The sequence below is a fragment of the Octopus bimaculoides genome, chromosome 10, assembly GCF_046866305.1.
Source record: "Octopus bimaculoides isolate indiv1 chromosome 10, ASM4686630v1, whole genome shotgun sequence".
NCBI classification, from domain to species: Eukaryota; Metazoa; Mollusca; class Cephalopoda; order Octopoda; family Octopodidae; genus Octopus; species Octopus bimaculoides.
Window position 1 is genome coordinate 50535285 of NC_142937.1, and position 144179 is coordinate 50679463.

The 144179-nt window shown below is 37.9% G+C and overlaps 3 protein-coding genes and 1 long non-coding RNA gene across 21 annotated transcripts in view; all 4 read right to left on the minus strand.

Annotated features, from left to right (window-relative positions):
• The window catches only part of LOC106881924 (uncharacterized), a 72399-nt gene extending 68171 nt beyond the window's left edge, over nt 1–4228 (minus strand). For all 3 annotated transcript variants that reach the window (XR_016243410.1, XR_016243411.1, XR_016243412.1), the window contains exon 1: nt 3329–4228. This is a non-coding gene — a long non-coding RNA (uncharacterized LOC106881924). The remainder of the gene's footprint in view (nt 1–3328) is intronic.
• A 19562-nt stretch (nt 4229–23790) lies between these two features.
• Nucleotides 23791–79145, minus strand: LOC106881926 (serine/threonine-protein kinase Nek7). 11 transcript variants are annotated; one of them, XM_089359110.1, is made up of 9 exons: nt 78440–79145; nt 71631–71801; nt 71121–71183; nt 56171–56281; nt 54774–54882; nt 48113–48220; nt 46647–46741; nt 27952–28065; nt 23791–25996 (listed from the first exon to the last, which is right to left on the minus strand). In XM_089359110.1, exons 2-9 carry the CDS (start codon nt 71790–71792, stop codon nt 25694–25696), a joined length of 1065 nt encoding a protein of 354 aa, XP_089215236.1. In that variant the 5' UTR covers nt 71793–71801; nt 78440–79145; the 3' UTR covers nt 23791–25693. The 11 variants fall into 11 exon arrangements, with proteins under 11 accessions (XP_089215236.1, XP_014787936.1, XP_014787935.1 ...); XM_014932450.3 differs by lacking the exon at nt 78440–79145 and adding an exon at nt 77943–78058; XM_014932449.3 differs by lacking the exon at nt 78440–79145 and adding an exon at nt 77812–78058.
• A 19479-nt stretch (nt 79146–98624) lies between these two features.
• On the minus strand, nt 98625–99461 carry LOC149133714 (uncharacterized). Its single transcript, XM_089358237.1, has one exon. It carries the CDS (start codon nt 99459–99461, stop codon nt 98625–98627), a length of 837 nt encoding a protein of 278 aa, XP_089214363.1.
• A 16534-nt stretch (nt 99462–115995) lies between these two features.
• LOC106877617 (uncharacterized) overlaps nt 115996–144179 on the minus strand; it is a 95970-nt gene continuing 67786 nt past the window's right edge. For 4 of the 6 annotated variants that reach the window (XM_089359118.1, XM_014926578.3, XM_089359116.1 and 1 more), the window contains 2 exons: nt 119614–119643; nt 115996–118579 (listed from right to left, as the gene is read on the minus strand). In XM_089359118.1, coding sequence (XP_089215244.1) covers nt 117082–118260 — 1179 coding nt within the window. In that variant the 5' untranslated portion in view covers nt 118261–118579; nt 119614–119643 and the 3' untranslated portion in view covers nt 115996–117081. Of the gene's footprint in view, nt 118580–119613; nt 119644–120544; nt 120813–144179 lie in introns of those variants that run through there. The other 2 variants (XM_014926569.3, XM_089359120.1) reach the window with 2 other exon arrangements.

The following is a 144179-nucleotide window of genomic DNA, read 5'->3' on the forward strand; positions in this document are numbered from 1 at the left end:
TTGATCATTCTATTGCAATCAATGTTTTTTCTTTGTAATCGATTTCAATTGAAGTGAAAAAAAATCTTGTGCAATATTATTTACAACTTCATGTTTTATTGTTTGTACTTGATACAACTAAATAAAATGGTTATTTTAATTGTATATTTAAAAAAAGACATGATTAAAAATTGTTTGTCTCAATTTATTTTTGATTATTTTTGTACCATGTTTTTAAAGATTTATTTGTTTTTTTAGATTCTCATAATAAATAAAATAAATTATCTCAAATTTACCTAATGTAATGCATTTTAATTTTTAAAATGTTATTCTTAGCTGCAATATTTTAAGTACAGTAGAATTTTAATTTTAAATACTTTTTAATTTCCTTTAGGGGTGATGAATAAGGCAAATTCTACTGTAGAAATCATGTTCTGTACTTTTCCAGGAGTAATAACTTAAGAATATTAACATGCACGCACCTGCATTTTTCATTATAATCCACTTTTTCTCAGGCAATGCAATAAAAATAATAAATATTCTTTTGTTAAAAAATATTTGAATTAAATGAAACCTGCCTGTATATTTATTTTCTTTAAAATTTATAATTTTTTAGGATAATGAGAAATGTAATTATAATTGTAAAAAATATCAGATCCTATATTTTCACTGTATATAAAATTTTTATATTGAAACAAAGTACATAATACAAACATGCCAAAAAAGAAAGTGCAAAAATTCATCATGAAAATTAATTTTCTATGAAATAGTGAATATTAATGTAATACTAATTTTATTATAAAATCAAGAAATAAATGCTGCATATATATATATATATATATCCATGAAAGAGGCGGGCTTCTTTCATGGATATATAAGGATGAACAATCGTCTATGTACTGTGTTGAATACATCAGGGTATGTTGATTTTTGTTTATTTTTATGTGTCTTGACCATACGTGTACTGATGAATAAAAGATGCACTTTACTGCATAGTTTGCTGCATTAATTATGAAACCATTGGTTTACCGTTAAGTTAAAAGTTTTTAGGAGGTTAGCTTTGAAAGTTGCATTCCCTCGCGATCGGTAAAAATGTGCTTATTTTGGTAGTTTTGACTTATGAAGTCCCTCTAAGCGTGAGGCATTATTGTATAGTAATGCCCTTATATAAATTAAATTATATATATATATGGAAAAAAACAATGATGGTTTTTTTTTTCCTTATGAGGTTTTTTCACGCTGACTACTTGATAAATTCTTATAAAGTTTTTATATTATACATATACATATATATATATATATACATATGTGTGTGTGTGTGTGTGTGTGTGTGTGTGTGTAAATATCTCTAATTTCATATTTTAAATCAAAATAATGTGAGCTATAAGAAATAATACATGACAATTTTGTTGTTTTGTTGTGTATGGGGAGAGTCATACCACTTTAATGCCTTAATAATGTCTAAGATACTCACTGGTTCAATTTCTGCTCATTTATTGTTTATTTATATTTTTCTTTCTAAACTTTTCGTTGCTTTTGTAACCTTGTCAATGGATGTACATGACAATTGTTTGTATTTTTAACTTGTATTTCAATATTTCAGGGTTAGAACTCCTTCTTACAGAAATTTTGGAGATTTTCTGAAGAAAGGACCCTGAAATGTTGAAATACAAAGTAAATTAACAAATCATTAACTTGTATTATCTCTTATAATTCAGATTGTTTTGGTATATATATGTTTCATCATCGTCGTTTAACGTCCGCTTTCCATGCTAGCATGGGTTGGACGATTTGACTGAGGACTGGTGAAACCAGATGGCTACACCAGGCTCCAATCTGATTTGGCAGAGTTTCTACAGCTGGATGCCCTTCCTAACGCCAACCACTCCAAGAGTGTAGTAGGTGCTTTTACATGCCACCGGCACGAAAGCCAATCAGGCGGTACTGGCAACGGCCACGCTCAAAATGGTGTATTTTACGTGCCACCTGCACAGGAGCCAGTTCGGCGGCACTGGCCACGATCTCGCTCGAATGTCTTTACACGTGCCATCTGGCACAAGTGCCAGGAAGGCAATGCTGGGCACAGGTGCCATTGACGGTTTCGCTTTCACTTGCCCCAATAAGTCTTCGCAAGCCGAGTTTCGTTTCCAATGAAGGAGACGACGTTGGCATGGGTGCCAATCGTCGAATTTAATTTGATTTCGATTTCACTTGCTTCAACAGGTCTTCGCAAGCGGAGTTTAGTGCCCAATGAAGGAAGGTACGTATAAGTGGGCTGCCTGAGGCCTTCGATTTAGGTCTCACTTGGCTTGCCGGGTCTTCTCACGCTCAGCATATTTCCAAAGGTCTCAGTCAGAAGTCATCGCCTCGGTGAGGCCCAATGTTTGAAGGTCGTGCCTCACCACCTCATCCCAGGTCTTCCTGGGCCTACCTCTTCCACAGGTTCCTTCAGCTGCTAGGGAAGAGGAATATATATATATATATATATATATCTGTAAAAATGTGACAATCATTCGGTAGCCATGATAAAACTCCAAGTTTCGGATGCCGGGGCGGAAACCCACGCCACCATCTCTTCAGTTATCTGGCCATTGAAGAGATGGCGGCGTGGGTTTCCGCCCCGGCATCCGAAACTCGGAGTTTTATCATGGCTACTGAATAATTGTCATATTTTTACAGATAAATTCCTCTATTTACATAATATCAAGGTCTCTTTCTTTCTTTTGTTGTGTTTTCTGTCAATATATATATATATATATATATATGTATGTATGTATGTATGTATGTATATATATATATGTGTGTGTGTGTGTGTGTGTGTGCGTGTGTGTGTGTGTGTGTGTGTGTATATATATATATATGTATATATGTATGTATATATGTAAGTATGCATATATCTTTGTATGTATGCATGCATGCATGTATTTATGTATGTAAATATATATATATATATATATATATATATATATATGCAAATGTATATGTATTATATTTAGCTATCTATCTATATATATATGTGTGTGTGTGTGTGTGCATTTATGCACACATATATATGTTTGTATGTGTTGTGTGTGTAATGTATGTAGATACAAAGAGACATATGAAGACATTATGTATATATATATCATCATCATATGTATGTATGTAAATATATATATATATATATATATATATATATATATATATATATATATATACATATATATATATATACATACATATACATATATACATATGTATATACATACATATACATATATAGATATATACATACATATACATATATAGATACATACACACTCACACACATATACACGCATTCATGCAAACAAAAAATGTACATACATACCATTACATGTGTGAACCAGTTGCATCTTTCTGTAAACATCTAATAGAAAGGTATCCTTCTTCCTATGTTTCTCAGATGTGTCATGTTGTGGTGGATAATGTTGTTTATGATGATGTCATTTCTGATCTTCACTAATGGCACAATGTTAACAGTCAGACAGTTAGGCAGGGAGATATGATTAACTGGGCAATAGAGAAGAAGAAGAAGAAGAAGAAGAAGAAGAAGAAGAAGAAGAAGAAGAAGAAGAAGAAGAAGAAGAAGAAGAAGAAGAAGAAGAAGAAGAAGAAGAAGAAGAAGAAGAAGAAGAAGAAGAAAGAGAGAGAGAGACTAACTTGCTGATTGGTTGGCTGGTTAGCTGACAGGCTACTGGTTTACTCAACACAGTAGTGACATAGAGAAGAAGAGAGATGGTAAAAGAGAGAAAGAGAAAGATATAGGGGAGAGAGAAAGAGAGAAAAGGAAAGATAGAGAGAAAGAGAGGGGAGAGAGATAGACAAGGAGAATAATAAACAGACACATAAGTAGATGGAGTGGAGGGGGAAGAGACAAAAGGGCACATAGACAGGAGACAAACAGACAAGAGTTAGGCAGACAAAAGTGAAAGACAAACAGACAGATGGTGAGGTAGTCAGACTGATAAGTTTACAATTAGGCAAATGGTCAGACAGACAAGTTTGGGATTAGAGACACAGATAGACTGAATGACGGATAAGTTTGTAGATAGACAAGTTTGAGACTGAAAGAACAGAGATAAGTCTGTGATTAGACACAAACACACTGAGAAACTGACAGATAAGTCTGTGGTTAGAGAGACTGACAACTGGACAGGCAGGCAGATTGACAGACAGGAGACAAGTATGTTGACAGGTAAGAGGACTGGCAAGAAGACAGGCAGACAAATCTGTAGTTTGAAACAGACAAACTAAAAGGTATATTTGTGTTTAATAAGAAAAGTCTGAGGTCAGATAAACATCTCTGTGGCTAGAGAAATTCAGTGACAGGAAGAAAGACAAATCTGTGGTTAGATGGACATCCAGCCAAACAAAGAGATTAGGCTCAGTCAACTTTTTCAAAAAGTGGGCTGCATGAGACATGGTTGATCATTAGGTAGGCCACATTACTAAAAAAATTCAGGGTAATTTTTCGTTAGGCATACTGTTCTAAAAGTCCTGCAGGCTGCAGGTTGTATATGACTTTTGAAGATCCTGCATTTGTCTTTACAGTAACATGTGGAAACTTAAAAATAAAGAAGGGAGAAATAGATGAATAAATGAAAGAAAGAAAGATGGAAGGAGAAAAGAAAGAAAATATGAATGAAAGAATAAAGAAAGTAAGAAAAAAATGAATGCTTCTTAGGGACTAAAACATACAATAAACAGAAAAAAAACTCAAGCACATTCCTTCTAATCATAAGCAGTATTCAGCTTGAGCCCTTGCAGTTACTCCCAACGGTGGGCCTCACTATCACTGAGGATGTCTCCAGGGGAAACCACATCCTTAGCATAGCTAGGATCACATCTCAAAGACTAGGCCTCCTTTTTAGAGTCAAATGATATTTCAGTTTCCAACAACTGCCCCTACAAGGTTCAAGTGAGACCTCCAATGGAGTACTGTGCTGACATCTGGGAGAGAGATGCTACTATGCACAATGACATCCTGAACTGAATCCAGAAAAACGTCATCCACCTATTGGCATCTCTTCACTAATGGACACACTTCAGATTTTGACCTACAGTTATGCTATCTCCTCTGTCTCTCTGTGTTTTCTGTTGCTACTACAATAGCCTCTGCTGATTGGTCTTGTAGATACAAGACCAATCAGCTGCTCCTAAATCACTCATCTTTCCATCTTTCATCATCCTCGTTTTGTCCAACCCCTCTTTCCCTACTGTAACCACTATGTCCAGTCCTTTCTCAGAACATCTTCCCTCTGGAATCTCCTCCTTTGCTCATGTCTCTCCTGCAGGTGTTGATGTGCAACAATTCACATGAAACATTAATGGCAAAAATGCATGATTGGCTCATTTAGAACCTCTATCACTGCATGGTATGTAGGATTAGCCCTGGCATTAACTGCAGAAATAGAAATGTAGTTTACAGCATAAAATGCATGGAAGGTGCTTGTAAAGACCTGAATATGACATACATAGGGGAAACATCTAGGAGCATTGCGGAACGACTAAACGAACATATGAGACAATATGATGACAAAAAACAGTCCTCCATACTCTACCAACATGCTAAAGACCAGCATGGAGGCAACTTGGGTCAACATGGCATCCGCATCTTATCCAAGCACCCAAAAGACCCAACTCTAAGAGTACGTCCTTATAAATGAAACTTCCCCAATACTAAATAGGAAATATACATAGATATCCCATACCCACATTTTACACAGGTAGAGTAGAACAGTTAATGGGCTTTTATGCAGATAGATGTATGTATGTCTGTGTGTGTGGGTGTATGTGTGTGTACATGCACATATATGTATATGTAAACAAACAGGTCTGCATACAGATGGGTAGGTACATAGGGTATATGAACAGACAACTACATACGCAAATAGAGACTGAAACACATGACCACATATACACACACACTTTACTTCACACAAAGAAACATGTCCACCCATACATACAAACATGGTACATAGCAGCAAAACACACACACACACGCACACGCACACACACACACATTCAGACATGCACACACAAGGAGACAGAGGTACATACATACATATACACACATGCACACACATACATAAAAAACACACAAACACAGGAATATGCAGAACACATACATACATGCATGCAAACGCACACACATACATACATATATGCATACACATACATACATATATACATATGCAAACACACACAGACATACATACACACTGAGACACACACATGCGCAAAAACAAACAAAAGCAAAAAAGAACGCAGCATAAATAACGGACGGTCAAGATTATTGATAAGGTTGCAAGATGCAACGAAAATTTTAGGAAAATAAAAAGAAAAATAAGTGGAAATTTTACCGGTGAGTGTGTTAAATTTTAAGGCACAATAAGAAAATGACTCTCCCCAGACACAACAGTATATATATATATATATATATATATATATATATATATATATATATATATATATATAACTATAGTATAGCTGAGTTTGTGAGTGCGTGTGTGTGTGTGTTGCATCTATAGAAATTCACATTTTCCACTTTTTCGTAAAAATGTTTACATCAATGGAATTTTCTCGATGTGAACTATCCAGTGCAGTAATTAGATTTTTAAAATTCCGTTTACTTTGTGTGATTTAAGGGAGATTTGGCTGTTGTTTCTAGCAACTTTTATATTTCTTCCCTTCTACTTGGAACGGCGTTCTTACACACGCGCTCAACATATAATATAGAGAGTAAGAATAAAAGAGGAGAGAGAGAGAGAAAGTGATACATACAAAGTCATAGATTAAACTTTCCTCTCAGTATTCTTTACTTATTTTTCATAACATTGATACATAAAAACACACACAACCACACATACGTGATCTGTGACAACAACATACACATTGCTCTCGTTCTCTATTCCTTTCTCCCCCTCTTCCTCTCTCGCTCTCTCAAACGCATATACGTGCAAGTAAATACAATCATTCACAAAAATATAACTCATGTTCGTCAATGTGGCATAACTACAGAGTTGTACCCACCGACTTTGGAAGGTCATAACTTTCAGAAAAATGAATATTTTTTAATGAAATTTTCTATGCATATATTATTTATTATGTAAATTTTCAGTGAAAGTATTTTGGAAGGGGTTTGGGACAATTTTCGGAAATTCCACTTAAATTCCTCTTAACTTCCAGGAAAATGAATATTTTTTCGTGAAATTTTCTATAAATATACCTTGATGTATGTACAGAAAATGACTTCCAGGCCAGATTCCAAAAGTAGCAGGAACACTGGAACCAGTATTATTGCTTTGTAAGGTGACTATTTTGAAGGAGATGATGCTAAAACTTAGGTAAAAAAGTTATTTTTTATTAAAAATAACTAGTCTGAGAACTTTTTGATACCACCTCATATATATATATATATATATATATATATATATATATATATATATATATATATATATAAAGCTGAAGTTGTGTGTCTGTGTGAAGCCTTTTTAAAAGTTTATAGAAATCCACATTTTCCACTTTTTCGTAAAAATATTTACATCAATGGAATTTTCTCGATCTGAACTTTCCAGTGCAGTAATTAGATTTTTTAAATTCCGTTTAGTTTGTGTGATTTAAGGGAGATTTGGCTGTTGTTTCTAGCAACTTTTATATTTCTTCCCTTCTACCTGGAACGGAGTTCTTACACACGCGCTCAACAGAGAAAGAAAGTGATACATACAACATCATAGATTAAACTTTCTTCTCAGTATTCTTTACTTATTTTTCATAACATTGATACGTAAAAACACACACAACCACACATACGTAATCTGTGACAACAACATACACATTGCTCCCGTTCTCTATCTCCCCCTCTTCCTCTCTCGCTCTCTGAAACGCATACACGTGCAAGTAAACACAATCATTCACGTTCGTCAATGTGGCATAACTACAGAGTTGTACCCACCGACTTTGGAAGGTCATAACTTTCATAAAAATGAATATTTTTTTAATGAAATTTTCTATGCATACATTATTTATTATGTAGATTCTGAATATACAAAAATTTTCAGTGATAGTGTTTGGGGAGGGGGTGGAGGACAATTTTCGGAAATTTCACTTAAATTCCTCTTAACTTCCAGGAAAATGAATATTTTTTCGTGAAATTTTCTACAAATATACCTTGATGTATGTACATTTCGAGCATGTAGGAATTTTGAAGGAAACAACTGCAGGTTATTTTTGAGAAGTGTTCCCCACTCGGTGCTGTTTCGGAGCAAGTCGTCCATATTTGTTTCATTTTTCTCTATTATGTGCGTATGTGCATCCGTAGATTTCAGTGAAGAGAAGCCGTCATAAGAAAACTTTTAACTACCTCTATTCCTTTCTCCCCCTCTCTCACTCTCTCAAATGCATACACATGCAAGTACACAATCATTCAGTAAAATATAACTCATGTTCGTCAATGTTTTGTAAATATACCACGATTTTCACTAGGGTATTAGGGTTAGGGTTTTAGGGTCAGTGTTAGGGTTTAGGGTTAGGGTTTAGGGTTACGGTTACGGTTAGGGTTAGGATTAGTGTTACGGTTACGGTTTTAGGGTCAGGTTAGGGTTTTAGGGTTAGGGTTAGGGTTAGTGTTAGGTTTAGGTCTAGGATTAGGGTTGGGTAATCGTGCGGGTGTTAATCTGAAAAATTACAGATATGTGAAAAGTACCAACCCTGCCATCTACTATAACTTTTGTTGCTCTGTTTAATATATACATAGATTATGCCTCCAAAGAAGAGAGTTTGCTGGGGAAAGAAAGCAACCGGTTTAAAATGACAGCAACAGACTCCAGCAATTCACCACATTCCAGAAGCTACTTTGAACATAATGCAAAATGGTGCATCAACATCTTCTGCACAATCTGATAGAATTCTGGCAAAACTGTGTAGCAACAGATCACCAGCAATTGCTTCATCACAAATTGCCGTCCTAGCTCCTGCGAAAAGGAATTACCCTGCTATGTATAATCAGGGCAGTGCAAAAAGTTGTTTTGCACAAGCATTTCTATAGCCAATTACACGGATGAAATTTACGTACGCTCTTAATAATGTTACGCAAAACAGCCTTCAGACTTTCCCTATTAATTTCATCGTCTTTTGAATTATGAACATATTTACATCATAAGGGTTTTTTCGTTTTAAGGCTTTCTTTTTTAGTTGATTTTCACCTAGCAAGACTTATCGTAGATGGCGTAATAAGTCACACCTGGACAAGGTCGGGTTATACTGCTAGTATATATATATATATAGTGATGATGATAATATCACTGCATCAAGAATCGAAGAGACTATCAGATGTCCTCATACCCTGGTGGTCACAATGTGCTTCCTTGTATTGTTTTACTTTTCAAATGATACCATGCTACTGGCTAGGTGAGCAAGCCAATATACATATGAACATACATACAACATACAATATATTTATATATATAATGCAATATTATTGTTTTCTTTCTTAACTCACCAAGTAACTGTAAAGGGAATCAAATAAATTATGAACTGACAAAACACACTTGAAACCCTTTAGAGGAGATAAAATTGGAAAAGAAAAAGAAAAAGTAGCTGTCTTGAAGAAGTGTCTGTCAACAATGTACACACACACAGTAAAAAAGAATGAGGATGGTTGTAGTAAGGGTTAGAGTAAGAGGTGGAGGAAAGATTAAACAAAAATGAAGAGAAATTCTGTTTACTTGCACTGAGCTGATTTGGATAGGAAAAAGAATAATCTAGAAAGAAAAGAAAAAAGGTGGTAATGTCATTGGATGGATTGGTACAAACAAATAGCAAAATCCATGAAAAAGAGTTAAAAGATATTTTTTAAAAATTAAAAAATCATGGGGTGTGTGTGTGGGAGGGGGGTGGGGGTGGAAATAGATTTAGAGTAATAGAAAGTGGAATAAAATAAAATACTAGAGAATAAAGACGAATAAATGAAGAAAAAAAGAAAAGACTCAAGATGGAAGTTAATGATAAAAACAGTAAATAATACCATTTAGGCTTTATGAATGTGTGTGTGTATAATATAGATAAAAACTGGGCGCAGAAGTGGCAGTGTGGTAAGTAGCTTGCTTACCAACCACATGGTTCCTGGTTTATTCCTACTGCATGGCACCTTGGGAAAGTGTCTTCTACTATAGTCTTGGGCCGACCAAAGCCTTGTGAGTGGATTTGGTAGACGGAAACTGAAAGAGGCCCATCATATATATGTGTATATATATATATATATATATATATATATATATATATATATATATATATATATATATATATATGTATGTATGTATGTGTTTGTATATGTTTGTGTGTCTGTGTTTTTCCTCCCAACATCACTTGACAACTGATGGTGATGTGCTTGCGTCCCCGTAACTTAGTGGTTCGGCAAAAGAGACCGATAGAATAAGTACTAGGCTTACAAAGAATAAGTCCTGGGGTGGATTTGTTCGACCAAAGGCGGTGCTCCAGCATGTCCACAGTCAAATGACTGAAACAAGTAAAAGAGTAAAGAGAGAAATGAATATATGTGTGTATCATCATCATCATCATCATCATCATCATCATCATTTAACGTCCCTTTCCCATGCATGGGTTGGATGATTTGACTGAGGACTGGTGAACCGGATGGCTGCACCAGGCTCCAATCTGATCTGCCCTTCCTAACACCAACCACTCCAAGAGTGTAGTAGGTGCTTTTACGTTCTACCAGCTTGAGGGCCAGTCACACGGTACTGGCAACGGCCACACTCAAAATAGTGTATTTTACGTACCACCTGCACAGGAGCCAGTTCGGCAGCACTGGCAACGATCTCGATCAAATGGTTTTCTAATGTGCCACTGCCACAAATGCCAGTTACCATGATCACGCTCAAATGGTGCTATTTATGGGCCACTAGCACGGACAGTGCTGTTAGTGCTTCACTGGCACAGGTGCCAGTCATCGAACATGGTTCAATTACGGTTTCGATTTCACATGCCTCAACAGGTCTTCGCAAGCAGAGTTTAGTGTCCAATGAAGGAGAAGTTGGCATGGGTGCCAATCGTCAAATTTGGTTCGATTTCAATTTCAAATTCACTTGCCTCAACAGGTCTTCGCAAGCAGAGTTTAGTGTCCAATGAAGTAAAGATACGAATAAGTGAGCTGGCTACACTTCTGGCAGAGGCCACAGATTATGATCTCACTTGGCTTGCTGGGTCTTCTCACGTACTGCATATTTCCAAAGGTCCTGGTCACTAGTCATTGCCTCAGTGAGGCCTAAAGTTCAAAGGTCGTGCCTCATCACCTCATCCTAGGTTTTCCTGAGTCTACCTCTTCCACAGTTCCCTCAACTGCTAGGCTGCGGCACTTTTTCACACAGCTATCCTCATCCATTCTTGCCACATGTCCATACCAGCGCAATCGTCTCTCTTGCACACCACAACTGATGCTTCTTAGGTCTAACTTTTCTCTCAAGGTACTTACACTCTGTCGAGTATGCACACTGACATTATACATCCATCGGAGCATACTGGCTTTATTCCTTGCGAGCTTACGCATGTCCTCAGCAGTCACGGCCCATGTTTCATGGCCATGTAGCATGGCTGTTCGTACACATGCATCATACAGTCTTCTTTTTACTCTGAGTGAGAGGCCCTTTGTCACCAGCAGAGGTAAGAGCTCTCTGAACTTTGCCCAGGCTATTCTTATTCTAGCAGCTACACTTTCAGAGCACCCTCCCTGCTACAAACTAGGTCACCTAGGTAGCAGAAGCTATCAACTACTTCTAGTTTTTCTCCTTGGAGTGTGGCAAAGGTTGTCTTCTTAACATTTTCTGTGTTTATTGCTCCTGAGCATCTACCACATACAAAAACTATCTTGCTAGTTAGCCCTCCTTTGATATTGCTGCACCTCTTATGTGTCCATAGCTTACACTGAGTACATCTTATGGAGTTTCTACCTACGCCTTTTCTACAGATCGAGCAGGGCCATCTACCTAAAAGGGGTTTGTGTTTTGTCTACCTTCCTACTTATTAGGACTTTGGTTTTAGCTAGGTTGATTCTAAGGCCCTTTGATTCTAGTCCTTGCTTCCACACCTGAAACTTCTCCTCTAATTCTGATAGTGATTCAACAATTAGGGCAAGGTCATCAGCATGTTTTGAATTCCTGTGTTATTGCCTGGAGGACTATGATAAATAGGAGGGGGCTGAGGACTGAACCTTGGTGGACCCAGAATTCTTCCCTGTACTCATTGCCAACCCTCACCTTACTGACAGCGTCCCTGTACCCATGTACAGGGACAGCTCTCACTAACCACTTATCTATCCCTAGTTTCCTCATTGACCAGCAGAAAAGGGATTAGGGGACCCTGTCAACGAAAGCCAGGTACAGAGGTTTATCCTTGGCTAGATATTTCTCCTGCAACTGTCTTACTAGAAATATGGCATCAGTAGTGCTTTTCCCTGGCACAAACCCATACTGCATCTCATCTAGGCTGACTCTCTCCCTAATTAGTTGGGCTATGACCCTCTCTGTGACTTTCATTACCTGATCCAACAACTTGAAACCTCTGTAATTATTTGTATCTAAAGCGTCACCTTTACCTTTGTAGCAGTTGACTATGGTGCTGCTACACCAGTCATTGGGTATGACTCCATTGTGTATCACCTGATTAACTATACGGGTGACTAGGCTGTAGCCAACACTGCCAGATATTTTGATGGGCCAGGTGCTTTCCCTGTCTTCATACTCTTGATCGCTTTATCTACTAAGGTACTGTCAATTAGGATAGCTGGTTCCTCTGTGGGTCGACATGCGGATGACTCTCTTCCTCCCATCCATTCTCTTTATGAAGCAGCCTTTCATAGTGGTGTCTCCGAACCTCTTCCTTTGCAGCCTTGTTTAGTGCAAGTGAGCCATCATCCATGCGGACACATTTCTCTCCTATGACATCACGATTCTCTCTCACACACTGTCTTGCAACAGGAAATACTTCAAGTCTTTGGTCCTCATGGCTCAGAACATTGGAAAATGTTTTCTTACTTGTTTCCCCTCTGGCTAAATAAACCTGTCTCCTAGCTTCTGGCAGTCTGATGCAATTCCCTGCTACCTTCATTCTTCCAGTCCTTCCAAGCCTCTTTCTTTTGTCTAATAGCCCTGTTAACCACATTGTTCCACCACCATGTTACTTTGGGTTGAGAGGGGACTTTGCACCAACCACAGATCTGGTTGGTGGCCCTCAGCAGGTTGTCCTGTAGAAACCTCCAATTGTCTTTCACATTGTGTGATGCTATATCCCCTTCTATTTCGTCAAATGCTTTGAGTAAGACATCTCTAAATCTCTGATCACTTTAACTGTATTAAAAAACATAAGAAAGGACACCTTGGCAATCAAGACATGCAGACAATTTGGAAGCTCACTATGCAATAAAGTATTTTGTTAAACTGATCAAAAATACTATGGAAACTTATGAAATGCCCTAAACTGCTAATGGATTAATTTGTATGTGCTGAGCATCTATTTTTTGCTTGTACAAGAGATTCAAGGACAGCAGAGATGAGAGACAATAAGTGCACAGATTGGAGATGGTTTGACAACTGTACACAGAACTATTCATGAAGATCTGAACATGAGCAAAGTTTGTTCTCAGGGTGCTCAGTGATGAACAAAAGGAAAGATACATTAGTGACAACAAGGAGATGGTTGAGTTCAATACCTCCAGCCCAAGAGTACTTGAGTCTCTGGTGATCAGTGATGAAAACTGAACCTACTAAGACCAAGTGACAGAGCGCCCAATAGAAACATCCTGGCTCCCACAGACTGAAGATAACCAAACAAAACAAGTCCACTGGGAAGCACATGATAATCCCCTCTTTTGACACGGGAATCATTTACATCTACTGGGTTCCCTTTGGCCACACTGTCAACAAAGAGCACTTTGTGGAGATTTTGAGGGAGTTCAGGAACAGATTTTGTTGCAAAAGGCCAGAGCTCTTCCACTTCAGTTGGTGGCACCTACACCAGGTCAATGCACCAGTCCACAATTTCATCCTGGTAATCAATGACTTGACAGAAATGAGCACCAGAACTATCCCTCACCCTCTCTACAATCCAGATCTTGCTCCCTGTAACTTTTGGTTATTCCCCAAGCTGAAGGAGAACCTCAGGAGTAGTTGTTTTTCTAGACATTGAGATGATGAAGGAAGCTTTGACAAGGTTTCTGGACACCTTAATCTTGGAGGACTTCCATGGAGCCTTCACAAAATGGCTGGAGTCCTACAACAAGTGCACTGAAGTCAGAGAATCCCACTTTGAAAGAGATTAGAGTTTTGTACTTCTTTGAAATCAACAAATGTCTCTCTTGAAAAAGTTCTGGAATGCACATGTCACCTGGCACAGAAATTGAATCCATAATTATGAGCAGAAGCCAAACACCTTAACCATTAGGCAATATGCCTTCACCTACAGTAAACATCAATAGCTTGATGCTGTCTGTATAAAAATAAATACTTGTAATACATTATGTCAAATTGGGTTCTAGTTATGCTTCACTGTGGAATATATATATATATATATATATATATATATATATATATAGAGAGAGAGAGAGAGAGAGAGAGAGAGAGAAATGGTATCATGTTGTAAATAAAATAAAATACAGCTCAATCATTCTTGTTTGACTGTTATTGACAAATAGCCACAACCTTCTTCCTGGGTCATCTTAACAACAATATAGGCCTTTAGGCAAAACAATGCATTGGGGCCCCTTTGTACACAGGTCATCAGTGAGATTTGAACTTAGAAAGCAAACACCCAAAATAGATACTACAATGCCTCCCTTCTAATATTCTAACAACTTTGTCAATCTCTCATCTTTGACTAGTACTTTATTCATCTCCTAAGATAAAAAAAATCCAAGTTAGCCTTAACAGTATTTGAACTCAGGATACAAAGATCTCGAAGGCATTCTAGATAATATTTTAATGACTGTTAATTCATCCCTTATACAAATCAAAAGCTAAAAAAGTTTAGAGAGATCATTCCATGGTCACTTGACTGTTAGACATAGCACCCAAATCTCCCTCAATTAACACCTTGCTCTCTTTAAAAAAAAAGAAAAAGAAATGGAGGGTGCATTGGAAGATATAATTCTGGGGTATACAGTATTTAAAAAGAAGAAAATGAAGATAATATCATTGCAGCTGGCAAGCCCTTTGATCATGTGTTTGTTAGATAAGAGGTGAATTGGGTATAAACAACAAAACAGCAACAAAAGGACTAGCCATTTACAAATGCCAGCATAAGAAAAATAGATACAAAACAGTAAAAATAAAATAGAAAGAGAAAAACAATAGAATTAACTAAAAAAAAAGAAAAGAATTAAAAAAAAAAACAAGGTAAACTTGTTTAAGAGCCATTTTGAATGAAAGCATGTTGTGTTACCCAGCCTTCTTAGAGACAAGAAGACATAAATCTTAGCTAGAGGCAATGATTATTGCTTCTACATAACTCAACATCACAGTAAACTTTGTCTCACATCTGGCAATTACTTTTGACATTAAAACATATTATGCTTATTATATATATATATAAGACATTGAAAACTTACTCGTAATATCTAATTACATTTTGTTATTTATTAATTGCATTATTACTGAAATTATTTATTCCTGTGTGTTACTGAACTGAATATATATTATTATTCATACACATTAACATACATACAAACACACACATACACATAAACAGAGTTTCATACATATGTATATATATTTATATACACAGGGTGTCCCCAAAATGTATACACACTTTGAATAATTATAAAGTCAGTATTTATTAAAGTACATTTCATTTTGACATTTATTAAAATCTACTGACAGAATTTAATTTTGTTCTGAATGCCTGTGTTCAAACTGATGACCATTCTGGTCCAGGCACTGCTGATAACAAGAAACAATGGAATCACAAACATAAAGAAACATTTCGTTTGGTATTTTGTGTACACTCTTGCTCAGTGGCTGCCCTCAATTTGTCAACACTTGCCAATTTTGTACCATAAACTTTTAATCTTTTAAGTAACCCCATGATATTCCTCCAAAATATGCATATTTTCAGATCTCCAGTTGGTGCAACCAGTGTTTGTTGAAAAGTGTACATCTACAGATTTTGTCAAGTACCACTCACAAAACTCTGTTCTCAATGTAAATTAGAGCATGGACTATTCTTGAAATGTAACATTTCCAATGACAATGCTTCAAAATGTAGATACTTGATTTTGAAATTCCTAGCTCATTTTTAATTCCTATGTGATTTATACGACACACAGATTTTCTTGAACTCTGGAAATATGTTTTTAGTACCCTTCCTTGCATTGTGGGGCTCAGTATCTACAGTCTTCTGAAACATTTCTTATGGCTATTCTGAATAGTTCCATCTGCTTCAAACTGAAATTCATGTGACGGTAAGTCACATAGAGGAATCTGCTTGAAACTCCTTTCTAAATTGTCTTTGAACTTTGCACTTTCAAACTTTCACTAGCACTTTAAGAGAAGTTTTTGTTCAAAGCCTAGTCTTGTATCCTTCAGTATTTCTACTGAGTTAAATCCCACCCCCAAATTAAAATTAAGTGACTTATCATGTTAAAGTGTGTCACACATTTTTTTGGACACCCCTACATACATTATACATTCTTGTGTACAGATTGGGTTCTGGTGGACTAATTGTCTGGCAAAAGAATAAGGCTTTGACCTATACATAAGGACGAGGGTCAACTTATACACAAGGTATATTAAATTATTGATTTCTTGAGGAAAAAAAGAAATATATATATAAATAAAATGAAGAACACTATGAAAAGCATTATTTTGAAAATCATTGTTTTATTTAAATTAGTTTTGCTATCATTTATGCAACAAAACAAAATTATTAAAAAACATCAAAATAAGCAAGAGGATGGTTACAAAAGAAAAAAACTTCCATTACGATAATTTTCAATAAATCTGAAAGAGATACATTATTTCATAGATTTTTGACTAGGTACAAAGTCTCTGTATTTTTTGAAGGTGGGGTAGAGAGATACAGGACACTGAACAATTCCTAACTTTTCTTAAGAATATCAGTAGGGTAAATGTCGTGAAAAGAGCTTCACCTGGCACTTAAATTTACTTTTTGTTGCAAAGGTTCGGATTATTGAAATGACTTGTGTATTATTGACAGAGAGTGCTGAGTAGAAAAACTAGCTGAAATGTCAGCATTGTGTGAATGATCTTTGGCACTCCACAATGTCCATGACCAAAACAATTAACCCTCAAATTTAGAGCCAGTTCCACTGGCTCTCAATAGGTAACCAAGGGGAAGATCAGCCTGTTATGCTGAGTAGCAGCTGCGGAGCTGTTGATTTGACAAGTGAGTCATTAACTGAGTTTATTTAATTCCTCCTGTTTAATAAATTCAGGTTTCACTTGAAACTATGAGACATGGTGTTACATACCATTATTTTTTTATTTATTAATCAGTAAGGGGAGGACAGTACCATTGATTTTTAAGAACCTCTGAGATTGGTAGAAAGGAAGGAAAGAAGTCATCCTCAAACTGGAGACCTGACCTGAATACTTGAATATTTGCAATAGAGGGAACTCTGTTAAAGGCACTAAAAAACTAGGTCATTGTACTAAACAAGACTGTGGATCTTGCCTGTCATCCAAGAACTCAGAATGCAAAGAGCTGGAACAAATACCACAAAACATATCACCCAATGCTCTCACATTTCCACTACTTTGGACTGGTATTTTTATTTTATTCATTCTGCTGAAGGTATGAAGTGAGATTTGAAGTCAGGGCACACAAAGCCAGAATGAATATTACAAATCATTTTGTTCTATGCTCTGACAGCCAGTTCTTGAACTGTGTCTTAATAAACATAAGTATAGGCACTTGAAATTGATTCTCAGAAGCTAAAGGGTGACAAAAAAAAAAAGAAAAAAAAAAACATGGTAATCTGTATTCGTCAATCTTGGTTGTCAAGTAGTCAAGAGAAGGACCAATTTTATAAAACTCCAGAAAAAGGCATTCGTTTGTTGTAAAAGCTTTGTTTATTTTTATACAATCTATAACACAACCAGAAGTTAGATTTGACTTGACATTTCCAGACAGATATTACAGGCAATCATTTTATAGGCTCCACCCTACCACTGAAGGATTTGAACTCAGAACATAGAGGAGAGAAACTTGTACACTGTAAAACTTTTTAAGTCTAAGACAACTATTTGTCATTTTCTGCTCCTTTTTAGGATAAAAATACAGAGGCATCAATTATAAAAAAATTTCTGAAGAACCAGATGCAGCAGGAAAATATGGAGGAATTTAAGATGTGAAGATGAGTTAAATGAATAAAGAGGAGGAGAATCATGGGAGGCAAGGTGAGAGGAGGAAAAGGGAGCATAAGAGAGTCAATGCTTTTAGGATGTCAGTATAATCACATGTGGAGTACAAATAGCTGGAGTGATAGGGTAACTGAAAAGCCAGCCAATTGAGCCATTCATATTCTGCAAATGATACTGTATTGTATTAGTGGTCAAAACATTTAACTCCTCCCAAGTGGCTTAATTTATCACCAAACTGTAAACAGGCACCATAGGCTGACAGCAACTCTCTTACTTCAAGGCAACAGTGGCTATAAAACTGATGAATAACCCCAAGAGTTGAGTTCAGCTTATTGTGGCTTAGTCATTGTTGTTTATAGAACCCTCTCCATCCCGATCAAAAGACCTGTGATCAAAGGTATTCCAGTTTAGATCATCTTGTCTTTTTCGGTGATATCTAGGACTGCTTTGCTATTTACTGTGTCCTCTCCTTATTTAACACACTACAAATATTTGAAGATTTGGTCACCGCCACTTAGGAAGCCCTCATTGGCTCACTTCCTTGTGGTATAGCTCAGAGACGGATGATGGGGAAGAGCTTCAAGTTTATTTACCCTAGATATTCTACATGAAATCAGGTCTTTAGTGGTGCCCATGTAACCCAACAATTTGCGAGTCACATCATCATCATACTTATTAAACTCAACCAAATTAAAAGTATAATACAATTTTTTTAAAAATTCAAATCGATTGAGTGAAAAAGATACTTGACTCTGGTGGTATTGAACACAAAATGTAGAGGGATAGTGTAAAGTTTCATCTGAGAAAAGCATTTCTATAAACTTAATGTCCTAGAAACAGTTAATAACATAAGTAGCATAGATTTCTTTCGATAATGTATAAAACACAGCCAAAGTTCTATTGTGTCTGGGGAGAGTCATTTTCTTTTTGTGCCTTATAATTTAACACACTCACCGGTAAAATTTCCACTTATTTATTTTTATTTTCCTAAAATTTTCGTTGCATCTTGCAACCTTTTCAATAGACAGCCAAAGTTTTTATATAAAAGAAGAGATATTGTCAAGGGAATCAATCCCAATGAATTACTGGTAGATTATTTTTTTATATATCATCTCTCCTTGATTGCAACAAGAACCAATCACACTTCATTTTAAAAGCATTAAGAACATGTTTAATGCAATCCTGGAAAGAAAAAAAAGAAAACTGGAATACTTTTGATCATAGGTCCACCATGGATAAAGACAGGCCTGGGGCTAAACAACAACAAATATAGAATTTAAAATTAGAGTTAATATACTGTTAAGTTCATTTGCAGAAGTAACAAGTGCATACAACAAGTGGACAATTTTTTTCTCACAGCCATTATTTTTTTGTTTGTCTTCTTCCTTATTTTCAAAGAAAGGTAGAAAAAGTTTAATATTCAGAAGATACAGACTAGAAGTCCATAAAAAGTATTGAAAATTACAAAATATAATTTTTTTTTCCATAATTTTTCTTCTGGCAAGCAGACTGGACGGATTCAAATATAACAATACTACCACTCTTATTGGTTGGTAGTACATTAAATAGTATAACAACAGCTACAAAGGTAAAAGGAAAAAAATTCAGTATATATCAATTGTAATAAATATTGAGTCAACAAGAATGATAAAGCCACACATATTTGGTAAAAACATTTAAGAAAGAAATATAAAGTTAATATAACTGGTTACATCATGCTGACAGCATTCAACATCAATATATATTACTTAATCTTATAACATTCAGCTTTCTCTGAAACATAATGCTTATTTATTCACACAGTTTTAAATTAATCATGCATTGTCTTGTAGCTTTGAGATTTTGATGTGATTGTTTATTTTTAAAATGACATTATATGGTAGTTACCAGAAGCTGAATCTGGCTAGTTTGACATAAAACAGGTAAAACTTTTGGGCTGGATATGGCTGGTTTAAATAACAATGCAATTTCATGAGGACAGTTCTTTGTATAACTTCCTTGTATAGGTTTAACCCTTTTATTACCATATTTCTATGAAAATTTACTGCCTTCAATTCTGTCAATTTGAAAATAATGAAGAATTTAGTAAAATAACAGTCATATGGTGTTTGGAACATAAAATTTTAATGGAAGGTTTTAATTTAGATCAGTTTAAAACAGAAAATATGTAACATAGAACCAGGGGTAGTCTCAGGCTGGTTGGTATCAAAAGGGTTATGATGTTTGGTATATTTTCATGGATGCCAGAAATGAAATGTAAAACATGAACATGAGACAGCTGTTGCTCATACAATTTAAAAATATATATCTATAAGCATTTTCTTGATACTTTCATATAAAATTTGTACTTTTGCATGTGTGAACGTGCACGCATACACATACATCTTTTCTATCAAAAATTAACATTGAGTTGTGGCCATTCCTTACCAAAAAGCCAGTTTTTATAAGATTGGGGAAAGTGAGAAATATGATGATTTTACAGATATTTATACTTGGAATAGAAAAATGAATTAAAAGCACTGTTCAGCCTTTAAGGATTTAAATATTTAGGACATAGTGGAAGTGATAGTAAATACTGTAAAGCAAGGCTACCTTCAAACACTGGTAGTTTGTATGAACAGCTTGTCATGGGTTTCATAATTAGGCTATAATAATAGTAAAAGTGTGTGGGCGTTAGGCAGCAATGTCAAAATTTCTCACACTTACTTACCTCGGGGAAAGTTTCTTTTAATCTGTTGAGTTCACATGTTAGTTTATATTTCCTATTTAGTGATGTACAGAGGAAAAAAAAGTAATAGGAAGTGTAAAATCTGTGCCCATGTATGTGTGTGTGAGTGTACCTAGATGAAATTAGTTGATTCACTCCAGTGGTACTTGAAATTTTATATATGAAAGGTACAGGTGCAATTGGTCATGTGAACAAATATGTGATAGGTAAGAAATATTGCTGGCTGGATTGCTATAGTGTAAGCGAAACCACATAGTTTTGATCGGTAGTCATCAGGGAGCAACAAGACCATGACATTTGTTTATATGAAGGTCTTGGATTTTTAGGCACATGAAAACTGCTCGGAAGAAATTTCCTCCAAAGTATTTAAATAATACTTCTGAACTTCAGTTAAGTGATATCATTGGCTGTTTTGATACCTGTAAATTTTTCTGTCAGGCAAAGCTTACAGTTTTGCAGGTGGCTTTATCAATGGTGCTTCTTGTTACTGGAGGGCATTCCAGTCTTTGGACATTGAGTTTCCAGATAAATTTGGACAAAGCTGTGAATTTTTCCCTGAATAAGTGTAGATGCTGGAGATAACAGCTCTTGAGAGTTTCACAATGACTCCTATGTAATTTCTTTCTATACTGTCTAAAAAGTGTTACAGAAGCTTGATACATCATCACTTTTAAAGAAAAGAGTTCTGGGAAGCAGAGAGAGGGATTTCAGGAGTTACAAGTTGGCTGTTTAGATTGGAGGGTGGTGGCACAATGTAAGTGTATATTTTCAGTTGTAGTGGCAAATAATATCTAAGCAGAAATAGCTGAGCATAACATTATGGATGTTGAAAAGTTTGTTGTATTTAACTTAGAAGGAAATTTCACCTGAGCTAGAAGGTTCTTGCTTACACTGCTAGTAACATTTAAGTTGAATGGTGGATTAAACTAAGTTACCTTCTTGCTAGTTCTTCTTTGGTGTGTTGGAAGGGTGTTGTTCTCTATGTATTCTGACCTAAAAATTAACTATCGTTATAGTAGAAGCCATCTATGGAAAAGCCATTCATTTTGTATGAGATTGTTAAGCTATCATCTCTGTACAAGTTGAAACTATGGGGAGTGATGTGCATTTTGAAGGTGTCAAGAAAGAACAGTCACGACTATTGGCAATATCTGCTCCATCAAAGCTCTTCCATAGAAGTGAACAAAGAGCTATCCTCAGTAGGAATTGTCATGGTATGACAATGATTACTTAATGTTTATCATCATCCTGGTATTTAAATTGCTAAATGTGGTGAATTGTCTCCCCAAAATCTTGGCCTTTCAAGAGAAGGGATTTAGAGATATAAAGACCCACCATGTTGAACTGGGTTTGCTTTCATTATTGTGTAACCACTTAAATTTTTGCATTGCACTTGAACTAAATTACATGAGACATACAGAATTGAATATGGGAGACATTATTTTTCAGGAAAAATAAAAGTTCATGTCAAACTACAAATCCTGCTAAAGCACATTTTGTCTTTCATCCTACAATAGTTGATAAAATAAAGAGTCAATACCATCAGCACTGAGTGAAGAGAGATCAACTATAGCCAAGAAGGTGGTATTAATATCAATAACTGGCAGTGTTAATCAAATATATTTAATAATAATGTTAATGGCTGGCTTGCTGGAGGAGGGAGAAAAGAATATAAGTGCAAGATACGGGGTCAGAGGGAAGAAAAAACTTTAGCATGTTAATAATTAGCAGTATTAACTCTTAACTCCTTGTACAACATAGTACTGCATCAGCCAACCAGACCTGAAATGCATGGCATCTCAAATTATATTAATCTTGTTTACATTCATTTTGAAGAAGCATGGAATTTTCTAATGAAAGTGGAGAAACAACTAATCCCTTCTCTCATTCATTGCTCTTTTGTAATAAAATCATTTTAATACTGGGCTTTTGGTGTAGACATATTCAACAGGATGTTAGGAGTCACTCAAATATGGTTAATGTTCAGTTGGAAAATTTCTCGAATGCTAAAAAAAGATGAAAAAAAAAATGATAGAAAAAGAGAGAGCATGCAGAAGAATTTAGGGAGGGTGAAACAGAGAAGTGTGTGGGAAGTGAAGGTGAGTAGGATGAATGGCTTTAACCCTTCAGCATTCAGATTACTGTCAAATGTAATGCTTATTTATTCACATTGTTTTGAATTAATCATGCTTTATCTTGTAGCTTTGAGATTTCCATGATGTGATTGATTATTTTTAGAATGATATTGTAGGGTAAGGAGGCCAGATCTGGCTAATTTGAACAGTAAAACAAGTAGAATATTTGGACCCTAGATATCGCTGGTTTGAATGCTAAAGGGTCAAGCAGATAGTACATATTCATTAAATGCAGAGGTACAGAAGCTATTGTAACAGCAGTGGAATAGTAGAAGAGAAAGAAGATACAGTTCTATATTTAAGAGATGAGGAATTATTTACATTATTTACATTATATATCAGCTGAGGGTATATCAGCCGAAACGTTGTGTTAACAACAAACAAGATGAGGACGAATATCCATCAAATGTAAATAATGTAAATAATGTAAAGAAGATACAGTTGAAAAGTGAAAATGTGGGGGCTGTAGTTTTGTTGGTGAGTGTAGTTGTGGTATGTGAAAGAAGGCATAGTTTAGCAGGTTTTAGATGCATTGATGTAAAAAAGTTTATCAACTGGAATGGAGCCCCATTTTTTTTTTTTTTTTTTTTTTTTTGAGAGGTGATGCAGTCAAAAAGTAGCAAGTCTGCAAAGAGAGAAACTAATTGAATGAAGTGATCCCAGTACATAACAAGTATCTAAATTATCAACTATAAAGACAAGGAAAGATCAGTTAACCTTAGAAGAATCTGAATTCAAGATATAACTAAATACCAACAACTACTACTTTTGTCCATCCGATACTAAAAAAAAAAAGTTTCTAAAATAGGCAAAAAGCCACACATTTTGCAGGAAGGAACAGTACAGGATCTACCTCAGTGCATGACTAATACTTTTTTTCTTAGGATGAAAGGAAAATAAATTTTACTGAGGTGAAAATTGAAACCTGAATGTAAAGGGACATAAGTAGATATTATAAGGCATTTTATACCACAATCCACTGACTTGCCATTCCCTCCACCACCTTTATAACAAGAATGGTTTCGAATTTTGGTATACGACCAACAGTTTTGAATAGAGAGGATAGGTGATTACAGAGACCCCAGTGCTCAACAGGTACATTATTTTATCAATCCTCAAAGGATGAAAGGCAAAGCTGGTAGAATTTGAAATTATAAGGTAAACAGCTGGAAGAAATGCCACTAAGCATTTTGTCTGATGATTCTGCCAGCTAGTCATCTTAAGAATAATCCTTTCTAATATAGAAACAAAGCATGAAATTTTGGTGGATAGAGGGCAGTCAATTACATTAACCCCAGTTATAGACAGGTGCTTATTCTATTGACCCTGAAACAATGAAATGCAAAATCAACCTCAGTGGAATTTGAATTCAAGTCATAAAGCCAGAAGAAATGCTAGAAAGCCTTTTGTCTGATGCACAAATGATTCTGTCAACTTGCTGCCTTAATAATGATAATAATGAAGAAGGTAATAATACAAGGCCTGTGAAAGGGAATTAGTTGATTACATCAACCCCAATACTTGGCTGGTACATTATTTCAACCAACTGCAAATGGATGAAAGGTAAAGTTGACCTAAATGGGATTTGAACTTAGAATGTAAAAGGAGTTGAGATAAAAGGCCTGAAATGTAGGTGGTGAAGGTGTTAGTCAATTATATAGATCCTAATACTCGACTGGTACTTTAGTTTGTCAACCACAAAATTGACCTCGGTGGTATTTGCACTCAAAATATGAGTCAGAAGAAATACCATAAGGCACTTTGTACAAGACTAACAATTCTGCCAGTTCACTTTCTAGGCCAGAAATTTGGATAGTGGTGGTGGGTATGGTGCAGTTGATTAACTCATTAGCATTTAAACTGGCCATATCTGGCTCAAATATTCTGCCTGTTTTATGTCCAAACTGGCCAGATCAGCCACTCACTCCTACCTTGCAAATGTCATTCTAAAAATTAAAAAAATAACATCATCAAAATCTTGAAGTTACAAGATAATACATGATTAATTCAAACTAATGTGAATAAAAAAGCACTACATTTGATTAAATGGTAAAGGGGTAAACTGTCTCTAGTATTTAACTGGTGTACTTAATTGACCCTGGAATGATGAAAGACAAAGCTGACTCAGAAGGGGATTTGAACTCAGAATGTAAAAAAAGCACTAGAGACATTATAAAGACATAAGAGGAAAAAAGTTTTCATAAACTAAATATACATGCAACAAAAGATAAGATGGTAATTCAAGAAGGTCAAATAGCCAAATGATGTCTCATCAGTGGTAGATGGAATGTTAGTTAGTGAGATCTCCAGTTATTATTATTATTGGAGATATCACATGCTGGGAGAATGGTCTACAATCATGACCATCATCCAACAACATCAACAAACAAGCTGCTGGATATTCTACAATGGATAGTTGAGCTTGATTACTGCTGCTGTAGTTACTGTTGTTGAGGTTGCATTAAGTGCTGTTGTGTTAATTGCTGCATTTGTTGTTGTTGTTGCTGCTGCTGTAGAAACTGGTGAGGTGATAGCTGTAGCTGAGCCTGTTGCTGTAATTGCAGCTGCTGCTGTTGTTGTTCTTGCAATTGCTGGTGCTGTTGTTCTTGCAATTGCTGTAGTTGCTGCTGTTGTTGAGATTCACAGCTGTATGCATGCATTGTTTTGGCTTTATTGTATACATAGTTTATATCAGGACGCTGTTCCGGGTTAGGGTTGATACACATCTCAACAAGCCTACGAAGCTGACGAGAATAAGAGAATAAAAAATAAAATAAACAAATAAAAAATGAAAGAAAACAATCTAAATTGTATTTCCTAAACATCGACACAGGCATACCTGGGTGGTTAAGAAGTTAGCTTCTTAATCATAAGGTTTCAGGTTCAGTCCGACTGCATGGCACATTGGGCAAGTGTCTTCTACTTTAACCTCAAGCTGACCAAAGTCTTTTGATTGGATGGAAACTGAAAGATGCCCACCATATATATACATACATGTGCATGTGTATGTATATGGATGTATGTATGAGTATGTGCATATATATAGTATAACCTGGGTTGTTGGCACTCCGTCGCTTACGACGTTGAGGGTTCCAGTTGATCTGATCAATGGAACAGCCTGCTCATGAAATTAACATGCAAGTGGCTGAGCACTCCACAGACACATGTACCCTTAACATAGTTCCCGGGGATATTCAGTGTGACACAGTGTGACAAAGCTGACCCTTTGAATTACAGGCATAACAGAAACAGGAAGTAAGAGTGAGAGAAAGTTGTGGTGGAAGAGTACAGCAGGGTTTGCCACCATTCCCTGCTGGAGCCTCGTGGAGCTTTAGGCGTTTTCGCACAATAAACACTCAAAACGCCCGGTCTGGGAATCGAAACCGCGATCCTATGACCACAAGTCCGCTGCCCTAACCATTGGGTCATTGCACCTCCACAATAATAATCTGGGTAATAACCTCATAACATGCATTTAAAAGCTCCTATATTGTTATAGGCTACCACATACCACTCTACAGCAAGATATCTTCCAAGGCTGGATAAACATGAGGAACTCCACTATTGTATAGGATTAACGTAAGAATATAAGAATCTTATTCTTTGGCATGGCCGTATTGTAAGAAGTCTGCTTCCCAACCACATGGTTCACGGTTCAGCCTTACTGCGTGGCACTTTGGGCAAGTGTCTCCTCTTATAGCCTCAGGCCAACCAAATCCTTGTGAGCAGATTTGATAGACAGAAACTGAAAGAAGCACTTTGTATATATGTATGAATGCGTATGCGTGTATGTCTTTGCCCCCCACCACTACTTGACAACCTGTGCTAGTGTGTTTATGTCCCCGTAACTAAGTGGTTCAGCAAAAGAGAACAATAGAATAAGCACCAGGTTTTACAAACTAAATCCTGGGATCAATTCATTTAACTAGAAACTCTTCAAGGCGGTGACCCAGCACAGCTGCAGTCAAATGACTGAAACAAGTAAAAGATAATATACACACACACACACGTGTGTGTGTATAAAATCGATAAAAAACTACAGTGAACTTGCCATAAGGAGTGGAAAATCCAACAGAGTCATTCTTCAGGGAAAATTTGAAAGGAAGGAAATGAGAGACAGAAAAGTTTTACATTCTCTAAGTTAAAAAACTTAGAGGTTGTAAAACCTTGCTCTCTCTCTCTCTCTCTCATTTATTTCTCTCCTTTACAAATTTTCCCTAATGGAAGACTCTGTCTCAGATGTTGGATTTTCCACTCAAGGCAAGTTCACTGTTTTCATTGATGGTTACCACATTATAGAAGTCTTGCTAATGCAGACCAACACCAGCTTCTTTGAAGTCTGATCATGTACATGTATGTATGTATGTATGTATGTATGTATGTATGTATGCGTGTGTGTGTGTAACCTGTAGAAGAGGGAGACGCAGGAATATGTAGGAGAAAAGCATTAAAAACGACTCCTGGATGCTGAACCTCACAGCGACTAAGATAACTGGTAATATATGCTGTGCTTGAGAAGATCTGCCCATCTGAGCAAAAATGAGGCCCTAAAAGCATATCAGTTATGTCTATTACCTCTCTGACTACTATTTTTGGTAGTAGTAGTAAACATCTTTTTTAGAGGATCAAGGATTAACTAATGATAACAGCAAACAAACAATCTGTCATATAAGAAGTGTCAAGAAAACAAATGGTTTACCTCTTGGGAATAGATATCTGAAGGTAGAGGTGGATAATCACACTGTTCTATTTTCTTACACAGAGAATACAAATTCATCTTGTCACCATAGAATGGAGATTGTAAGGCTGCCATCTAAAAAAAAAAAAAAAAGAAAATGTCCACATAATATAATATGCCCTTTCTGAAGATGGTAAGGCATGATTTACAGGAATTTGATTGACAGACCACAAAGAGGCTCTTCAACTTTGTTTCTAACAAATAAAAGAGAGTGAGGGGGGGGAGAGAAAGATAGGAGAGAAAGAGAGGGAAGAGAAAGAGAGGAGAAAGAAAGAGAGGGGAGAGAGAGAGAGGAGAGAGAGAAAGAGAGGAGAGAGAGAAAGAGAGGAGAGAGAGAAAGAGAGGAGAGAGAGGGGGGAGATGGTGGAGGGGTACTATAAAGAAAAAATAAATTTTCAGTGAATGATCTAAGTTGTAAATATCTCCTTAGCACTAAAGTGATTTTAAATAACTAGTGTATAGTTTAATTTTCGAAGTGTTTAGTGAGGGACATATTCCTTTGTCATTAGCGAGTATGTTCTCAAATATCAAGTCTCAACAAGAAAAATATTTTCTTTCCAAGTTTTCTTTTTTTTGAGCTATAAAGACACATCACTCTCTGGGATAGAGCACTAGGTCATTTGAAAATGACTCCTCAGATAGATCAGTTATTAAGTTTGTAGAAAGTTATATTCAAAAGATACACAAAACAAAACAGCATTTGTGTTAGAATAGTTAATTAGGTAAAAAGCTGGTTTCATTTCCAAGCAGAAAGTAGTTTAGAGAACTTTAATATTCTAGAGGATAAAAAATAATCATGCCAATATATTCTCTTCACCTTAAAAATCCTCAATCTTAAAAGTGATAATTAATTCTGTGGTCTTAAAGAAATATTGGGGCTTTAGTGAAGACCCTGTTTATAATTAAGGATTTATTAGATGCAGACATGTCTGTGTGGTTAAAAAGCTTGCTTCCCAACCATGTGGTTTTAAGTTCAGTCCTACAGCATGACACCTTGGGGAAATATCATCTATTGTAGCCCCAGTCTGACCAAAGCCTTGTCAGTGGCTCTGGTAGACAAAACCTGAAAGAAACCTATTGTATATGAGTAAATGTATATGTGTGTGTATATATACACACACACACACGTGTATTTGGGTGTACCCTTGACTAATTATTACATGATGGTTGTAAATGAGCATAAGTCATACAAGTGATGTTGCTTGTTTCTAGTCTCCTGAGAAAACATGTCTAGCCAATGAGAAATAACACCTTGCTTGGAAGCAGGTGAGGGTCAGCAACGGGAAGGGCATCTGGCTGTAGAAAATCTGACTGAACGAATTCTGTTTGACCCATACAAGCATAGAAAAGTGGCTGTTAAAATGATGAGTGGTTACTCATTGAGTTCTAGCTCAGATGAGAATTTAAAATTGCATTTCTGTAAGGTAACAAAATATCATTATCATTTAAATGTGCTTTCCATGCAGGCATGGTTTGGGCAGTCTCACAGGAGCTGGCTAGGCAGAAGACTGCCCTATACTTTGCTGTCTGTTTTGGCATGGTTTTTACAGCTGGATGCTCTTCCTAACACCAACCACTTCGCAGAATGGACTGAGTGCTTTTTACATGGCACAAACACAGATGAGATCAGTTTTGGCATGGTTTTTTAGTTGGATGCCCTTCTAAATGCCAACCACTTTACAGTGTGGACTGGATGCTTTTTATGTGGCACTGGCACTAGCAGGGTCACCAAGTAACTTGCAATACAAAGATCACTTGAGAAGGGATGAGGCACTGGAGGTTATCTTGTGCCAGAGGATGAAAGGTTAGAGGATAACAGAGAGACAGAAACAGATGTCTTACTGTAGAAGAGATACAAAGGATGATCAAGATTGAGGCCAGTAATGGGTGTGTTGCTATAGACGAGATACATGGTTAACCACTCCAAAGGATAGAGCAAGAGGAAGAGAGCAAGAGATAGAGGGAGAATGGAAGAGAGCAGAAGAGAGATGGTGGTGAAGCACCAGGGCATGCTCACAAGGTACAAGGATCAGAATAAAAATGGGTTGGTAGAGAAATGATGGCAAATTAGAAGGGCATGCCCTCGAGATACAGGATCAGAATATAAATGGTAGGGTATTGCCAAGGTGCATCAGTAGCGAGTAGAGACTTCACATGAATGCAAGGCATGTTGGGGTGGAGTATATGCAGTGACTGGTAAAATCTGGGGTGGGGACCAACAGGATAGAGGAGCAAGAGATAAGCATAATCATAGTACATGAAAAGAGGAAATGTGAGAAAGAGGAGATATGTACTTTCGTTTGTTGGGGTAGGGTGTGGAAAAAGTTTTATTGTTGTTACATGTGAGTGGAGACCACAGTACTTCTAGAACTCAGTTTCACTGAAGTGGGCAGGTTTTCTCAAGAACTTAATATTGCCAGACATCTTAGTCCATTGTCATCTCCTATGTGAGGCCCAACATCTTGAGATTAATCCTCACCACTTCATCCCATGTCTTCCTGGGTCTCTCTCTTCCACAGGTGCCATCCACTTTGTGATCAGCACTTCTTTATACAGCTGTCTTCATTCATATATATCACATATCAAAACCAACTTAGTCTTTCTTGCATGCTGCATCTGATTCCTCTTATGCCCAACTTTTCTCTCAATATATTTTCACTTTGCTGTACATGCACACTGATGTTGCACATCCAACAGAATATATTCCCTTCGTTCCTCTCTAGTTTACACATGTTCTCTGCATTCAGAGTCCAGGTCTCACTATAGCCATTCATACACAAGCATCATACTATCTACCTTTCACCCTGAGAGAGAGTCCCTTTGTTGCCAACAGAGGTAAAAGTTCTCTGAACTTCCTCTATCCTATTCTTATTCCAGACAATACTTACAGTATCCTCTATCATTGCTAATTTGGTCACCTAGGTAACTATCCACAACCTCAAGAGAGCCTCCTGGGCATTTGAGAGAGTCTAATTCCTGTGTGTCCTTAGTGCTTATTATTCCTGCGCATTTGCCACATATGAAGACAATTTTATCTGTTAATCTACCTGTGATTCCACTACACCTCTTATGTGTCCATAGCTTACACTGGGTGCAGCAAATGGAATTACTTCCAACTGCTTTTCTACATATTGAGCAGGGCCATTTCCTTGAAAGCAACAGAGTCTTATCTGCTTCCTTGCTAACAACAACTTTTGTCTTCACTAGATTAACTTTAAGGCCATTTGATTCCAGGTTTTGCTTCCAAACCTGAAATTTCTTCTCCAATAGTTGTTCCCACGGACATCCTGTTTTGAATTCCTCTGTTACGGCATGGAGGACTATGATAAATAATAGTAGACTGAGAACTGATCCCTGGTGGATCCCTACTTGAATATTAAATCCATTACTGTATTCATGGCTGACTTTCATCCTACTGACAGCACCACTGTACATGGCTTGTACAGCTCTAACAAGCCACTCCTCTACTCCTAACTTTCTTAGAGACTGCCAGATAAGAGAATGAGGGACTGTCAAAAGCTTTCTCTAGGTCAACAAAAGCCAAGTACAATGGCTTACTTTTGGCCAAATACTTTTCCTGCAGCTGTCACTAGGAAGGTGGCATCTGAGGTACTCTTCTCAGGTACAAAACCAAATTATTTCTCATCTAGTTTAATCCAATTCTTAATTTAAGCTGATTAACTATGAGTGGTTAGGCTGTATTCTACACCGCCAGATATTTTAATCATCTCAGTAGTGATACCTGATGGTCCAGGGGCTTTCCCTGTCTTCATATCCTTAATTGCTTTATCTATTACACTGCTGTCAACTCTGATGGCTGGTCCCTCAGCTGCTTCTTTACTTGAAAGACTCTTTTTCTGCCATGCATTTTCCACACTTAGTAACCTTTCATAGTAACACTTCCATGCATCTTTCTTCTCTGAGTCACTACATGCAAACATACTAGTATGCATTCACACACAATTCTCATCCACATCTCTATTCTCTCTGATACACTGCTTTGCAATCCTGAACACCTAACGCTGTAGAACATTAACAAATCTCTTACCTTCTGCTATTCCTTTTGCTATGTAAACTCGACACCTAGCTGCCCTTCTGGCTACCTGATAAAATTATCTGCTTCCACCATTTTCCCAGTCTTTTCAGGCTTGTCTCTCTGCTTTTATAGCAGTCTACCTCCTTGTTCCACCACCATGTCACCCTCAGCCTAGCTGGGACTTTGCCTGTCCAGTTGTTTGAGCGAAGTCAAGTTGAGCAATGTCAAGCTGAGAGAAGTTGAAATTATGTGCATTTTAAGCAATGCCCACTAAGCGATGTCAGTTTGAGCGAACTTCAAGCTGTTTTTTTTAAAGACGCTTTGAGCAAAGTTGATAAAGATGAAAATACACTAGATATCTACAATTTTTTTTGTACTAATAATAACACCTTCACAACAGGTAAATAAAACATTATCAAAAACGAACACATTTTATTGTAGAAAGAACTAAAAATTCACAACATTTAAAATTGAAAAAATTAATTCTAGAATGAATAAAAATTCAAAAAGTAATGTTGTAGGCAAGGTGTCTAAGATAATCTGTAATTTCTAAATCTTCTCTTGATTCAACAATGCTTTTAATCCTTCTTTCTAAGTTCACATATTTCCTCTTCTTTTGTACAGGTTATCCTGAACAATTTCCAAAATATTTTGTCCTTTGTAGGCTCTCTTCCCTTCTTTAAACCTCTGTTAGGAGCCAAACTGTTGGGTGACTACAAGACAGACTGCCTTGAAAAGGAGTGTGCTACCCTTCTACAGCACTTTTTGTTCATGGGAGATCCACCTAAAGCCTGCTAAAAACATGCCACAATGATATTGGAAATTTAGGTTTTCTTCTATGGTTGTTTGCCAATAGGCAGCCAATATAATTATCTTCAAAATAATCGAAAATAATGTCAAGATCTTCATCCTAATTTTCCAACTCACAGCTTGAAATCCTGCTATGACATCATCTGTACAGAGAAATGCTGTGCAGGTCATAATTTTGATTAACATTCAAACATTTTCTCTGTTAACATATCTTTCTCTTAAACCCTTGTTGGTAATCTTTCTCCATATGATTTGTCCCAAACAAGCATCCTGATATGCTTGATCAAGGGAATAATCATGTTATTGCATTTCTTGAAGCAGTTTTGAAATCTATTATGATGGAGATAGAATCTAGCAAAGGCTCTAGTTCTTTCAGTTTAGAGAATATTGCAGTGTAACTTTCTTCATATGTATTTGGAAGTAAAGCGACCTTATGATCTGCAATACTAACTTCAGGAAACCTGTCAGTCACCTATTTACCTACCAGTCCGGTGGGCACAGTAGTCAGATTGATTACATTCTCATCAGGAAACAGGTATGATGGCTGTTTATAAATGCCAAAACTTTCCCTGGTGAAGAATGCACCTGCCAACATAGGTTAGTTGTTAGCGACTTCAGGATCAGGGCTAAATGGCTGCCCAGAAGACAACCAGTGTGGAAAAGAAAGATCTGGAAGCTTAAGCATCCTCTGAATGGACAAAAATTTAGACACATGTTACTTGAAGTATTTGACTAGAAGAGGATATAATGACATATAAAATGGAGGACAACTGGAGGTTCCTATGGGACAACTTGTTGAGGGCTGCTGACTAGATCTGTGGCTGGTGCAAAGTTCCCTCTTGACCTAAGGTGACATGGTGGAACAGTGTAGTTGCCAGGGTCATTAGAGAAAAGAAACAGGCCTAGAAGGATTGGAAATGTGAGAGTAGCAGAGAACTGTATCAGATAGCCAGAAGGGAAGCTAGGAGAGAGGTATACTTAGCCAAAGGGGAAGTAGAAGAGAAGTTGGCCAATGTTCTGTGACATGAGTACCAGAGACTTGAAGTGTTTCGAATTGCAAGACAGTGTATGAGAGAAAATTGCAACGTCATAGGAGAGAAATATGCCCATATGGATGATGGTTCACTTGCATTTAATGATACTGCAAAGAAAGTGGCTTGGAAACATTACTATGAAAGGCTGCTAAATGAAGAGAATGAATGGGAGAAGGAAATCTGCCAAAAGTTGACCCAACTGAAGGACCAGCTATCTGAATTAACAGTACTTTGATAGATAAAACAATTAAGGATATGAAGACAGGGAAAGGCTCCAACCCATCAGATGCTTAAAATATCTGGCAGTGTGTGTTATGGTCTAGTCACCCATACAGTTAACCAGGTGGTACATGAAGGATTCATACCCAATTACTGGTATAGCAGCATCATAGTCAACTGCTACAAAGGTAAAGGTGATGGTTTAGATAGAAATAATTAGAGGTATCAAATTGTTGGATCAGGTGATGAAAGTCACGGAGAGGGTCATAGCCCAACTAATTAGGTAAGAGAGTTAGTCTAAATGAGATGCAGTTTGGTTTTGTGCCAGGGAGAAGCACTCCTGATGTGTTATATTTCTGGTAAGGCAGCAGCAGGAGAAATACATAGCCAAAGACAAATTTCTGTACTTGGCTTTTGTTGATATGAAGAAAGCTTTTGATAGGGTTCCTCAATCCCTTATCTGGTGGCCAACACTGAAACTAGGGATAGATGAGTAGTTGGTGAGAACTGTACAAGCCATATACAGGGATGCTGTCAGTAAGGTGAAGGTTGGCAATGAGTATAGTGAAGAATACAGAGTACAAGTAGGGGTTCACCAAGTATCAGTCCTCAGGCCCCTCTTGTTCATCATAGTCCTTCAGGCAATAACAGAGGAATTTAAGACAGGCTTCCCTGGGAGCTCCTCTATCCTGATGACCTTGTTCTTATAGCTGAATCACTACCAGAACTGGAGAAGTCTCAGGTGTGGAAGCAAGGTCTAGAATCGAAGAGCCTTAGAATTAACCTAGCAAAAACCAAAGTCTTAGTAAGTAGGAAAGCAGACAAATCACAAATCCCATCAGGTAGATGGCCCTGCTCGATCTGTAGAAAAGGCGTAGGTTGAAATTCCATGAGATGTACTTGGTGTAAGCTGTGGACACATAAGAGGTGCAGCAAAATCAGAGGAGGGTTAACAGAGAAAATAGTTTTGTGTGTGGAAGGTGCACAGATATAATCTATATATATAAAAATGAGAATGTGTATGTGTGTGTGCGTGTGTGTGTGTGTGTGTGTGTGTGTGTGTGTGTGTGTGTGTGTGTGTGTGTGTGTGTGTGTGTGTGTGTGTGTGTGTGTGTGTTTCCCTAAAACTCGAGAACTACACAACCAATTTCATTCAAATTTTACACATGTCTTACTTAGGGTTCCTGTTGTGTTTTAGTCAAAAATTTTTTTTAACTTCTTGCATAGTTCGAGCCCACAGCAACACCATATCTCCTCCACTATTTAAGTATTACGTGTTGAAAATGAAACAAAAACACTCATGTCAAATACTTTCACTTTAAAAATGAAACTATTCCACTAACTGAAACAATCACATTTCGATACTGTAATGACAGATACTTTCACTTTAATGGTGTGTGTGTGTGTGTGTGTGTATATATATATATACATATACAGAGAGAGAGAGAGAGAGAGAGAGAGAAAGAGAGAGAGAGAAAGAAAGAGAGAGAGATGTATATGTACACATATACATGTATATGTACACATATATAAATGCATACAGATATCTATACATATATACACCCATACACACACACATATATATGCACACAAACACACACATTAGTCTTTGTTTTCTTATCCAAAACTACGTCAAGAGTATTGAATGGATCTTTAAGAAATTTGGAAATAATATTCTATGCATAATGGCCATAACCCCCATGAAAATTCATATATTTTTGATGTTGATGAAATTTTAACCATACAGATTACACACAAATAAAGTAATATTTCTAAAATTTTTTCTTCTTAGAAGTTACAAAGACCCCTTCATGGGGACTTCACACCCACAATTTAGTCATTTTTCCTAAGCAAAGACGAATACAGTTGTACCATTGGTAGCTATAGGGTCACCCGAACATAACAGATGAGCATTATTTGTAATTCAACGGTACAACAGTGTCAGACTATCCTTTCAGATATACTTACATTGTGATTTCTGCAATGTGGTGCATAAATTGTCAAGTAAATGAGTAACTGAAACAATCACATTTCGATACTGTAATGACAGATACTTTCAGAGAGAGAGAAAGAGAGAAAGAGATGTATATGTATACATATACATGTATATGTACACGTGTATGCATAGATATATATATATATATATAGATCTATATGCATACATGTATATGTATACATATGTGTAGATGTATATATATATATAGATGTACATAGGAGTGGCTGTGTGGTAAGTAGCTTGCTTACCAACCACATGGTTCCGGGTTCAGTCCCACTGCGTGGCACCTTGGGCAAGTGTCTTCTACTATAGCCTCGGGCCGACCAAAGCCTTGTGAGTGGATTTGGTAGACGGAAACTGAAAGAAGCCCGTCGTATATATGTATATATATATATGTGTGTGTGTGTGTATGTTTGTGTGTCTGTGTTTGTCCCCCCAACATAGCTTGACAACCGATGCTGGTGTGTTTACGTCCCCATAACTTAGCAGTTCGGCAAAAGAGACCGATAGAATAAGTACTAGGCTTACAAAAGAATAAGTCCTGGGGTCGATTTGCTCGACTAAAGGTGGTGCTCCAGCATGGCCGCAGTCAAATGACTGAAACAAGTAAAAGAGTATATATACATATATATATACATGCATACAGATATCTATACATATATACACCCATCACACACAAACACACACATTAGTCATTTGTTTTCTTATCCAAAACTACGTCAAAAGTACTGAACGGATCTTTATGAAATTTGGAAATTATATTCTATGTATAACGGCCATAACTCCCATGAAAATTCATATATTTTTGATGTTGATGAAATTTTAACCCGAACATAACAGATGAGCATTATTTGTAATTCAACGGTACAACAGTGTAAGACTACCCTTTCAGATATACTTACATTGTGATTTCTGCAATGTGGTGCATAAATTGTCAAGTAAATGAGACGCATCTTTGCCTCCACTGATTCACTTGCAAAGTATTGAGTAAAAATATTTCGTTGCAGACCTCCTTTGGGTCTTTTTATTATCACTACGACACACATAGTCCCCAGTTGGTAACATTGATTTCAAGGCCCTCCTAGATGAGAGACTGGCATTCCACTTAATGTCTATGTTCCATGCTGGCATGGATTGGAGAGTTATTAATGTAGAAATATGGTATCGTAGCTACTAACAGTTGAGGGTTGCGTAGTCTAGACGGCGTTTTTAGATTTCATTATTCTCTTTAACCCGGGCAAAGCCGGGTATTTCTGCTAGTTAACACTAAAAATGTACAGAAAATAAATTCCATTACATGCCAGGGTGGAAAACTGGAAGTAGTCAATAGCTTCCATTACCTAAGTGACAAAGTCAGTAGCAGGAGTGTATGCTCCAAGATGATAGCTGCAAGAATAAACATAGGCTGGACAAAGTTCAGAGAGCTCCTACCCCTGCTGGTAACAAAGGGCCTCACACTCAGAATGAAAGGCAGACTGTATGATGCTTATGTGCGAACAGCCATGCAACACGGTAGTGAAACATGGGTCGTGACAGCTTGAAGTGGCTGGTGTTAGGGAGGGCATGTAAGAAATGAAGCTAGTATGCTTCGCTGGATGTGTAATGTCAACATGCATGCATGACAGAGTGTAAGTGTCCTGAAAGAAAAGTTGGGCATCAGAGGCTTTAGATGTGATGTGCAAGAGAGACTGGTATGATCACATGATGCATATGGACAAGGACAGCTATGCAAAGTGTTGCACTCTAACAGTGGAGGGAACCTGGGGAAGAGGTGGACCCAGGAAGACATGGGATGAGGTGGTGAAGCATGATCTTCAAATGTTGGATCTAATGGAGGCAATGACAAGTGACCAAGACCTTTGGCAATATGCTGTGGCCTATGCCAGTGTCGCATAACTGGCATGTAAAAAGCACCTTTCGAACATTGGATGATATGCTGTGCTTGAGAAGACCTGTCGAGCCAAGTGAAACTACAGTTGTGGTCAATGCCAGTGCCATCTGACTGGCACCTGTGCCAGTGGAAGATGAAAAGCATCATTCGAGCGTTGGGCCTCACAGAGGCAGTGACAGGTAACCAAGACCTTTGGTGATACACTGTGCTTGTGTAGACCTGTCAGGCCAAGTGAGATCATAGTCGTGGCTGATGCTGGTGACACGTAAAAAGTACTCACTACACATTTGAAGTGGCTGGTGTTAGGAAGGGCATCCAGCCATAGAAACCTTGCCAGATCAGATTGGAACCTGGTGCAGTTCCCTGGCCTACCAGTTCTCAGTCAAACCGTTCAACCCACATCATGGAAAGTGGACAACAGATGATGATGATGGTGATGATAATATTACACTTTGCTTTATCAATGAATGCACTGTAAAAATTTGTAGGAGAATACTTGTAGCCGTTTTGAAAGTTTCATCAGCTAATCATTGACAATTGTCTCTCAGCCAGGTAAGGCTTTTATTCGTGCCATGAATTCTGGAATAATGATGGATGCAGCTGATTGATGGGGTGGGGTAGGATAGTTCCCCATAGCTCTTCCTAGGTATGATACATTTTAATTTTGCTATTGATCCAATCTTTGTTGCAAGTTTGTTTGGTAGATCAGTAATAGCACCTTGGAGTATGCATCTCAGTGGATCATGTGTTGTTACAGCAGCTTTGCAGACATTTTCTTTAACTTTTTCCTCACCAACTTTAACAGGTTCAGAAGCATGCAAGTGTTCTCCTTTCTCAGTACAATTTCTATCCTTTTCAGGATCCAATGAGGTACTCAACTGTCCTTTGCAACCTTTCAATTCACAACACTATGTAATTGTGGTTTGAGTAGTTTTATCCTTTCTATAGATGAAACCATTATAGGATATTTTGTTTCTGCACGATTTGAAACAATAATGTCCATAAATAAGTTAGCTACAAATGTTTCTTATAACCTTTCTTGTAAAACATCAAGGTCATATAAATTAACACCCATCAATCGCCGACATCAACCACAATACATACAATAGCATATATTTTGCTTAAAATACCATTCGCTCATAATGTTTCGCTCAAAATGACTTCACTAAAATGAATGGATTTTGTACCAGCCCTCGGTAGATTGTCCCACAGAAGCTTCCAATTATCCTCTAAGCTATATGTCCACAACACTTCCTCTTTTTTGTCAGAGGCTTCCATTAGGACATCTCTGAATTTCTGTTTGTTTGCTGGGTCTTTGAGCTTCTATAATCTTTTCCAGAATGGTTTATTTCTCCGACTCTTTCTAGTTATAATTCTGAAGTCACTAACTAGTAACCTATGTTGGGTTGTACACTCTTTACGTAGGAAAGACTTTGCATATGCAAGCATCTGTCTATTATGTTGCCTGGTGACGCCCTCCAGACTTTTAAGTGATTTGGTGACTGGCTGGTTTTCTGAAGTTAGTGTTGTGGATCATAAGATCATTTGCATCACAGAACTCCAGTAGTCTTCTTCCCTCCTCATTCCTAGGACAGCATCCCCATGGGGATGTTGTCCAACATGCTCACTGAAGTCACCAGCCACAATAACGAAATCTGTCATTTGTCGTTGAGGTAGCCTGCAAAAGGACCTCACAGAATTGGTCCTTCTGCTCATCAGACTGAGGAGCACAGGCAGAGATAAAGGTAATTATTAATTTATCTATAAGTCTCAGCTTAATTACCCAATCACACAGCTTAATTACCCAATCACACAGCTTAATTACCCAATCTGATCACCTCAATTACCTTATCTACCCACTTTTCTGCTAACAGTATGCTTACACCACCCATTCCATCAATCCTGCCAACCTAGAAGTATTTGAACCTCTGTTTCTTATCCATGAGGAATCTAGCAGAGGCTCCCCTGCCCTCCATCTTACTTCTTGCACACCACATACATCAACATGGTGTTGCTCCAGCTTTTCAACAATCTCGCACTCCTTCCTTTCAGTGTGCCAATGTTGATAGTAGCAGCCCTGAAAGTGTGTACTTGAGAGTGACAGTGGGAAGGCAGTTGCTGTGGAATTTTTGTCATCACCTGAAAAGAAGATCTGCACAAATACTTGCCAGCTAGCATAGAGCTTTGGTACATATTTTATTCAATGAATTACTATTTCCTCAATCCCATACAACATCCAGAGCAAGAGCCAACAAGGAAGGGATGAAGAGGGTATGAGAATAGGGTATGTAAGTTGACCAGGAAGAGAGGATAGGGTGGCTACACAGGATGGCTTAAGTATTATGTCCAAACAGTGATAGATGCAGTTACCTTAGATGTATGCTGCACTCATACAGATGCCTGCATGCATATGATACAAAGAGAAAATTAAGCAAAATATATACCCCTACACATAGTACAGGAGGAGCATACAACTTGCCAAAGGAAACAGTTAATGTACATTTAAATTAAAATGGTGGTAGTGGGGAAAGGTGGGCAGGCATAATGGGTGTGCAAAAATGGACGCTGTGTTCAGACCCAGCACAAACGAATATTAGTTTCCACATAGTTAAACACACTTACAAGAAGTCATAATATTTAATTATTAATACCATATTAATACACATGTACATTTTAATCAGTATATTTATCATATAAATATTATGCAATGAGAAGGGAGACTGGCTGAAATACATGTGGTATAGCTGGCGAGATGTTGACAGGAAAGAGGAAACTGTAGGAACATTAACCAAGTCACATTTGAATAAAATAAAAACTTAACTGTTGATTCAAGAGCTGTTGTTTCATGAATGGTAATCAAGCAAAGTGGACAATATTAGGGGAAACTACTCCTTAAATATATGATGGGAACTGTGTTCAGACCCTATGCGAAAGAAATATATACTCAAATCAAATTTTACAGAGTTACACCTGTTCAGTCATGATGTATACCACCATTGTGGTGTGGTGCATACAAAGAGATAGGTTGACAAAGTAGGTGTGGGTAAAAGACACAATGCAGTGATGTAACTAGAATTTAACATATTGCACGGCGACTCCCTCTTAAAATTATATAAATGTACATATATTTATATCGGAGTAATGATGCGAAGCAGTGTTTATGTATAATCACAATTTAGGTTAGTTGAAATATGTTTGTCACATATTTCAACTGCTAAAGACAAATACACTGCAGTTACCGTGGAGAAAAATCTCTCTTATGGTAAAAAGGAGTGAAAACACCCAGTTTGTTCAGTGTCGCCCTCTCTCAGGAATCTCAGACATCAATGTTTTGAGTTTATTGACTCTTGTCAACAAGTTGTACCTAAGAGATGACTCTTTATTATAATATATATCATACATAGATGGGACAACACAGGACACTACAAACAAATAGTGCGTTTATGAGTTCTTTAAACAGTGGTTTTAAAAATATGATTATGAAATGTTATATTTACAATTTATGAATTTATTTTTAAACAAATTTACTCCTGGCCATGAAGTCTATACTTTTCTACCATGGATGAGATTAAGTAGGGTCATCCATACCCGACTTCCATTTTTCCGAATAACATAACCATTTATATCTAGTGACCTAAGGTTGTCCAGGAGACAAGTTTGTTTCTGTTTCAATCCCAGGCCACGCGCATTTACACACCCTAGCTTAATCTCCATAGTAAAAGTATACTTACATAAATTTTAAGTTTGGGAAGGGGCTGCAAAAATCCAGCTTCCTCCCCATCCTTTTTCTTTTGCGGTGTAGCTGCTGGACTGACCATAAAGGTTCTACCGGCCAGCTCTTGTCTTACATCTTTTAAGTCATTAGGATATCTTCCTTTGAGTTCATTGAATAACCCCACATCCATCCTCGCAATTCAGATGTGAGGTGGCAAATCCTTATTGTCTTTATATAAACTCGAGATTTTGTAATGAGCTCTGATCACTCTTGACAGTGCTTCATTTCTTTCATTAAATGGCACAATTTTTTTTCCATTTTGGGATAGGGTTTTGTAATGGGCTGTGGGTTTTACGAAGAGTATGGTGTGGGGAGTTTTTTCATGTCTGTAGTATGCTTGTTTGTTTTCTTTGTATGGGGAGGGGAGTCCGGGGCTTGGGCCTTTTTCCTCTTGTGGGATGTAACCACGGTAAAGTCCTTTTCTTCTTCTGTTACTGGAGTCGTGTCTTTCCTTGTTTTTTTTTTTGTTCCTCTTCTTGACTTTTCGTTTCTTCTACTGCCTTTTCTATCCCTGCCATTTGTTTCTCTTTTTCTCCCGTTTCTTGCAGTTCTTTTTGGTGTTCTTTTTGAGGAGGGGCTTCACTCTTTTTCTTTTGTTTCACATTCAGCGAGGATGTAGCCCTTTTCGCCACACTTAAAACATGGCCTACGCCCCTCAACTGCAACTCTCACACTCAGCCCCTCCCCTATAAATACCCTACTGGGCAACTTTTCCAGTACTTCAGGGAAGGCTTGGACCACGATCTCAAAGGTCTGTCCTTTCCAATTTTTGGCCACTTTCTTCATCTATAATATCTCCATTTTCTCCTCCATATCATATGTTATGGCTGCTGCTATCCAGATTACCTCGTACCCCACTGGTATCTCCTCTACTGTAATTTTTGCTGTTCTTCTACCCAAATACATGGGTAGTAAGATTATCTCCTCGTTTTTAAAGTCCTTGTAGATAACTCCTTCGCTGTGTTCTCGTTAGCAAACTGCCTCCACCATGGCACTCCTTGTACCACGTCTGACATATACAATCTTGTTCCAAATCGGTGCCAAACACCTTTCAATTATTTCACTTTTGCAAGTCATAATCCATTTTTCTTTTACATTATAAGTTTTGTAAACTACCATTTTTGCTGCTATATTCTGAATGATTTCCTGCAGGGGTAGCAATTTTCTATCATTTCCATTTTCCTTCACTAAATTTTGGTACTTAAATATTTCTGCTATTGTTACCTCTATCTCTATCATCTTCCCACCTACAGCGGCCGAGAAACTGGGTTTCTCCCCAAACACTTGCTTTTCATTGTCAGCCTCCTTGCCTGGTATGTTCTTCATCTATGGGAAGTGCTCCCCATACATGATGTTAAATTCCATTACAAAATGAATTCCTTCAAAAGGAATTGAAAGAATATTTTTTGAAAAATAATTTTTTCTACCCTACAAAGGCTAAAAAATTCACATAGTTCAAAAGTTCAACAGTAGTTTTTCCCAACAATAACAAATTCGCAATTTTCTGCCCTACAGGGCGAAAATTACCGTTAACAGACCGACAACAGTTCAAATCTCAGCGGGTACAAAAACAGTGTAAAAAATAAATAGTGCAATAACAAGAAAACATGGGAATAACGCAAATCGAACTCACAAACAAGCAGCAGCCAAACAAGAGAGGCAACTCCGAATGAACTGAATAAAGCTTATAGCTTTATGTGTATTTCAGCCAACACATTGACTGATTTGTGCTAGTAGATCGCCTAATCAAGAAAAATATCAGAGTAATGGCGCTAAGCAGTGTTTACATATAATCATAATTTAGGTTAGTTGAAATATGCTTCTCGCATATTTCAACTGCTGAAGGCAAATACACTGCAGTTACCATGGAGAAAAATCTCTCTTATAATAAAAAGGTGTGCGAACACCCAGTTTGTTCAGTGTTGCTCTCTCTCGGAAATCTCAGATATCAATGTTTCAAGTTTACTGACTCTTGTCAATGAGATGTACCAAAGACAGGCAATTTTGAATGAACTGAATAAAGCTTATAGCTTTATATATAATTCAGCCAACACATTGACTGATTTATGCTAGTAGATCACCCGATATATATATATATGGTGGTGAGGCACGACCTTCGAACTTTGGATGACTTCTGACTGAGACCTTTGGAAATATGCTGTGCATGAGAAGACCCAGCAAGCCAAGTGAGACCTAAATCTAAGGCCTCAGCCAGTCCACTTATGCGTACCTTCCTTCATTGGACACCAAACTCCACTTGCGAAGACCTGTTGAGGCAAGTGAAATCGAAATCGAGTTAAATTGGACACTAAACTCCACTTGCGAAGACCTATTGAGGCAAGCGAAATCGGAATCGAGTTAAATTGGATACTAAACTCCACTTGCGGAGACCTGTTGAGGCAAGTGAAATTGAAATCAAGTTAAATTCGACGACTGGTACCCATGCCAACGTCGTCTCCTTCATTGGGACACGAAACTCAGCTTGCGAAGACTTATTGGGGCAAGCGAAATCGAAATTGTGATGGCACCTGTGCCCAGCATCGCTTTTCTGGCACTTGTGCCCGCGGCATGTGTAAGGACTTTCAAGCGAGATCGTTGCCAGTGCCCCTAGACTGGCTGTTGTGCGGGTGGCACATAAAATACACCATTTTGAGCGTGGCCGTTGCCAGTACCGCCTGACTGGCCTTCGTAGGATTTTCGAACGAGATTGTTGCCAGTGCCCCTGGACTGGCTCTTGTGCAGGTGGCACATAAAATACACCATCTTGAGCGTGGTCGTTGCCAGTACCGCCTGACTGGCCTTCATGCCGATGGCATGTAAAAGCACCCACTACACTCTCTGAGTGGTTGGCGTTTAGGAAGGGCATCCAGCTGTAGATACTCTGTCAAATGCTGTGCGTGAGAAAACCCAGTAAGCCAAGTGAGATCTAAATCTAAGGCCTCAGCCAGTCCACTTAGGCATACCTTCCTTCATTGGACACTAAACTCAACTTGCGAAGACCTGTTGAGGCAAGTGAAATCGAAATCGAGTTAAATTGGACACGAAACGAAACTCAGCTTGCGAAGATTTATTGGGGCAAGCGAAAGCGAATTTGTGATGGCACCTGTGCCCAGCATCGCCTTTCTGGCACTTGTGCCCGCGGCATGTCTAAGGACTTTCAAGCGAGATCGTTGCCAGTGCCCCTAGACTGGCTCTTGTGCGGGTGGCACATAAAATACACCATTTTGAGCGTGGCCGATGCCAGTACCTCCTGACTGGCCTTCGTAGGATTTTCGAGCGAGATCGTTGCCAGTGCCCCTGGACTGGCTCTTGTGCGGGTGGCACATAAAATACACCATTTTGAGCGTGGCTGTTGTCAGTACCGCCTGACTGGCCTTTGTGCGGGTGACACGTAAAAGCACCCACTACACTCTCTGAGTGGTTGGCATTAGGAAGGGCATCCAGCCGTAGAAACTCTGCCAAATCAGATTGGAGCCTGGTGTAGCCATCTGGTTTCACCAGTCCTCAGTCAAATCGTCCAACCCATGCTAGCATGAAAAGCGGACGTTAAACAACGACGATGATGATGATGATGATGATATAAAGCTATAAGCTTTATTCAGTTCGTATGGAGTTGCCTCTCTTATGTACATCTCATCGACAGTGAACTTGAAACATTGATATCTGAGATTCCCGAGAGAGGGCAACACTGAACAAACTTGGTGTTTGCACACCTTTTTACCATAAGAGAGATTTTTCTCCATGGTAACTGCAGTGTATTTGCCTTTAGTAACTGAAATATGCAACAAGCATATTTCAACTAACCTAAATTGTGACAGATTTATGTTACAAAGGTTGACAGACTGCCTACACTGTGCAATTATTCGCAATATCTCTGACATATGCTATAGTTGAAGTTACTCCAACATTAAAAAAACCACTTATTTTGATACTTCCTATACAGGCTTATACAAAAGGCCTAAAAGTGTCGTCTGGGGCACATACATCCCTCAGCCACACTACCAATACAATGTAATGATGCAGTACAAACAGGTGACCCCTTTGATGGTTGTTCAGTACAGAATCAACTAATTCATTTGTTTCTCTCTTCAGTCTTCATCTGGGACCAAATAACAAATTCAACTCGGTAAGCTGGTCCACTTGTGAGTTGGGTGTCATGACCACTGACACAATGTAGTGCCCTTGACAAAATATGAACCACCAACCTCTTGGCTGGTTGTCTCATCCATGAGTTAAGTCACCTACGCTTTTTCACATTTACTATATATATATACTAAACAATGTGTTAATGTTTGACCTAGATCAGCTATGAATATTCTGTCATTTTTCTCATATATAATGTATCATTATCATCAACATAACTTTTATATTTGCTTTTTCCATGCTGGCGCAAGTTCGATGAAACTTTTTGGAGCAGTATTCTAGAACTGGATGCCCTTCTAGATGACAACCCTAGTTTCCAAGTAAGATACTTTATTCCAAAAGGTCACACAGAGAGGCATTTTGTTTATGGGTGATATAAACATCAGTACCTAAGTGTTGTCAGTGGGAAGACACATGCCAAGAAACACACACAGGGCATCAATACAGATTCCATGAATCAAATTTCACTCACAAAGTAACATTGGCTGATGAGAGGCTATAGAAGAAGACACTTGCTCAATGTGCCACACCATAGGATCAAACTTGAAACTACATGGGTTTGAAGTGAACTTCTGAACCATACATCTACATCTGCCAGATGTTTTGAGTTGTTTAACAACAGGTCATCAAAAGCCATCTTGCCCCCTTTTTTTATACCTGGTGTATCTGAGATAACATTATCCAATGTGTCACGTTGTATTTAAGATGATAAAGTGTGATCTGAAAGAGATTTGGCTCTTTCTTTAGCTTACCTCATATAACAAACACCCAAGGGACCAAATATCTGATTTGAAATTATATCCATTCTCATGTATTCTTTCTGGAGACATATAATAGGGAGTTCCAACTGTAACAGGAAAATAATAAAAATTACATTAAAAAAACAAACAAAAATGATTCAAGACTGCAGGAACTGACAACTACAGATGTAAACAAACACACACACACAAATAAATATATGACAGTCTCCTTTCAGTTTCCTCCTATCAAATCAACTCACAAGGCTTTGGTCAGGTCAACGCTGTAGTAGAAGACACTTACCCAAAACTACCATGCAGTAGGACTAAACCTGAGACCACAAAGCAATGTCTGTACTCGATAAAATGTTTTTAGAATGATTGGTTATGAATTAGTTCAATTTCCTTTTTTGGGGTGGTTCTCTAGATTTTACAGACTAATACTGAGGTAGAGATTACATGTTAAACAATTTGAAATGGTCCCAATTTCAAACCCAATGTTTCCTTTTTTATTAATAGTGAATGACTTGAAGAAGATTTGATTGCTGCTTTTAGCAGGTTGAGTTACTACATATATTGAATTTGCTAGCATACAAGATGCATTTCATTTATTTTTAAATGTATCAAAAAATTGTCCCGCAACTAATTATGGATAGGAGACCAGGTACCATAGGCTAGGGAACTGGATAAGCATAAGTTCCCTCAATACAATAATTGTTGTTAACAACAAATTATTAAAAACAAGCCAAAATATCACAGAACATTAGCACAAACTTATAAAAGTGTTCTTACAAGTATGTCAGCAGTTATGTCATTATATCTCTTTCCCCAGTATGCATTTTACATTATTTAATGACTGCATTTTTTTTAATTATCTAAATGAAAATTTCTCCTACAAAGAGGAAAGGAATGTTGAATTTTCATCTCCCTATCAGCTATTTGCAATGAGTGGATAACAAAACCACAGTAGCCATGTGCTACCCTGCTGGCTAATCATGATTAGATAAAAGCATCAAAGAAAGAAATATGAGTTTTACACCCTGTATGGAAATTCTCTTGGTCAAAATATAAACAATTACACAGTTGATCTGAGAAGATAAAATTGAAACAGAGTACTTGTATAACATATCAAATATTTATGGTGTCATACTTTATTTCAGTCACAGTATTGTATAGACATGCACAGAATCATACATTTACCTTTACAAAGCCATTTAAAAATATCTTTCATTAAGTATATGATGAAATATATTAAATTTGTTTTTCTCCACAAACTATACTTGTAAAATAAATGTGCCTTATGTAAGAGTGCATCTTATATGATGATAAATACAGTACTTGGTGCTTCACCAATTCTGCAATATTCATTGCTTGCTTATTAAAATAAAACCCTCCAAAACAAACATGTTTTTAACCACGAAGTCATACAGAAACAAATAAAAACTTTAGATTTACATAGATATGTCCTCCGTTTTACTCACCAAGAGAATGGGCTGCAGTAGTCTTAGAACTGAAAAATCGTCCAAGACCTAAATCACCCAATTTTACTTTTCCTTGTGCTGTAATGAAGACATTGGCAGGCTTTATGTCTGAAAGGGAAATTTAAAGTTAATTAAAACAAATTTAAATAGAATTTTATGTATGTGTAACATATATAAAAAGTAGTGATGTGAAGTGAATGAATAAGGAATTAAGTGTAAGCCTATGTACAAATATGTGTATGATGTGTAATGCAAAGTGTTAGTAGATGGTGTGGGCAAGATATCAGAGTATGAGTGTATGATGGAAGGATGTATGTGTGAGTTGTATGGATAGAGAAGGCAGGTGATGTGGAGTGTGTGTCTGTATGCAGTGTGAGAGTATAGGTAGAAAAGGAATGGTGAAGTATAGCATGCATGCATGTGTTTGAAGTGGATTAGAAGAAAGCAAGTCTATTTTTAATACTGGCAGAGGCAGCTGTGTTTAAGTAGATCAGTTGTTGTTCATGATAAAGCAAGGGAAGAGGAGGACCATGATGCTGTATAATTTAACAGACAGCAAGATGCACTTGTGAGTGGTCTGGAGATTTAAAGTGGTAGGCTACAGACCTGAGTAATCCAGTGTTGTTGTCTCAAACACCCAATAAATGTTCCTTAAAATGATTGGCTAACCTCCAACCAGTTTTCCCTATATACAATAAACCACAGAGTTGGTCTTTGATACAACATTTTCAGAAGTGCAGATGAATAATCCATAACATGGAAAAATGACCGAAGTCTATGTAGGGTGGTGATATTGTGCATGAAGTGAGTGATGTAGGTGTTGCAATAGGCACAGGAGCTGGTGAAGGATCCATGTTACACTGCATACAGATACACATACTTCATATTGCCCTTCTTCACCACTCAGACTGTGATGCCTTACTCACCAGATGAACACAACCTTGTTCATACATTCATAACTTGCTGCTTGCTTGCCCTCTCTCTCACACACACACACACACACAGTATGGACAAATATACTGTACTTCATTTCACATCACTACATAAATCTGCTTCACATCCTTCCTCACTCTTCCAGGATTGCCATGTATACTTTCTGTACACTCCCTTCTCACTCATTTTGTAAAAAAAAAAAAAAAAATTTAATAAAGACACCTTCTTTACTCCACTACTTCTCAATTGCCATTCAAATATGTGACATGGTGTGTTTTTTTGTTTTGTTTTTCTTTTCCATCCTTTCATTCTGTCTTGACAAAGGACTACTGCTTGAAATGTTAATTTAGCTTCCTTTCTTTTCTGTACAGCATCTATGACTTTGTATTCTTGTTTGTTGCTGCTTTCTTTTTTTTTTTTTGCCACATTTGCTTGTATCTTACTTGGATATTAATTACAAGACCTATGCAAACCTAATTATTTATTACTGTGTTTATTATCTCAATGAATATGCTTTTTCTTCAGGAACAGAAGCTTCTGAACAACATCTAATCCTATTACAAGGTACAAGTGTGCTCTACACAACAGTAATGCTCACATATCTAGACGGTATGCTTGTGCATAGATATTTGATATACTGCAAAAATATTCTAGAAAAAAAAGTCATTGGACTGATACCCCTATATTTGGCTTTTGTGGACCTGGAGAAAGCCTTTGACAGGGTCCACTAATCCCTTATCTGGTGAGCGATGCGGAAACTGGGGATTGACGAATGGTTAATAAGGGCTGTACAGGCCCTATACAGAGAAGCCGTTAGTAGGGTTGGGATTGGAAATGAGTATAGTGAAGAATTTCGGGTAGAAGTAGGGGGTCCACCAAGGATCAGCCCTCAGTCCCCTTTTATTCATCATAGTCCTCCAGACAATAACAAAGGAATTCAAGATGGGTTGCCCCTGGGAGCTTCTCTATGCTGATGACCTGGCCCTCATAGCAGAATCACTACAAGAACTAGAGAAGAAACTTCAAGTGTGGAAGCAAGGTTTAGAATCGAAGAGCCTTAGAGTCAATGTTGCAAAGACCAAAGTTCTAGTAAGTAGGAAGGCGAATACATCACACATCCCTTCAGGTAGGTGGCCCTGCTCGATCTGTAGAAAAGGTGTAGGTAGAAACTCCATAAGATGTACCCAGTGTAAGCTATGGACACAGAAGAGGTGCAGCAACATCAAAGGCAGATGAACCAGGAAGATAGCTTTTGTATGCAGCAGATGCACAGGGGTAATAAACACCACAGATGTTTAGAAAACAGACTCCATCACACGCCAGGGGAAGAAACTAAGAGTAGTTGATAGCTTCCACTACCTAGGTGACCAAGTCTGTAGTGGTGGTGGATGCTCAGAGAATAAGAATAGCCTGGGCAAAGTTCAGAAAGCTTCTACCCCCACTGGTGACAAAGGGCCTCTAGCTCAGAGTGAAAGGTAGATTGTGCGATGAATGTGTGCAAACTGCCATGCTTCACAGCAGTGAAATATGGGCTGTGACTGCTGAAGACATGCATAGGCTCAAAAGAAATGAAGCTAGCATGATCCGCTGGATGTGTATTGACAGTGTGCACACACAACAGAGTTTAAGAACCCTGAGAGAAATGTTAGACATAAGAAGCATCGGATGTGGCGTGCAAGAGAGACGTTTGATTTGGTATGGTCATGTACTGCGGATAGATGAGGAGAGCTGTGTGAAGAAGTGCCACTCTCAAACAGTGGAAGGAATCCGGGGTAGAGGGAGACCCAGGAAGACATGGGACGAGGTGGTGAAGCATGACCATCGAACGTCAGGCCTCACAGAGGCAATGTCAAAAGACCAAGATCTCTGGGGGTATGCTGTGACTGAGAAGACCTGGCAAATAAAGTGAGTTCACAGCTGTAACCTACACCAGTGTTGCATAACCAGCCCACTCAAAAGTACCTTGGATAGTAGGGCGACATGCTGTGCTTGAGGAGATCTATTGAGTCAAGGACATCAACATCAAAATGAAAATCAAATGGAAATTGTAGTTGTGATCCCCATGTGAGTGGCACGTAAAAAGCACCATCCGAACATGGCCGATGCCAGCAACGCCTTGACTGGCTTCTGGGCCTGTGGCATGTAAAAAGCACCATCCGATCGTGGTCGATGCCAGCTCCTCTGGCCCGTGCTGGTGGCATGTAAAAAGCGCCCACTACACTCTTGGAGTGGTTGGCGTTAGGAAGGGCATCCTGCTGTAGAAACACTGCCAGATCAGATTGGGGCCTGGTGCAGCCTCCTGGCTTCCCAGACCCCAGTCAAACTGTCCAACCCATGCCAGCATGGAAAACGGACGTTAAACGATGATGATGATAATGACACTTACTAACATTCCCCACACTTTAGCATACTGACAGACTGCAGTCAACTTCTGATTTACTATGATTGCTGCACTTTCAAAATGACAATCTGTATACCACGATCATCAGTTACCAAATGCATCTACTCCTTTTTTTAAAGCTCATGCAGGAGCCTCTATCTACATAGTCACTTGACCTCCTAGAAATTGAGGTCAAATCAGCTTAAGTATAAAGAAAAGATACATTATCTAATGTAGTTCTAAGAGTCTGGAATGCCTTTTATTATGTCTACTGAAGCAGAGTTGGCCTTGGACTAAACAACACTCATTTTATTGCCATCCTTAAAGTGACTTGCCTCTAAATCCTGTATGAATACTTTCCAATAACTACTAACTTTTGGAACTGCCTCTCTACTCACATTTTCTCCCTACAGACATCAACTTGCAGAAATCTATGTCTGAGAGGTCCTGCATAAAATATGGGCCCTGACTCTTCTATTTGGATTAAAAGTGTAAAATAATATTAATAAAATATTGATAATTTTTTTGTACATAATCTTTATTTTCAACCTCAGAAATTTAATTGATTAATGTTAGTTCCATATCATGACTATATTTTTTGACAAACAGGCTCAACATATCAAGTATGGTACAGTAAGGCATCACTTGCCAATGAGTATGGCTTGGTAACCTGTCCCATGCTTTGCTAATTATTTTAGGTGCTTTTGTAGTCATGTGTATACACAGGAACCCTCTCGCCCCCTGCCCCTGCAGAATATCCTGCACCAGTACCATGGCTGGTACTCATTTCAGCTAAGTTGACGTGAGCAATGTGAAATGAAATACCTTGCTCAAGAACACATGTTACCTTATTCAAGAACTGAATCTACAATCTTATTACCATGAACTGAACACCCCTAATCACTAGGCTGCAGTTTCAACCTAGTTGGATTTCATAGATATTGACTTAACTATAAATAATGTGAATGGTGGGGGGAAGGGGGAATGAGAGAGAGAGATTATATGTGTGGCTCTTACTTTACTAATGCTGCAATGTGAGATACATAAGATATTAGTCTAAAACTATTTTTGAGCAAAGCTAAATATAGATTCCTATAGGAAATGAAATAATACAGATTCCTATATCTTCTTAATATATAAAACATTTGTGTATGTTCTTCATGGATTTGAAAACTGAGTTGCTGATTTTGATGTACAAGGTATCAAAAGATTTAGTAATCTTTCGGCTACCAAATAAAGTATGTTTTTTGTACAACTCTTTTTTACTACAAAAATAACCTCAAAACCGAGATTGGGTCGCACAATTTTGAGGTCTTTAGCTGCCTGAACAATTTTTATGCCTTAGATAGAGCATAATGAGAAAATGTTTAAAATACATGGAGTTTTACCAGGAAATGAAACTTTGAAGACATACCGTCAACTTTATAAGTATTTAGTAGATAATCTTTTAATGTGAAGTATGTTTGTCTGTGTTTTGTTTAGCCCAGAGTTGCCTCTGATGTAGCAGACCCAGCACATTATTTTTTGTCTTTCTTCCTGAAATACTGTAAATCTGTGTCCTTTTGATGAAAGGGTATGTTTTAACAGAAAGCGTGACGGGCCACAATCATGGCTGTTAGGCACAGGTCATGATCGTGTCCCAGATAGATGCATTTAATTTATGGGCGTTTGTTGGGGTCTAATGTCACTCAAACGCTCTGATACCCCCCAGAATGCAAGAGGACTAATAGTTCAACTAATGACTTTCCAGATGATGTAAAACTGTAGAATTGTTCATCAGAAAATGACTGAAAAACATGTCTATAAAGAATAGTTGTTTGCTTCATACTCCTCATGTGCCAATTCTGTCCATAAATAAGGAACAAATAATACAATGTGGCTGTAGGTCATAACACCCGGGTGCATTGCTAGTAATAACATAAATTTCCTATATGAAATGAAATCATTTGTAATCTCTGTGTTGTGTTATTTATTTTAGCAACATCATTCTATGACACTAACAAAGAATAAAAGACAAAGCTGACGTTAGCTTCACTGGTTTCCAGAACAATGAAGCACCATACTATCATGTCATTAAGAATGAAATGTCCAATTTTCTTATGCACCAAGTTTGACAGTCATTAACTCTAATGTATTATCCTGAGAATTCTTTGTTTTACAACATTGAAGAGTTATATCATCACTTTCTGAAATGCAATTCATGGTGTCTTGTAAATCAATTTTTGTGAACCCATGGAATCCAATGCATCCCAGACAGCTTGAAACATCAATGAGGTGTTTGGTGAAGATGTGGTGACTGAGCACACTGTATGTTTGAGAAGTTCCAGTCGGGTGACTTTACTCTTGAAAATAAGCCCTGTGGTAGACTTGAGACTAAGGTGGGTATTGATGAGTTGGAAACAGTGGAAGCAGATACATCTCAAATTGCACCTGAGTTAGCAGTAAGGTTTGATGTCTCAATTCCAACTGTATTTGGAACCATCTGAAACAAATCAGCAAGGTAAAGAAGCTGGACAATTGGGTATCAAATGAACTGAACGAGCATCAAATGACACGTCTTGAAACTTACTGTTCTTTGCTGTCATGGTATAAAAGCGAACCATTTTTGCATCGTATTGTTATGTATAATGAAAAATGGATTGTTTTCAATATTAGCAAGCATTCTGCACAGTAGTTGGATAGAGACAAAGTGCCAAAACACAATCCAAAAAAGAATATTCACCAAAAAAAGCTAATGGTGTTTGTTTGATAGTGTAACGCTGGTGTCATCCACTACAGCTTCTTGAGACCTGGTATCAACCAATTGGATGAAATGATAAGTGAACTTGCAAATTAAACAACTGAGATCGGTCAATAGAGACAGGCCAGTTCTCTTGCAAGACAATGCTCAACCACATGTTGCACAAAGAACGCTACTCAAGTTATAGGAACTGAACTTGGAAGTACTCTGTCATTCAACGTATTCACAGACCCTGCCCCAACTGGCTATCATTTTTCCAGGCATTAGACAACTTTTTGCAAGGAAAAAACTTCAAATCTGAAGGAGATGCAAAAACAACCTTTCGTAATTTCATCATCTCTTGTTCTCCAGAATTCTTCACTGCCAGCATAAATAAGCTATTGATAAAATGCTAAGATTGTGTTGCTAATTTAGGTGCATACTTTGATTAATTGCATTGCTTTTTGTTGAGATAAAGTAAAATAAACTTTCAGTTCAAAATCAGCCATTTCATTCTTAATGACCTGATAGATACTATAAAACATCAGAGCTCTATAACTAGGCTATCAATGCCACTGTCTTGTTACTAGTTGGAAATAAAAGAGATTGCAGTTAACTAGCTACCTTACCTCTGTGCATAATCCTACGAGAATGCATGTGCTCCAGGGCACTGCAAATCTGAATGAAGTACTTCCAGATGGTTTTCTCAGGAATCAGCCGGCTACGCTGTTTGAAATGCTGGGATAACAGAAAAGGAACAGAGTGAGAGAAAGAGAAAGAGAAAGGTAGAGAGGGAGGGAGAAATAAAAATGAAGGCTGCGTAAAACAATGTAGATGTATATCAAATATAACAAGATATAGAAGTCATTAAGCTAGCTGTTAATGAAATTAATCCAGTCTCAGAATTATCCTCTGTCAGCTTTGCTTTACAGCAATATTGGTTTCAAACACTAGCACAAATTATGGTGAGAAGCAACATTCACTTCAACTGTTTCCAAATACTGAGCAGAGCTTTTTATGCTTTGAGCATGTGTTTAAAATCTAAACCTAATCTGTGGGACTCGAACTTTAAGCACATAATTTTAAATTAAAATGAGTGGCAATATTTAAGGCAGCAAGCTGGCAGAATTGTTTACAGCACTGGAAAAAGTGCTTAGTGGCATTTCTTATAACTTTGCATTCTGAGTTCAAATGCTGCTGTGGTTGACGTCTTTCCTCCTTCAGGATCAATGAAATTAACAGCAATGGAGCACTGGCGTTGTATTAATGGCCATGTGCCAAAATCTGAAACTAAACTGAGTAGCAATATTTTGATATGCACAGCACCAATACAGCAATTTTGCAATAGGGGACACAGTTTATAAGTATTTGACTGCAATGTTCCCTCCAATTTTTACAGGTCAGTGTGCAAAAATCTTATTTCCTGAGACAAAAGTATCATCATCATTTTAATGTTCACTTTTCCATGCTCACATGGGTCTGATGGAATTTGTTAAGGTGGATTTTCTACAGATGGATGCCTTTCCTGTCATCAACTGTAACCTGTTTCCAAATAAGGTAATATTTTCCCATGACCAGACATGTTTACACAAAAGACTGGAAACATAGGACACTGCTTGCATGACAGTAACACTAATTTACAACTATTACGTGATGTCAAGGCAAGGGGACAACAACACATGAGTGTCAAAAGTATGTGCACACACCCAGGATATGTGCACAATTATTTCTTTAGTGCAGTGATTGCAAAATGTGTACATATACATACAGCTTAGAGAACACTGACTGGCACTAGTTTATTGATCCTCAGAATGATCAATAAAGTACGATTTAAATGCAGAATGTGAATAACAAAATATAGCAAGGCATTTTTGAATGGTGCTCCACTGATTCTGCTAACTACTCTCTTTTGTATGGCACCTGGTATCTGCACAAGTCTACAGACCCCTTTTGTATAATACTTCATTGATTCTGCCAGTCTACCATGCACTTTTGTACTCCAAATAATATTACTAATAGAACAAACCTTTATCATGCGGGACAAGTCTCCAGCATCGGCAAGTTCAAGTACAATGTTCAGTTCATTTTCCTCAATAAATGATGCTAAATATTTTATAACATTTGGATGATCGAGTTGCTGCAATGATAACAGTTAACTTGTCAATTTGTACTGGACAAACCAACATGCTGTTCACAGGCCAATAAACAAATTTACTGTTTTAAAACATCAAAACACAATATTACTTCCAATACACCATCAACATCATTTTATATCCTTTTTCTCATGCTAGCATGGATCTCATAGTATCATGCTGCTTTTTGTGATTTTTCATCATCTTATCTTAATATATAAATCTGAAGTTGTGTGTCTGTGTGAAGCCTTTTTGAATGTTTATAGAAATCCACATTTTCCACTTTTTCGTAAAAATTTTTTACATCAATGGAATTTTCTCGATCTGAACTTTCCAGTGCAGTAATTAGATTTTTAAAATTCCATTTACTTTGTGTGATTTAAGGGAGATTTGGCTGTTGTTTCTAGCAACTTTTATATTTCATCCCTTCTACCTGGAACGCCATTCTTACACACGCGCTCAACATAAAAATATAGAGAGTAAGAGTTAAAGAGGGAGAGGGAGAGAGAGAGAGAAAGTGATACATACAATGTCATAGATTAAACTTCCATCTCAGTATTCTTTACCTATTTTTCATAACATAGATACGTAAAAACACACACAACCACACATACATGACCTGTGACAACAACATACACATTGCTCTCAATCTCTATTTATTTCTCCCCCTCTTTCTCTCGCACGTATACACGTGCAAGTAAACACAATCATTCACATCGTGGTATATTTACAAAACATTGATGGCATAACTACAGAGTTGTATCCCCCAACTTTGGAAGGTCATAACTTTCATAAAATTAATGAAATTTTCTATGCATATATTATTTATTATGTAGATTCCAAATATACAAAAATTTTCGGTGAAAGTGTTTTGGAAGGGGGTGGGGTACAATATTCGGAAATTTCACTTAAATTCCTCTTAACTTCCAGGAAAATGAATATTTTTTCGTGAAATTTTCTACAAATGTACCTTGGTATATGTACATTTCAAGCATGTAGGAATTTTGAAGGAAACATCTGCAGGTTATTTTTGAGAAGTGTTCCCCACTTGGTGGTGTTTCGGAGCAAATCGTCCATATTTGTTTCATTTTTCTCTATTATGTGCTTATGTGCATCCTTAGATTTCTAGTGAAGTAATAGGAAGTGAAGAGAAGCAGTCATAAGAAAACGTTTAACTACCCCTATTCCTTTCTCTCCCCCTCTCTACCTCTTCCTCTCTCACTCTCTCAAAAGCATACACGTGCAAGTACACAATCATTCAGTAAAATATAACTCATATTCGTCAATGTTTTGTAAATTTACCACGATTTTCACTAGGGTGTTAGGGTTAGGGTTTTAGGGTCAGGGTTAGGGTTAGTGTTAGGATTAGGGTTGGGTAATCGTGCAGGTGTTAATCTGAAAAATTACAGATATGTGAAAAGTACCGACCCTGCGATCTATAATAACTTTTGTTGTTCTGTTTAATATATATAGATTATGCCTCCAAAGAAGAGAGCTTGCTGGGGAAAGAAAGCAACCGGTTTAAAAAGTCAGCATTAGACTGCAGCAATTCACCACATTCCAGAAGCTACTTTGAACATAATGCAAAATGGTGCATCAACACCTTCTGCACAATCTGATAGAATTCTGGCAAAACTGTTTAGCAACAGATCGCCAGCAACTGCTTCATTACAAATTGCTATCCTAGCTCCTGTGAAAAGGGATTACCCTGCTATGTGTAATCAGGGCAGCGCAAAAAGTTGTTTTGCACAAGCATTTCTATAGCCAATTACACGGATGAAATTTACGTATGCTTAATAATTTTACACAAAACAGCTTTCAGACTTTCCCTATTAATTTCATCGTCTTTTGAATTATGAACATATTTACATCATAAGCGTTTTTTCGTTGTAAGGCTTTCTTTTTTAGTTGATTTTCAGCTAGCAAGACTTATCGTAGATGGCATAATAAGTCACACCCGGACAAGGTCGGGTTATACTGCTAGTATATAATAAACGTGAAGTTGTGTGTCTGTGTGAAGCCTTTTTAAAAGTTTATAGAAATCCACATTTTCCACTTTTTCGTAAAATTTTTTACATCAATGGAATTTTCTCGATGTGAACTTTCCAGTGCAGTAATCAGATTTTTTTAATTCCATTTACTTTGTGTGATTTAAGGGAGATTTGGCTGTCGTTTCTAGCAACTTTTATATTTCTTCCCTTCTACCTGTAACGGCGTTCTTATACACATGTCACAAGTTCTCTATTCCTTTTTCTCCCTCTTCCTCTCTTGCTCTCTCAAGCGCATACACGTGCAAGTGCACACAATCATTCAATAAAATATAACTCATGTTTGTCAATGTGGCATAACTACAGAGTTGTACCCCCTGATTTTGGAAGGTCATAACTTTCAGAAAAAATGAATATATTTTAATGAAATTTTCTATGCAAATATTATTTATTATGTAGATTCCGAATATATAAAAATTTTCGGTGAAAGTGTTTTGGGAGGGGATGGGGGACAATTTTCGGAAATTCCACTTAAATTCCTCTTAACTTCCAGGAAAATGAATATTTTTTCGTGAAATTTTCTACAAATATACCTTGATGCATGTACATTTTAAGGTATTAGGGTTGGGGTTTTAGGGTCAGGGTTACGGTTAAGGTTAGGATTTAGGGTTACGGTTACAGTTAGGATTAGGGTTAGTGTTACGATTTTAGGGTCAGGGTTAGGGTTTTCGGGTTTAGGGTTAGGGTTTAGGGTTTAGGGTTAGGTAATCGTGCAGGTGTTAATCTGAAAAATAACAGAAATGTGAAAACTACCGACCCTGCCATCTATTATAACTTTTGTTGTTCTGTTTAATATACATAGATTATGCCTCCAAAGAAGAGAGCTTGCTGGGGAAAGAAAGCAACCGGTTTAAAAAGTCAGCATTAGACTGCAGCAATTCACCACATTCCAGAAGCTACTGTGAACGTAATGCAAAATGGTGCATCAACATCTACTGCCCAATCTGATAGAATTCTGGCAGAACTGTGTAGCAACAGATCGCCAGCAATTGCTTCATCAGAAATTGCCGTCCTAGCTCCTGCTATGTATAATCAGGGCAGCGCAAAAAGTTGTTTTGCACAAGCATTTCTATAGCCAATTAGACGGATGAAATTTACATACGCTTAATAATGTTACGCAAAACAGCCTTCAGACTTTCCCTATTAATTTCATCGTCTTTTGAATTATGAACATATTTACATCATAAAGGTTTTTTCGTTGCAACACTTTCTTTTTTAGTTGATTTTCAGCTAGCAAGACTTATCGGAGATGGCGTAATAAGTTACACCCGGACGTTGGGTTACACTGCTAGTCTGGTATAAACAGCAGCAGCAAAGACAAGACAACCAGCCATCTTCATTATTGTGTAGGTTATGCTATTTGGCATGGCTTTAATGGCTGATGCCTTTCCTAACATCAACCCTTTCATAGCATGACTGGGTGCATTTTATTATGCCACCAGCACAAGAGGTTGTCTACAGCAATACTAATATGACATTTTGTCCCTGATGAGTACTTTGTAATGTCATTGTTATTTAGAGTCTTTCTCAGTCTATTCATTAATGGAATTCTATCTTGGGTCAGATAAACTGATTAGAAATAAAAGATAAATAAAAATCAGCCAAAAATTGTAAAGAAAATAAAAATACAAAACAAAGGATTATATAAAATTCATTTAAGAGGCAAAACACCACATACACATACACAAATTAACAAAGATACATGCATATATACATGCACACATACAGATAAACTGAAAGAACCAACAACTATTATATGATACAAACAAAACAATCATAGCTTGCATAAAAAAATATTCATTATCTCTCTCTTTACAAAGTGGTATCAAGAAATGCCCAGACTAGTTCTGCAGCACACAGTTGTGTGCACAGTGAGAGCTAGCAATGAACTCAGTGTGCTGAGTGACATCACAGTGTTTACATCACAAGTTGTGAAATTGTTGTTTTTGTGATCAAATGTATGCTGTAGTTTGCAATTTTGTCATGGATAGGAAGTAGAAACAAAGAGCCAATATGAAATTTTGCATTAACCCTTTCGTTACCATATTTCTAACCAAATTACACCCCTTATGTGTTTCAATTAATTTCTAACATAATCATAAATTTAGGCTGGTTTCATTAAACAACTCTAACTTTTTTATTTATCAACATATTAATGTGATTTTTGGAAGATAAATTAACGAAAGGTTCTCAACCAATTCTATACCAAAATTTTTGTCACAAAGTGACTTTAATTACAGGTAAATTCAACAAAATATAAAATTATTTAAATTTTTGTTCAAACATCGCTATAGAAAATGGGTTATTAGCTAATATTCAATTGGGTATACAACAAAATATTATTATAGAAGAGTTGTGCACATTACTGGATTTATTACTGTCTCTTTTGCCAGTATAAAATTAAAATCCAGAGCAGTACCCAGTATTTGATTCACAAATCTTTTCCAAACTTTGATCCCCCATTTTGTGCGCTTTCCTGGCATATACTGTTGAAAACGCACTCGACCTTTATAGCCCACCATATCCTTATCTATAAACTGTTTTATATGTGCTTTGAACACAGTCAATGAGGGGTCTTATTTTAAATAAGGGATCAAAGTCTGGTTTTCCACGTACTGGTGTACTGCTCGTGTCTATTACATGTAGATATTGAGTCAATTTTAAAAACTGTATCCTCGTCATTATACTTGAGACGTATTCGTCGCCAAAGGGTTCATCACTACTCCAGTAATTTGTTATTCTAGGTAACTTTCTAATGCCCATAATAATATTTATGGCAAAATATGCTTTAATTTCATTCAAGTTTATGGGAAACCTCAAACTATCCTTTTTTACGCTTTGTTTACATTTAGCGTAACGGTTTGTTTCCGCCGTAATCAATTCAAATAGGCACATCGGAAAAAGCAAAAAGAAATAGTCTAAAGCTTTACTCTCCTGGGTAAGACTGTGACTTGGTCCAGTTTCTTCAGAAAAATCACTGAAAGGAGTTTTTAAATTTTCACTCCATTCAGGTACTAATTCATTCTCTTTATCGCTATCATCGGAGCTCTCGGATTCACTGCTTTCATTTTCGGAAAATGAAACCTCAGATTCATTATCAAATACCACGTGCTTTTTTTTTTTCGGTTACAGAGTTAGATTTATCAAGGTCTTCAACGGAAAATCCTTCGAATTCTGACTCGCTGCTTGACAGAATAAAATTCGTATCCATTTTTTTGTCAGGATTACAAATTTTGAAAACACAACAGGAACAAATTTGGAAAAAAATCTCCCAAAATTCACAAAATTAAAAAAACATGTTGATCGTCGTACAAAACTATAGCTGAACTGTTTACACAAATAATCACGTGTTTTCACGAATGTACTAACGAGATTTGCTCAGATATTCTCATTTAAATATGAATAGGTGATTACGGGCGGTTTTGGGCGGCTTGGTCACATGAACCAAAATATTTTTCGGGCGGCTTTGGGCGGTTTGGTAACGAAAGGGTTAAACTTGGGAAATTTGCTACAGAGATATCGAGTATTCTTTGGCAAGCTTATGGTGATGAGGCAATGGGTCATACACAATGTTTTGAGTGGCATGGGTGCTTTAAAAGCAAATGAATGTCCCCGGGAGATGAGCGATCTAGAAGACCTATCATGATCGTCACTCCTGAAAATGCGAAGAAAATCTATCAGTTTCTGCATGAGTATCATCAGAGGACAATCAACAACATTGCTGATGTTGTTGGTCTGCCATATGGGTCCATGCAGGCAATCCTAACATCTGAATTGAACATATGGTGTGTCTCTGCCAAGTTTGTCCCCCACCTGCTAACCACTGAGCAGAAAGAACATCATGTCGAAGTCTGTCAAGATCTCTATCAGCATGCCACTGATGACCCATCTTTCATGTTGAGGATCATCACTGGTGACAAGAGTTGAGTCTATGGGTATAACCCTGAGATGAAGCAGCAGTTGTCAATATAGAAGAAGCCTTCATCTCCATGACTGAAGAGGGCACAACAGAGCCGCAGCTCATCACTTTTATTACATCCACAGAGTTGTGCATCAAGAATTCGTCCCCCAAGTAGAACCATCAATCGAGGGTTCTACTATGTTTTGAAGCATTTGAAGGAGGACATTCAACAAAAGCGATTGGATCTGTGGAGCATGAAGAATTGGATTCTTCACAATGACAATACACCCTGTCACCGAGCTCTCTTCACTCAAGAATTTCTCACCAAAAACAACATGTTATTGCTTCTGCACCTGCCCTAATCACCAGATTTAGCACCTGCAGACTTCCATCTCTTCCCCAACATAAAAATGCAGCTCAAAGGTCACCATTTTAACACCGTTGTCAAGATCCAAAGCAAATTGCAGAAGGTCCTTGACCTGCTTACAGAAAATGACTTCCAGGCCAGATTCCAAAAGTAGCAGGAACACTGGAACCAGTATTATTGCTTTGTAAGGTGACTATTTTGAAGGAGATGATGCTAAAACTTAGGTAAAAATGTTATTTTTTATTAAAAATAACTAGTCTGAGAACTTTTTGATACCACCTCATATATATATATATATATATATGTATATATATATATATATATATATCTTAATATATAAAGCTGAAGTTGTGTGTCTGTGTGAAGCCTTTTTAAAAGTTTATAGAAATCCACATTTTCCACTTTTTCGTAAAAATATTTACATCAATGGAATTTTCTCGATCTGAACTTTCCAGTGCAGTAATTAGATTTTTTAAATTCCGTTTAGTTTGTGTGATTTAAGGGAGATTTGGCTGTTGTTTCTAGCAACTTTTATATTTCTTCCCTTCTACCTGGAACGGAGTTCTTACACACGCGCTCAACAGAGAAAGAAAGTGATACATACAACATCATAGATTAAACTTTCTTCTCAGTATTCTTTACTTATTTTTCATAACATTGATACGTAAAAACACACACAACCACACATACGTAATCTGTGACAAAAACATACACATTGCTCCCGTTCTCTATCTCCCCCTCTTCCTCTCTCGCTCTCTGAAACGCATACACGTGCAAGTAAACACAATCATTCACGTTCGTCAATGTGGCATAACTACAGAGTTGTACCCACCGACTTTGGAAGGTCATAACTTTCATAAAAATGAATATTTTTTTTAATGAAATTTTCTATGCATACATTATTTATTATGTAGATTCTGAATATACAAAAATTTTCAGTGATAGTGTTTGGGGAGGGGGTGGAGGACAATTTTCGGAAATTTCACTTAAATTCCTCTTAACTTCCAGGAAAATGAATATTTTTTCGTGAAATTTTCTACAAATATACCTTGATGTATGTACATTTCGAGCATGTAGGAATTTTGAAGGAAACAACTGCAGGTTATTTTTGAGAAGTGTTCCCCACTCGGTGCTGTTTCGGAGCAAGTCTTCCAGATTTGTTTCATTTTTCTCTATTATGTGCGTATGTGCATCCATAGATTTCTAATGAAGTAATAGGCAGTGAAGAGAAGCAGTCATAAGAAAACTTTTAACTACCCCTATTCCTTTCTCTCCCCCTCTTCCTCTCTCGCTCTCTCAAAAGCATACACGTGCAAGTACACAATCATTCAGTAAAATATAACTCATGTTCGTCAATGTTTTGTAAATTTACCACGATTTTCACTAGGGTGTTAGGGTTACGGTTTTAGGGTCAGGGTTAGAGTTAGGATTAATGTTACGGTTACGGTTTTTAGGGTCAGGGTCAGTGTTAGGATTAGGGTTGGGTAATCGTGTGGGTGTTAATCTGAAATATTACAGATATGTGAAAAGTACCGACCCTGCGATCTATTATAACTTTTGTTGTTCTGTTTAATATATACATAGATTATGCCTCCAAAGAAGAGAGTTTGCTGGGGAAAGAAAGCAACTGGTTTAAAATGACAGCAACAAACTGCAGAAATTCACCACATTCCAGAAGCTACTTTGAACATAATGCAAAATGATGCATCAACATCTGCCCAATCTGATAGAATTCTGGCAAAACTGTGTAGCAACAGATCGCCAGCAATTGCTTCATCACAAATTGCCGTCCTAGCTCCTGCGAAAAGGGATTACCGTGCTATGTATAATCAGGGCAGCACAAAAAGTTGTTTTGCACAAGCATTTCTATAGCCAATTACAAGGATGAAATCAACGCACGCTTAATAATGTTATGCAAAACAGCCTTCAGACTTTCCCTATTAATTTCATCGTGTTTTGAATTATGAACATATTTACATCATAAGGGTTTTTTCGTTGTAAGGCTTTCTTTTTTAATTGATTTTCACCTAGCAAGACTTATCATAGATGGCGTAATAAATCACACCCGGACAAGGTCGGGTTATACTGCTAGTATCATCATCATCATCATCATCGTTTAACGTCCGCTTTCCATGCTAGCATGGGTTGGACGATTTGACTGAGGACTGGTGAAACCGGATGGCAACACCAGGCTCCAGTCTGATTTGGCAGAGTTTCTACAGCTGGATGCCCTTCCTAACGCCAACCACTCAGAGAGTGTAGTGGGTGCTTTTACGTGTCACCCGCACGAAAACGGCCACGCTCGAAATGGTGTCTTTTATGTGCCACCCGCACAAGCCAGTCCAGGGGCACTGGCAACGATCTCGCTCGAAAATCCTACAGGAGCCAGTCAGGCGGTACTGGCAACGGCCACGCTCAAAATGGTGCATCTCATGTGCCACCCGCACAAGAACCAGTCCAGGGGCACTGGCAACGATCTTACTTGGCTTGCCGGGTCTTCTCACGCACAGCCCATTTCCAAAGGTCTCGGTCCGTAGTCATCGCCTCGGTGAGGCCCAATGTACGAAGGTCTTGCCTCACCACCTCAGCCCAGGTCTTCCTGGGCCTACCTCTTCCACGGGTTCCCTCAACTGTTAGGGTGTGGCACTTTTTCACGCAGCTATCCTCCTCCATTCTCACCACATGTCCATACCAGCGCAATCGTCTCTCTTGCACGCCACAACTGATGCTTCTAATGTTCAGCTTTTCTCTCAAGATACTTACACTCTGACGGGTATTCACATTGACATTACACATCCAACGGAGCATACTGGCTTCATTCCTTGCGAGCTTACGTATGTCCTCAGCAGTTACAGTCCATGTTTCACTGCCATGTAGCATGGTTGTTCGTACGCATGCGTCATACAGTCTGCCTTTTACTCTGAGTGAGAGTCCCTTTGTCGCCAGCAGGGGTAAGAGCTCTCTAAACTTTGCCCAGGCTATTCTTATTCTAGCAGCTACACTTTCAGCGCACCCACCCCCACTACTAACTTGGTCGCCCAGATAGCGGAAGCTATCGACTACCTCTAGTTTTTCACCCTGGAATGAGATAGAAGTTGTTTCCTGTTTGTTTGCAGTCTTTATTGCACCTGAACATCTGCCACAAACAAAAACTAACTTGCTAGTTAACCTGCCTTTGATGTTGCTGCACCTCTTATGTGTCCATAGCTTGCACCGGGTACATCTTATAGAGTTACTACCTACTCCTTTTCTACATACTGAGCAGGGCCATCTACCTGAAGGGGTTTGTGTTTTATCTACCTTCCTACTTATTAGGATTTTGGTTTTAGCTAGGTTGACTCTAAGGCCCTTCAATTCTAGACCTTGCTTCCACACCTGAAACTTCTCCTCTAGTTCTGATAGTGACTCCGCAATTAGGGCAAGGTCATCAGCATAGAGGAGCTCCCAGGGGCAACCTGTCTTGAACTCCTCTGTGATTGCCTGGAGGACTATGGTAAATAATAGGGGGCTGAGGACGGAACCTTGGTGGACCCCTACCTCTACCCGGAATTCATTGCTGTACTCATTTCCAACCCTCACCTTACTGGCCGCATCTCTGTACATGGCTCGCACAGCTCTCACTAGCCATTCTTCTATCCCAAGTTTCCTCATTGACCACCAGATAAGGGATCGGGGGACCCTGTCAAAGGCTTTCTCCATGTCAACGAAAGCCAGGTACAGAGGTTTATCCTTGGCTAGGTATTTCTCTTGCAACTGTCTCACTAGAAATAAGGCATCAGTAGTGCTTTTACCTGGCACGAACCCAAACTGCATCTCATCTAAATTGATTCGCTCCCTAATTAGTTGGGCTATGACCCTCTCTGTAACTTTCATAACCTGATCTAACAGCTTGATGCCTCTGTAATTATTTGTATCTAAAGCGTCCCCTTTACCTTTGTAGCAGTTGACTATGATGCTGCTACACCAGTCATAGGGTATGACTCCTTCGTGTATCACCTGGTTCGTAATACGGGTGACTAGGCTATAGCCAACACTGCCAGATATTTTGAGCATCTCTGCAGTGATTCCTGATGGGCCGGGGGCTTTCCCGGTCTTCATACTCTTAATTGCTTTATCTACCCTGGTACTATCAACTCGGATAGCTGGTCCCTCTATTGGGTCGACATAAGGCAGGCTCTCTTTCTCCCATTCATTCTCTTTATTAAGCAATCTATCGTAGTGGCATCTCCAGACCTCTTTCTTTGCATCCTCATTTAATGCAAGCGTACCATCATCCATGCGAACACATTTCTCTCCTACAACATCACTATTCTCTCTCCTACACTGTCTTGCAACCCGAAATACCTCGAGTCTTTGGTCCTCACGGCGCAGAACATTGGCAAATCTTTCCTTATCTGCTTCCCCTCTGGCTAAATAAACCTGTCGCCTAGCCTCCCTTCTGGCACATTGGTACAATTTCCTGCTACCACCGTTCTTCCAGTCCTTCCAAGCTTGTTTCTTTTGTCTAATAGCCCTGTCTACCTCCTTGTTCCACCACCACGTTACTCTGGGTTGGGAGGGGACCTTACACCACCCACAAATCTGGTCGGTGGCTTTCAACAGGTTGTCCCGCAGAAATCTCCAATTGTCTTCCACGTTGTATGATGCTATATCCCCTTCTATTTCGTTAAATGCTTCAAGTAACTTGTCTCTAAGTCTCTGTCCGTTTGCAGGGTCTTTAAGCTTCCACACCCTTCTTCTCCAAGCCTGTCTAATTCTGGGCACCCATTTTGCCTTGATCCCAAAGTCGCTAACTACTAATCTATGTTGTGGGGTACATTCTTCGCCAGGGTAGGTTTTGGCATTTATAAGCCGCCCTCTTTCCCTATTTCTGGCGAGGATGTAGTCGATTTGGCTAGAGTGTCTGCCGGAGCGGTAGGTGACTAGGTGACTGGCAGGTTTCCTGAAGTTGGTATTGCAGACCATAAGATTGGTTGCATCACAGAACTCCAGCAGTCTGGTTCCCTCCTCGTTGCGGGAACCGAAGCCATAGCCTCCATGTATGCCATGGAAGCCCCCAGCACGACGTCCGACATGACCGTTGAAGTCTCCAGCCACAAAGAGAAGGTCCCTGTCACTCGTCGACGAGGTAGTTTGCAAGAGGGTGTCATAGAATTGGTCTTTCAGACCATCTGGTAGCCCAGGTTGAGGTGCATAGGCTGAGATGACAGTAGCTAATCTATGATGAAGCACTAGTCTGATCTTAAGTACTCTGTCACTTACTCTAACGACCTCGATTACCTTATCCACCCATTTCTCCGCTAGAAGTATTCCTACGCCCCCGACCCCGTCAGTGTTCCCTGCCCAGAAAATCTTGTACCTGTGTTCTTTGCCTGTGAGGAACCTTGCAGAACCTCCTCTCCATCTTACTTCCTGGATGCAGCACATATCTACGCATCTCCGTTCAAGCATCTCAACAATTTCACCAGATCTACCTTTCAGCGTGCCGACGTTGAGAGTGCCAATCCTAACAGTATGGGTGTTGGGGGTGTGGGCCTGTAGCCTGGGAAGAGGAAAAGCAGTGTCGTGTACCTGAAAAGAAAACTTGCAATTGGAAGAATTCATAAGCAAAACATTACCTACAACCTGCAAACATTTCTCAACCTTAATGCGCTACCCAAAGGTAGGGGAGAGGATGGCCAAGGCCACTAGATGGGTTCCGGGAGACAGCCGAGGTTGACAGGATGACAAAGGGATGAACTTCCGGTGGAGGGGTGGGATGACAGAGGAATGAACTACCGGTGGAGGGGTGGGATGACAGAGGAATGAACTTCCGGTGGAGGGGGCGGGATGACAGAGAAATGAACTTCCGGTGGAGGGGTGGGATGACAGAGGAATGAACTTCCGGTGGAGGGGGTGGGATGACAGAGGAATGAACTTCCGGTGGAGGGGTGGGATGACAGAGGAATGAACTTCCGGTGGAGGGGGTGGGATGACAGAGGAATGAACTTCCGGTGGAGGGGGTGGGATGGCAGAGGAATGAACTTCCGGTGGAGGGGGTGGGATGTCAGAGGAATGAACTTCCGGTGGAGGGGGTGGGATGACAGAGGAATGAACTTCCGGTGGAGGGGGTGGGATGGCAGAGGAATGAACTTCCGGTGGGAGGGGGTGGGATGACAGAGGAATGAACTTCCGGTGGAGGGGGTGGGATGACAGAGGAATGAACTTCCGGTGGAGGGGGTGGGATGACAGAGGGATGACAGAGGAATGAACTTCCGGTGGAGGGGGTGGGAGGGCGGGTTACCGCCAGCGAGTAGAGAGGGCTCTTAATTGTAGATTTTAAATATTTGAGAGACAACAATGCATAAATCGTAATTTTTTAAAAGAGCAATGAATTCTGGGTGATTAGAATATAACGTAGCATGAATTTAGGAAGCTTAGAAAATGAATAAGCATGAATTTAAGACAACAACTGAATTCAATTGAATTTCATGGAGAGAAACAAGATAAATAATAAGGGAAAAAAACTAAAGCGCAAGGTATTGAGATGTTTGAGGCCGTAAATAAATAAAAATCTCTATCTTATCTGCATCTTGGGTATTTCGTCATAGTACGTCAGCGAGATAATTTAGAATGGGTTTCTCATTTATATATAGCCAGAACCTGAAGACCTTAAAGGAAAAACTACGAAGGGGAGAGAGAGAGGATGGAGGGGTAGACAGAGGCATGGCGGGAGAAAAGATCATCATCATCATCATCATATATATATATAAAGAGAGAGAGAGAGAGAGAGAGGGGGGGGACCAGTCAAGCAGCACATCACGCTGTAATTCTTGGGCTGAGAAATCAACACTTAAAAGCCATAATTTTAAGGAGCGATAAGAATTTTTGAATAAAGGAAAATGGGTAGTGGTGGTGGGTAGGTACCGCCAGCGAGTAGAGAGGGCTCTTAATTGTAGATTTTAAATATTTGAGAGACAACAATGCATAAATCGTAATTTTTTAAAAGAGCAATGAATTCTGGGTGATTAGAATATAACGTAGCATGAATTTAGGAAGCTTAGAAAATGAATAAGCATGAATTTAAGACAACAACTGAATTCAATTGAATTTCATGGAGAGAAACAAGATAAATAATAAGGGAAAAAAACTAAAGCGCAAGGTATTGAGATGTTTGAGGCCGTAAATAAATAAAAATCTCTATCTTATCTGCATCTTGGGTATTTCGTCATAGTACGTCAGCGAGATAATTTAGAATGGGTTTCTCATTTATATATAGCCAGAACCTGAAGACCTTAAAGGAAAAACTACGAAGGGGAGAGAGAGAGGATGGAGGGGTAGACAGAGGCATGGCGGGAGAAAAGATCATCATCATCATCATCATATATATATATAAAGAGAGAGAGAGAGAGAGAGAGGGGGGGGACCAGTCAAGCAGCACATCACGCTGTAATTCTTGGGCTGAGAAATCAACACTTAAAAGCCATAATTTTAAGGAGCGATAAGAATTTTTGAATAAAGGAAAATGGGTAGTGGTGGTGGGTAGGTACCGCCAGCGAGTAGAGAGGGCTCTTAATTGTAGATTTTAAATATTTGAGAGACAACAATGCATAAATCGTAATTTTTTAAAAGAGCAATGAATTCTGGGTGATTAGAATATAACGTAGCATGAATTTAGGAAGCTTAGAAAATGAATAAGCATGAATTTAAGACAACAACTGAATTCAATTGAATTTCATGGAGAGAAACAAGATAAATAATAAGGGAAAAAAACTAAAGCGCAAGGTATTGAGATGTTTGAGGCCGTAAATAAATAAAAATCTCTATCTTATCTGCATCTTGGGTATTTCGTCATAGTACGTCAGCGAGATAATTTAGAATGGGTTTCTCATTTATATATAATATATATATATATAAATATGATGGATTCTCCTGTCAAAGACGACGTATGAGTGTTCAGTTTCTGCCAAACGACTTGTACAAATGATTTATTTATAGTGATCAAATGTTTGTGCCACACATTAAACTGACTGTCTCCATCAAATCAATGTTGTCAGAACAGGTGCACAGTGTACCACACGTGAGGTGTTGAAGTAATAACAGAGCAATGTGAGATGAAGTTTTTTGCTCAAGAACACAATGCATCACCCAGTCTAGAAATTAAAACCTACTGTATGAGTTAGAGCTCCTTATAGATTATTATTATCTAGTCAGCTTCCAGTATAGTGGTTAGTCGACCACTGGACTTAGTAGTGTTACAGGCTATGATATACAGAGTATATGTAGGAGAAAATTAAGATAAACACCAGTATAAATATTTCATTCCTACAAGTTGGCATTGGACGTTCCAAGTACAATTGGATGCTTATCAGGGGAACCCTTTATGGTATTCTGTTACAGAGATCTAATATATATATATATATATAGATATACACTGGTGTTTATTTTAATTTTTCACAATATTTGTGTGCTGTGTGTGTGTGTGTGTGTGTGTGTGTGTGTGTGTGTGTGTGTGTGTGTAAAGAATAGAAAAAGGAAACAGGCTTTACCTTTAATAAATCTATTTCTTTTATACAATCCTGACGAGCTTTTGCATCAACCATTTCAAAAATCTAAAATAACAAAGAATTATCATCATAGTTTGCTTTTCAATATTAAACATTATACACCCCAACTTTTTTTTTAATAGTCTACCCTCAAGGACAGGGTTGTGCTAATAACTTTCACAGGTCCGCTGAGACAGAGATGGAAGAGCCTGAGTGTGGTGCCTAGGGACAAATACAATATGGAGGATGAGAGTAGGAAAGGAAGTGCTGGAGAAAAGTTGACATGAGAAAAGCCAGCTCTAAGAAAAAGGTCAGTGCACTATGGTAAAAAAAAAAGAAGAGAAAGAAAGAGAGAGTGAACATGCTTATTGGGTCAGAGGTTTGAACTTACTGGTGAGCAATGTCAAACAAGAGAACTTTTTTGTTATAAACATCAAATAAGAAATAAAGCAAGAAAATATAGAACTTCAAAAATAAATAAAAAATTCAAGACAAACTATTCTGAAGTTTTACCTGAACTTTTTTCAAAGCAACTACACTTCCATTTGGTCTTGATCTGGCCCTGTACACTTCTGAAAACTGACCCTTACCAATTTTCTTCTCAACATCAAAATTGGCAAGCATACTTCGGCCATTCTCTTGAGAAATGGTGACATTCAGAGACAGTGGCTCCATTGAGAAGATCTGTAAATATAAATAAATTAATAATTTACTTACAAAAAGAATGAAAACTGTATGGCCATCACATTTTTGTTGTCTGTCTATCTATCTATATCTGCACCATGTACAGTGAGATGTGAAACAATGATTTTCATATTTATTGCAAAAATATCTCAGCAGATTTGAATGTGTTTGTCATAGAACTTCTCCCTTTTACAATGATGTTAGGATGTATTAAGAATAAATATGAAAATCATCATCACACACACACATATATATACATATACATGACTGTCATTACAGAAGGTTGACAATGTATCTGATCTGTACATTTGTAAATGGGTAAACTTTTCCAGAAAACTGAAAGCCACCCATGAATACAAATCTATTCTCGCCATGCTACTAATGTTCATCCAAAGGAAATATAGAGAAAAAGAAGCACATCCCAGATGGAATAAATATAAGAAAATATAATAAAGTGCTGTGAAAAAAAGGTCCCATTTGATTAAAATAATCTATTCTTTATTCTTATGTAAACATAAGGTGGTTGTAAAACACCATTCTGTGAAAGATGACGCTGAGCAACAAAAAGTTGGGAACTACTGGACAAACCAATACTTAAGAATGTAAACAAACACTTCTCACTTTAAATTCTAGTTATTATATTTATCCCTCTATCAAATCAATCCTTTTCCCCATTTTTTATCCCATGGGGATTCAGAGATATACCTTGCCTTTTCCATCTATTGTAAATATCACATGCATTACTGTCAGAACACAAAGAACCAGAACAGATATTACAAGGAATCTTACCTAATCCTCTAACAGTTGCACTAATTCATTGCTTTGAATTAGTAGTTTTCTTTTATTTTAATAATTAATCCTCAAAAGGATCTGAACTCTCAGAGTGAGGATTATCAGAACAAGTACCATGAAGCATTCTATTCAATGCTCTAATGACTCCACCATTTCCCATCTTTCTCTAAAACTATATGTCCAATGTACTCATCCATTTGCATGAATTTAGTTATCAACTTTAGCAAGTTAAGTAACCACATAGAGTGAGGACGAGGAACCTTTTTAGTATTAGAGGCAAACTGCAAGTACATCATGATATGCTAATATGCGTCTGGGAGGAATTCTCTTATTGCATTGATGTTGCCCACGTTGCAGGTGGTGGCCACATTGAAAACTTGTAAGACAGGAAATAAAAGTTGATTGTAAGTAAATACTTATGACTTAGCTGGTATTTTCTATTACTTTTTCTTATTAAAACATTGCATAATGAAATTGGTTCGTTCTTTTTGAATAACCTGGTATATAAAGAACCTGTGAAGTTAAATGTTCTGAGAAAAATAACGAATTTTCTAATTTACAAATTCATAGTGAGGCTAAGATTTTTGAAAATGCAGTGTCATTCATTTCCAATATTTGGTAAAAGCATGTTTGGCCAAAGGGAAATATTATCCTGCTTGGAAACAGATGAGACTTGGCAATGGGAAGAGCATCCAGTTGTACAAAAATCTACCTCAATAAAGTTTGTTCAACCCATGCAAACACAAAGAAGTGGACACTAAAATGATGACGAACAATAAAAAATATTCTGTTTAGTATTTTCAGATTTTCCTCTTTGTACTTTTGGAAATATCCTGAACACATGATATGATGTCCCCAAGCATGTGATACTCTTGAGTTGCTAGCATCTTGAGTCAGCCCTGTTTTTGTCATTTTGCTGCCCCCAACTAAAGTTTTTCTCATCAATAGATACAATCTAATGATAGAAAAAGAAACTGTCTCTCTCCTCAGATACCCACAAATCTATCAAGCTCTAATGAAAAGAACTGACTGGACACTTATAATGAAGTAAAACAGGAGAATCCTTGGAAACAAGCAATGGTTCAGTACTAACAAGCAGTAAGTATAAAAAGCTGACACAGTAGAATAAACTACCATGGTTTTCCTTGAAAAGAAAACTGACGTTTTAGCCAAAACACTTCACCAAAAATATTTTTTAATCATACATAGATACATACATATACAAACAGTTGTAAGCATGGTCATGTGGTTAAAATGCCAGCCTCCTAACCACAAGGGTTTTGGATTCAGAACCATTACATGACACCTTGAGCAATATCTTCTACTAAAACCCTGAGCAAACCAAAGCCTGGTGAGTGGGTTTTGTAGACAGAAACTAAAAAAAAAAACTGACAGTTTAGTGTGTATTTTGCTTAGGCATTGAGATACTAACAACATCATCATCATCATCATCGTTTAACGTCCGCCTTCCATGCTAGCATGGGTTGGACGATTTGACTGAGGACTGGTGAAACCGGATGGCAACACCAGGCTCCAATCTAATTTGGCAGAGTTTTTACAGCTGGATGCCCTTCCTAACGCCAACCACTCAGAGAGTGTAGTGGGTGCTTTTACGTGTCACCCGCACGAAAACGTACACACTCAAAATGGTGTCTTTTATGTGTCACCCGCACAAGAGCCGGCCCAGGGGCGTCGCCCGCACAAGAGCCGGCCCAGGAGCGTCGCCCGCACAAGAGCCGGCCCAGGGGCGTCGCCCGCACAAGAGCCGGCCCAGGGGCGTCGCCCGCACAAGAGCCGGCCCAGGGGCGTCGCCCGCACAAGAGCCGGCCCAGGGGCGTCGCCCGCACAAGAGCCGGCCCAGGGGCGTCGCCCGCACAAGAGCCGGCCCAGGGGCGTCGCCCGCACATGAGCCAGTCCAGGGGCACTGGCAACGAACCCGCTCAAACATTTCATGTGTCACCCGCACAAGAGTCAGTCCAGGGGCACCAGCAACGATCTCGCTCAAAAGATATCATGTGTCGCCCGCACATGAGCCAGTCCAGGGGCACTGGCAACGATTCCGCTCAAAAGATATCATGTGTCGCCCGCACATGAGCCAGTCCAGGGGCACTGGCAACGATCCCACTCGAAAGATTTCATGTGTCGCCTGCACATGAGCCAGTCCGGGGGCACTGGCAAACGATCCCGCTCGAAACATTTCATGTGTCACCCACACAAGAGCCAGTCCAGGGGCACTGGCAACGATCCCGCTCGAAACTGGTGTAGAACTCATCAATTTGCATATGCTTCTGAATGAAGCATTAGTCAAGTACAGAGCAGTAATAAGAACAGAAATGACAAAAGAATAAGACGATTATCTGCATCTTACACGAGAAACAGCTGTGGACTAGTGAAGTTCATAAGATAATCACCTTATTCCCTTGTGAGCAGTGTGAGCTTATAAATGGGTAGAAAATGTTATGACAGCGCTATGGGGAATAGTAAGTTTTTAAAAGTGTCATGAAATTTCTTTTATCAAGTACAATACTTATTTTTTTAAACACATTAAAAAAAAAATTTAAAAAACTTTTATTGGGATTAGAATATAAGTAGGGCTCTGAATTACAAGTGAGCAGAAAACAAATTAAAGTTATGCTAAGGTCCAGTATTAATTTTATTGCCTTTCCATAAAAATTTAACATAGCTTTTAGTCTATGCAAATATTGAGAAAAAAAAGTACATCCCAAATGGAATAGTATAAGAAAATATAATTAAGTGCTGTGAAAACAAGGTCACATTTGATTAAAATAATCTATTCTCTATTCTTATGTAAACATAAGGAGGTTGTAAAACACCATTCTGTGAAAGATGACGCTGAGCAACAAAAAGTTGGGAACTACTGGACAAACCAATACTTAAATCCTTTTCCCCATTTTTTATCCCCTGGGGATTCAGAGATATACCTTGCCTTTTCCGTCTATTGTAAATCCATTCATATATAATATGCATTACAGGAATATTAATCGACCACAGTATTTAATCAGTACATTATTTTATCAACCTCAGTAAGATGAAAGGTGAAGTTGACTCCAGCATGATTTGATCTCAGAACATATAGGCTGTAACTAAAACTATCACACAGCAATGTGTGTGACACTAACAATTCTGCCTATCCTCCTTAATCTACTGCTTCTGATCAATACACACTATTTGATGTCCTCACAAGTTCTAGAGATGATAATAAAGTTATAAAAGCTTTGGTTAATAAAATTACAAAAGGAAAAAGTTCAAACAGTAGTGAGCTGAAGAAGAAACCAATACATGGTTGTTCGATATGATAGAATTTTCCTCAAGTCACACCTTGCTGTCTTGGGAAATTCGGTATATTGATGTAATTTTTCATGCTGAATGTCAGGGCCTAATTCACTTGTCCCAGAATTTTTTTAAAAAAGTTACAGAGGTTTAAAGTTTGACAATTTTTATCCAGTCAGAAAACAGGATTTGGAAACTGGCATTTTGTGCGTGACTGCAATCCTAAGATGACAAAGCAATTATGTCAACACTGCGATGGTAGCACGTATTCTAAACATTTAATAAGTAAAAAAATGAGTAAACAACACACACTTTGTAGTTCTACGCATTCAATATGCATTTCATGCGAAAAAAAAAAAAAAAGAACACATTTTGTATATCTAAGAGTAGAAAAACAGCGTGAAATATCGGTTTGTAAACACGCTTTTTCGTAAGCGTTTGGTTTGTTACTATGGAAACAGGCATGTGTCCGAGGCTTTCGATAAGCGAAAATTACCCAAAATTGCAAACTTTAAAAGCTATCAACTGTTTATTTATTGATTTATTGCGAAAATGAATTTCATGTCAATAATGAGCATACAAAACTACACCAATTTGAAATCAATTGGAACAAAATTAAAGAAATTGAAAAGTGGCAACCAAACAGGAAAGATCCAAATAAGGACACATTGGAAACGTCCAAATATACTGTTTCAAGTAACTAAAACTTTAAAAGTGCCCACGACCAGAATGTCTTCGATGAAGTCTCCTCGATCAGGGTAGACATGGGATTAAAAACAATAGCAACAACTTCTACAGTCTACAACCGTAAGCTATAAAATAAGAGTCGGGGAGAACATCCCTTAAACTATTAAAACTTAGCTATAAACTATTAAAACTTAGCTATAAAATAAGAGGTGGGGAGAACATCCCTTAAACTATTAAAACTTACTGCTGGGTATAATTTCTGATTAGGCACAAGGATGGTCTTTTTGAAAACAGGAACACTTGACTGGCACTTTATTTTAGCAACACCAAAAGGATCGAAAGGTATCGTTGACCTCAGAGGGATTTGAACTTAGAAATGCAAACAATTGAAACAAATGCCTCGGATTATTTTCCCACCACTCAAACAGTCCTGCCAATCCTTCCAATAACGATGACTTCGAACGAGACGACGAAGGGAGCCATCTGCGTGGTCGAACTAATTGAAATAGTCTAATCTCCCTCAACTAAGATATACTAATGAGAGGAGAGAGAGAGAGAGAGAGAATGGTCACAGCTTGAAGACTGTAGACTCGTTCGCGATAGATGTGAAATACCATAGTTACAATCAGTATCCAACAACGTAGATGCGCGCGTGTGTATAAATACACACATATATGGCGATCTTTCGATCAAAGTAACAAGTGTGTCAAAATTCCCAGCTGATCTGTTCGGCAATTTCCGCAAGGAATTTTTATTTATTTACACACACTCATTGACTTTCATGTCCATGAATTGCATAATGAAACACACTCAGAGACATTTACTCGCACGCACACACATACATCTTTCATATACACGTACATACATAAATACATCTTTTTTATATGTATGTTTGTGCGTGTATATGAAAGATAATAGATGCATGTGTTTCACTATTCAACTTATGGACATGAAACTCAATAGGAGTGTGTGTGCAGGTGTGAGTTATATCGAAATAATGCCAAATTCTTTACGGAAATTGGCGAACAAATCAACTGAGAATTTTGATAGACTCGCTATTTTAAATATTTTTATTTATTCGAAATAAGAAGTGAGGTACGGGGAAACATTGTTTCAACAATGATAATTTATTATGTAATTTAATAGTTCTGACTATTTTAGATAATTTAATAGAACTATTTAAAATATTGCTAAGAAATATCAGTTCGTTAAAGATGAAGTGTTAAAGTGTAATATATACCTTGTCAGTGAAATTTCGTACAAGAAAAGTGCACAAGTCAGTCGTATGGAAGTAGAACTTGATTAAATATGTTGATTCATAAGAGAAATAAAACTAAATGGGATTAACAATTAAATCAACATGGGATTTACCCGAATAAAGACAACAGGAAAAGTGGAATTTGTCGACAATGAATTCAAAAGAAGGCTTTTATTCAAACTTCGTCCTGTTCGCCGTCCAATTCGTTAATCATGGCTGCCCAACGATTAAGACGCGTTGTTTTATATTAGGTAAAGCCAACATTCATCCGTCAATGTCAATCGACACTGCGCCGCACTTTCGTACTCAATTTTTGAGCCAGATGGAGGATATGTAAACGGAACCCTTCCCCCACTTAAATTTCTTTTTGTTTTTTTACGGAATCCCACGTTTTAGGCTATGGAGATTCCGATTCTGAAAAAAAAAATTCAAAATTTCAATTCCCCCCTCCCCGTTTCTTCATTTTTCACTTTTTCTGGAAATTGTTTTTGGCGAAATACGTACAAAAAAATCCCGCCTCAAGCAGGCTATTTACATGCTAGAAATAACAGCCAAATCTTACAAAAACTGCGATAACATAATGAAAAAAATGTGTAATCAATCTACTCACCTTTCTGCAAAGATTTCTTTCAGAGTAATTTCCCACATATGAAATTAAAGTGGTGGTGTTTTATTTTATTTATTTATTTTTTAAGTTACAAAAAAATATGAGTTTTGTTGAGAAGTGTGTTCGGGGAAGATGCTTCGAGATAAAGCTCCGCTCAGTGGTCCAGGTCATGAGGTAGAAATAGATGAGAACTTGCTCTTTAAAAGGAAGAGTCACGTCGGGAGAATAGGCCATCAAACGTGGGTTGTTGGATGCTATGAAACCACTGTGAAAAAAAAAAAGGATTTCTACAGCGCAGCAACACTAGAAGCTGTTATAATTGAAAATGTGTTAACCGGTACTATAATACATACAGACAAATGGGCCAGCTATAGGAACTTACAACAGCTGGGTTACATTCACAGAACGGTTAACCATTCAAAGAATTTCGTCGACCCTGAAACTGGCGCTTGCACGAACCACATCGAGACCTATTGGTCCCGTATCAAAAGACGGCTAAAGTATGTGACTGGATCATCGGGCGAAATGAAATGGTCCTGCGTCGATGAATCAATGTATTGAGAAATGTATGGATTTACTGCGAAGAAAAACTTCCAGAATTTCTATACATTTCTCGAACACATTGCGGAAGTTTATCCCCACTAAACTCCACCAGCGTGGCTTCCCCGAACACATTTCTCGACAAAACTCATATTCTATTGTAACTTTCAAAGAAAAAAAAAAGAAACATTTTAATTTCATATTACTGCGGGAAATTACTCGGAAAGACTCCCCACACACATTTTCTCGCAAATTATTGTTTTTTTTTTTCCCCAAAAACCCACGTTTTCGGATACGGAGATTCCGGGAAATTGCAAAAAATCGGAATTTTGAATTTTTTGCGCCCCTTCTCCCCTAATTTCTTCATTTTTCACTTTTTTCCGTAACCCTAACCCCAGCCCTAACCCTAACCCTAAAACCCCAACCCTAACCCTAAAACCCCAACCCTAACCCTAAAACCCTAACCCTAACCCTGACACCCTAACCCTAAAACCCAAACTCTAACCCTAACCCTAAAACCCAAACTCTAACCTTAAAACCCTAACCCTAATCCTAACCTAAAACCCTAACCCTAACCCTAATCCTAAAACCCTAACTCTAACCCTAAGCCTAACCATAAGAAGAAAAATTTTTGGAAATTTGTTTCAGAATCATAATCTCCGTATTTTCCCACATATTTTGACAAAAAAAAAAATTTTACAAAAGTTTTGGAAACTTTTTCAGAAGCATAATCTCCGTATTTTTCTGCATATTTTGAAAAAGAAATTCTGAAAAAAAGTTTAAAATTAAGAATTTAGGGTGGGGATGGATTTCAAAATGCCAATTTTTTTGCAGATTCGTATTCTCCATAGCCGAAAACGTGTGCTTGTGTAGAAAAAAAAATTAAATAAAAAAAAAGGGGTGGTTTTTTGGGGGGGGGAGGGGTACAAAAAGAATTCTTGCCAATTACTCTGAAAGAAATCTTTGCAGAAAGGTGAGTAGATTGATTTGCACATTTCTTTCATTATGCGAAGTTTTGTGAGATTTTGCTGTTATTTCTAGCATGTCAATAGCCTGCTTGAGGCAGAGGAGGGGGTATTTTTTTTTTTTTTTGAAAAATTTTAAATTTTACAAACAATTTTTTTTCAGAATCATAATCTCCGTATTTTTGTACATATTTCATCAAAAACAATTTCCGGAAAAAGTGAAAAATGAAGAAATGAGGATCGGGGGAAATTGAAATTTTGAAGTTGCGATTTTTGAAATTTTTTTTTTCAGAATCGGAATCTCCATAGCCTAAAACGTGGGATTCCGTAAAAAAAAAAAGAATTAAGAGAGAAGGGTTCCGTTACATATCCTCTATCTGGACCAATAACAGTCTTCTCTGCTGAGAGAAAAGTCAATCACAGAGCATTTAAAACGCATAATCTTTTAGATAGGAAGGGGTCTTGATAATTCGTCCCAATCTCAGTTTTCTCGTCTCTTTTTGTCTTTGAATAGCTGACGTTTTCTTACCCGTATTATTCTCGTTCAAGTACTCTTCGCCAGTTGCTAAACTGCTCATGTTTCCACGTGCCAGACTGTTGATTGATGATTTGTAGATCTTGTAATTCTGTGACGAACTCTGTTGTGTTGTCGTGCGTGGGAAATGAAAAGAGGGTCACCTACCTCCCTCTCTCGTCTGCGCCCATCCAGTAGTAGTCACTCCAGCGATCCAGCCCTACCCCGTCAACCAGTATAAGCAGCTGCTATCTCACCAACCTGAGAGCGAATTTCCTCACATCTGTTTGCAATACCTCGGCTGGCCAAAAGAGGATGACCCTGCCCTGTCCCCCACCCCTGCACTTCCCTTCTCATGCTTTCTCTTCCGATCAGTCCCTTGACCATTGACGTCATGGCCCTCTTCTTCCGGCTCACCCCCCACAGTTTTGTTAGCTCTGACTGTGTTTGTATGCTATTGTTGCTTCCTTAAATGAAAGAGTGTCCTACTGGAGCAAGATAGTGTGTCGACACTGTATCCACTCGTCTGTTTCCAAATTGTATGCGGGCAAAGTGGGGAGAACTTGTTTCCAACAATTTCATGTTTTCTATAAGTGAATACCCCTTATTTCTGAGATGTCGACGATGCAGGATTGTACTCTCGGTACTCTGGAGGTATAGTGAACCCTGGCAGTCAAGCAGGAAAGCAAAACAAAAAAGGGATTTAACGAGAGTAATCTCCCTCGACTGTCCAGAAAGTTCTCAAACATTCCCGAAGCTTCCGGTTGACGTGGAAGTCAGGGACTTCCAGTTCATCCCTTGTATAATGGAACTCATTTCTAAATTCGCGCCACTCATTGCCTGTCGTCCTGGCAACGGTGGGGCACTTCCTGGCAAAGATGGGGCACTGGTGAATTTAGACCAGTCTAAAGCTTTCGATAGGGTCGACCATCGGTATCTGGCGGTGGTCCTCCGGGCGGTCGGACTGGGTTCAACTTTCCAAGTGAATGGGTTCTTCTCAAGCCTGTTCGCAATTGAACGTTCGGTTTGTCAGGGCTCTCCCCTTTCCCCGCTCCTATATATACTGGCTCTTGAGCCACTACTGCGGAGATTGGGGACGATGGGGGGGGGACCCGCGTGATCTATGTTATGGTAGAGTTGTAACGGCATATGCAGATGATGTTACCACCATCGTATCTGATGAAGGGCAGCCACCTCGTGTAGAAGATATCCATCAAAGGATACGAAGCGGTGGCATGAGCAAAAATTAACCAGGAAAAATCAGTCGGCTTGCAACTCGGCACCTGGCGTGGAAAGTCGATGCCTTCTGATAGCGTCGTTGGACTCTGGACGGAGGGCCCAGTTAAATTGCTCGGAATCTGGTTTGCATCAGATCTCCAGGTGTAGAAGAACTGGAGTGAGGTAGCGAGTAAGGCGACGGCCATAACCCAGACCTGGTCTGGGAGGCCGTTATCCTTGCTAGGGAAGGCTGAGGTTGCACAGGTGTTTATAGCATCTGTAATAATTTACCACCTGACCGTCGTGCCTTGCGCCAGTTTGTGGCTGACCAAGCTAGAACGGATCCTTTTCCGCTTTTTGTAGAAGGGGAAACAACCACGTGTGAGGCACTCCATCTTCTGCCAAAAACCATTAAAGGGTGGACTGGGGATGCCTTGGCTGATGATACGCAAGCACACGTTGAGGCTGAGATACCTCCAGCACTACCTGGATGGTGAGCAGGTGTGGTCACCGCATGCCAAGCAGCTTTTCCCACAATTGTGGAGACCTAAGATGGGAGAATTGCAAAAGGAGTGCAGACAAGCGCTTACTCTGTTCTCCCGGGCGAGCAGTGCCAGCGGTGAGGTTACCACTGCGGATTTCTATAGCGGGTTGGTAAAGTTTAGGTCCAATGACGTCCTGGGGGAACTCTAGTCTTTGATGACGAACAACTGGTCAACCTGTTCGGAAGGACATTTGGGCCGAGGTATCTGGATAATTTCCAGAAATCCTTAGCTTGGTTGTGCTACCAATCGGTCTTACCGGTTCGAGAGAAGTTGTCTAGACACGGTTTCAACACCCTGCCCACATGTCCGAGGTGTGGGCGCGTCAGTGAAACTGTCACGCACGCCTTCGTACACTGTGAGGAGTTGAAGGGGTTGATAGCCTATGTCGAACAACTGATGTCGGATGTGGAAAGAGTACAGCTCTCGACCGAGTCTATAGTTAAGATTGTACCACCTCCCTCCCTGAAAATGGAAAAGAGGGCAGCCTTTTTCTGCGTAGCGGCCATGCTGAAATAGACAGTGTGGAGGACACGTGCAAAAGGAATTGCGACAGGCCACCTTATCTCCGGACAAGGGTTGGTAAATTGGTTCAACTTCCACCTTTTAAGGAAGATCCGTTTGGAGAGAAAGTACCTGCCTCTTAGCGTGTATGAAAAAAAATGGGCAAATGTGGTAAGAAGGTTGAGTATGAATGGGGCCATGCTGGTGTAGCCAGTCAACTGGAGAAGGAGAGAAACGTTTTCTTGTTAGCTCTGGAAAAAAAAAAAAAAAAAACAAACAGGCGGGTTGAAAATAAACACGGAAAATATGTGTATGTGTATATGTATGTATAGGTGCATATATATATATATTTCAGTATATTTATTATATATTTTAACTTCATTTAATTTTTAACTTCATACCGTTTTTCATCATAGATTTCATGTTTGTAACACCCCTACCCCTTCCCCTGTAAGACAGTCCGTTGTTTTCCCTGGCCCTTCGTTTGTGCTTTTCTATGTATGCCCTTCTAAGGCAATAAAGAAATTCTCTCATTGCCCATCGATAGGCAAATAAAGAAATTACTCATTGCCCGTCGATTCTTAGACAAGCATTGAGTCACGCCACTCACTTATACACTCGCTCACGCGTATGTTCGCCTTCTTGCTTTGAGACATGTGGTCGCAAAAGAATATGTTCATGTAATGTTACAAGCTTTCCTTCAATTAACCTGTAGTGAAACCTCTCTCTCGGGTATTTATTTACAAATGATAACGTAGCGGCTAACATCTAGCTTTTGACCGCTTGGACCCTTGTGTCCACCACCCTGATTGGCTCTTATTTGCGCGGCATTTATCCCCAGTTCTGTTTCGCGCCAGGGTGCATACCGACCAATCGTGGCCTTCTGTTAAGGTCACGTGAGAGAGAGTTTTTGTGCTGTTTCTGGAGCCCTTTTTTTATCTATAAATAGCCAGTTTGTCTCGTCTTCAGACCTCTCACAGGTTTGGTCGTTTGACCACATACCAACCAGCCAGTTTCCAGCGACGACGTCAACACCACCGATCTACTGTCTACTGCAGTTCCGTTGCCAGTGCCAACACCCCCACCAAAGTACACAACAGCAACCGCGGTTCCGTCTCAACACTGTTTGTGTGGATTGTTTCCACCGCGAAAATAACAGCCAGGACAACCTGCGAGAATCTTCTGTACCAAGTAACCGGCTCAGCATAGAAGCCTCAACTTCACTCACGACATGTGACACCACAGCTCTGCTATTCGGCCACAACCTCTTGCATACGAACATTCTACCTACTGTGTAACTCTTCTATGAACTGGTATTTCTCTATCTATGTGTTCCGATGCTTATCTAATGTGTTACAGACACTTAATCCATTCTCTGTATTTCTCATTCACACACACACATATTATTGTATACACATGAAGGCCTGTCATATATCAATATATATTGTTTATATTGTCGCATGCACGCACACAGACACACAGTTCACTATGCTAATAAACCTACTCTTTATATATATTTAACGGTTGTGTCTCTGTCTCTCTCTCTTTCCTTTGCTGGCACTTGCTCGCATCTCACATTGCGAGCCCTGTTATGCTACATTACATGTTTTGTAGAGACCGTGCGACGCGTTAAAAGGAACCTTCTCCTGTTCATCGCCATCTCCTTTGGTTCGCACGGTCGTTCTTTACAAACCTTATATGTTAGCGCATTACCTCCAGTAATAAATATGTTATGACTTATTACAAACGTCTCGCAAATTCTTATTTTCTAGTCGTTTACGTACAAGATGGTGACCCCTCTTTCTCTCATGCTTATTAAATTATAGGATGTCACTTAATCAACATCACTATAAAATGGTAACCCCGATGTCAAGAACATGATAGCCACTGCAGACATTTCACTATAGAGGTATTCAGGTAGAATGGTTTCAACTGTTGATGATCTTGAAAATCTGGACATTTGCTGTACAGAGGAGTTCTCATATGGCCGATAGTGTCATGGAAAAAAAAAAGAGCCGTCGACCATTGTCCTTTATCGAGTTGTAGAGGACTAAGTGCTAGATTTATGTTCTTCGTGGGGGTGCCGTTGGTTGTTTCACATTGGCCATTGACTTGAGATCGATAGGGAGAGGTTCGAGTTTTTACTGTCTCATTGGCGTGAAGGAAGTCCTGGAGCTTCTTACTATCAAATCGGGTTCCTGTTGTACGAGGGAACTGTAATGCGGAGAAATAAGAAAAGGTTCGCCTAACTTCTGGTCGTCTGCCGTCCAGCTGTACTCAATCCAAAACTCACGCCCTGCCCGTGTACCTAACGATAGCAACTGCTAAAACCAATCCCTCTCAGCTCACTCGCCTCATGTCAATTTCACGAGCACCCAAAGCAAAAGAGGAGGACCCTTCCCTCACTTCCTCTCCCACCCTTCCTGTTTCGGTCAAGCCCCTTGACCGTTGACGTTACAGCCCTTTCCTTCTGGCACATCTCATCCCGACACCCCCACCACCACCACCATTACTGATCTCAAAGATCACTTCACTTTACTCCACGTCAAAATTTGCCATCCACCTGGGTGGACGCCTTACACGCTGTAATCCTTGTAGGGAGGGAGCCTCATTCACTTCCCCTCCACGTTCGTCGTCCGTCAAAGCGACAATCCTGTAAACATCCAAGACGTGACACAGCATTCCATCCACAGAAACGTTATTTTTGGAGTTAACAGTCGTCACTGTTCCGTGCCTTCAGAGACTTGATCCAGACTTCATCTCCCAGCTCCACAAAGACAGGCTCTCTCTCTTCTGTAGGGCATTCTGATGGTTTACTCAGATGCCGCCATTCATATCTGAATATCGCACTGTGTAGCACAGTCTCTTCGGCCTGTTCTGATCGGGGCGACATATTGTACCAGAACACTGCTTCCAGTAGTGAGATGCGCCCTCTCTCCACCATGGCCTTGATTGTACAATGGTGTCTTTCCAAAATCCCATTTCTACTTGGCCTGTACGCTGCTCTGAAGAAGCGGTGCACATTCCGCTTATCAAGCATCTCCTTCAGTATCTCCGAACGAAATGCAGTGCCATTATCCATCAGCAATTCGTCCACAGGGCTCCGCTCCATGAATATCTCATACAGGATACGTGCAATTTCGTCTGCAGTATCTGTCTTCAATTCCCTCCAAATGGCCATCGAACCCGGCCCACAGTCGACCATCAAGAGATACATCCCCTACCAGTAACATATCATCCACCGCTAATCGTCTCCAGTTGTGCTCTACCGAGATGTTTCCCTGCTCATGCACACCTGGAGTAGGGTAAATGGATTGACACCTATCACAATTCCCGACCACCTTTTGGATGCTCTGCCTAGTAAAGTTAGCATCACCCCACCCTGGAATGATACAGGGTTCTATCCATGCCCATATGATGCATAGCATGTAGTCTCCTTAGCGTCGAGTCACTTAACCGACTCACTGCAGCTATCCCCTGCTTCGAATCTTCCGGCTCCACCAACCAGGCCTTTTTCACTCTGAGCCTCCACTTCGACGCCTCAGATTTCCAGTACAACCCCTATTGCTTGCATCGCACCATACGGTCCCATTCTCCAATTTGGGCATGTACCAGTTCCCTCTTACTAGGTCCTCTGCTCTTGTCCTTTCTAGGATCTCCCGCATCCTCCACTTTGTCTCTCCAGTTTTCCCCTTCTGTTCGTCTCTTCATGTAGCCGCACGCTGTCCGTAGCCACCCCATGATTGGGTAGTGTCCCACTATCCTCCCACACATCGAGAATAGTTCTCTTCTGCTGACGCTGGCACCCAGTTCCGGAATTTCATTTCCCCTCCGAAACACCAATGAGTCTGTTTTATTTCTTTCAAGCCTGAGGCTCAGTGCGGCTCGTCCAACCATTGGCTCCGGTGGATTCACAATCAGCTCGAACACCTTGAGATGACTTACAACGTGTGTGGCAGACACTACAGTCTTATCTACCAAGATGTTGTCTATATAGGAACTGGTAGCCCTTATCCTGTCCACCTTTCCCAGGATAGACTTGAGCACTGTCGCCATGATCGCGGAATTTAGCCCGAAACTCAGCCTAGTCAAACACTATGTCTGGCCCTTGTATCGCACCAGCTCATACTGTCACAGTTTCTCTCTCACACTAGCAAATATGCTGACTTCAAGTCCACAATCGTCGCTTCCCTCGTCATCTGTCTCTACTCACGCAGCGTCCCACCGCAGACGTCAGTCGCTTCGTGTGGCACGATACATGGTCATTTGTTGCAATGTAATTTGTTACGTACAATAAATAAGATAACCAGGCAACAGTAACAACACTGTAACGAACTAACAAATCTCTTTATGAACCAACAATCAATATTCGGTGTAAACTAACCAACCGACACCTTCCGACTTCACTGCAAACTAACACGAACATTACTCGTCTCCGAACTCTGAACCTCGAATTCACTCGGATTGTTACTATTTATACTTTACTCAGACCAGTCTATCTCTCACAAGGGGGCGTCGTAACTCTCATCACATCCCCGCTTTTGAGATTTCGACTACTGTGAGAAAGTTGAATTTTTTTTTTTTTTTTTTTTTCTTTCCAGCACCTTTCCCACTTTTTTTCTTTTAGCTGTTGTATCTTAATTGTTGCTCAACTTTTAAGGTAGTATTGTTCGTTACACACAGCACTTTTTCTTTTCATTGTACTAAGCACTCTTGTTTTTATTTTGTTTTTTGTTTCTTTTTGAAAATTTAATATCTTTTTCGTTTAACTACTACCTCCAGATATTCAGTCTGTTTTCATTTTCTGAAGCTCGTTCTACGGGTTTCAATATCTCTCGGTACTAGCACTTCAAACATATCATAGAAGACTTCCATCGTTCTTCTGTATGTCTCATCTTTAACTGGTTAAGGTTTCTTTTATGTTCCAAACATTGTCCTTTAATTAAATACATCATGTTACCTAATATTTTGATTACACAGCCATCCTCCCAACCTTCTTTATCATTTTTGTAATTTTAAAAATGAAATTTATCTCCTACTTCGAAATGTTTTGTAATATTTCTTGTATTTCTTTCAAATGTCTTTTTTGTCTTTCCTTCAAATATATTTTTTCTCGGCGATAATTTATCAAAGATCGATTTTATTTTACATGCGAACATTAACTCTACTGGTGACTTTCCTGAATTAGTTTTTGGATTTGGCGTTATTCTATATACTCTCAAAAATTTTGATAGTGCCTCATCATTATTTAGCTTGTTCCTAGCTTTCTTAGAACTCTTTTGAACGCGTTGACAAATCTTTCCGCCTGCCCTTTTGACCTCGGGTGGTAGAGTGGGGTAAAGATGTGCTTTATGGCATGTATCGTGAATTGTGTTCCATTATCTGAAACTAATGTGTCTGGAATACTGTATTGAGCAAAAAACTCGAGTTGGAACTTTATTGTTGTCTTTGCTGTGGGTTTATTACATCTGCATACTTCTGGCTACTTTGTATAGCTATCCACAACGATTAGATAGTATGCGACGTTCACTAGTCCAGTGTAGTTGATATGTATCCTGGGCCATGGGCTCTCAGTCTCTGGCGACAATTGGTATTTTACTGGTGGTGCTTTGGTTGCCAACACTCAACCTCCACATGCTTTCACAATTTCTCGATGTCCTTGTCCATAGTTGGCCAATATACAAAGCTCCTCATTAAAGCTTTCATTCTGGACATTCCCTGATGCTCACTGTGAAATTATTGCAATACTCGTTTCTGTAGTGCACTTAGTACTACTACTCTCTGCACGTACATTAAGACATCGTTGCATAGTAAGAAATTATTTGAATTTGTATTTTTATTACGCTTATTTTTTAATGTTTCTTTCATTCTTGTAATGTAACTATCCTCTACGGATTTCATTTTTATATCACGTGCTTCCACTGGCAGTTCTTGGATTATATTACACACAATACTTCATAACCCTAACCCTACACAAAACTTTAAAGTGACAGAGACCACAAACGTCACTTTTACATTTTATGACAAAGTCTTGCTTTGACAAAATATGGGTGTACATAACTTAAATCTGTATCTCTGGTGAAATAGTGCATCACCTATCACAAAATCCATCCTGGAAAATAGCTACAGCAAGAATAGACCATTTGTATTCCTTTTACCTCAGCCAAAATGTCCCTAACTTGACTATATATTGCAGCTGTGACCAACTAGGCCAGATAGGATGATTTTGTTCCTAGTGGCTATGGAAAGAATGGCATTTCTAAGATTTTCATAGAAAAGAGAGTTTCTTACTATGAATGAAAATCTGGTACACACACACACAGAAAAGAAAGTCATGTGACACCTGCAAAACAGCAGCAAGTTGAATTTAATGGTGTGGTTAGTCACATTGGATGGCATCTCATCTAGCCTATCAGCTAGGTTCTTCTTGATCACAAAGCTGACTCTAACTTCTTGCTTCAGCCCCTCCAAAAGAAACTGTAGCCATAGCCTTCCCAAGACAATTGTGTCTCAGAAAATGCAGCAATTGATCCTGTATCAACCCAGCTGTGCTGTAACAAGACCATTACTGTACTCAAGTCTATAGGATTTTGCATTTTCAAACAGAGTTTACACATTCCAGCAGCACTTTGTGGATGTATCCTTTGCTTGTTTATGTATTTACATTTTATATTTGTTCTTCATTACATATGTTGCTCCTGTTGTATTGAACAGCCATCATTCATGTTAAATTGATCAGCATGTGAGATAAGAAATGTTTGGGACACCGTTTCTAGTCCTTTCCTAGTACCTGAATGGGCAGTTCTCTTCTTAAATAAGGTTGCTCAGATACAGGGGATTCTACCCAATTCTTTTGACTGCCAAGATAGAAGTTTAACAATAAGATGAACAAGATGTTTGCTTTCAGTTCATCCTCAGTTGTTAAAAGCATGTATGGAAGGCAATGATTCCAAGAATAGAAAACAAAGTAGTGTTGTTTACAGCCAAGATGTATGAATTCAGTGAAGTAGTTTCATTTGATCTGACAACTTCCTTCTGTTGCAATGGGAATGGGTATACCAAAATGTGAAATTCAGTGTTATACTAGCACATGAGCAATAGTTTCTGCCATGGTATCTAATAGGGAGATAGCTTCAATTCAAAAAGAAAATCAGTTCACACAGGTAAAAAGATGCATATAGTTTAGAAAAAGAGACAGTTGGTTTACAGTGTTAATATGTACATATTGAAAACATGCATCAGATGTCGAAAAAATAGTCCAAAGGTGTTTTAACAGTGATGAATTTTTGTCTTCTGACAATGGATGCTATTTCTGTCATATTCCCTTAAGTCTTTGCTGATACTGTCCACACAAAATGGGCCAATATCAACCTCAGGGTGTAGCTGGTACCAGGGTTTGATTAGATTGTAGAGTAGAGAAAACTATATGGTTGTGCTTCTATGATACATAAAGGTATTCATGACCTGTAGAGATGTCATAATAAATATAATCTGGAGAACAGGGTAGAGGAAATTCAAAAGTTAAAGAATTTTTGAAGTCTGAGAAGTTTTTCATTTTGCTCTTGCAGACTGATAGAGGCAAATGTGTGAAGAAGTGCACTGCAGCAGATCTGAGCCTTTAATGTGACAAACATGTCACAGGTAAATATCTCTAGGAGAGTGATAGTCAGGCAAGAAATTCAAAGCACATGTGAGGTTTATGATTAGTGTGAATGGGGAAAACAGAATTTCAAGGATTTGCTGGAAATGTTTAACACCAAGTTATGCTGCTAGTAGTTCCTGACAAAATCATTGCACTTTGTTTCAACTACAGTAAGTTGCTTGGAAAAGAAAGAAAGTGGTTGCCATGTACCATTAATGCACTGCTGAAGGACCCCACCAATACCAACATCAAATAACAAACATAGTAGTACTTTGGGATTAGGATGAACTTAGTTGTGTCAGTTAAAACCATCTTAATTTTATGAAAAACAACAAAAGTAATGAGATGATTCTTGTGCGATTTCATTGGATATTTGTGAAGGGTTAATGAAGTTCCACTCAATGGAGAATAAATTGACCACAGAAATTCACCAAGTTAAAAAATTTCAAGATCAACTTAACCATGATGTCAAGAGAATGAGTACCTTTATGCTGCTAGACGGACAAACTCTACCCAGTTTCAGCATGTGCTCAAACACTGATTTGGCAATCTTAGCATAGTCTGGAGCAAATCACAATGAGAAACCATTTTTATTATAATCCCTATCTTTTCAGTCATCAGTGTCTTTTATTCATTTCCTCAGCCACATAGCTCTAAGTAAAAAAAAAAAGCATATTATAAAGTGGTGAGGACTCTTTAACCTTATGAGCTATAAAGGAACCCCACTAGAGTTGGTGTCACTAATAAATTCAACCATTAAGTGGTTGGCAAGTGAGAAGGGACAGTCTTAAGAACTCCTTAGTCTATAAAGTCCATAGCAACCTCTCTAGTGCTAGTGCCACAATAAAATGCACCCAGTACATTCTGTAAAGTGATTGGTATTAGGAAGAGTATCCAGTAGTAGAAACTGAGTCACAAAAAAAAAAAACATAAGCAAGATATGGTTCTCTGACCAGTATCTCTGAATAAGAACTGGCTCAGACCATGATGTCTCACCCAACCCATGCCAGCATGAAAATCAAATGCAAAGTGATGATGACAGTGATTATGATACACAAAAAACTTGAATACAGCTCCCTGACTACTGAATTCCAATGACAAGGTATTGGTCAATTCAAGGCCACAATTGGAAATACTTCCTCAAGTATCAATGTGATTACAAAATACTAAGGCACATCTATGCTTTTGATGGTGTATATATATATATATATATATATATTGTATATATACACACATTAGGCTTACACACACAAATATGTATATATTATTCATAACCTAAATTGCATTTGTACCTTGGTAATTTTGGTCCATCAACATTGAATCCTTGTTTCAACATTGTATCATGGTGGCTTCATCACTGTGAGTCAGAGACAGAGATAATCTAAGCAGTGGAAACACCCTTTCTCACCTGCTCCAAAGAAGGCCATAGTCATTTCATCTGCAGGGAAGGTGATGGCCTCAGCTTTTTGGGATGCAAAAGGAATTGTGTTTATTCACTATCTTCAAAAGGGCCTCACCATCAATGCCAACTCACTGAGGCAATTATGAATGGCTATAAAGATCAAACACTCAGGAAAACTGACAAATGGGGTCTTTGTTTCATCAGGACAATGCTCCAGTATACAAGTCATTGCTTTCAATGACTGTGACCTTGTCTGACTATCATCAGTTCCCAAATATGAAAAAACACTTGGCTGGGAACCAATATCACAGGATGATGACGTCATATCTGCTGTTGATGATTTTTTGACCAACAGGATGAAAGCTTCTTCACCAATGGGATCCAAGCACTGCAACACCAATGCAAGGGGGACTATATTGAAAAACAAACCTCATTTGGTCACATTCCATGAGAGCATCTGCATCAGCCTATGAACTTTTCAGTTGCCCCTCAAATATGTGTGTGTGTGTGTGTGTGTGTGTTACAATAAGGAACACATTTCTATTTGTGATATTTGACAAAAAAATGTTTCTTTTTTATCATAAACAAAAAAAATATGCTACTATGAACAACAAATTCAAAGCTTATTATTCTTCGACTAGGTATGATTGTAGTTGTGGTCATGAGTTTCTTGATGTTAGCTGATCATTGTGTTTTGCTGTCACTGCTGTCAATTGCTTTTGTGTTGTGACAATACTCTGGACTGTTGTGGGTTCTGCTCTTGCCTGTTGACTGCTTTTTGCTGTCTGGTCATGGTGGCTAAAATGTGCTGAATATATAGTGGTGGTCTTGGTCGGAAAAAGCACTCCAAAGGTGAAAAAAATTGTTGTTAAATCTGAAGTCTTGAATGTCAGATTATTTTATGATGTTGGTAACATTCTAGCAAATGGCGATCGTATTCTTGACTTGTTTTTCTTATTTTTGCATTCAATATAGTGATCCAGGTTTGATTTCTATATATTCTTGCTACATGCCTCCTCTGCCAGTGAAATTTCCCATTCATGGTGAATTGAATGAAATGATGAGAATTGTAGATGGGAAGTGTATAAAGGAGTACACATTAGAAAAGGGTGAATGCAAGACTAAGATTGTTGGTTAAATTACATAGATGGTGAAAAGGTAATCTAACTGAAAGTACTATGAGAAGATGTTTTCATGCACAATTCAATGCTGTCTTATACATGAAGTACTGTACAAGCTTGTGTTGCAAAAATCTCCAAAGCCAGGAATGTAAGAAAAAAATTAACAATATGCAAGAGAAATCAAAATTATGGCTTGACCAGAGTATAATTGCATTATTTACATACATACATACACAACACACACATATATATATATACACACGCACACAAAAAAACGTGCATACACTCACACATACAGGGGTGCAAGTGTGAGGGAAGATACAATAAGTAAAATAAAGAAGTACATATTCATATAAAACGTATATAAATAAAATAAATAAATAAATAAATATACATATACACATATACATACACACACACATATACATGCAAAATATATTCATACCTACACATACATAAACATATATATGTATATATATACATACACACACCTACAAACACATATATAAAACATAAACATGCACATACGTGTACACGTAGACATGTGTACACGTATACATGTACACGTACACATGTATATATATATATATATATATATATATATATATATATATATATATATATATATATACATATATATACATATATATATATATATATATATATATATATACATATATATACATACATATATACATATATATAAATAAATAAATATATACATACACATACACACATACATAAAACACATATAGAAATACATATATATATATACACAGATATACACACGTATAAGCATGCGTGTTAATGTATCCATACACAAAAACATGCATATACATACAAAAACAAGTATACATACATACACACCTACATATACTTGTATATACACATGTAGACAAAAAACATAAAATACATCCATGCACAAACACAAAAAAAAACATACAAGTAAAACATGCATACATACCTACATGCAAATATATATATATATAATACAAATGATATATGAGCATATGCATGTATACATACATATATGTACATACCTACATCTACATGTATATATAGATGCATATCCGGGTACATCATCATCGTTTAACGTCCGCTTTCCATGCTAGCATGGGTTGGACGATTTGACTGAGGACTGGTGAAACCGGATGGCAACACCAGGCTCCAGTCTGATTTGGCAGAGTTTCTACAGCTGGATGCCCTTCCTAACGCCAACCACTCAGAGAGTGTAGTGGGTGCTTTTACGTGTCACCCGCACGAAAACGGCCACGCTCGAAATGGTGTCTTTTATGTGCCACCCGCACAAGCCAGTCCAGGGGCACTGGCAACGATCTCGCTCGAAAATCCTACAGGAGCCAGTCAGGCGGTACTGGCAACGGCCACGCTCAAAATGGTGCATCTCATGTGCCACCCGCACAAGAACCAGTCCAGGGGCACTGGCAACGATCTTACTTGGCTTGCCGGGTCTTCTCACGCACAGCCCATTTCCAAAGGTCTCGGTCCGTAGTCATCGCCTCGGTGAGGCCCAATGTACGAAGGTCTTGCCTCACCACCTCAGCCCAGGTCTTCCTGGGCCTACCTCTTCCACGGGTTCCCTCAACTGTTAGGGTGTGGCACTTTTTCACGCAGCTATCCTCCTCCATTCTCACCACATGTCCATACCAGCGCAATCGTCTCTCTTGCACGCCACAACTGATGCTTCTAATGTTCAGCTTTTCTCTCAAGATACTTACACTCTGACGGGTATTCACATTGACATTACACATCCAACGGAGCATACTGGCTTCATTCCTTGCGAGCTTACGTATGTCCTCAGCAGTTACAGCCCATGTTTCACTGCCATGTAGCATGGTTGTTCGTACGCATGCGTCATACAGTCTGCCTTTTACTCTGAGTGAGAGTCCCTTTGTCGCCAGCAGGGGTAAGAGCTCTCTAAACTTTGCCCAGGCTATTCTTATTCTAGCAGCTACACTTTCAGCGCACCCACCCCCACTACTAACTTGGTCGCCCAGATAGCGGAAGCTATCGACTACCTCTAGTTTTTCACCCTGGAATGAGATAGAAGTTGTTTCCTGTTTGTTTGCAGTCTTTATTGCACCTGAACATCTGCCACAAACAAAAACTAACTTGCTAGTTAACCTGCCTTTGATGTTGCTGCACCTCTTATGTGTCCATAGCTTGCACCGGGTACATCTTATAGAGTTACTACCTACTCCTTTTCTACATACTGAGCAGGGCCATCTACCTGAAGGGGTTTGTGTTTTATCTACCTTCCTACTTATTAGGATTTTGGTTTTAGCTAGGTTGACTCTAAGGCCCTTCAATTCTAGACCTTGCTTCCACACCTGAAACTTCTCCTCTAGTTCTGATAGTGACTCCGCAATTAGGGCAAGGTCATCAGCATAGAGGAGCTCCCAGGGGCAACCTGTCTTGAACTCCTCTGTGATTGCCTGGAGGACTATGGTAAATAAGAGGGGGCTGAGGACGGAACCTTGGTGGACCCCTACCTCTACCCGGAATTCATTGCTGTACTCATTTCCAACCCTCACCTTACTGGCCGCATCTCTGTACATGGCTCGCACAGCTCTCACTAGCCATTCTTCTATCCCAAGTTTCCTCATTGACCACCAGATAAGGGATCGGGGGACCCTGTCAAAGGCTTTCTCCAAGTCAACGAAAGCCAGGTACAGAGGTTTATCCTTGGCTAGGTATTTCTCTTGCAACTGTCTCACTAGAAATAAGGCATCAGTAGTGCTTTTACCTGGCACGAACCCAAACTGCATCTCATCTAAATTGATTCGCTCCCTAATTAGTTGGGCTATGACCCTCTCTGTAACTTTCATAACCTGATCTAACAGGATGTCAGAAAAGGAACGGGAACATAAAGCACAAAAACGGACTTTTTTTACAGACAACAGAACGAACACATAGGAAAACAGATGAGCCACTTATGGAACTTTTCCTTCATCAGCTGCCTCTGATGAGGCAGAATGCGCTCTTAGAATAGCTCTTTCTGTTTAGTGGATTATTATGAAAATGAACGGTTCTATCTTAAATTCGAGAGATGAAAGAGTTTGCTCTTGTAAACATATGTCCAAATTTCTTTTCATTAACCTTAAATAGTCTTATTGATTACCTCTTTGTCTTTTTCTTATTAGTTCTTATTACACTCTAAGGTTATGTGTATGTATGTATTCTGTGTGTGTGTGTGTGTGTGTATATGTATGTATGTATGTATGTAAGGATGCGTGCTTGTGTGGGTATGTTTATGCACTTACACTCATGTTTTTATATGTATGTGTGTATATATATGTTGTATATGTTTGTATGTATATGTATGTGTATATATATGTTCATATGTATATATTTGTGTGTGTTATTTATTTATTTTTTACTTTTTATTTGTATTTTTTATTTTTTATATGTATATATGTGTATGTATACTTATGTATGCCTATATGTATATATATTTGCATGTAGGTATGTATGCATGTTTTACTTGTATGTTTTTTGTGTTTGCGCATGGATGTATTTTATGTTTTTTGTCTAAAAGGTGGTGCTCCAGCATAGTCACAGTCAAATGACTGAAACAAGTAAAAGAGTAATACGTATATATATATATATATATACACACACGTATATATATATCCTCTTTCTTTTTTTTCCTTGCCTGAGCGTCCAATAACTCAGTACTTGTACTACGGCCCTGCGTTGCTTTTTCTTGCTTGTCCTTGTTTGGATTGACTATATATATATATATATATATATATATATATATATATACACACATATACGTATATATACACATACATATATATATATACATATACATACATATATATATGTGTGTGTATATATATATATATATATATTGGAAGGTTTGGAGGTGATGTACAGAAATTATATAGAAAAAAAATAAGGTACTCAGAAATCTGGATGTTTGTACATTTACAGATTTTTATTAATGTTACATATTAAATAAAGCACTTTTCACCTAGTCCTGTAGGATTTTCAAATTGTTTTGGAGGGTCTCTTTATATAGTTTTATTGAGTGTGTAGGGGTGGAGAGAGAGGTATATAGGATAGTAAGAGAGGGTGAAGAAAAGTGAGAGAGAGAGTGTGAGTGTGTGTTTTTTGTGTTGGTGTGTGTGTCTGTGTGTGTGTGTCGATGGGAAAGAGAAAAGAAGAAAATTGGGTTCATAGCTGGTTAGTTCTTTTCAATGATAAGTTTATTTTTAGCCTTTTAAAGGAATGGCAAAAGCAGGTGTGATCGTTTTGAAGAAGTTGTTTTTCAAAAAAAGAATCTTTGGTGTCATTGTCTAGTAGGAGAGTGTGGGTGCGTTTTTGTGTGTGTGTGTGTGTGTGTGTGTGTGTGTGTGTGTGTGTGTGTGTGTGTGTGTGTGCGTGTGTGTGTGCCTGTGTATTTGAAAGGTGTGTCAGTGGGAAGAGGAGGGAAGAAGAAGATTCTGTTTACAGTTTACAGTTGATCAGTTCCTGCTGTGGCAAGTTCATTCTTGGCCTTTAAAAAAAAGTTGGCAAAACCAGATGGTATTCTTTGGTATCATTGTCCAGTGGAAGAGAGAGTGCATGTGTGTGTGTGTGTGTGTGTGTGTGTGTGTGTATGTGTGTGTGTGTGTGCGTATGTGTGTCTGAAAGGAGTGTAAAAGGGAAGGAAGGAATTGTGATTATATCTATACAGCTGGTTAGTTCAAAAAAAGTTAGGAGAGAAATATGAGAACCTAGGTAACTGGGTTCAATTCTTGTTGGTACAAAAATGTCCCACTATCTGGGTTTCTTGCCGTTTTTTTAGGGTCTGTTAGAAGGGAAAGATCTTAAATTTTCCTTCCCCACATGTTCCTAGGTGTTCACTCAGTGGAATTTTCCGTAGTTCCTCCTGTCGGACATGTTGTCGGTGAATTCTGGCTCGTTGACATAAGAAATTTCCAGTTTCACCTATATAATTCTCCTTGCATGTGGGGCAGGTTATGCAGTATATTACATTCTGCGTCTTGCAGTTCATGTCTGCATTTACTTTGAATGTGTGACCACTCTTAAATTTTATCTGTTTATTCCCCTCTATATATTTGTAGATGGGGTTGCTGCAGGTTCCACATCTACCATCTCCACACTCTTTTACTTAGAATTCGGTTTTATTCTCTGCTTAGAATTTCGCTCTTGTTAGGTGTTTCTTTAAGTTTTTTTCTTGGCGTTTACTGTTTTTTATGCAATGTTTGTTTAGTAGGTTTTCCATTTTGGGGCTTTGTTGGATTATTGGTAGGTTTGAGTGTATAATGTGAAACATGTTGGTGATTGTAGGGTTGTGTGTGTTAATGAAAGGGATGATGTTTTCTTTGTTTTTCTTTTTTGGTGTTCTGAGTTGTGTGATGTCCAGTTTTGTTGCTCTTTCGATTCCGTTTTCTATTAAGGTGAGTGGGTATTTTTGTTCTAGTAGGAAGTTTTTAAGTTCCTCTAGTCTTATGTGGCGTGTCTGTGAGTCGGTCACTATGCTGCATATGCGTCTTGCCATACTATATGGAATGTTTCTCTTTATGTGGGATGGGTGGCAGGAGTAGAAATTTAAATATTGGTGTGTGTCGGTTTTTTTGTAGTGGATGTCTGTTGTAACGATGGAGTTGTGTATCTTGATGTTGATGTCTAGGAAGGGGAGTTCGTTGTAGTTGGTATCTATTGTGAAGTGGATAGATGGGTGCAGTGTGTTGAGGATGTTGTGGAATGTTCATAGATCTTCTTCTGATCTGTTCCAAAAGATGAAACAGTCATCGAGGTAGCGTTTCCACTTTTTCTTGACGTCTTCTCTGAAGTTGTGTTCGAAGGTGTTCCCTATTTCATCGTATAGCTTGTTCTCAAGGAAACCCATCACTAGGTTGGCATATGAAGGTGCGAATTTCGTACCCATCGCCGTGCCCTTTAACTGTCGGTATGGTTTGTTGTTAAATGAAAATGTGTTCTCTTCAAGTATTAATTGGGTGGCTTTGGTGATAAAGTCTGTTTTGAAATGTTTATCTATGAGTTCCCTATATTTCTCTACCCAGTATTTTATCGCTTCCAGACCAAGAGTGTGTGGTATGTTTGTGTATAAGTTTGTGACATCGAAGCTTGCAAGTATGGTGTTTTCTGGAACCGTATTTGGAATGTGTGTGAGGAAGTCTATGTCATCCCTTATGTAGCTTGGTATCAGTGGGAATAAAGGTTTGAGGAGTATATCTATGAAGTGGCTTAGTTGCTGTGTTGGCTCTTGGGGCCCTGCAACAATGGGTCTCATTGTGAGGTCTGCAGGTCTTTGTATTCTTATATAGTGGTTCCTCTGTTCATTTATGGCTCCCTGTATTTCCGAGCTTTTATGGATTTTGGGTAATCCATAAAAATTGCGTTCTTTGGTTCTTGAGTTGCATAAATAGTCTTTCTCCTTGTCTGTAAAGGAGTCTTGGTATTCATTGATCAATGTTCCAATTATTTTTATTGTTGCTTTCTCTGGTTGTGTTGATTCCTCTTTGTAGTATGTCTGGTTATTAAGCATCTCCAGTATCTTTTCTTTGTAGTAATCTGTATCCATAATTACTATTGCTCCACCTTTGTCAGCTTCTTTTAAAATGATCGACTTGTCATTTTTTAGTGTTTGTAAGGCTTGTTTTTCTCCTCTGCAGAGGTTCTGTTTGCATTTATGTGTGTTGAGAGGGAATTTGGAGATTGTCTCTATGTATGCGTCTAGGTGTTTGTCACATCCCTTGTGGGGGGTGAAATGGGATTTTTTTTTTATGATTGAGTTATCTTCTGTTTCCTTATTTTCAAAGAATTCCATAAGGCGGAGGCGGCAGCTAAAGTTGTCTATATCAGTTTTTAGTTCTATGAGATTTGGTGTGGGTGTGGGTGTAAATTTGAGGCCTTTTAATAGTAGGTTCATTTCATTTTTGCTAAGTTCTCTTTTAGATAGGTTTATTATTTTGAGGTCTATGTGTTTCGTGTGTACATTTGTAATCTTTGGTGTGTTGGGTCTGGAGTATTGTTGAAGTATCCTTTCTCTAAAAAAGGGGTTGTGTTGTTATGTCTCCAAATTCCATTTTCAGGTTTTAGGTTTTCTTGTAGAGGCAGGGGTGGTCTATATGGTCTGTATGTGTTGTTTTGTCTGCGGTAGTTGTTTTCTTCCCATCTTCTGTGTTTGTTGGGCCTATTTCCATTCCTGGGGTTCAGGTTTTCTTGTGGGTAGTTGAATGGTTCATATTGTGTGTTTGTATTGTTTTGATGGTGGTGGTTGTCTTTTATTCATCTTGCAAAGTTGTGGGGTCGCATGAGGTTGGTGTTTGTATGGTTTGGATATCCTCGATTTTTATTGTAGGTTATGTGTTGATTTTTATCTACTTGTCTATTGTTCCATGTGTGTATCCATTTAGGGTATCCAGCGTTATGTGTTGGTGATTGTTCATGTTCTGTTTGTTCTCTCCAAGTGTTATAGGTTATTGGTTGTATGTGTCTTGTTGTCTTGCATATTTTGTGTGTCTGTTTATTGGGGGGTTTGGCAGTGCAAGGAGTTGGATTTTGGTTTGTGTTTGGTAGGGTTTATGTGGGTGTCTGGGGGTCCAATAGGTTTGTGATTTTGGTTTGTTGTATCTTTTCGTTTGTTTTGGTGGTTTTGTTTTCATAATGGATTTTTCCCCATAGTTCCTTTCGTAGTTTGAGAACCATTCCTGTTGTTTGGTCCACATAATTCTGGATCTTTCCTCTTCTCGTTTAGTATCCTCTTTCCATAATTGGTGTAGATTTTCTTTGTTTTGGTTATTATTCCTCTCTGTTATTTCAGCCATTATGACGGCGTCAGTTGTTTTAATCATATCTTCCTGATTTAAGCTTCGTGTTTGTAGAAGGGAAATTTCTGTTTCTAGTCAGCATAGAGCTAGATTTGCACATATTGTTGTTTCTTCCAGTGTTTCACCCCTTATTTCTTTGATAAGGAATTTTCTAGGGAGTATTGGGTTCTTCTTGTCCCGCCAGTTTTGGTATATGTCGGCTATGTTCTTACAACGAATGCTTTTCCAATAAGCATGTTTGCGTTGGTTTAGAAGTTTGTTCCAGTCTTGGGGCTTTGAAGGTTTTTCTTGATGTGTGTCATTTTTTTTTTTTCTCCATTTGTTTTTCTTTGTGATTGGGGTGGTCCCGCCAAGAGATTTGTGTTGTCAGTTATGATTGCTTGATTATTTTTTGGGAGAATATCTTGTGTTCGGATGGTATTTATAAGGAAGTCAAAATTTGCGAAGACTGTATCAATTTTTGAAAGGAGTAAATTTAACTTACTGCAGGTTTCTGTGAGTAGATCTTCCATACTTCTGGTATTTTCTTGCTGCAAGTGTGATTCTGTCTCATTGATTTTGATGTTGCATATTTCGCAGATTTGTGTTAGGTCTTCTGTGTGTTTGGTATTAGTCCGTTGCGGGTCTAATTCTGTTCCATTCTCTTCGATGTTGTGTATTTCTGTGACGTTTTCTGTATTCTTGTTATCCTTTGTTCGTAGGTCTGGTACTGATGCATCTATTCTGATGTCTTGTACATCCAAGTAAATATATTGGAAGGTTTGGAGGTGATGTACAGAAATTATATAGAAAAAAATTAAGGTACTCAGAAATCTGGATGTTTGTACATTTACAGATTTTTATTAATGTTACATCTATATATTAAAAATGAGAATGTGTGTCTGTCTGTCTGTGTGTGTGAATCCCTAAAACTCGAGAACTACGCAACCAATTTCATTCAAATTTTACACATGCCTTACTTAGGGTTCCAGTTGTGTTTTAGTCAAAAAAAATTTTTTAACTTCTTGCAGAGTTCGAGCCCACGGCAACATAATATCTCCTCCACTATTTAAGTATTACATGTCAAAAGTGAAACAAAAACACTCATGTCAAATACTTTCACTTTAAAAATGAAACTATTCCACTAACTGCAACAATCACATTTCGATACTGTAATGACAGATACTTTCAGAGAGAGAGAGAGAGAGAGAAAGAGAAAGAGAGAGAGAAAGAGAAAGAGAGATGTATATGTATACATATAGATGTATATGTACACGTTATTCCTCTAACTTAAACAATCACATTTCGATACTGTAATGACAGATACTTTCAGAGAGAGAGAAAGAGAGAGAGAGAGATGTATATGTATATATATATAGATGTATATGTACACGTATATGTATAGATATATATATAGATATAGATCTATATGCATACATGTATATGTATACATATGTGTAGATGTATATATATATATATATATATATATATATATATATATATATAGATGTAAATGTAATATGTATACATATATATATATATATATATATATATATATATATACATGCATACAGATATCTATACATATATACACCCATCACACACATACACATGAACACAAACACACACATTAGTCATTTGTTTTCTTATCCAAAACTACGTCAAAAGTACTGAATGGATCTTTATGAAATTTGGAAATTACATTCTATGCATAACGGCCATAACTCCCATGAAAATTCATATATTTTTGATGTTGATGAAATTTTAACCCGAACATAACATGGAAGAGCCCTGCTTCTCACATGGACAACTGTATGTTGGCTGCTCAAGAGTGGGCAGCAAAAAAAAACCTATTTGCATATGCTCCACAAGGGAAAACAAGGAACATTGTTTACAATGAGGTGTTATAATCACAACAGCAACAAAGTATGTACATGATCACCTTCTTTTACGAAACTTCATTGACTTTCATATATTTATATTGATATACATATATATACGTGTGTTTGGGTGCGTGTGTGTGTGTATATATATATCTCTATATATAAAGATGAGAATGTGTGTCTGTCTCTCTGTGTGTCTGTCTGTCTGTGTGTCTGTGTGAATCCCTAAAACTCGAGAACTACACAACTCTCTTTTACAAACCCAGTGAAAATACATAAATTTCATATGTCAAAGAAATTCAACCAATACATATAACACCAAAGTTAAAAACATTGCCAACAATTCCACAATCCCCAACCTCCAGAGCTATTGAAGAAACTGTTATCATCAACTGACCAAGATTCCTAACATTTGCAAAACAAAATTAGACAATACGACGCTGTACTACAGATGACATCATTTGGAACCACAAGAGATTTAACTGAGGCAGCATTCATCCAAACTTTCAAGATCCAACCTCAGATTTATCATCGCATTGTCTCTCTACTACCTCTGTCAAATGAATCACCAAAATTGGCCTTTCATTATTTATAATCTGTACCTGTTTGTTTGGTTATGAAATAAAATACACAAAACGTGTTTCTGAATTACGTGTATTTACTTTATATACATATGAGTTGAAAACTTTCTTCTAGCATTCCACTTAATATCTATGTTCCATGCTGGCATGGATTGGAGAGTTATTAATGTAGAAATATGGTATCGTAGCTACTAACAGTTGAGGGTTGCGTAGTCTAGACGGCGTGTTTAGATTTCATTATTCTCTTTAACCCGGGCAACGCCGGGTATTTCTGCTAGTATTAAATAAAGTGCTTTTCACCTAGTCTTGTAGGATTTTCAAATTGTTTTGAGAAGACCTTGGGGAGGGTCTCTTTATATAGTTTTATTGAGTGTGTAGGGGTGGAGAGAGAGATATATAGGATAGTAAGAGAGGGTGAGGAAAAGTGAGAGAGAGTGTGTGTGTGAGTGTGTGTTTTTTTGTGTTGGTGTGTGTGTCTGTGTGTGTGCGTGTGTGTGTCGATGGGAAAAAGAAAAGAAGAAAATTGGGTTCATAGCTGGTTAGTTCTTTTCAATGATAAGTTTATTTTTAGCCTTTTAAAGGAATGGCAAAAGCAGGTGTGATTGTTTTGAAGAAGTTGTTTTTCAAAAAAAGAATCTTTGGTGTCATTGTCTAGTAGGAGAGTGTGGGTGCGTTTTTGTGTGTGTGTATGTGTGCGTGTGTGTCTGTGTGCGTGCGTGTGTGTGTGCCTGTGTATTTGAAAGGTGTGTCAGTGGGAAGAGGAGGGAAGTGGAAACAGAATCTTCCTCTTCCCACTGACACACCTTTCAAATACACAGGCACACACACACGAATGCACACAGACACACACGCACACATACACACACACACACACACACACAAAAACGCACCCACACTCTCCTACTAGACAATGACACCAAAGATTCTTTTTTTGAAAAGCAACTTCTTCAAAACGATCACACCTGCTTTTGCCATTCCTTTAAAAGGCTAAAAATAAACTTATCATTGAAAAGAACTAACCAGCTATGAACCCAATTTTCTTCTTTTCTCTTTCCCATCGACACACACATGCGCACACACAGACACACACACCAACACAAAAAAACACACACTCACACACTCTCTCTCTCACTTTTCCTCACCCTCTTTTACTATCCTATATACCTCTCTCTCCACCCCTACACACTCAATAAAACTATATAAAGAGACCTTCAGCAAGGTCTTCTCAAAAAAATTTGAAAATCCTACATGAGTAGGTGAAAAGCACTTTATTTAATATGTGACATTAATAAAAATCTGTAAATGTACAAACATCCAGATTTCTGAGTACCTTAATCTTTCTCTCTCTCTCTCTCTCTCTCTATATATATATATATATATATATATATATACATATATATATATATATATATACACACACACACACACACACATATATATATATATGGTGGTTGTCTACTCCTTATACAGAGTTTGACCACCTCCTGTACCTACACCTTAGCACCATCATGGCGTCTGATGTGGCTTTTTAAACCAATGTTCTGAACAGACACGCACATAGATTGCACCTCTTATTTGGACCACCAAGACCTGCAGATAAATTCTACTCTTTGTAGATCTGGCATGCACAGACATATAGTCAGAATAGTTGGTGGAGGTTTGTTTTCTATGCGTTCGCAGATGAGATTTGAGGCCAGCCAAAGACAGGCATGGTCTGTCACAGACTGTGCACACAAAAAGGTCATTGTCATTCACTTTCTCGATCGCTACATTCTTCATTATATCTCTTTTGAGTTCTACTTGCGTTATCCTGGCTTCTTCAAATGCTTTTACTCCACTCCACACCTTTGTTCGCCATCCAACTCGATCCGAAGCAAGAGTTTCTATATCTTCTGGAACCATTCAAAATGACTTCATAGTAGTCCTTATGCCGTCCTTAAACCTTTTTTTTAGGTTTACGTTGCAATGAAGTTCTTTTACTCCAAACACAGATGTCCTTGCTTCTTCAGGCATCACCTCAATTAAAGCTATTATTTTGAGGAACCAATTGAGATGGTATGGCCATATTGCTTGAATGGCAGATGAATGCATGCTGAAACAGCTATTTTATGGTGAGCTTGCAGAGAGGAAATGCTATCGGCGTAAACGTATATATATATAAATAAAAAATAAAAAGAGGGGTTTGTATGATAGTGTATAGAGGAATATATTATTTAAAAGAGTTCCAACTCTGTCTGTTTTTTTATGTTTTATTTATATTCTTATAAAATTAATGTGTGATATAGAATATGGAATATATAATATAAATAGTAAAATGAAATGAAGTATTGAATGTCTTATTGAATAAATGAAATATTGAGTATTAAATATATAAGGACTAGTATACTTTCCTGCTTTCTAGCAGTCATCAAGGTCCTGTGTGACAGAAGTGTTTTAACTGTAGTTGACTGGCTGTCTTTTTGCCCTTTATACACATTCCTTTGGACAGCAGCAGTAGGTGTTTGGCTATTTTTAGAGATGATACCAAACCATTTTTCAATGTTTATTTTTAGAAATGATGACATTTGAGAGATTCTTTGTGTTTTGGTTATAGGGATAAGATTTTTAAACCCCAAGTAAGATTAATTTAATCATTGTTTGTTAAGAGTGGGTTTGAATTTCTTAATAAAGTCCTTCTCTTTCCATTTTCTCTCAATTTCATTCAGGTTGTAAAGTTTATGAAATGGAAATATCATAAAAGTTTTTCGACCACATGTTGCCAGATGGTTACTCAGTGGTATTTGGCAGACCTCTGGGTTTTTAATCCGTTGTCGATGCACGCGTGAGCGTTCTGATAATGCATTACCTGTCTGGCCAACGTACAGTTCTTCACAATTTGGGCATTTGATGCAGTAGATTAGATTTCTACTTTTGCAGTTCATGTTCGCATTGGTGAATATTTTCCCTGTTTTCGTGTTCATATATGGGCCGGTATGAATTGATTGGCATGTACCGCATCGGCTATCATTGCATTTGGACACAGTGAATGTTTGATTTTTGTTGCTGAGGTCAAACCTTGCCTTTGTTAATAGCTTTTTCAAGTTTTTAGGTTGTCTCTTATTGAAAGTTATACTTTGATCTGTAATGATATTTCTCAATTCCTTACTTTGTGCAATGATTGGTAGGTTTATTTTAGTGATATTGAAGATGTTCTGGTGGCATAGATTGTGTGTCACCATAAATGGTATGATTTGTTCTTGTTTTTCTCTTCTTTGCGGTGTCCTCAGTTGTTGTATGGGTATTTTCGAAGCCCGCTGAATACCATTTTCTATAAGTAGTGACTGGTATTTTTGTTTGAGCAGAAATTCTTTCAGTTCCATCAGACGCTGATTTCTGGTCTCTAGATCCTCTACAATAGTACAGATTCTTCTGGCTAAGCAGTATGAGATGTTACGTTTTGTATGGGGTGGATGGCACAATTTAAAATTCAGGTATTGGTGTATATCTGTGTGTTTATAATATATATCTGTGGTAATGGCAGTGTTCTTTTTAACTACCATTATATCTAGAAATGGTAATTTGGTACTGCTCATCTCCTTTGTAAATTGGATGGATGGGTGTAGGTTGTTCAGGAGGGTGTTGAATTCTTCCACAGTGTTTTGAGATTTTGTCCAGATTATAAAGCAATCGTTGAGGTATCTCTTCCATACTTTTTCAATATACTTCCTAAATTCAGTGTTGTATCTCTCCTCTATTTCCTGGTAGAGTTTTTATTCTAAGTAACCCATCACCGAATTCGCATAAACGGCAGCAAACCTCGTTCTCATAGCTGTGCCTTTAATTTGGATAAGAACTATATCCATATAAGTTTATTTATACATATATACATATAAGATTCTAATACCTTGTGAGTAAAATCCAATAGCCTTTAAGATTGGTCATTGCATTTGTAAATCCATTATTAAGATTCCAATACCCTATGAGTAAAATCCAACAGTCTTTGAAATTGGTAATTCCAAATACAGAGTTTATACAGTGTTATTGAATCAAGGGTTCTGTTTAAAGTGACCTAAAAGTAGGGAATGTATTAGTAAGGTCAAATCGAAAACAGGAATAGAGAAATAAAGAGAGAAAAAAAAGGAGAGAAAAAAGAAGGAAAGAGAAACAAGAAAAAGGAAGAAGAAAATAATAAAAGGAATAAAGAAAAGAAAGGAAAAAGGAATACAAAAATAGAGATATCTTGTGCAGAAAAGTCAGCGGATTGTGGTCAGTGAACACTTCAATGGGATACTTGGTGGTTCCCAAGTATACGTCAAAATGTTGCAATGACAACAACAAAGCAAGGGTTTCTTTTTCAATGGTAGAATAATTTCACTGGTGTTTGTCAAATTTCTTTGAGTAATAACAAACAGGATGATCAACACCCTTTTCATCTGATTGAAACAGAACACCACCAACACCAATGTCACTTGCATCAATAGAAAGCTTAAATGGTTTCCCAAGATCTGGTGCTATCAAAACTGGAGAACTCATGAGAATGGCTTTTACTTTCTCAAATGCGGCCTGACAATTGTCACTCCAAACAAATTTGACACTTTTTTCAACAAATTAGTGAGAGGGGCCACAACATCAGAGAAATTTGGACAAAATTTTCTGTAATAACCAGCCATACTCAGGAATGTCATAAGGTCCTTCTTGTTTGATAGAACTGGGAATTTCGCAATAGCTTCTACCTTTGCTTTAACCGGTTGTACCTGGCCCTGACCAACAACATATCCTAAAAACACCACATTTGCCTGGGCAAATTAACATTTCGCAAGACTTATAGTCAGTTTTGCCTGTGTAAGTTTCTCAAAGATGGCACGCATCCTCTTTACATGTTCGTCCCACTCCATAGAATGGTCGATGATGTCACCAGTGTAGGTTTCGATGCCCTGAAGCCCTGAAGTGATGTTATTCATGAGGCGTTGAAAAGTGGCCAGGGCATTCTTCAGTCCAAATGGCATGACTTTATATTAGTATAGTCATCCGGCGTAGCAAAAGCAGAAATCTTCTTGGCACGTTCCGTTAAAGTAATTTGATAATACCCCTTCAGTAAGTCAAACTTATTCACATATTTGGCTTGACTGATTCTTTCTATACTGTCATCAATTCTTGGTATGGGGTATGAATCTGTCTTAGACAAAGAGTTCACACGCTTCAGGTCTGTACAACAATGAAAAGTACCATCAGGCTTCGGTACTAGGATGCATGGCGAGCTCCACTCACTGTCACTTGGTTCAATGATGTCATTCTCCAACGTGTAGTTGACCTCTTTTCGGAGATGTTCCAACTCGAGCGGTTTAAGTCGATAAGTATATTGTTTAACAGGTTTTGAATCACCAACATCAATATCAAGACTAACTAAATCAGTACGACCAGTTACATCCGGAAATAAATGTACGTATTCATGAAGCAAATCTGACAATTGACATTGTTGTTCTGGAGTAAGGTGACTTTTCATGAATATTTGCTAACACTTCAGAATTTTTTTACCTTCTCAGCCAAATCATCAAATTTCAAATGCTCACATTCTTCTTTCAATTTGTCTGAATCATGATCAATAGGTGAGGCAATAGAAATGACTTTTGGAGGCACACTTTTAGACCTGTCATAATACTTTTTGATTATGTTCATGTGACAAAGCCGTTTTTGTTTTCGGCAGCCTGGAGTTTGAACAATTAGTCAGTATCACTGACTTTCTTATCAATCAAATATAGACCATGGTATTTGGCTCTAAATGGTTGACCAGGAATGGGTAGTAACACCAAAACCTTGTCGCCAAGACTGAAATTTCGAGCTTTACAGTTTTTGTCATAAATGGCTTTCATTTGTCCTGTGATTTCTTCAAATTTTCTCTGGTCACTTCAGTAGCTTTGAAAAGTCTATTTTGAAAAGTAGACACATAGTCTAGCAAGTTCAATTGTGATTGGTCATTAAGCCATAATTCTTTCAAGTGTTTGAGTGGGCCCCTGACAGTGTGACCAAAAACTAACTCAAAGGGACTAAATCCTAATGACTCCTGAACTGACTCCCTGACTGCAAACAACAACTGAATGCCTTCATCCCATTCTTTCTCTGTTTCAAAGTAATAAACTCTGATCATATTTTTAAGAGTCTGATGAAATCTTTCCAATGCCCCTTGGGACTCCAGATGGTAAGCACTAGACTTAACCTGTCTAATTCCCAACTCATACATTGCCTGTTGAAACAAACTTGACATGAAATTAGACCCTTGATCAGACTGAACCTCTTTAGGCAAACCAACCATAGTGAAAAACTTGATCAAAGCCTTAAGTATCACAGGAGCTGTAATCTTCCTCAATGGGCTAGCCTCAGGGAACCTTGTTGACACGCACATAATTGTCAACAGATATTGATTACCAGACTTAGTTTTTGGCAATGGACCAACACAATCAATAATGACTCTACTGAATGGCTCTTCAGATGTGGGAATGGGCTTTAATGGGGCAGGAGGGATTTTCTGATTGGACTTTCCTACCACCTGACAAGTATGACAAGTCTTACAAAACTGTGACACATCCTGACGCAATCTAGGCCAAAAGAAATGAGCCAAAATCCTATCACAAGTTTTGTTAACTCCTAAATGACCTGTTAATGGAGTGTCATGAGCCAAACTGAGCACATGTTCACGATAAACTTGAGGAACAACAATTTGATGAAATACTTTCCATTCATCCTCTGCAGAAACTTCTGGCAGTCTCCATTTTCTCATCAAAGCACCATCTTGGTTGTAATAATAAACAGGAACCTTAACGACCTCATTGTTGGAAAGTGCTCGGCAAGCCAATGTTTGAATTTCAGGATCATCGCCCTGAGATGAAATGAGCTGCAAACGAGTGAGTACAGGGTCAGGCCTCAAAAACTGAGCTGTACTGCTCGGAATAAAAGTACTCTCACTTAAAAAGGAATCCTGTAGAGAATGATCCATAAAAGATCCAGCAAGATCATAACTATCATTCTCATTAAAATTCTCTTTCGAGGTGTTGTTATCTGAAATCTCTTTCGAGATATTACCTGGAATCTCTTTTGAGATGTTTTTGGAAATCTCTTGTGAGATCGAGTTAGCCATAGAACGAGTCACAGCACATGAGGGAAAAATGTCAGGTATTATTTCCTGAAGGGATTCAGTGCTCCCAGAAGTGCTTGGCTCAATGCTAACATGTGAATCAGACAAAACCTTAGACCCTGCTAAATCATTTCCAATAAGCAAGTCTACACCTGATACTGGGAGAGTTTTCTTAACATCAACTTTCACCAAATCAGACATAAAATCTGACTGCAAATCAACAAAATATAGAGGTGCACCTGAAAATCCATTAATACCCTCTAATAAAACATCAGAGTTAGCAGACGACACTTCCAAGAAAGGAAGAGTACCTTCCAACAATATAGACTGCGCCTGTGTCCCTTAAAATAGTAATGGGTCGTAATGTGGACTTATCACCCTCTAGTGAGAACATAACCTTTTGAAATAAAAGGCAAGTACCCCTCATCAACAAAAATAGCAGACTTTGGTGACTGAACTCCTGAAACAAACTGCTCCTCAGTGTTAATAATGCTGGAAATAGGCTGAGACTTGACATTCACAAAAGTGTGGAGTAAGATTTGTGATTGAGTGTTTAACTTGAGCTTTTTACACTCAGGGATCAAATGGCCTGATTTTCTACAATATCTAAAAATAATTTTAGAATGGAAATTTGAATCAGATTTAGAAACAAATGGATTGGTTGACTTTTTTAACTCTGAACCACTGGACTTGTTAGGATTCGAACCTGACTGAGCTGAATAAATTGACTTACTTGTCTGACCTGACTCAAAATTATCCTGAGGATAATAACCATACAGCTTGAACTCAGGTTCATGAGTAATAGAGTAATCATCTGCTAAACTAGCTGCCTCTTGTAACTGTTCTACTCTCTGCTCTTCCTAATAAGTCCTAATATCAACATGAACACACTGTTTGAACTCCTCTAATAATATAAGCTGCCTCAATTTGTGAAAATCTTCCCCAACTTCTTTTGACACACACCACCTGTTTTGGCCAGTTACCCTCGAGACTACTCTAATCCGGCCAGCCCCAAGACAATCTAAGCTAAGAGTGCTAGTTCTTTGGAAGAAAGCAAGCAAATGAATACGAAAACAACGACAGAAAAACACGGAAAAATGGTACACAATTACAAATAGAAACAACAGGTGTCTTTTGACTAAGGATAAATTGAATTAAGCTGGCATGTGTGGAAGTAAAGCCTTACGGCAGGAACATAGGTGAAAGTAATGGGAATGTATATAAGAGATGCTACACGGATGGTACTCAAACCACATGTGTGTGTGTGTGTGTGTGTGTGTGTGTGTGTGTATATATATATTTATACATACATACACATACACATATATATGATGGCCGTCCACTCGTGACCAAGGAGGATCATTGCCGTCCTTCAGGAACATTCTGCGCTCTAGTACCAACTTACATTTTGCATTTACGGCTCCATTGGTGGCTAATGAGCCCTGCTCTTGATAAGCGTACACGACTGCAAACATTGCAGATTAAGCTTTCCCCATTCACTATACGAGCTGTGCACTTTCGCGCAGCTCGCTTAAATTCTTCATGCTGGATACGTGCTCTCTCAAAAGTGTTGATCCCCTCCTTAACCTGTTTCCTCCATCCGTGGCAATGACAGGCATTGTTCTCCCAGTTAATGTCCTGCATATCACAGGCCTTTAATGAGGACTTGACACAGTCCTTAAAGCGCAGCCTTGGTTTCTGCCGGAGTCTCCTTCAATTCACAAGTTCTCCATAGAGCATCTGCTTAGGAATCCTGCTATCCTTCATTCTAATAACGTGTCCAGTGCAATGTAACAGGTGCTTGTGAACCATCACCTCAATACTCAAGATATCAGCTGTCCTCAGGATCTGTGTGTCTGGAATCCTTGAGGTCCAGCCAACATTGAGAATGTGCCTGAGACATCTTTGATGAAAGCGTTTAAGGACCCTTACCTGACGTTTGTACAGAGTCCATGTTTCACACGAGTAGAGGAGCGATGTTAGTACACAAGCACGGTACACAGCAACTTTTGTTTGCCTTGCTATGTCATGCTGGGACCAGACACGAGACTGAAAAGACCGGAAGGAATTAGTTGCTCTCTGCAACCTGAAACATATTCCTCATCCAGGGAGCAAGAATGGCTGAGTGTGCTGCCCAGGTAGACAAACTTGTCTACTACCTTCAGAATTGTTCCTTCAACCAAGATAGCTGGTTTCACATATGGATTTCCTGGTGCAGGTTGGAACATTACAACAGTCTTGTCCAGGCTAATGCCAAGTCCAAATGCCTTGCAAGAAGCAGAAATGCAATTCATGAGTATTTGCATGTCATCCACCTATATAAATATATATATACAGGGTTTGGACAAAATAATGGAAACACCTTAAAATTTTAAACAAATTTATTTTAACATAGAGCAGGACTGCCTTTGGCAGTAATTACAGCTTGAATTCTATGAGGTGTGAACTCGTACAAAGTTTGAATTGTTTCCAAAGGAATTTTTGTACATTCTTCAGCTAAAACAGTCTCCAGTTCATGTAGTGATGATGGTGGAGGATATCAACTCCTTACTTGTTCTAAAATGCACCCTAAATGTTCAATAATATTGAAATCTGGGGACTGTGGTGGTCAGATAAGATGTTCAACTTAACTAGAATGTTCTGCAACCATAGGATGAATTTGATCAGACAAAATACTTTAACAGTCTTGACTGTTAATTCTGCAATGAAGGGAAAAATGTGATGTAGTTTGGGTTCGCACCTGAATGGGGTATGACCAATGCCCTTCGCCCAGTAAGACACTGCAGTTGTTCTTAGCTAAAAATAGGTATCACTATGAATTTTTGAAAATATTTAAATGTAATTTCTACTGTTCTGTATCTTGGAGACCGTCCAAAAACATTTTGATACCTCATTTATGAAATTTGGATATTTTAAGAAACACTAGCAATACACCCATGATGCCCGCATGTTATGACCTATAGCCACAGTGTATTATTTGTTCCTTTCTTATGGATAGATTCAGCACACAAGGAGTATGAAGCAAACAACTATTCTTTATAAACATGTTTTTCAGTCATTTTCTGATGAATAACACTGCAGTTTCCATCTACCAAATTCAGTCACAACTCCGTGGTTGGCCTAAGGCTATAGTAGAAAACACCTGCCTAAGGTACGTACTATGCAGAGGGACTGAATGTGGAATTATGTGGTTGGGAAGCAAACTTCTCAACCACACAGTCATTCTTGCACCTAATATGTGTGTGTTTACATTTGTTGTTAAATCAAGTATTGTGTCCCGCTATGTCTCAAAGTTAGCAGTTCATCAAGCAGAGTTCTATAAAATAAATGTCAGATTGAAATGCATACTGAGGTCAAAATGATCAATTAAACTTTTGAAGGTGATACTCCATCGTGGTGACAGTCAAAAGACTAAACCCAGTAAAATATGTTTAAAGACTTAATGGCTTCAAATTTAAGGTAATGGATTACTAACCACAAGATGAGTTCAAAACTTCATATTGAACTTCCACTCTATATGATAACACTATTTGTATATCTCAGTCTACTTGACTTCCAACAATTAACAATTGTAATTTGAAGTTGAATGGTTAGCAATAAGAAAGATGTCCAGATTTCTTAAAAAAATTATTGTGTAAAATATTCTGAGACAAGGTATTTTTTCACAAAATACACACACAGAGTTGCCTCCCTTAGTTAAAGACCTCAAAATTAGGCAACCCAACTTCATTTTTGAGGTTATTTTTGTAGTAAAAAAGAGTTGTGCAAAAAACATACTTTATTTGGTAGCCGAAAGATTACTGAATCTTTTGATACCTCATACATCAAAATCTGCAACTCAGTTTTTGGATGGGTCCATAAGGAACATACGCGCACACACACACAAGCTCTGTTTTATTTATGACAATTAGCAAGACTAGCAAATCTACCCATGTACAATGGAGGCATAAAATGAAGGGGGGAAGTCATAACAGCAGTATGCATTGAGAAATGTGTAAATGGACTTGATAGATTACTGGGTGGTGTCTTATTGCTGGTGATACAACATTATATTGCAGCTATATTACATGTTTGCAACTAAGTGACATGTGATGACAATTCACTCTTGAATTGAAATAGGCTCTCAGCCTCTGTATCATGAATGGTTATGTGGACCACTCCTAACGAAAGCTAGAGCTTTCTTCAACCACTACATAAAAAGTATCAAGAAAAAAATGTTATTTAGATATACTTTTATTTTAGTTCTTAACACTATTTTACGCTTGTTTATATTCTTATACATTCAAAGTTCACAGTTTCTTATTTAAATTATGACTCAAATTCCTTTTGATAATATCAATATGATTACAAAACTTCTTTGTAGATGATATTTTCTGTTTGGTCGACAGTAATTTTCAAATTACTGGAGTCCATTGCTCTACTCATAGTGATGTATAACTGGCCATGTGTAAACCTACACAATCTAAAGTTTGGACATGTGTCTTGTTTGTTGTGAATGCACAAGTGGAATCTTTAGGAATCTGTCCATCAATGATGGGAAATGAAGGGATAGTATCGCAAATTTAAAACCTCTAAATTCGCGAAGAAAATGATGGGGGGGAGGGATCCAGAGTTAATCCTCATTGCTGGAATTTTGACAAAAAAAATCAAAGGTGATTTGTTAATACAATGCTCAATATCAGTAATTTTTCATACATCGATTAAAGCTGAACCAAAGCCATCATAATCATTTATTAATAAAGCTATCCTAAACTAAAACTTTCACATGTGGCATAATTCAGTGGAGAAGTAAGTTGGATTACTTCCCTTTGCTTCTTTTATTAGTTATCTCCCCCTTAATTTTTATTTACTTTTTGTTACGTCTGTAATTTTTCATTTATTTTTTATAGCAGTAAACTGAACAATTACCTTCAAAAATCATACTTTTCACATTTTTTTTTTAAAGCTTGCCTGATTACCTCCTTTGTAATACCGAAAAACATTGTGACAATTGGTCCAACCGCTTGACTGTGAAGAGGGTACAGACAGACAAATGGACATAACACCCATTATAGTAAGATGCTGTGTTTGAGAAGACCATTCAACCCATGCAAATATGGAGAAACGGTAAAAATAAGAATGACACAAGCAGTTCAGAGCACAACTTGAAAAGTAGAGTTCTGGAATTGTTTCCTGCATTTAGTTTTGTTCATATAATTTTTGACTTTAATTACTGCCAGGGTCTACTGAGATTTTCATTTAGTTGGGTTAATAAACAACTGTCATGTTATAACTGTATCCCACCACCTATCTTTATAAATATCATATTACTGAACTGAACTGAAAATATAAATAATGTCTGTTGATTTGAGTACGCAATGAATCTGTTGGTCAAAACACAATAACATTCTTTACATGTCATGGTGTGTTGGATTACTGTTCTCAACAAGGAAATTTAAAGAAACATCTAACTTTGCTTAGTATATCAAAAGTATTTCAGGTAACCTCAATACTACTGATATTTATTTCCCCTTAATATAGTTAAATAATGAATTCCGATTTTCTTCTTTACAGTTGTATACATTAAGATGCACACTACCTTACTGAAAAATGTTCACATTGTAAAATTATTTAGAAAATTATCTTTCACTTTACTCCCAAAGTAGGTGGTATTACCCCACTGGGAGCACTGGAAAATTACAAGGGGTGTTGAAGAAAAGTAAGGCAATTCGTGTAAAAACAACAAAATAATAGGTTTGTTAGGTTAAATTTTATTTGTAAAATACAGTTGCTGTGAATTTGCTTCAGAAAGAGGTCTATGCTTGTGATGGTTAGTTGGGATGGGGCGCTAGGAATGTGGCCTGGGTGTCAAGGGGGCAGCAGCCTGAAAAAGCTTGGGAGCCATTGCTTTCCAGCAATATTCCCCAAAACAGCAGACAAGATTGACATCAATAGTTATACCACTTTATAAAAATTTCAATACCTTGTATGCTGGTGTTGTTTGTTCTAGATATCATAAATAACAAAATATCACACATGTAAGTTTTATACATGTATGTAATTTTAAACAGTATCAGTGAATTGTGAAATATGTTTTTCTTAGAATGCTTTTTACTTGGCTAACCTCAACAGACTGACTACATTATGTATACAATGTCCATCACCACCACTATTTAATGTACAAAGTTATCCTATTGTTTATTTCTCATTCACTGCATAACCTTTGGTACCTGGTATTGAGTATCAAATAACATTATTAAATTACAGTTTCAAAGTTAACAGTTAGTGAAGACCAGTTTGGAGAAATTTGCATCTTTTATCATACATTGCCCAAGTTTTTGACTAGTTCTGTGTATAAAATGATAAGTGAATAATTTAATAATGAACCAGCTTTATTTCAATTTCAAGTTATTAAGGATTATTTACAATGAGTAATGAGATCAGAAGTTAGGATTCTAGGTCTTACAGAAAAGATGACAAAAGATTCATATTATATGTAACATTATGTATAATAGACAGGTTCAACACATTCCAGTATGTAGAATGTACATTTTGATGATGATAATTCACAAATTATATGATCCACTTTGCATAAATAAAAGAAATGATAAAATTACATAAATCTAAACCAACAGCAGAAGCATTCTTTGATGGGATATATACTTAACAAAATTCTCATGGTATATGATGAAAGAATGTATATATGATCCAGAATATATGTAAAGTATCATGCATATATTCTGAAAGGAAGGTTTTACAAAAAATTATCACAGTGACAAGGTATTTCATCAATGTAGATTGAAGACATTTTTTCAGAGAAGTATTTTTGATAAAGATACAGTTACTCTACTGTATGAATACATATATGTGTAGTTAAGTGACATTTTTGAGAGAATGATTTATCACAGACATCACAGTGACAAGGCTTCTCTCCAGTATGAATGCGTTTGTGATTAGTTAAGTGATCATTTCGGGAGAATGACTTACCACAGATATCACAGTGGTATGGCTTCTCTCCTGTATGAATGCGTTTGTGTTCAGTCAAATGATGATTTCGAGAGAATGATTTACCACAGATATCACAGTGATATGGCTTCTCTCCTGTGTGAATGCGTTTGTGAGTTGTTAAGGTAAGTCCATGAGAGAATGATTTACCACAGATATCACAATGATATGGCTTCTCTCCTGTATGAATCCGTTTGTGAGATGTTAACTCACAATTCTGAGAAAATGATTTACCACAAATCTCACAGCGATATGGTTTTTCTCCTGTATGGATTCGTTTGTGAGTAATTAAGTAATCATTTCGAGAGAATGATTTTCCACAGATATCACAATGATATGGCTTTTCCCCTCTATGAATACGTTTGTGAGTTGTTAAATGACTTGTTTGTGAGAATAATTTACCACAGATATCACAGTGGTATGGTTCTTCTCCTGTATGAATACGTTTATGAGTGGTTAAGTGGCTTGTTTGAGAGAATAATTTCCCACAGATATCACAATGGTATGGCTTCTCTCCTGTATGAATGTGTTTGTGAGTAGTTAAATGATAATTTCGAGAAAATGATTTACCACAAATATCACAGTGATATGGTTTCTCTCCTGTATGAATGCGTTTATGATTAGTTAAGGTAATTCCATGAGAGAAAGATTTACCACAAATGTCACAGTGATATGGTTTCTCTCCTGTATGAATACGTTTGTGTGTAGTTAAGTGGCCCTTTTCAGAAAATGATTTCCCACAGATGTCACAGTGATATGGTTTTTCACCAGTCTGAATGTGCTTGTGATTTGTTAAGTGGATTTTGTGAGAGAATGATGTATCACATATATCACAATGATAAGGCTCATCTCCTGTGTGAATGCTTTTGTGAGTAGTAAAGTTGCCTTCTCTACAGAATGATTTACCACAGATATCACAATGGTATGATGGTTTCCTTTTCTCTTTCCTTATATCATAAGGTAAACCAATCTTTTTAGATTGTATTTTACATTTAACCTTGTTCTCACAATTCATTTTCTATTATCTCACTACAAATTATGTCTTTTTTTGTTTTTATAATTTATCCTATGAAAACTTTCTGATGCTATATTCTCATCAATGAGATCAGAAGATGCAATAAACTTCCTAATAATCCATGTTTAATAAGAAAGTAAAATAATTTTCCAGACATTCACATTCAATTACAAGAAATGTTTCACAGCAATTTACAATATATTTATCAAAACAAAATAATCACTTTTCTCTAGTGTCTTCCTTTAGTCTTTAAAAGATGATAGATATTGATGATGCTTCTCAAGCAAAAACTTCTGTTATGCCAATGTCATCTGATATTCTGAAATAATACAGAAACCGTATAAGATGCAGAAGATATTTAAAATGTAAAGATTAAACAGTGGAAATCTTACATTTCTAAATTTATAAACTGCTGATATAAACATCTACCTTAATATTGGTTTCAAATTTTGGCACAAGGCCAGTAAAATTATATCAACTCCAGTGCTCAACTAGTACTTATTTTATCAACCCAAGAAGGATGAAAGGCAAAGTCAACCTTAGTGGAATTTGAACTCAGAACATAAAAACAGATGAAATGCAACTAAGCATTTGGCCCAGTATGCTAGTGATTCTGCCAGCTTGCCACCTTAAATATCCACTTTAATATCAAACTTTGTTTTAATTTGTTGTACAAATTACATCATGCAACATATATAAGGGTTGTATAATGTAACTACTGATGTCAGCCACATCTTCAAATTGTGTAACATTATATATACTAGTGTGAATATGTTATTTTTAAGATAGCAAGTTTTACATTAATTTGATATCATTGTATCATATATTCCTATAGTGTATATGGCATGCATGTGGGAAGAGCGGTGGCAAGACATGCAACATGAAGGAAGCTTGAATGTCAACAGTGGAAAACATAAAATAGAGCTCTAAGATGAAACACATTGATATTAAAAGAACATGCATTTATAAAAGCAATGAAAACTTATTGCCAATAAATTTTAATATATATATATATATATATATACACACACACACACACACACACTTTGGCACATTTTTAATACAGTTTGTATTCGTTACTAAGCACAATATCATTGTAAATACCATTAGCCTATCTACATTTATGTGTAGAGAAAAATCAAGCCTATCACATTCACATTGTTGTCACTCTTTTGATGTAAACCAAATAAAAGAAGCATATTGTTTGTTTATATGTAACATGCAGTTATGTAATCAAATATTGTTACATACAAAATGAAAGTGAAGTGAAGCAAACTGATATGTAGATATTTAATAACAATGTAATCTTAGTATTACTTATGTTGAAAAGAAAAATACTAAAAGTGTATTTACCTTTGATAAAACAATGAAAGCTTGTAACAGCTGAAAATGCAAAATTTAAAGCAGACAGCTATAAGACGAAATATTGCAAATCAGTTGTTAGCATAAATTGTATTTAATATTAAAAAAACAATGATGAACAAATGAAGAATATTAACTGTAAAAAGACAGTGAAACATAAGCTGTAATAATAAGAACATATCTTACTACCGCAAAAATTTCAACATCAAAATAGCAACTGAAATGGGCTTAAAACAAAATATTATTATTAGTAAAGAAGCAGGAAAAAACACATAATGATAATAAATTTGTAAGTAAAGAGCAACAGAAATTTTTCTATAGCTTATATTACACACAAATAGCAAAGTGATGTAGATATTCAAACATACAATATTTGCCAAGAAGAAATTCAAATGAGAGGTTAGCTATGTTTATGCATGTGCATAAACTATAGTCTAGTTATGAACACTTCACTTTGACTGGGGGTAGTATTAAAAGAGGTTACTGTCTTTCATTTCAAATGTGTACTAGAAGGCCAGAAAAAACATGTATTTTTAAAAAATAATATCAAAGATACATATATATATTTCATGTCTTCGGAGAGTCATTATACCAATATGTGCTGATCCAATACCACTTCTTTTGAATATCTAACCAACTAACTAATCAATTAATTGTTTAATGTACTGCTTAAACGATACAAAAATGAAGTACACATATATTAATATATAATTATATATATATATATATATATATATATATATATATATATATATATATATATATATATATATATATATATATATATATATACCATTCCTGGATATATATATATATATATATATATATATATATCCATTCCTGGATATAATAATTATCAAAAGAGACAAAATCATTGAAACAGATATTCACTACAAACAAACAGATTCTAAGCAATACTTACTATTCTCCTCATGCCATTCCAAACACACGAAGAATAATACCCCCTTCAATCTAGCAAGAAGAATCTGCACAATTGTCTCAAACCTTGAAACTCACAATAAAAGACTCCAGGAACTAAAATAAGTACTACTTAAAAGACAATATCCATTAATGCTAATAGACAACGGAATAGAATGTGTCAAAGCAATAAATATCAAAGAACTACGGAAAACAAAAAATGTTCCAGTGCTAAATTGCCTTCCACAATTCCTACACCAACATAAAATAACTTCGATTTTCGACCAAAAAAGAAAAAGAGGAAAAAAAAAATCTGTCTGAATAACTTTTGAGTTAAAGTAACAAGACAAATTTACAGAAAAACCGTCTGGAAGAAGGGGAAAACAGAAGAAGTAGGAGCCTTTACGAACATCGAAAACATAAACAATGTCTCCTATTTAGCAGTACATGGTATCATCATCGCTTGAAAAGAAGTTTAGAATCTTCCACTGCCTTGGAAATACCCATCTCTGGAAAAACTAGATAAGTATCTTTGTGTTCTGTTTATTTTTCTGTCGTTTATTGAAAACTTAATATTAGGGAAAATAGAAGGTTAAATGTACATAAGGTGTTTTCTGTTTTGCTGTTTTGCTTTTGACTTACGAGATTATTGTAGACAGGTTTAACTTTCATTATTCATGATTAAAGAGAATTTCTTTAGTTACAGATATATAATTGTTTGTTCCTTTATTTATTTATTTATTTTTCCTTATCCAAGTCGAATCCTTTTTCAAGAGTTTATATAACTTCTCTCTCTCGCTCTCTTCTCCATCATACCATCTTTTCCCCCCTTTCTCTATTGCTTCTCTCTAAATACGTAGATACACTCTCTATCTTTTTAGTTCATTCCATTATCCCATAATTCTTCTCTCAGACCCTTAATCTCTCTTCCACTGTTCTTCTCTTAACTTCTCTCTCTCTCTCTCTCTCTCTCTCTCTCTCTCTCTCATCACTATAAATACATAGACACAGACACTCTCTCTTTCTCTTTACTTTTCTCCTGACACAATCTTTCTCTCTCTTCTCTATTTCTTCTCTTCACTTCTCTCTAACACAGCCTTTCTTCTCTCAGACCCTCAACCTTTATCATAAATATATACCCCCCTCTCTCTCTGTCTTTTCACTTCTCTCTATCACAACGTCTTTCTTCTCTCAGCCTCTCAAATAGACACGAACATTCTCTCTCTCTCTCCCTCTCAACCTCTCGAATAGACACGAACATTCTCTCTCTCTCTCTCTTCCTCTCTTCCTCTCTTCTCTCAGCCACTCAATCTCTCTAAATATAGACACTTTCTTTCTCTATTTCTTTACTACCCTCCATCACACTGTTAAAATTAAATAAATAAATAAATAGATAGATAGATAAATTAATAAACTAACCACTAAAATGTCCAGAACCTGGAGAAGCATGGAATTGACATTGTTTTTGAGAGCCTGGCGCTGTGCTGAAGGAGAAAACCCAAATAATATAATCACTGCTGCACTGAAGAGCAATGGTTATACGAGAACATTAGCACAGATAGAACGAAAGAAGCAGGAGTTTACACGTTCCTATGCTCTCATAAGATCCCATATCAGCACTCTTGATGCCATCTTTGATAATAAACACAGCAAAGATGACAAGGATGGAGGCACGGATGCAGATGAAGATGTCACCCCCACTCAAGAAAACAAAGAAGATTCAAGCAAGAAACCTGCTCGGAAAGTAAACCCGAGTGAAAGTGCCCCTACCACCATCAAAACGAAAAACCATGGAGGTGAAAGGGCCAAGAAAGAAGAATTGAAAGCGGGAAAAACCAATAAATCAAAAGATGAAACAGCCAAAAGAAAGAAGCAGACCTGAATATCCATATAACAAAAAGGATAGAAAGAGACAGCACACACGAATGTGCAAATTCTACTTGAAAGGTGTCTGCTGGCATGGAGAGGAAGGTGCAGGCTGCCGTTTTGCACACCAAAGACTCCACCACATAAACATGAAACAGGGCAGAAAGCATCTGCTAAAAGGAAAGGATTACGCACCACCTACCCCAAAACGGAGGTACGCAGATGTAGTGCACGCCAGAGACCAGACCTATCAACAACGTGTTGTTGAAGGGGCAGCGGCTGAACAACAATCTTTTTTGTGCATGGCACAAAAGATGGTACAGCAGCTGATCTGGCTACAATCGCACAGATGGGACTATCCCCAATACGCAAGACCACCGCAGCAAATAGACCCAGGATGGGCACCACTGGCAACAACACACACATCACATTGATGCTCTTACTGAACATCAGAGGACTGTTATCACTTAGTAACAGGACAAAAATCCCTTTCTTGAGAGACCTTGTTGCTTGCAATCAAGCCTTATGCATAGCACTTACGGAAACCCACCTGAAACCAGATATAGGAAATACAGAAATACACATACCACAGTATGTTGTATTTCGGACTGACAGAAAAGAAAGGAGTCATGGTGGAGTTGCTATGTACATCCGCGAAGACCTCACACCCCAGGTCCTTTTGTCACACTCAAATTCAGTAATAGACACGCTAATTGTACATATAAGACAACTCAATGTAGTTATATGTGCTACATACCGCCCTCCAGATGCTCCAAATCATGTAGGCAAGTTTGAAGACTGCCTTACAAAAATAGAAGAAGTTCTAGACGCATTAGAACAACACATAAGTGTACTCCTTATGGGAGACTTCAATCTGCCCAATGTCAGATGGCCTGAGGGCCTTTCTCTCCCAGGAATGACGTGATATGAACAAGGGCAGGTGAATTCCCTCCTGAACCTTGCCAACACTTTGTACATGGAACAAGTGGTACTCCAGCCAACCAGGGCAGGTAACATACTGGATCTCTGCTTCACAAATAATATGGATCTCATCCATAATGTGAAAGTGACACCGACGCTACTCTCGGATCACAACATGGTAGAGCTGACCATGTACGGACCAAAGGAAGCCATGGACATGCAGCCTACAAGAAACTCTCAGAATCTTTCCAATTTGAACTTCAATAAGGCAAAGTGGAAACAAATTGAGAAAGAGATCCTCAAACAAAACTGGCCTAAATGTCTCTCCTCACCGGACATCGACATGAAACTTAAACAATTCATGTCTGTAATGCAAGCCATATGCTACAAATGTGTCCCGGAGAGAAAGGCCACTGTACACAAGAACAAAATCCCCAGGGAGAGGAAAACTCTTATGAGACTGCGTACAAAAGTTTCAAATCGCCTAAACAAACAAATTGAAAGCAGTGAAAAGTCCCGCCTGAAAATACAACTGCTGGAGATTGAAAAAAATCTGCAACTCTCCCACGTAAAAGAAAGAGCAGACAAAGAAGCCTGGGCTATAGACAATATAAAATCTAACCCCAGAGCTTTCTACAAGTTTGCCAAAGAAACAGCTTCAGTGCACTGCAGGATAGGGCCACTCCTTGAAAAAGATGGTGCACTAACAGGAAACCCAAAGAGGATAAGTGAAATACTAAATGATCAATTCAAAAGTGTTTTCACTCCACCCCTAGGGCACTTTCAAGTCAGCAATCCAACTGACTTTTTTACCACTGCAGATATAAAAGCAGAGGCAATGACGGTTGATTACATCGATATAAAGGAAGACGATGTAATAAGGGCTATAGATGAATTGAACCCAAACTCAGCTACTGGCCCTGATGGATTCCCAACAATCCTTCTAAAGGTATGTAAACGAGTCCTAGCAAGACCACTGCAGTCCCTCTTCCAGAGCTTCCTTGCATCTGGCAAACTCCCAAGAAAACTGAAGGAGGGTAAAATATGCCCTATTCATAAAGGAGGTAGCAGAGCGGAAGCCAAGAACTACAGACCTATCTCTCTCACCTCACACATCAGCAAGGTCATGGAACGAACAGTCAGAAGAAAACTAATCGCCTTCCTTGAAGAAAATGACTTGCTGCCTGACACCCAACATGGTTTCTGACCAGGAAGAAGCTGCCTGACTCAGCTCTTACAACACTATGACTGGGTGCTGAAACAGCTACTTAACCACTCAAATGTGAAAGTGATATATCTCGACTTTGCAAAGGCCTTTGATAAAGTCGATCATGGAATGATATGTCACAAACTGCGTGATCTCGGCATAGTTGGAAAATTGGGAGAATGGCTTCATGACTTTCTGAAGGATAGAAGTCAGGTGGTAGTAGCCAATGGGGCCACCTCCAATGATACACAAATAGTGAGCGGTGTTCCGCAAGGCACTGTTTTGGGACCACTACTGTTCATAATGGCCCTCTCAGATATGCCCTCAGCCACACAGAGAGCCACGGTCACAAGTTATGCAGATGACACAAAAGTCTCACAGGTAATACAGAACCCTGAAGACACTATGCACCTGCAATGTGAGCTGGATGAAATATACAAGTGGGCTGAAAAGAATAACATGCAGTTTAATGCTGAAAAGTTTCAAGCCTTATGCTATCAGCATGCAAAACTAAATGCAGAACCCATGAAATACACTGGACCTGGAGGGACTGCGATCCCAGAGGCAGAGACAGTGCGAGACCTGGGCATCTACATTTTTTTACTGTTTTTCATTTTTTTCTCTGTGTAGCCCCTTGTGGGTAGTAAAGAAATAACACACACATTTATATAGCAGAGTTTCATATCAAGATGCCCACAAGGTATTTTGATAGTCTGGTGACTATGACCTTTGTAAACAGCTTACAATGGTGGGACAAGAGGTATATGAATGCAGTGTTGAAATCTCTGGAAATGAAAGGCATCAAGGAGCAAGATATCACACTGCTCAGAGTTGTTCATCCACAACTCTGGATGAACAACAGATATAACTCTGCTATCACCACTAGTAAGGCTTCCATCGAATTAGGAAGAATGTCAAGCAAAGAGATACCATCTCTCCAAAACTCTTTAGTGCACATCTAGAAATGGTCATCAAGGAGACTGACTGAAAGGGAGGTGTGAACATCAATGGCAAGCAACTAACACACTTCCAATTTGCAGATGACATTGTACAACTCATTGCTGAAACCACAGACCAGTTGCAGACCATGCTGACAGAACTGGACACACACACACACACACACATTTATATAGCAGAGTTTTGGATCAGGATACCCACATAAGATGGATTTTCTTCATTTTTTCACTGCAGCCTTGGAAAGTTTATGATTTTTTTTGGCCCTCTCGCTGGACTGATTTTGGCTGTTTTTTTTTTTTTGTTTTCTTTTTAGTATGCACTTTAAAATGATGGCAGAAGCCTTTTTGGTAAAAAAGCAAAAAAAAAAATTTTGAAAATATTTTCAGAAAAATAGGTATGTTATTTAAGGGAGATTTAGCTGTTGTTTCTAGCACATCTCACGATGACTTGGTACCTCCCTCTTAGTCCTTCTGACATGAATTAATATTTTTCAATATTTTTCTCTCCATAAACACATTGTTTAGCCCAAGAGTGGTCCATTGCTGGGATTTAAACAACAAAAAAATTTTGTCATAAAAATTTTTAAACCCCACCCCTACATGGAGTGTGTGTATATATGTGTGTGTGTGTGTGTGTGTGTATGTGTGTGTGTGTGTGTGTGTGTGTGTGTGTAAGGAAAAATGCAATTACAAACAGAAAAGTATGTGATTAAAATAAATTATCTTTTAACATCCCTTTTTTAAATCACTGTGGATAAATCCTAGCCATGACCTTCTCAGGCTCTCCAATACTTTTGAATTATAAAAAAGGTGTGGGGGTGCATGAAGAAAATCCATAAATTTTCAAAACTAAATTTTTTATAGGATACTTTTCTGTTAGTAAATAATTTTTCTTACACACACACACACACACACACACACACACACACACATGGACTTGCTTGATACCAGGTAGGGGAAGAAACAAGGAAGGTACCAGATAATTGTGGGATATGCTAGAAACAAGTAAATCTTCCTTACATCACACAACTTTTTGGCTAAAAATATTTTCAAAATGTGTATGCGTGGAAACCTGCTTGCCCTCTTGGCTGTTGGCCATCAAATTATTTTGATAATCTGGTGACTATGACCTTTGTAAACAGCTTACAATGGTGGGACAAGAGGTATATGAATGCAGTGTTGAAATCTCTGGAAATGAAAGGCATCAAGGAGCAAGATATCACACTGCTCAGAGTTGTTCATCCACAACTCTGGATGAACAACAGATATAACTCTGCTATCACCACTAGTAAGGCTTCCAATTAGGAAGGATGTCAAGCAAAGAGATTGACTGAAAGGGAGGTGTGAACATCAATGGCAAACAACTAACACAATTCCGATTTGCAGATGACATTGTACAACTCATTGCTGAAACCACAGACCAGTTGCAGACCATGCTGACAAAACTGGACACTCATAGCTTAGAAGTAGGCCTTAGAACTGTGTGGAAACATAATATATGCAGTCAGAAGATTTAGCACAAGACTGAGTAGAGGTGGAAAGCGATGAAATCGAAGAGGTAAAGGAATACGAGATGGTATCAAAAAGTACCAGGACTAGTTATGTTCAATAAAAAATAACATATTTACCTAAATTTTAACATCATCTCCTTCAAAATAGTCACTTTGCAAAGTAATACACTAGTTCAAGCATTCCTGCCACTTTTGGAATCCAGCCCGGAAGTCATTTTCCATAAGCGAGTCGAGCACATTCTGCAATTTGTTCTGGATCTCGACAAAGGTTTTAAAACAGTGACCTTTGAATTGCATTTTCATCTTGGGGAAGAGATAGAAGTCTGCAGGTCTTAAATCTTGTGAATAGGGTGGGTGCAGAAGCAATACCATGTTTTTGGCAAGAAACTTTGAGTGAAGAGAGCTTAGTGACAGGGTGCATTGTCCTTGAAAAGAATCCAATTCTTTATGCTCCACAAATCCAGTCATTTTCACTGAATGTCCTCGCTCAAATGCTTCAAAATATTACAGTAAAACTGCCAATTGATGGTCTGGTCCTGGGGGACAATTTATCAAAGCACAGTATCGTGGATGTTGAAAAAAACAATGCGCATGCTCTTGATTGAGCTGCGGCTGTCATACCTTCTTCGGTCATGGAGATGAAGGGTTCTTCCATTGTGACGACTGCTGCTTTGTCTCAGGGTCATACCCATGGACTCAACTCTTGTCACCAGTGATGATTCTTGACATTAGGGATGGGTCATCAGTGGCATGCTGAAGGAGATTTTGAGAGACTTCCATGCAATGTTCATTCAGTTCAATGGTTAGCAGGCAGGGACAAACTTGGCAGAGACATGCCGTATGTTCAATTCAGACATTAGGATTGCCTGCATGGATCCATACAATAGACCAACAACATCAGCAATGTCGTCGATTGTCCTCCAACAATCTTCATGCAGAAGCTGATGAATTTTCTCCACATTTCCAAGGGTGACATTTGTGGCAGATCTTCCAGATCGCTCATCATCTCCCAGGAACATTCTTCCACTTTTAAAGTGCCTGTGCCACTTGAAGCATTGCATACGATCCACTGCCTCATTGCAATAAGCTTGCCAAAGCATGCTCAATGTTTCTGTAGCAGACTTCCCAAGTTTAATGCAAAATATCACATTGGATCTTTGTTCCAACTTCCTGTCCATGACAAAATCACCGACTACAGCATACATGTGATCACAAAGACACAAATTTCACAACTTGTAAAGTAAACACAGTGATGTCACTTGGCACAATGCCTCGTGAAGGTCACTACTAGCTCTCATTGCACATGGAACTATGTGCTGTCATCTGTTGGTGCGTTACTGAACAGGTCCTGGAATTTTTTGATATCACCTCATATGTCTAATTAGGGCACACAGTGAATATGTGCTGAGATATGGATGTTGAAATCTTGAAGATAACAAGGGTAAGATGGAAGGCTTTTACTTCAATAGAGGATGTGCTTAAAACAAAGGCAGACAATACCATGCATGCCAGACTTTTCAATAGCATCATCCTACATGTGTTCTTATATGCAAGTGAGATAAAGCAGATAAAACACTGATTGGCTATAATGTAAAGGGTGATGGAAAGATCCATGCAAGGAATATCATTATAAAAGCATATTCAAAATGAGATCATTTGACAAAGGAATGAACAATGTGATCACAGAGTCATGAAAGCACAATTTCTGCTGGGCCAGACATGTAGCAAGACTCACTGCAACATGTAGACTCATGCAGTTGCCAAGTGGTATACAAGAGACTGGAAGAGGCCACTTGGAGAGCATTCACAACAGTAGGAAGATGATTTACTTAAGCAAGCTGGGTCAAAGTGGAAAAGAATGGCACAATCAAGACAGAATTGGAAGTGCATTGTGACCAGTGATGTACAACAGTATCTGATGGTCTGGTTGATACTGTGATTTATATATATATGAATACTGTTGTAATACTGGGTTTTATCTTCTACCCAAAATAATAGACCCTTTTACATTGCTTGTTCCTATATCTTATACATAAGTGGCAATTTCTGTCTGTCTGTTACTATCTTGATACCAACAAGTCAATCTTCACAAAACTTTGCATACATGTTAAACTAACATCCAGTTCAATTATAGGCTAATTGGATTTCAATAAAAATTGATAATGGGCCTCCTACAAGGGTTGAGCTATTATATGATAAAATGAGAAGGGTACAAAATGTGTTAGGTTGAGGGAAATGTGGTGGCATAATGAGGGTGGATGATATCAGGGAACGGGAGGAGACGAGAAGAGACACACAGAGAGAATGAGAGACAGGGACAGAGCAGGATAGAGAGAATGTGTTTACTGAAGGGAACAGTGAATTTTAATACTTTCTTCTTTAATTTTTACCTAACGCTTTAGGTATGCTCAGTCAAAACTTTTACAATATGTCCAACAGCAGATGTTAAACTAACAAGTGAAAGGTAAAGTGTTTTTATATTTGTTTTCAAATCACTGAATTAAGATTTATTAAAACTTTACCAACATACTGAAACAATAACACTATAGATAATATCTTTCATTTTCTTCCATACATGAATAACCCATCATTGTCGGGTATTTCTACAATAGAATGTCTTCTAAATTTTTGTTTATTCCATGTCAGACCATGCCTTTCTTGACAAATAGGCCTCTTGATCAGGACAAATTTGTGCAATTTTTCACAAAAAAAATTCCATGACAATCTTTTTCATTTTAAAATTATTTACATGTTTGTTAAACCATTTCTCATGACTTTATTCATTAAAACTTATTAAAACTTCAGAAGTTCTTACAACTTTGGTAGTTGTAATGCTTTGCTTTCATTTGTTTAATAAAAATTCCACCTTGTAACGATTTTGCTTTCATTTTGTGATAGACAGCTATCATACAAAAAATGCCAGTTTCCAAATCCTGTTTTCTGTTTAGGTAACACTGATTAAACTTGAAACCCCAGTAACATTTTACTGCAATTTTTCTGGAACAAATAAATAACAAAATCAGATTTAACATGAAAAATTATTTCAATATACCAATTTTGAAAATTTTGACGTAATTTTAAAATTTCACAATATGACAGCAACACAGAAGACCCTACAAAAGTAGAGAGAGACAGACAGTTACAAGCAACAATATGCAGATTTTCTTACAAGAAGTTTTCTTTAAAAGGTAAGTTATTTTATTTGCTATCACTTAAACTACAATATTTCATTTACAATCTTTAAACTACAAAAACAAAGCTATATTTATGTTTAATGGTGTGCCTTCTCCTCCTACTCTAATAGCTTTGAAGTACAAGAACGCGATGCTACCACGAAAGTGAGCAAAGCTTACCTCTAAAACTTCAGGCAAATGACAAATGTGGCAAAAGCATTCACAAGTATACCATGCTTAAGCACAGACTGATTTCTTTACTAAGTTTAATTGACTAGAGTCGATGAAGACTTTCAGTAACCTGTTTTTATTCTCCTACTGTATAGCCTCACAGGTTGTCTTTCATATTATCCTATATTACTCACATAAGCATCACCGAAATGAACAAACTTTTAAACTCATATGTTTAAGTGGTTACTCACAAGTAAAATTAATTATCATTTATTTTATTTCATCAGGAGATGGCTACAGAGAGAGAAGCTAGCCTAACTGCAGATAGAACAACCCATCAAAGAGCAAGGCAAGCAGAGACGGCAACAGACAGAGAAGCTTGCCTAACTGCAGATCTCTGAGAAAAGCTAAAAATGCACCTGCAAGAAGGCTAAGACAGATATTTTACAGGAGTGCATGAGCAGCAGCCAATGCAACTAGGAACACTATCTGGCTCAAGGCTGTCTTCAGCTATGACCTTACTAAGGATTATGGCAGCAATCCGAAGGTCTCCATTGGCAGAATAGACAATGTCTGCACATTCTGTCGGGCTATTAAGCGGCCAGGTGAGGCACCAGCCATGTATTGCACAGGAGAAAAAGTGAGACTAGAAGCATTGCAAGCTCCACCAGACATACTGAGGCAGTTGCTTACAGAGGACACCCTGAAAGCCAAGAACTTTCATAGTAAAATCTGGAAGTGCAATGCATCATTTATAATGACATCCTTTGGTGCAGACAAAGGCCCGATGGACCGAGGTTTCTTCACCACCTATAAGATCCAAGTGCAGAGCTATCACTGCTTGGGTAGCCAGATGAAGTATATCCAGATGTTTTTCATGGGTGGTGCCAATGACGAAATTAACCAGTGCTGCAAGCTCAGCCCAGGTGTCGACAGACAGATAACAGCAGACCTCCAGACTATGCTACATGCAACTCACCCCTATGTCCACAGCTTTAAGTGTGTTTTGGAGTGAATGGAAATCATGCGTGACCTCAAAGTGATTGTCATGGCTGACAGGCGACCAGCTGGCAAGCAAGCCCAGCAGTTTAATACACCTGCAATAAATGACTTGCAATCATTCTGGTTGGAGAAGAGCATGGGAAATGTGACATCATCCTAAAGCACCACGACAACCACTTACCATCTATCAATGAGACACACAGGTCATATGATTGCTTGCAATAGCCTTTGATGTTTCCACATGGAGAGGATGGGTATAATTTTGAGCAGCACCAAGTAGACCCAGTAAATGGACAGGAGACCAACAAACATATTTCTTGCAAGGATTTTTATGCCTACCATCTACTGATCCAAGATGGAGAATTTAACCAGCTTCTGTGGTTCACGGAGGTGACAAGCCAGTTCATGGTGGATATGTACACAAAGATCAAAACTGAGTGTTTGTTATACCAGAAGAAATTGAAATCAAAACAATATATCCACAATGGCAATGCTCAAAACATAGGTCAGCAGGTCATCTTACCATCAAATTTCACTGGCTCACCATGGTACCTTCATCAACATATCCAGGATGCCATGACCTATGTGCATAAGTTTGACAGGCCTGACCTTTTTATAACGTTCACCTGTAATCCACAGTGGAAGGACATTCAGGACTACCTCTTTGAAGGCCAGAACAGGACTGACAGGCATGATCTTATCGGAAGGGTTTTCTACCAGAAGCAGAAAAACTGCTGTGGCTGCTAAAGGATGGAAAAAATGTGATCTTAATGCATGGATGTACACCATAGAGCGGAAAAAAGAAGGCCTCCCTCACTCTCATACATTTATCTGGTGCAAGGAGAGGATCAGACCATTTCTGCTGAGTTGCCCAATCCAGAGCACAATATGGTACTATACAACACCATCAAGACACAGATGATACACAGCCCTTGTGGCAACCTCAACTCTAGGTCCCCTTACATGGAACACAAATGCACCAAGAGGTTCCCCAGGGAATTTATCCAGGAGACATGATGGTTATCCACTCTACAGGTGCCTCAAAACTTCTGTTTGAGATCAAACCAATATAAAGGGTATCAAACTACTAAGCTCAAACTCATGGCCAAGAGATGGAAATTGACAACAGGTGGATTGTGCTCTACAACCCACTACTATCTAAAACATTCAAAGCCCATGTGAATGTTGAGTTATGCAACTCCATAAAGAGCATCAAATGTTTGTAAATACATCAGTAAGGGCTCAGATATGGCAGTATTTAGAGTTGAACAGGAGGGCAGGCAGGCAGATGAAATTAAGCAATATCAGTTGGGCAGATATATTTCCTCTAACGAGGCAATGTGGTGTATCCTGGGCTTTGAAATCCATGAGCGGCATCCAACAGTGGTGAATCTGACTGTTCATCTTCAAAATGGCCAGCGTGTATATTTTACAGAAGATACTGCCCAAAAGGTGGTTCAGCAACCACCAGAAACCACCCAAACAGCTTTCTTCAAGCTATGCCAGATTGACCTGTTTGCTTAACACTGCTGTATGTTGAGGTTCCTGTCTAATACACCTGGGCCTATAATAGATGGAACAGGTGCAAGCAAGGAGCACAAGTTGAGGTCTGTGAAGAGGATGCTGTCTTCAGAAGCAAGGCCACCGGGCATGTGTACACTATGCTTCCCAATCAGCAGGAGTGTTTCTTTCTGTATCTGCTGTTGCAGACTGTCAGAGGCTCTATATCATTCACAGACCTGCTAAAGTATAATGGAGAGGTCTATATGTCTTATAGAGAAGCCTGTGCCAAACATGGGCTACTGGAGGATGATGCCCAGTGGGATCAGACACTGGAGAAGGCAGCAGTCAGCAGAGCACCAAGTCAACTGCACCAGTTATTTTCCATCATACTGATGACATGTGGCTTGGGTGAGCCTCTCAAGCTTTAGGAGACCCACAAAGAAAGAATGGCTGAGGACATTCTGCACAAGATTCAGAGACAGATCTCAGCGGAAAATATCGACATCAATGATGCAATTTACAATGAGGCACTACTTGACCTGGACACCTGAGTCCAAGCTATGGGAGGCCAAAGAATCACCACTTTTGGTCTACCTCAACCTGAAAAGGCAACCAAGACTCTAGCAATTGAGTACATGCGTGAGATCAACTATAATACCAAACAAATGATAGTATGTGTTACTGATAACGAGTACCGAATGATAGAAGACCAAAGGAATGCTTATAACTCAGTTATTTCAAGCATTGAAGGTGAAAGGGAAGGTCTATTTTTCCTGAATGCCCTGGGTGGAACCAGCAAGACATTTGTCATCAACCTTCTATTGGCAAAAATTTGACAAATGAAACAGATTACTCTAGTAGTGGCCTCAAGTGGAATAGCTGCCACCATTTAACAGAGTGGCAGCACAGCCCATTCATCCTTCAAACTCCCTTTGGACCTCCCTTTGACAGGATAGGTTGTATTTTGTGTGTTTGGGATCAGCCTGAAAACGGAGAACCAAAATGAATATTACTGACACTTCATGGTTTTTTTTTCTAAAAAAAGGCAAGAAAACATCAGAAATCTGCAGGAGGATATGCACTATGTATGGAGGGGATGCTGTTATGGATCAGAAGTGGTTTTCAAAATATCAATCAGGAAATTTTGGGGCTCAAGATTCCTCTTGTTCTGGCCTGCCAACTGAGATTCACAGTGACAAAATGAAGGAGTTAGTCGACACCAACCACCTTTATACAATCATGATGTTTGTAGATGATCTCCACATACCCTAATTGAGTGTTGAAAACCATCTGCATCAACTTGGTTATGTCAGCAGGCTTGAAGTTTGGGGTTCCACATAAACTGAATGAAGCTGGTCACATCTGACTGATTTCCATCTGCGATTTGTTGCAGAAATGTGAAAATAATGATCTATTTCAAAGAGAAGTGTGACAGGGAATGAAAGGTGGATCATCCATAAAAATGTGAAGTGCAAACGATCACGGGGTAAGCATGGTGAACCACCACTAACAATCTTCAAATCAGGGGGCTTCACCCAAAGAAGGTTATGCTTTCAATTTGGTGGTATTGGAAGGGTGTTGTCTTTTACAAGCTTCTTCCCACAGACGGGGCCATCAATTTGGATGTGTACTGTGACCAGCTGGACAAATTAAATGCAGTGATCCACCAGAAGTGTCCAGCACTTGCTAATTGTTAGTGCATTGTCTTTCAATATGACAATGCCAGACCACACACTTCTTTGCAGATATGGCAGAAGTTATTGGAGCTTGGTTGGGAAGTTTTGTTACACCCTCCAACTAGAACCTTCAAATTTCCACCTGTTTTGGTCTCTTTAAAATTTGATGAATGGACAGACCATCAACTCTGAAAAGGATGTAAAAATTGGAGGAGTTTTCGTCAGTAAAGACAAAAAGTCCTTTGAGCAGGGAAAGTCATATTTTCACTTCATTGGTATGGTGGAAACTGTAGAAATACCCAGTATATACAACTGAAACAGTATTAAATTAAAATCGCCATTTGTGCACAAGCCTCAGTCACATAATTACTACAGCAACGATGTTCAGCTCACTTCAGTATATATTGTGCTTTAACACAAACCTATGAAGAGATTTTATCTCAAACAATTCTACAACAGAAGGCCTTCCAATTGTGTGTATAAATTTAGTATGATACACAGATGAAGATTTTAATTTAATGCTGTTTTATAGACCTGCTATAACATGTATATGTTTAAGGTGGTGAGCTAGCAGAACCATTAGCATGCTGAGTAGTATTTCATCTGCTTTTACATTCTGAGTTCAAATTCCACCGAGGTCAACTTTGTCTTTCATTCTTTCAGAGTTGATAAAATATGTACAAGTTGAGTACTGGGGTCAATGTAATCAACTTACCTTCTCACCCAAAATTGCTGGCCTTGTGCCAAAATTTGAAACCAACACTAAATTATGTTTAAGGTGACAGGCTGGTAGAATTGTTAGGATGCTGAGAAAAATGTTTGGCAGCATTTGGTCTGTCTTTACATTCTGAGTTCAAATTTTCAAAGGTCAACCTTGCCCTACATCCTTTTGAGGGTCAACAAAACAGGTGGAATTCTGGTTTAAGCACACTATATAACCCCTAAGAGCTTATTTTTTGGAATTTTCAGAAAATTTTTACGGATTTGTTCTACACATGGGAATTCATACAATTTTGCAAGAAAAACAAGAGTTTAAAAAAATTTCTTCCCGCCTAAACTCTAAAATTTCATGTTTTTGAGATTTTTTATTTTTAATCAAAGTTTTAAAATACAGACAGTCTGAATCTGCTATTTGTTTCTGTTTATAATTTCAAAATAATTTTAGATGGATAAGTGTGTTAAGGGATATTTGGCTGTTGTTTTTAGCATATCCCACAATCACTTGGTACTTTTTTCATTTCTTAGTCACTCTGAAGACATGTACTGTTTTTCAGTATTTTTCTCCCATAAACATATTTAATGGAATGATGATGAACACAAGGTTTGTCCATTGTTTGGATTTAAGCAAATTCTTCAAGTGGTGAGTAACTTTGCCAGAATTTTTAATTTAGAAATTATTTCAAGAAAAAAAAAAAAAATTGCAAATTCATAATTCCCACTTTACAAAAAAAAAAAACAACATAAAAGTTAATTAAAATTTTAATTATTTTTCTAGAAGTGTAATCTTCCATGTTTAAATCAGAAATCTTAAGAAATTGTCATCAAAAATTAAAATATATAAACGTCGCGGTCAGTTAAGGGTGCGCTTATTCTGAAATTCTGCAAACAAAGCCAAAATTTGTGTAATAATAAGTAGTATATGTGATCTTTAAATTTAAGATATTATCTAAAAAAGGAAAAGAGATCTTTGTCAACTGGCAAGTAAAATAATAGTAACTACTGATTAACTGATGTCTTAAATTCAATATCATCAATTTTTAATTCGAACTGCTATTTCAGAGATACCTTGACAAAATTGAACACAGAGCATGAAACTAAATTTATTCAACTATAATCTTAAAAAGACAAGATGATAACAACTACAATATCTTTGATGTTTCCTCAATCAGGAACTAAATGTGAAATTTGAGGAACTGACCAGCACAAGGTTGAACACTAAATAATATTTTTGAAATGTTTGATTCAGACCTTTTAAGTAATATTAGCCTTTCACTAATAAAGTTTACTTTCTCTTATTTATTTCTTAATAACTTTCAAATTGTTTTCTGCATAAGATGGAGTTTGAATTATTTAATATTTAAACAGTTCTATATTCAGACATCAATAAATGTCGATAACTGCATCATAATCCATTCATCACTACTTGGGCATATAAAGAGAAGCCTAAATATTTAACTATATATATACACACACACACACACACGTTAGAAGTAAAACATTGTTTTCTGTTTATTCTAACTTGTAAAAGTTTATATTTCTTATCAATTGACATTTTTATGTTTCAGATTCTATATGTGACTGTTTAATCATGCCATGTACAAAAGAAGCCTTGGAACTGTATGAATTTCAAAGAGGCCGTATTGTGGGTCATTCTGAAGGTGGATATAGTCAGTGTAAAATCGCAGAAAACCTTGGGATCCCGCTTTCTATAGTTAATAGAGTGATTGTGCAATTCACCAGAGAAAGGAAGGAATCCACATCACCTTGTCCAGATCAACCAGGGCCCTCTGACAGGACCCTTCTCTTTGCTAAGAGAAGTGTGGAGGATAATCTTCGTTGCAAGACCTCTGACACAGCAGAGCAAGTTGATGTCAGTCCTAGAACAGCTGTCAGGTATCTCCACAAACTTGGTTACTATGGTAGAGCAGGAAGAAGGAAGCCACATCTTTGACTAGCCAATATAAAGCAGAGAAAAGATTGAGCCAATGAGATGATTAGCATTTTGGGACACTGTCATATTCTCTGATGAATCCAGATTTGCTGTATTTCCAGTGGTCGAGTGTGGGTCTGGAGACTCTGTGATCAAGAATTTGATGTGAAAAGATTGCAGCCAGCAATGAAACACAACAGCTATTCTGTGATTGTCTGAGGAACAATTTGCAGCAATGGTTCAACAGAGCTGGTGGAGTGTGAGGGAAAGATAAACTCAAATAAATGTGTGTCCATATTGCAGAAAGGACTCCTTCCAAACATCTCCAATGGTGAAATGATTAAAGAAGACTCTCTATTTATGGAAGATGGGATTCCTTGTCACACGGTTAAAATAACACAAGGTTTGTTAAAAAAGAATGGCATTAGACAGCTTCCATAGCAAAGCCGGTCACCAGATATGAACCCTATAGAACACCTCTGGGGAATAATGGACAGGACATTTCATAAACAGAACAAGAAAGCATCTTCAAAGCCAGATCTTTTGAGATTATTGCATGAAACTTAGCAAGAAATTCCACAAGAAAATATTCGCCGTCTGATCAGTAACATGCCTAATAGGGCCCTTGCATTGAAAAATGCAAAGAGCATGTCTACAAAATATTAAATTTTCTCATTATAACAACTAACAAATAATTTGAATATATAATTTCAGATTTAAATAAATTTTAATGATTATAAGGGTATCTATTTCCTTCTTTCATGTCTGTGTGTATGTATATATATATATATATATATATATATATATATATATATATATATATATACATAGACTTTATCAATAAAGCTGCAAAGACATCACAAAAACTGTTACTCAGTTTCACATTCCCATTCATCAGACAGTTTTGGTTGAGAATGCAACAAAAATAAGGTTATATGCATAAATATATAAGTACATTGATAGATACACATTTGAAAATGGCTTTGTTTCATTAGTTCTTTCAACCAATGGTCTTTTCAATAACCGGTTATACGAAATTATAATAAAAAATCGAAGGAAACCTTATATCCCCCACCCCAAAAAAAACCTACATGTAGGTATTTGTATATTTATTTATAAATGTTGTCTATGTAGATGTGTCTATATATATATGTATATATGTTTGTGTGGAGGCGCAATGGCCCAGTTAGGGCAGTGAACTCGCGGTCATAGGATCGCGGTTTCGATTCCTAGACCGGGCGTTGTGAGTGTTTATTGAGCAAAAACACCTAAAGCTCCACGAGGCTCCGGCAGGGGATGGTGGCGAACCCTGCTGTACTCTTCCACCACAACTTTCTCTCACTCTTTCTTCCTGTTTCTGTTGTACCTGTATTTCAAAGGGCCAGCCTTGTCACACTGTGTCACGCTGAATATCCCCGAGAACTACGTTAAGGGTACAAGTATCAGTGGAGTGCTCAGCCACTTGCACGTTAATTTCACGAGCAGGCTGTTCCGTTGATCAGATCAACTGGAACCCTTAATGTCGTAAGCGATGGAGTGCCAATAACAAATATGTCTGTGTATGTGCATGTATATATCTATATCCATGAAGGTGTGTATATGACGCATGCGTACGAACAGCCATGCTACATGGCAGTGAAACATGGGCTGTAACTGCTGAGGACATACGTAAGCTCGCAAGGAATGAAGCCAGTATGCTCCGTTGGATGTGTAATGTCAATGTGAATACCCGTCAGAGTGTAAGTATCTTGAGAGAAAAGCTGAACATTAGAAGCATCAGTTGTGGTGTGCAAGAGAGACGATTGCGCTGGTATGGACATGTGGTGAGAATGGATGAGGATAGCTGCGTGAAAAAGTGCCACACCCTAACAGTTGAGGGAACCCGTGGAAGAGGTAGGCCCAGGAAGACCTGGGCTGAGGTGGTGAGGCAAGACCTTCGTACATTGGGCCTCACCGAGGCGATGACTACTGACCGAGACCTTTGGAAATGTGCTGTGCGTGAGAAGACCAGGCAAGCCAAGTAAGATCGTTGCCAGTGCCCCTGGACTGGCTCTTGTGCGGGTGGCACATGAGATGCACCATTTTGAGCGTGGCCGTTGCCAGTACCGCCTGACTGGCTCCCGTAGGATTTTCGAGTGAGATCGTTGCCAGTGCCCCTGGACTGGCTTGTGCGGGTGGCACATAAAAGACACCATTTCGAGCGTGGCCGTTTTCGTGCGGGTGACACGTAAAAGCACCCACTACACTCTCTGAGTGGTTGGCGTTAGGAAGGGCATCCAGCTGTAGAAACTCTGCCAAATTAGATTGGAGCCTGGTGTTGCCATCCGGTTTCACCAGTCCTCAGTCAAATCGTCCAACCCATGCTAGCATGGAAAGCGGACGTTAAACGACGACTATGATGATGATGATGATGATGATGATGATGCATATATAAACGTGATTGGCATTGGTCTACATGTGTATGTGTATATATATATATGTGTGTGTGTATATATACAGGGTGTCCACAAGGTCTGAGTAAATAAAATCATAACATAACAATTAAATATAAGAAATAATAATTTCTTAAAGTATGTGTTAATTCCCATGTACCTAGACTTTGTGGACACTCTGTATACATCTATAATATAAATCCTATTCCGTCTGTGTTTGTAAAAGATTGTAACGACCGTATTTTTCAACTGATTTTCTTCAAACTAACATACATTACTTATGTTCCAGAGATGGTTTTCGACTTTTAAAACTTCTCACATCATGAATAACATGCCCCCTGGGGGCAGAAAATACCCATTCTTGGGTTACTTGGAGAAGCGGGGTAACTCTTTGTGAAGTAACTTTCAGAAATTGATTGTCTCCCTTACATCCATTGATCAACAAATTATCACAATCTCATCTAATATATAAAATTGAGATGTGTGTATTCTCTTTTCATGCATATCCCTATCCATCTCTATCTATCTCTCTGTATCTATCTGTCTATATCTTATTTGTCTAACTAGCTAGCTCTCTCTCTCTCTCTCTATTGTTTTCACTGTAAGTTTTCAATTGCTATTTACAAACAACAATGACAAATTACTGACAGAAAGAAGTTCACAATTACCGATGAAAATAATTTCATACATAACTTACTGACAGAAATAACTTCATAAATTTCACTTCAATCTGTACACTTCATTAAATTTGCCTACAAATTTCTTATTTACTTTTGCAATGTTTTGTGTTTTTTTCTTGTTGATAGAATTACTGATAAAAGTAAGTTCATAATTACTGACAAGTAACTTTAAAAATTTACTTAAATCCATACACTTAGTTAATTTCCCTAAAAATTTAATTTTGCAATGGTTTTGTGTTTTTTTTTTTCCTGATTCCTTCGATACTGGCTCTTTGGGTCACTATGTGACAAATTTCACTTCAACCTGTACAGTTCTTTATTTTCCATAAAAATTTCTTATTTACATTCTGTCTGTTGTATTAAAAAATATAATTTCTGCTACCCATTTATTTTCATTGTTTACTATCTTCTGCACCCGTGTATTTCTGTATACGTATATACCCATGCCTAGAAGGAAAGTGTCAAATTTGGTTATTATGTCAAGGTCAACCAAAAGAATGTCTCTGTCCAGGGAAAGAGAGACAGCTGTAGAAAGAGAAGCATACCAAGAAACGAACAGACTGTGCACTATAAAAGCCAGAGCATCTCAAAGTGATGAACAGAGGTATGCATGGGTGATAAGGAATAGCATCTCTACTGCACAACAAAGAGCAATTGCAACAGCTCAAAGAAGCAACTTCTGTGAAGCAGCTTTCAATAATGATCCAGTAGTTTATTATGCAGATGACGCTAGAGTTTCCATTGGTGCAATGACAACTGAGTGCATACATTGTAAAACAAGGAAGTAGCCTGAAGAGACACTTGCACTGTATTGCAGTGGTGGAACGGTTAAACTCCCTGCAATCCTCCAACCTCCAGAGTCATTGAAGAAACTGTTGTCATCAACTGACCAAGACTCCAAGCACTTCCAAAACAAAATTAGGTAATGCAACGCTGCACTACAGATGACATCATTTGGAGCCACATGCAAACTTTGAAGATACAAGGTCAGATTTATCACCGGATTGGTTCTCTACTACCTCTGTCAAATGAGTCACCAAAATCGGCCTTTTATTATTTATAATCTGTACCTGTTTTTTGGTGATGAAATAAGCTACACAAAATGTGTTTTTTAATTACGTGTATTTACTTTATATACATATATGAGTTGAAAACTTTCTTTTAACATTTCACTTAACGTCTATGTTCCATGCATGGGTTGGAGAGTTATTAATGTAGAAAGCTGGTATCTCCACTACTAGCAGTTGAGACCTCTGTAATTTAGACGGTGTTTTTAAATTTCATTATTCTCTTTAACCAGGGTATATCTGCCAGTATATATATATATATATATATATATATGTGTATCTATATGTATATATGTTTTTGTGTATCTGGATATGTGTGTATATATATCTATATCGTCGTCGTCGTCGTTTAACGTCCACTTTCCATGCTAGCATGGGTTGGACGATTTGACTGAGGACTGGTGAAACCAGATGGCTACACTAGGCTCCAATCTGATTTGGCAGAGTTTCTACAGCTGGATGCCCTTCCTAACGCCAACCACTCAGAGAGTGTAGTGGGTGCTTTTACGTGTCACCCGCACGAAGGCCAGTCAGGCGGCACTGGCAATGTATGTGTATGTATGTGTATATATGTATTTATGTACATGTATGTGCAAGTGTATTGTGTCTGTATGTATACCTGGTATGTATATGTATATACATATACACACACATGTGTGTGTATATATATGTTTATGTGTGTGTATGTATGTGTGTATGTATATATATATATATATATATATATATATATATATATATATATAATTTGTTTATGTGCTTATTACATATATGAATAAATAAATTAATGAATGTATGAATAAAGTGATACAAATTTCAACTAATTTTTTTTTCTTATGATATTCTCTCAAAGTTTATAATGTGACAGCATTATTAAACATAATTGCATTAGAGGCCAAATTTTTTGTTATTATACTGAAAGATTTCTAAGTTTTTATTCAAACTAAACTTTTTGTTGCATGAAGCAAAATATTTTTTGTTATTATACTGGATGATTTATAAGTTTCTTTTATTTTGACTGAAAGGTTTGTAGTTTTAAACTAGTATATTAATGATGATACCTGTAATATTTTAGTGGATTAATTTATAAATTTGGTATTAAGTACCATAAAATATATTTGTCATGAGTTTAAACTATATAACTATATTTGTAGTTAAATTTAACATATAAGTTTTAATTATGCTATTATCATCATCATCGTTTAACATCCACTTTCCATGCTAGCATGGGTTGGACGATTTGACTGAGGACTGGTGAACCGGATGGCTACACCAGGCTCCAATCTGATTTGGCAGAGTTTATACAGCTGGATGCCCTTCCTAACGTCAACCACTCCGAGAGTGAAGGTCAGTCAGGTGGTACTGGCAACGGCTATGCTCAAAATGGTGTATTTTACGTGCCACCTGCACAGGAGCCAGTCCAGCGGCACTGGCACGATCTCGCTCGAATGTCTTTACACGTGCCACTGGCACAAGTGCCAGGAAGGTGACGCTGGGCACAGGTGCTATCACGATTTCGCTTTCACTTGCCTCAACAGGTCTTCACAAACCATTGCAGTTTTTCTTTTTTGCAGTGAACACAGTCTGCAAACTTTTCTCTTCCATTTATTTTTTCAACTTGATGGAAGTCAATATTTTCTCTGTTGACATCCACTTCAGTTAATTTTGCTTTTCTCCCAGTTCTGTGCTTTCTAGAAGAAAAGCCCTCACATAACTGAGATGCGATGTCAACCCGAAATTTCAAATGGTCATTGTCCTTTGATGGCAGAGGTACCTTGTGGCTTTTTACATATACAATATATGAATTTACTATAGCTAAATTAACTAAAAACCACAAAATGTACCTCCACCATTTCTTCCCAGGTCGACCAACTGAGTAATATGCCCAATATTGGTCGGATTTATCAACCCCACCCATATATTTGTTATAACAAATATTCACTAGGGGTTTCCCCTCAGCGCCAACACCAAGTTGTTCATTAGAAGACAGAAATAAAATCTGTCTTTTGTCTTTGAAAGTAGTAGCTAATAAATTTTCATTTTGCATTTGTAAAATGTCCCCTCTTTTTTAAAATTTTGTTTTCATTTCACAGGGTAAACCTTTATGGTTTCCCATAACAGTACTGCATATCTAAGTACTTACATGGGCAAGATTTTCTGCCAAAGCCACTGAAGAAAAAAAAACAGTCAAAATAGAGGTGTCGGTGCTGATGGTGAAATGGTTCAGTAAGAGACCATACTACATCATGTCCTAATCCATATGGTCTGTTTTCATTATATTTTTTTACCTGTGTAAACATCAAAGTTTACATAATACCCAATCTCTGATTCACAAACTTCCCATACCTTGATCCCCCATTTAGTAAGTTTGGCAGGCATCTACTGCCAAAAATGTACTCTGCCCTTATAGCCTATCATGGCGTCATCTACACTGAGATTTTTCCTAGGTAGATACACAGTTTTATAATTATTAACAAGTAAATCAATTACTGGACGTACTTTGTACAGGGGATTGTTGTTTGGGTCGTTTTTGCCGGGGGCATTAGCAGAAACAAATGTAAATACTAAGATATTTTCGAATACCTCATCTTCGACATTATACTTGTGATATATGGATCACCATACCCTATATGAGGACTCCAGTAGTTCTACAGTCGAGGAAGCTGTTTAACACCAAACATAATATTAATTGTGAAAAACGCTCTCATTTCCAAATATAAGTTGGCTGCCATAGTGGATTGTTTCTTCTGTGAATAGAAATTAAACATAGCGCATATTTGTTTGTTTCCTCCGCAACATTTTCAAAAAACTTTCAGATAAAAATAAA

Coding starts and splice junctions, on each gene's coding strand:
- LOC106881926 (XM_089359110.1), bottom strand. CDS start 71,792: ATGGAGCCACTGTCTCTGAATGTCACCATTTCTCAAGAGAATGGCCGA. Junction 28,066..46,646: donor TTGGGTGTTTGTTATATGAG/GTAAGCTAAAGA, acceptor TTTTTTTTTTAG/ATGGCAGCCTTACAATCTCC. Junction 25,997..27,951: donor CAGATATCTATTCCCAAGAG/GTAAACCATTTG, acceptor TATTCTCGTCAG/CTTCGTAGGCTTGTTGAGAT.
- LOC149133714 (XM_089358237.1), bottom strand. CDS start 99,461: ATGGATACAGATTACTACAAAGAAAAGATACTGGAGATGCTTAATAAC.